This window comes from Loxodonta africana, chromosome 10, assembly GCF_030014295.1.
Source record: "Loxodonta africana isolate mLoxAfr1 chromosome 10, mLoxAfr1.hap2, whole genome shotgun sequence".
In the NCBI taxonomy this organism is placed as follows: Eukaryota; Metazoa; Chordata; class Mammalia; order Proboscidea; family Elephantidae; genus Loxodonta; species Loxodonta africana.
The window spans coordinates 68,725,931-68,870,109 of NC_087351.1; the positions used below are offsets into that span (position 1 = coordinate 68,725,931).

Below are 144,179 nucleotides of genomic sequence, written 5' to 3' on the forward strand. Positions count from 1 at the left end.
CAGAGAATTCACAACTGTACTTGTATTTGACTTACTTTCATTCATACTCACTTATTCAATAAATATTTACTGAGCGTCTACTATGTGTCCTGCAGGATGCCAGATGCTGGGTATCTAATGGTGAACATAAAACACATGATCGCCCATCCTTGTCGCACTTGTAGCAGCGCCAACAGCTTCCTCCAGGAGTCTCTGAATACGGAGGCTGAGGCACGTTACACTTCCTTCAGATGGATTAATACCATAGCATTTGCAACTATAATATTATGTTACCTTGGACACCAGGCAATTAGCAAGTAATTAAATCTCCCTTGGTTTGAATACACCTGCAACCAAACTGTCTGCTGAAGTTCTGGTCCACTCACTAATTAGCATGAGCTGAATGACAGGGCAACCAGAAAGAGAAGACATCCTCTTGGAGACTGCAGTAAATGATGAAAAAGTAGAATGTGCTTTCGCACTTTTTTCTTAGGGATCTGTTAATGCAGAGTGTATGGACAGGTCCATCATTTATCAATATTAATGTCTCTGGCAATGAATGCTCCTTGGGAGAATTGTCATATGCTGATATTTATATCAATCCTTTCGACTCACAAAAACTGGCAAGATAACTGTTGCTTAGGCATTATCTGAACACTTTAAAAAGTAACAATTCTCAGTGCTAACGGTAAATGCAAAAATACTTGATTAAGTACCTGTAAAAAACCCGTTGCCGCCGAGTAGATTCTGGCTCCTAGCGACCCTATAGGATAAAGCAGAACTGCTCCATACGGTTTCCAAGGAGTGCCTGGTGGATTCAAACTGCCAACCTTTTGGTTAGCAGCCGTAGCTCCTAACCACTACACCACCAGGGTTTCCTGATTAAGTACACGGGTACTAATTCTCATTCAAGAAGCCACAATTTTTATTTGTATGACCATCTACTATAAAGACATTACAGAGAGTAGAGGTTTCTCTCCAACCCATTGTTACCTGTTTCATTCAAGCCTGATAATCAGCCTAAATTAGCTGATAAGTCAGGATGAATTCGTTTTTTGGTCACAGAGTATTTTTTTTAAAAATGGAGAAAAATACTCCACAGATCTTTAGAAATGTTTCCCCTTTTTTAAATTCTTTGGCCTATTGATTTAAAAATTGTTTTAAAAACTCAAAGTGAGAAATATTATATAATCCTTGTGGTATCCTCCACTTATGAGCCTTCGAACTTCTCTTAATTAGGGACAAAAGTCCCTGCCTGGGCTGTGCAGTGGACTCTCTGTGCATGCTCTGCTGAGCCTGCCACTGCTGAGCTCAGTGGTTCTCAACCCTCCACCCAGGGCCCAGCCAGGCTCCAGCCTTCATCAAAAGCCAGGAACCAGGGCTGCTGTGGTTAACACTGAGATAGAAACAAACTCAGTCTGGGAGCCCACTCTGGGCTATTATTCAAGACATTTGCTGGTCCTTAAACAAAAGTTCACTGACAAACTTCAATGTTCCAAGCTCTAAAGGAACTTCGCTTAATGTTAAAGCAGAGAAAAATTCCCCAGCCACTCATGTAACTTTATTAGGCAAAGTGGAGCATGCCCGCTCTTAAAGAATAAAAAAGACATGACTTTCTTTTTCAGAAACTGCGCTACCCCAGAAAGGGATGCATTTGAAGTAGCAAATGTAGACATTTCAGGGAAATGTGTACTTTGTCTTCAAATGAACAGCTTTCAAAATGATCTTGGTTAAGCTCCCTTTTCTTTTTATCTTTTATTCCTCTACAATGCCAGCTGAGGTTACCCATCTCCCAACAGCTACCAAATGGACTAGTAATTGTAAGGCTCGGTGATTTAATTAGACTCATTCTAAACACTCACGTTTTTATCAATCAGTTAATGGGCTAAAGAGAGTCTCTTTGTTGGAGCCAGGTCATTTGGAAGCTAGAGGCTTCTTGAGGGCAAGAAGCTGAAGAACAGTGGCACTAGTATCTGTAATTAACCTCACGAGTCCTAGGTTGTTCAGTTACGAATGACCTCCCTTCGCATTCATATGCCTTTCATCAGATGGGGTTTTAATGTGAAATAATCACTGAGGAAAAATGAACCAAAAAAGAATGCTTCCCCCCAAAATTAGGCCTGGGTGCAAACAAAACAAAAAGTTCCCCACCTTCAGATGTGTCTGTTATTTATTCATCCAGGGCTGTTTATTGGTGGTGTCCTAAAAATAATAATTCTGGGGTTTTTAGATCAGCAATGCACCTGGTAATAGTTATCAAGAAATCTTTTCACACAGTGTTCCGCCTAATCACACAGGTCAGTTCTAAAGCAGGATGATCTGTTATCCTTCTGGAAAAAGTTTAAGCTTTGATTACTTTTTGTAAACTATGGCCTTCAACATTTTTGACCTGGAGAATTCCATTTACTATATCCCTGTGAAAGAAGGCTTCCATCTTGTGCTTATAGTTATAATAAATAAATACTAGATGCCTTAACTCAAGGACTATTTTGCTTCTTAACATACTAGTTAACTTCTATTTCACTAAGGAGTTCGTGGGCATTTCAACACTGGTACGTAGTGCTTTTTCCCCTTTGCTGACTACTGATAAAATGTGAAACAACCTTACACATAAAGACTAATATTAACCAAAAAAAAAAAAAAAAAATCCCAAAATTAATCTCTGAGGAAGGGATAAAACAACTTACATCTTAAAGTATACAAAAAGGCCACACTGAATGGACTTCCAGAAAAAAAATCTATATCCTCAAAGATCAGGCTCTGTCATTTCTCATTTCTAGCTAAATTTATAAATCTCAATCGTTCAGCATCATCAGTATTATATGAATTTAACTAGAAGAAGATACATTCACTTTGAAGCCAAACACTTGAAAATAGTAGCAGTTACAAAGATAATCTCTTTGCTTTCTGCTTGGTTAGAAGCCATTCACAGATGAGAAAATAAAGGACAGAATTTTTGAGAAACATGCAAAACAGAGAGGAAATTGACACTTATTTGGGGGATTTTAAAGGAGCATGGGCACCGTTTGAGAAAAACCTCATTCTTCTAGACATTGTCACTAACCTCAAGTCCTATTCTTATCTATTGCCCCCAATCATCAAAATTAAAGACACCAAAGCAGCTGGTAAAAAGTAGCCAGTCCTTGCTCCTACTGTGATTGTGTGCATGTACCGACCATTCTGACCAGGAGCAGTTTATGTTTATTGTTATGGTCAACAATTGCATTGTGAATGCTCAGTAAATACGCCGCTCGGCTGCGCTTCATAAATGTGCCCTTTGTTTCCTTCATCATTAAGCAGACAGTTCATTCTGTACAATGTCCAACTTCCAGACAGGTGGAATAAGGAGGTGGCATCTGTCTAAATATTGAATGCCACGCTTCCCCCATCTGCTGTAATAACAGTGCCGGGTCTGCTTGGCTTCGGTTATTCTCTTCTGCATACAACCAGTCAGCCATATGCCCTATATACTGCACGTGCCACCAGACCGACAGGGCCTGTTTTGCAGCCTCTGAGCTAGTAACCAAACAAGTGGGGAAAAGATGAGAGGTGGAGGTTGGAGGTCAGACACGTGCAGGCATCGGCAGGTGATGGTCAATACAGCCGCTGAGAACTACTCAAAGAACCAATAGAAAAAGCCTTCAAAAGTCAATGGCCAGCATAGAGCACACTGCCAATCAAATTTTACAGGGCATACCTTCCAGGCTAGGCAAATAAGAAGATTTAGAGCACATGGCAGTTCATCGTCTATAATCCTGTCTTAGCCCAGCATGGCTTAGTGACAGTTCAGTGACAGATGATGGGTACATGACAGCTGCAGAACCTTATACCAGTGAATACAGTAAAATTAAAATTAAATTAGTGACACACGTGTACACATTAGTTGTGCAACAGTTATACAATCTGTTCGGGGCCCTTCACAAATTCTGCCACCATGCCTTCAATGCCAGTTGCCCATAAGCACTTTCAAAAAGCTCCCAGGAATTGGTCCTGCCCAGGGAGGGCCCTTCCCTTGGACAAAGGTAGAATCCAAAAGGCCTCAAAAGCAAATGAAGGTGTTCAGGTTTTCACTCACAAAAAATGCCAAAGTTTAATGATGTTTCCAACTGACCTAATTAAAATTGATTGAGGATTTTGAGTATTTGAAGGAGAGGAACGAAGGCCAACAAGAAGTAAATGTATTAGGCCTGGAGTAAATTATTGACTGTATTGCTCCTTCAATCTGTAATGTGCCGACTTTCTTACTGACGAATTTCACATATTTCTGTAAAAACATGAATGCCTATACTTGAGAACTCTACTTTGAGTGTAACTTCTTTTAGAGTCTAGGTCCTTTGCTACAAATAACAAGTGTTCACTTGTCTGAAGAATTGTTCTGGTAAGTTATAATGAGAGACCTGGTGGTGCAGTGGTTAAGAGCTTAGCTGCTAACCAAATGGTTGGCAGTTCAAATCCACCACCTGCTCCTTGGAAACTCTATGGGGCAGTTGCTGTCCTACAGGGTCGCCATGAGTCAGAATTGACTCAACGGCAACGGGTTCTGGTTTTTAGGGTTTGCTTTTTTTTTATATCATGATAAAGGGTTTTCCCAAACTGTGTTGCACTATGAAAACTTATAAAGGTGTTACATATTTTTGGAAATTCAAGTTTTGATATTTTTATTCTCTTCCCTCATCCTAACCTATTTTCAAAAGGATATGTGGTAACTATGTTTCATATCCATACTTGCTTCAACTCAGATTTTAATAAAAACTACATTTGGTAAGAAAAAAAGCTAGATAAAGGAGGAAACCTGTTCTGGTTCTTGAGCTGTTTGCCGTATCTCTTTAATATACCAATTTATTTCAAGTATTTAGTCCTACACTCATGTCTTCTTAAACTCACAATTTACAGAATCCTGAAAAGTTTGTAAGAAAAAAAGTTAGTGTAGACAAAAATTATACTTACTGATTTTAAATATTTTTATAGTAGTCTAGAAAAAAGTTAACTTTCTTTCTAGAAAACTGACACAAATATAATTAAAAAAATGTTTTTCCACATACCCAGATCTACTTACACCTTTAAAAATACAGACAAGAGCTATAACTTCACCGTTCTGAATGTTTATAATTTATTCTATGAATAATGATTTTATAAATCAATTCTATGTTTTAACATAAAATAACTCACGAAGGTTTTTTTTTAAACTAGGTTTATTTTCTTAAAGGCTATTTTTAATTACTAGAACATTACATCCAAATAAATTTTTTACAAGCAATTACTGTTTATCCTCATCACACCTTTTTTAACACTACAACTGACTAATGCAACAAAGCATTACAAGGAATAAGCAATTTTACCAAAGTCACATGGAAAAAAAATTCATCAGTAGAGTTAGGATTCAAACAAAGAACTCTTCACTTTGTCTTTTAGACTTTTACTGTAGACTCAAAACTTTCTCACGTAATTTTAAATTATCAGACTATTTGGGTCTCCTCCTCTGGTTAAAATCACCTGTTTCCCACTACCACACATGAAGGAAACCTCTTAATCAGGATAAATATGTTTATAAATAAAGAAAAGGCCACAAAGTGTTTAAGGTGGTACAGAAACCTGAATTCTAGATTGTTCTGGGGCTATCTCTAGAGGCTTGAAAGAATTATAATTTTCTTAACAATGAAGTATGATGTCTCAATTCTAATGGTGCTTTGGGTATAGGATTTATAGAAAAATTTCGAATTCTTCTGAGGTACCTCCCAGTACCTCCCATTTTCCAATTGAAGAATCTTTGAACATTTCCTCTTTGAATTCTATATAACATGTAGCTTTTTGTGGGGCTGAGTATGAAATATCTCTGGCTTCAGAAGGCTACCTTAGTTGAGTAGAAGGTACACTGGGTAAACAAAGTGAAAAATTGATATATATGTGAATAACAAGAATAAATTCAAATTTTAAAAAATGAAAAACACCGAGAGCCAGATAAATGTACTATGACTAGATCAGAAAATCACCTGGGACAGGGTAGTAATTTAACTTTATTTCTGCTCTTTTACTCATCTTTCATCCACCCAGGTTCAAAGCCTTTAAAGTTTTTTCCACTGTGGATGATATTCTAGATGTAGCATCTAAGAATGTCTATACCTCTGAAGTTCTGCTGTAGAGTCTCTGAATCGTGAAGTAGAATCTCACTGAGTTTTCTCTTTAATGTGTTAAGCTCTACAGGCACACAAATTAACCTCAATTAAAGAGAGTTTCTGGAGCCATTCTTTTAAAAAGGAAAAAAAAAAAAACAACTTTCATACAGAATCATTTTGTTGTGCTGCTGCTGTTGTTTATCTGAAGTTTCTGCTGCATCTTACTTCTCCATCCCCAAACTGGAAGGTCTACCACACAACGGTCAGCCACGTGACATTTTTCTTTTCCCTCTCATGTCATGTGGCGCAACACAGACAAAGTCTGGGAAACATTAATTCTATCACATTCTACATTTAAAGTAAGGTTGCTGAGGCCCTTGTTTGGAAGAAAGTGAAAGACAAATGACAATTTTGTATCTGCATCACTAAGCCTTATTTCGCATATCCAGACAACAGGCTGAAAATCTGCCAGTTCCAGGGCCAGGTATTCAAATTAGATCCATCCAAAACCACGTGTGTAGTCTGTGTACCTGTGAGCACAAAACCATAGGGATCATAGTTCTAACCTGTGCAAGGTTTTGAGATCTCCAGACAGACAGGGCTAAGGATGTGCACACAAGCAGATGTGCTCTTCTTCCAACGGTTGGAGAAAGTGAAAAATAAGTGCTGATAGTAACTAATATATACGTCCTATTAAAAAACACACACACACATTTTCATAAGCAGGGTCACACAAAGAGAACATCAAGACATCAATGGCAGTCAGATTGTTATAAAAGTCATCAACGGGACAGAATCAGGGTTTTGGGGATAAAACATCCCACTGATAATGGGAAATAGTTGCAATCGCTGCAGGTGGTCTCAGGTTTATGAAAAAATGACACAAATCATAAAAATACAAAATAAATCATAAAAATGCCTCAATTAAGTCGATTATTGGGTTGAACGAGTAGCCATATTTGGCCTTGCTGAGACCAACAGGGACAAGGGTTTCCTTTGGAGAGAGCTCTGGGTCACGTCCCTCTGCAGCCACCCATCAGGATGACACTTCTTTACTGGATGGGGGTGGGGCGGGCAGAGAAGTAGGGGTAGAGGCTGATCTGCCTAAGTCACTAAGCAAGCCTTTTTTGTTTTTTAATCTTATTATTATTACTTCCAGCCTCAGTTCTTCATTAAAAATAAAAGAATTATACTCAGGAGCCAAATCTGAAATAATGAAAATTCTTAGAGGGGGAAAAAAAAGAAGAAAGATTTAGCAGTTCACCCTTACTGTTATGATTATTCTTTATTACTTAGCACTTACATGGTACTTTATTTTTTCCAAGCGCTTTACAAGCCTTAATTACTTCATCTTGAAATATCTTTAGAAAGGCACTTGAATATATTTGACGCTACTCTTCAAAAGCTATTTTGCCCCATTTTTGGCCCCCGCTTGTGGAAGTACAGTGTCTTCCTGCTGGGAAGCAAGGTGCAGAAAGAAGTGGCTGATAGAAACGGACTCCTGAAGAAAAATAAAGGGGGAGGAAGGAAAGGAGAAACCAGTCTGTGTTAAAATAACAATAATCAGCAATGACTACCACTCTTTCCTTCTCTTTGGTATTCTTTGCCAATCCAGCGTCTTTCAAATTTTTAAATAATCAGTAATTTATAAAATGCAATAAGTATATACTACGCATTCCCTACATACAACAGATTTTTCTGACTGAATTATGTTGCTTGTCATGCAAATGGGTATTCTTGAACCAATTAAAAAACAAAGGCACGTTGTAATGTAGTAATGAAATTTCTGGATGCCAACTCTTAGGCACAGGGTCCTTAAAGATGGAAAAGGGGAAAAAGGAAATGAAACCCCGAGAACAATATAGTCATTCTATCCGCAGTTAACTTGAGTCTACTTATGCGTGATCAAAGACTACAAATATAGCTTAAACAGCATGAAATAATCACTGGGTTTACCATATGAAATGATTTTTAAAAGCAAAACCAACAACAATCCTGGTGCCACTATGTTGGATGACTAAAGACTAATTTTGTGATGCACAGCCAAGCTGAGGTAGTGGTAGGGAAATTAGGGTTAAGAGGCTAACCACCCTCCCAGGTTCCCTTTGAAGAGTTCTATATTCTGGGGGAGAGGGTAATGAAAATATTTTTCTTCCCCTATTGCAATTAGGTTAGTGGGCCAAAGAAAAAAGCTGCTCACATCACCACACGCCAGTGCAACCGCAATCCCAAAAGAGGCAGAAGGGACAAGATTCAGTCCTATCAGCTGCACTGAAAGACCAGTCCAACGGCAGTGAACAAACTTCCTTCAGAACGGGGTCTTCTATCTCTAAATCAGTTGACATCAAGTCAATTCCAACTCATGGCAACCCCACATGTGGCAGCGCAGAACTATACTCCATAGGGTTTTCAGTGACTGGTTTTTCAGAAGTAGATGGCTAGTTCTTTCGAGTTATCGCTGGGTGGACTCGAACTGCCAACCATTTGGTTAGCAGCCAAGCATGTTAACTGTTTCCTTCTCTAGCCCTTTTATTTTGGCAAGGGACTGAGAGACTAAAAGAAGCAAGTTTCCCTTCCCCATTTGGAAGCTGCTTATACCTGACAAACACCCGCAGAAACCAAGAGGATAAGAAAATCAAAACAAATCATGGCCAAGGCTTGAAAATGAGGAACAGTATTTATCAAGATGAGAATGATGGCCTTTGCATCTAGATTTTATGACAGTCCTCGGTACAAAATGAAAATCTGAACTGGAAAGATCCATCTATTTGGTTGCTTTGCTGTTGTTTTATTTTTATTTCTGATACTAATGAGGCAAGGGAGTGACATGCAGGAAATTTAGAGACCAGAAACTTAATAAAATGCTCTAAATGTGACAGCATTTATGAAAAAAGATTAATTACTAGGAGTAAAGAGGCCTGATGCCAGGAATTTATAGGACCGATAAAATAAAAAACCCTGCTGGGCTGCTAGGCCCATATAATGCAACCCTAATCTTCAGGGCTATTGTTATTTTTACAGAAACAACAGAGTTCATCCATGACAACAAAAGCGTATATAATAAAGTTGCAGAAGGGGGAAAAATCACGATAGCCATAGAAAATAAACACCTTTAGAGAAGCTGTTTCTGAACACGTAATCCAGCCTTCCCCTTAAGGCACCAATGTCTACCTACAGAAGGAGGAAGGCGCCATTGTTGTGTTTATCTCAAAGGCTGGCTGAAGGAAAGGAGAGGACCAGTTAGTAATAAGAAGAAATGAGGACGCTAACTGCATGGCCTGTGGTTCTAATTGGTAGTGGACAGATAGTTTCTTCTTTATTTGGGAAATAATCCGGCTGCCTTCTTAAATAGAATTACTCTTGTAAACACACAGGAAGACCCTTGCCTACAGTCAATACTTTAGCTCCTTCTAAATGTTTTTTTAGCTGCCCTCACCCCCCTTTAGGGTTCTCCTTGTGTATCTTGCCCATCTCTTATAATTGATGCGTCTGACATTCAGAAACACTTCGTGAAACCACAAATTAGTCACGGCAGGAACGAGAAAAGAGGCTCAACTCAGCAACTGGATTACACCAACCAATCAGACCAGTGTCTGCTGTTGTTTGTACTCGCCACATTGATGATAAGGAGACAACTTTCATAACTAGTAATTTAGGGTTTGTACTACATTCACGTTTAAAATCATAAACATTTTCTGGGGACCAACTGCACTGGGGAAAACAGTGTGTCATCCATGTTTGTGTGTCCTGTAACATCTCCGAAAAGTGTGAATGAATGGGCATATGTAAAAACACCTGCTCTACGTGCAACCTGTATTTCCACATGAATTATCTTGACAGTCTACGTCTTTCAAGGGCTTCATTTATAACATACGGTGTCTGTTTCACACGCTAACAGTGACTTTTTAATTTGAAGTCAGCCACAATCAGTGGTCCTAAATCCTCACTGTCTCCGGGATTAATTATGGGCACTAGACAGCAATAGCAATCCTCTCTTCCTGATAAGCCTCACAGAAGAGTTGGCAAGAGAAGAAAATAGGCCTTTCAAGGTTAGAGAGTAACCAGAGCTGATATACACAGGCCTCACATGACACCGATTTGAAAATGGGATATTAATGACAGAGCTGCCTCCATTATTAGGACATCTTAGAAAAGCATCATACTGCAAGAAATGCCATTTCTAAATGCTCGCTTGTTTGTTTTTCTTTACGGAAAATGTTTCTTTTTTCCCCCTCAGTAGAACAATTTAAAGAACCACAACTGCCTCTACAGTGACTCAGCAATTGTTAAACAAACAACAACACCCATAATCAGAATAATGGACTAGCAGCAGCCTGTGGTTCTAGAGGTCAATAGGCTCACAGCTTCACAAACAGTTACCTACAAGACTGTATGTCTCCAGGACACTCTGCCTTGCTGTGGATAAAAAGAATCAAGGTTTCTGCTCACAGGTGAATACAGCAACCACAGTGTAGCTGACAATTTACCTACCTATGTTCCCTCACAACTTCTGTTCAAAAGGCTGGAAATTCCTAGTTGATCCGTTATGCAGATTTGGTCATTTAATAGATGCTCTAACGTATTGTTTTAGGATGTGTTCTCCTACCCACTCACCGCCAGCTTCTAAAGACTGGGGAAGGAATCAAATGGTTTCTTGAGGTCCCTTCCAGTCCTATTTTTTCAAAATCTAAGGTGTTTTATTGAAGCAGGCTGACTGTGTCACAGGAACCTTGTTCATTCGTTCACTTGAGAACTTCTCAAGCTCCTACAATAGCCGGGCACTGCACTGGGGCTGAGAGAACAAGGGTGTGTGAAAACAATGGGGTTCCTGCCTGCAGGGTGCCAGAAAACAAAGGGTACCAGGGTTTGGGGAGGGCCATCTGAGCTGAAATCTTAAGGGGTAGGAAATACCTGGAAGAAGGACAGGAGGGAACGTGGAGGTCAGGTCGCTGGGCAAAGTTCCTCAGATGAGGGAGAACAACTTCTTTTAAGGAACTGAAAGAAGACCAGTGACTGCAACACTGGGAGTAAGGGGGCCTAGTGCTAGATGAGGCCTCAGAGGTAGGCAGGAGTCTGGCTATAGGGTCTTCCATAATTCCAGGGCGCCAGAGTCCTTTTCTTACTGAGTCTTCTACTCCCATGGATTTTTTTCAATTGCATCATGAAGAAGTAATATTGTAGAATAACACTTTGGAAACTCTCAGAGATTTAGCTACCCAAAAGTACTCACAAATAATATAAACCAAAAAAAAAAAACCAGTTACCATTGAGTCAATTCCGACTCATGGAGACCCCACGTGTGTCAGAGTAGAACTGTGCTCCAAACGGTTTTCAGCGGTGATTTTTCAGAAGTAGACTCACGAGGCCTTTCTTTTGAGATGCGTCGGGGTGGGCTTGAATGGCCAACCTTTCAGTTAGCAGCCAGGTGCTTTAACCATTCACACCACCCAGAGACTCCACGAAAAATATAGAAAACTGAGTATAGAAGGTAGAAAGCTAAGGTTTACAATCTGAGCTATCAGACACCCAGACTCTTGTTTTGTAATCCATACCACACTTTAAAGGCTTAACCGTCGAAGAAATTGGCCTCCCTAAAAAGCTAGAAATAGAAATACCATATGATCTAGCAATCCCACTCCAAAGAATATATCATAGAGAAATAAGAACCACCACATGAATAGACATATGCACACCCATGTTCATTGCAGCATTATTCACAATAGCAAAAAGGTAGAAACAACCTAAGCACCCATCAACGGAAGAATGGATAAACAAACTATGGTATATACACACAATGGAATACTATGCAATAAAGAACAATGATGAATCCTGAAATATCTCACAACATGGATGAATCTGGATGGCATTATGGTGAGGGAAATAAGTCAACCACAAAAGGATAAATATTGTATGAGGTCACTATTATAAAAACCCAAGAAAAATTTTACACACAGAAAAAACAATCTTTATGGTTATGAGGGAGGGGAAGGGTAGAGAGCAAAAATCACTAATTAGACAGTGGACAAGTGTTAACTTTGGTGAAGGGAAAGACAATACACAATATAGGGAAAGTCATCACAAGTTGAGCAAGGCAAAGTCGTAGAAGCTTCTTAGGCACATCCAAACACCTTGAGGGAATGAGTTGCTGGGGTTGAGGACTGGGGACCGTGGTCTCAGGGGACATCTAGGTCAACTGGCATAATATAGTTCATAAAGAAAATGTTCTACATCCTACTCTGGTGAGCAGCATCTGAGGTCTTAAAAGCTTGTGAGTGGCCGTCTAAGATACATCTATTGGTCCGATCCCATTCAAAGCAAAGAAAAATGAAGAAAACCAAAGACACAAAGAAAATATTAGTCCAAAGGACTAATGGACAACATGAACCACAACCTCCACCAGCCTGAAACCAGGAGAGCTAGATGGTGTCCAACTACCACCAGTGACCACTCTGACAGGGATTACAATACAGGGTCCCAGGCAAAGTGGGAGAAAAATGTAGAACAAAATTCAAGTTTACAAAAAGAGATCACACTTACTGGTCTGACAGAGGCTGGAGGAAACCCCAAGGCTATGGCCTTTGGACACCCTGCTAACTCAGAACTGAAACCACTCCCGAAGTCCACCTTTCAGCCAAAGATTAGACAGGCCTATAAAACAAACAATAACACATGCGACGAACATGCTTCTTAGTTCAATCAAGCGTACGAGACCAAATGGGCAACACCTGCCCAAAAACAAAGATGAGAAGGCAGGAAGGACTGGAAAACTGGACAAATGGACACGGGGAACCTGGGGTGTAATGGGAAAGAAGGAGAGTGCTGACACATTGCAGGAATTGCAACCAATGTCACAAAACAATTTGTGTATAAATTTTTTAATGAGGAGCTAATTTGCACTGTAAATTTTCAACTAAAGCATAATAAAATTAAATATATATATTTTTTCTTACAAAAAGAAAAGAAATTGAGAGTTGTAGCCAAAATTACTCTCATGTGTATAGCAGGTTAGTCTCTCTGGGTTAGGGACTTCACCAACGTGCAGATAAAAAAACCGTTGTTATAACTAGCCTATAGTCAATAGAATTTTTGTCTTTTATGGAGATTTTGATTTTATAATTAGAGCTCGGAATTTATTTCTCAGTATCTTCGTGTTTAATCTACCCGATAGATTTTTTAAGAGTGAAATATCAGCACTGAGATGCTGTCCTACTAGAAACTGGATAACTACTGAAAAACAGACAAACAAACCAAAAAAAAAAAAAATTTCTGGCAAACATGTTGTGAGAATGAATTGGTCTGCCAATGTGGACAAATGAGTTGAACTCACTATAGATACATAATTATCTAAAGAATAGTTTCATGTGTCTTTGGAAAACTGATCCCATGAAAGGCAAACGCAGGAAGGCATCATAAACAGGAATGTGTGGACTTGACTCAAAAATCGCTACAGGAAACATCTTTGTTTTTCTTAGCCTAATTAAATGTGGATATTACCAAGGTACAAGAGGTGCTAACTGAAAGGTTGGCAGTTTGAACCCACCTAGCGTCTCTACTGAAGAAAAGGCCTGGCGACCTGCTTCTGTAAAGACTACAGCCAAGAAAACCTTTTGGAGCAGTTCTACTCTGTAGCACATGGGTGGCCATGAGTTGAAGGGCTGACTCAATGGCAGCTAACAACCACCACCACCTATGTACACTACTATATTTAGCTCTAAATTTTGCTGTTTCTCAATTCATAGCCTCCAGTGCACCAACTCATCACACTTCATTGGTTCTTCCAGGCCTTTCCCAAGCTTTTCAGTTGTTTCTGTAGTCTGCGTTCTTGTCTCCATGAAAGCAACCTTCCCATTATTAATTATATCTTAGTATTGCATGTATTTTCAGGATGGGAGAAGATCTTTAATGAGTTGCCTTCTTACACTATAGTCTTTATTCTTTTACTCAATCCCCTTCATTTTTTTTTTCTTCTTTTCTTAAGCCAAATACTTTTGTATAAGGCAGTGTATAAGGCTTTTGTATATGGCAGTGTTCTTTTTGTTTCTCTATCAAATATGGATCCATTCTCCCTTTCTGCCATCTCTTCAGCACAGGCATCACTGGTAAGAGCCATAGCAGATAGGTCCTTCTGGTTTTGTTTTAAGCTCATGGATGATTCTTGGCCCCTTTCCCCTCAAGAGCAGTGTTTAATTTTCTATTATAGGAACCCATGGAATAATTTCACCCTCAGGCCTTGGTTTCTTCATGCCCTTAAAGCCCTTTCCAGCTCCAAAATTATGAGATTTCACATACTCACAGGAGGAACCAAGGCTGCCTTATGGGAAGTTCAACTTTCTATTTTTCTTTCTTTTCTTTTTTTTCTGGTGAAAGTGCTAATGAAAAATGAAGTGACTAAGAAGTCAACGGCCAGGAGGGTTGGTGTAGAGGTTATGTAATTAACAAGTAAGTTTTATAAAAGTTTTTCTTTAGCAACTAGGGGAAAAAAAAAACCCCATTGCCGTTGAGTCGGTTCTGACCCACAGCGACCCTAGAGGACAGAGTACAAGTGTCCCATAGGGTTTCCAAGGAGTGGCTGGTGGATTTGAACTGCCAGCTTTTTGGTTAGCAATCATATCATTTAACCACATTATCCTCTAGTTGCTAAAGAGCTCTGGTGGCACAGTGGTTAAGTGAAAAGATCGGCAGTTCAGAATTGACTCCTCAGCAAAGGGTTTGGTTTTGGGTTTTTTTTTTTTTTTCTGGTTGCTTACTTGTTAATAATATAACCTCTGTACCAATCCTCCTGGCTATTGCTTTTTTGGTTACTTCACTTTTCATTAGCACGTTCATTAGGAAAAAAAAAAAAAAAAATTTGAACTTCCCATAAAGCAACACTGGTTCCTCCCATGAGTATTTGAAATCTCATAATTTTGGAGCTGGAAAGGGCTTTAAGGACATGAGGAAACCAAGGCCTGAAGACCTCAGGTGACTCCCAAGGGCACAGTGCTGGTGCAATGGCAGCCTGGAGATTAGAACTAGACCCGCTGACTCTCGATCCTTGTCTTTCTACCTCACTATAGAGCCTCCCTTCTGGAACAGGAGGCAGATGTTTGGATTTCTAGTTCCACCTTAGCTTCCTTCTAACATTATAGTTTAAGGAAATCACATAAACGTTCTGAAGATAATACCTGCCTTACATATTTTACAGAGTTACTATATGAGAAATTACTTTAAAATCCATAAAGAGCTTTTTTTTTTTAATTTGGGGGGGAGGGGGAGTCAGAGAAAATATACTTCAAATACTGTAATGAATGACATCTGGTTCTGACAAGATGGCAAACAAAATCAGGATAGTGGCTTCCTGCACTGAACCTCAAACCCTGTGAATGCTGCTGAGGTGAGAAGGAAACTGCTGAATCCAGAACATAAAAACCCCAGCTCTTCCCTGGATATATCAGTATAAGCAATGGAGGGATGCAAAAGTAGACCGGGTCAGATGTCAAAGGCATGCGAAAAACCTGCGCACTATCTGGTCCCTACGTTGCCCTGGGAGGATCGTTGCACATGCTATCACTACCTGAGGCAGAAAAATGCCAGTGCCAGCTGGAGGCAGTGGAATAATATAAGCACAGTCTTGGAGCCCAGTTGTAGTGAGGAGCTGATAACATAACTCAATCTATACATTTCATAAAATTCCAGTCAAAACTCCAGGAGACTTTATTGAAAAAAGTTGCCACTCTAACTTGAATATGGGAGAATAAAGATCCGTGAATGGCTATAATACTTTTCGAAAGGGAGAACAGAGGGAGGAGCAGGAATCACCCTATCAGATATGAAGACACACAATAAAAACTTAGTAATAATTTCTGCTTAAAAAAAAAAAGTTGTGTGTATACAGAAATAGACCAATGGTTCAGAACAGAGATCTCCAAAAGAAATAAAATTATATATATATACATAGATATATATATAAGTATTGTATAATCATATACAAATATATGACACATCTCTCGTGTACCAAAACATTGGTATATAAAAGATGTGTTATCACAAATCAGAGCAGAAAAGATGGGTCATTTGAGATATAACATAGTAATGGAAAAACGAAGAAGCTGGACAATACGAAGAAGAATACGGCATCAGGATTAGAGGAAGACTCATTAATAACCTGAGATATGCAGATGACACAGCCTTGCTTGCTGAAAGTGAAAAAGATTTGAAGCGCTTACTGATGATGAAGACCAAAGAGTTCAGTATGGATTACACCTCAACATAAAGAAAACAAAAATCCTCACTAATGGGCCAATAAGAAACATCAAGAAAAACGGAGAAAAGTTTGAAGTTGTCAAGGATTTCATTTTACTTGGATCCGCAATCAACACCCATTGAAGCAACAGTCAAGAAATCAAACGACATATTGCATTGGGCAAATCTGCTGCAAAAGACCTCTTTACAGTGTTAGAAAACCAAGATGTCACTTTGGAGACCAGGTGTACCTGATACGCCTCATATGCACAGGGAAGTATGTGCAGCCCAGTGCAGAGATGCTAGAATATAATCTGCCGCTATTTGCCGTATATCTGGGAGAAATTCTCACACATGTCCCAAAATGATCATGTACAAGGATGCCGATGGCAACGTTCTCATTACAGTGGAGAACTGGAGCAAGTTAGACAAAAAATAAGGTGGATGTATACAACATTACATAGTGATCAACCGCAGTGAACTACAAATACATACAGCAACATGGACAGATCTTAAAAATAGTGTGGAGGGAAAAATTAGAACTGGAATGAAATCCATATTACAACATTATTTGGTTGGGTTTGATTTATTTACATACACATATCTCAAAAACTCCCCACTGCGTATCATTCAAGGATACCTACATATCCAAGGAAAAGCATAACCTACATTAGTGTGGGTATCCATGGAAATGGGGGGGGCGGCAAATGAAAATAAGGTTAGGGGATGATGACGGTGTGCTATGGGCTGAAGAAAGAGCCCAATTAACTCAACTGTCTGCATCTGAGGTTAAAAATAAACTCCCTCTAATGGAAAACTTTAATGATTTTTTTTTTTAATATGCTAAGACTAACAGTAGGGAAAGGCACATTGTAAAATTAAATAGAGTGATCGTTTTGGACTTTTGTCTGAATATTAACATGCTCAAAGATACACTATCACCTGTTGTTGCTAGGTGTCATCAAGTCAATTTCAACTCATGTGACAGAGGTGCCCACAGAGTTTTCTTGGGTGTAATCTCTATAGAGGTAGATCACCAGGTCTTTCTCTTTGGAGCTCCTGAGTAGGTTTGAACTTTCAACCTTTTGGTTAGCAGTTGATCACCTGTTTGTAGTACCTGGGCTCCTTCCACCACTGTAAAAACCAAAAACCAAACCTGTTGCCATCAAGTCGATTCCAACTCCTAGTGACTCTACAGGACAGAGTAAAACTGCCCCATAGTGTTGCCAAGGAGTGGCTGGTAGATTCAAACCGCTGACCTTTTGGTCAGCCGCCCTAGCTCTTAACCACTGCACCACCAAGGCTCCTTCTACCACTAAACCAAAAAAATAAAAATGAAACCAAATCCATTGACGTCAAGTCAACCAGTAGCGCCTCGTAAATTCAGCATCATCCGGGGAGCAATTCCAAATGCTTCTCTTTATTGAGTCATTCTTGTGGAACTGGTTTAAGGAAACTTTGCGTCTGTAAAAACTGTGCTAGGTATTTTACTAACAGTCCAAATAAGAACTTAATGTCTGTTCTTCAGAACTAGTTTCAGAGAAAACCACTAGGACAGGGACATAGCAGTTAGGGGAAGTAGCTATGTACACTTCACAATATATTTAAACAGCACTCATTTTAGGAAATTCAGCATATTTGCATCAGGGACAATTTTAAGGGTCTAAAACATCAGAATCAAAAATAAGGGAATTTTTTTTTTTATCTCTTTATTCACTTTATTTCTAATTTTACTATTAGCATACACACAATGCTTAATGGAAGTATCATATGGAAAGTACTTTCTATTTCAGTGGCTCACTGCTATTATCAGAAAGTTGCTCAATATGAGAAGATACTATTTATAAACTTCATTTTAAAAGGACTGCATTTCCAAAAGAACGTTGTGATACATGCAGTGTGGCCCCTGTATCTATCTACAGAAAGGACTGGAAATAAATTACGGGCTGGTGAGTTCTGCTCCTTTTAACCATGAAATCATTCGTCTGGTGTTGGGCGGTGTGGTACGGGCGGGTTGTAGATCCCTGAACAGCATTTGGCTGTTCCCCTCCTTCCAGCTCTGCACGGATTGTCACTAGTGCATTACTAATTGAACATGATGGGCACTATGTTGATTAAAGAGAAAATTGCATTCTACTTATCAAATGCTGATTAGCATAAGTAGCACATGTGCTTGCTTTCTCTTGCCCTATTCAATAAACATTTCATTAGAAAAATGAATTCTGTCACTTGGGAGATGGGGCTCTAACTCATAAACTTCTTACATGGCATGTAATATTCAGAGGAACTTGATATACAGTGCAAAGTTTGTGTGCTGCACATTTATTAGAGAAAAAAAAAAATGCCCTAAGCCAATCTTGGTCAATATTTCCCTTTTAAAATGGAGGAAGTAAAACATACAAATACATGAGGTTCCGGCCCTAGGCTGTGAAGAGCAGCTGACATAGGCCCCCTGGGCACCAGACCAGGGCCCTGCCAGGCAGACTCCTCTCAAAAGCCAGGGCACAGGCTAGCTGCAAAGGGCTGGTGGGAACCCAGGCCCACGCTGTGGCCTGCCTGAGGTCCAGGCCTTGTCTCTGACTGCAGCTGCTGCAACTTTCAAAGCAGCTGGGAATGCCTCCCAACACTCTACCTCCCCATCCCCAAAAAATGGAAGAAAGGAAGTGTCAGGGAAATTAGGAAAGTAATTAATTGACTATTCCCCCTGTTGTAGTTGACACCTTTTGTTGTATCCGCCCAGCTCACAAGGGCTTCCTGACTTCTGGAAACTGTTTTCCTATCCTGTCTATCTACGTGGTAACGTGGCCATACGGCTTGTACTTCATGACCCACCAGATTTTCTGTTGATTGGACTTAGGGCAGGGGAGAACCTGAATTCAAGCTGGGCCAACTTAATTCCTTCTTCAGAATTTGGAACTGGGTCAGAGAGGCAGCAAGCTAAATTCCACTGGTAACTTAGAATCATAGCAGGTACACTGAGGAACTGTGAGGAAGCCATATTCCACCACATGAAACACAGAGCCAGAGAGAGAGAGCTGGGCAGAAAGCAAGCAAGCAAGAAAGGAATTAAGTAAACATACGAAGAACAAAAAAGAAACAGAAAGTTCTGGGAGCTTTGCACTTCAGCTTCATGGGCACCACCTGCACCCCCTCCTCGAGTCTGAAAGACATCCCTGAACCCTGGAATACTGTTCCACTTTTGCTTAAACCAGCTTGAGGTGGTTTCTTTTCCATGGGACTGAAGAGTCTTGACTAATTTTTCTTCCAAGCAGCTCAAAGTGACTGAAAGGCAGTCCCAGGAATCATCAATATCCATGAAAAACTCATGCCAAGATGCCCACAAAAGCAGGAAAGATGGAAAGCAGATAGGCAGTAACTGTCTTAGCAGAACAGAGAAAGTAAAAATATCAGCAGCTGCAGAAGGAAAAAGTCAAAAACAAAGCAAAACAAAAGCAAGTGGATTTGTGCCACAGAACCCAAGGAGGGATTCAGAGGCACCAGATATTGTTAAAAAGGGTTCATTAGTAGAGCTGAACACAGAAAAATACAATACTGCATATGACTGCTCATACAGGATCCAAGTGACCAGCCCTCGCTCACACCAGCAGAAGAGAGGAGGGTTACTCTCTGAAGAAATCGAATCGGAGCTGCTCCAAACTTAGGCTCACCAGGCGAGGAAGAAAGAAGGGGTGAAATGCCACACTAAAAAACAGAGGGGATGATGACAGTTCAAATGCTGAATGGGCAGACCTCTAGCCCTCTTTTCCTGCTGTTCCAGAATGTCATATTTTTAATATGTTAAATCCTGCCAGTACAGCATGGACACCAACCAACTGGATTGGACACCAGCCTTAACACTGGTGCAGGCCCAATAGGCTCACTGTTGTACCAGGCTCTAACCTGTTACTTGCTATATTGTGGGAAGTGAGGTACCTACAGAAAGGTCAGGGTGGCTGGAGTGAGGGGGAGCCTGGGAGCTCAGGGCAGTGGCTGTATGCCACTAGTAGTAACAGAGTAAGTGTTTCAATATTTTAACAACCTGTATGGCTGCACTACTGTGTACCAACTGAATATCAACCCTGTTCATACACTGTGGGGGACACTGGTGGTTTAGTGGTAGAATTCTCACCTTCCATGCAGGAGACCTGGGCTCAATTCCTGACCAAATGCATCTCATGTGCAGCCACCACCATCTGTCAGTGGAGACTTGCATGCTGCTATGATGCTGAACAGGTTTCAGCAGAGATTCCAGACTAAGACTAGGAAGAAAGGCCTGGTGACCTACTTCCAAAAATCAGCCAATGAAAACTCTTTGGATCACAATGGTCCAGATTACAACTGATCATGGGGATGGTGGAGGACCAGACAATGGTTAGTCAGTTCCATTGTGCGAAGGACCCCTGTGAGTCAGGGACAGACTCAACAGGAGGCAATGCACCTCACGGTAGGCAGGAAACTAGAGAATTCTCTGGAGAAACTGAACAGTCCCAGAGAAAAAAAAATACTGAAAACTTAAGGCCTGTCCCCCAATATAAAGACCAGGTGATGCCCAACCATTCCACAGTGAACCCCAATCACCAGCTGACCAAACTCTGTCAGATGGCTGTTAGTGCCTCATATTTATGTATAAATGGACATCCAGGGATCATTCTGGTTTTGAGAAGAGCCTCTCTCATTAAATAAAGAAACCAACCAAACAACAGAAATAAAGAACAAGAGGAAACAGAGACAAGGCAGGAAGCAGGAAGGAAAAAAAAAAAAAAAGATTTTCGAAAAAACTAAAATTAACGTCTTCAGAGATTGCAATCATACAACAAAAACAACCCCAAAAGCATACTCATTCATTTATTTGCTCAGCAACTATTTACTGAGCACCTACTATGTATCAGATACTGTTCCAGGGATCCTGTCCTATGTTCTACCTCCTAACTTGCTCTCTGGTTGGTTGGCTGCTCACCCACCCCCCTCACAGCCACAGTCCTACAGCAGCCTTTACCACCCCTGAACTGAACTTCAGAAACTGACTTCTAACTCTTCTCTCTGCCTTCAGTCTTGCTTTCCTATAATCCACCATTTACATTTAGAATGTAAACTCCCAACGGAATCTCCATTGCCTATAGAAAAGAGCACAAAAGCCTTAGGTAGGCATTGTTGTTGGGCGCCATCGAATCAATTTCTACTCACAGTGACCCTATGTGACAGAGTAGAACTGCCCTGTAGGATTTTCTAGGCTGTAATCTCTACGGACATGGGAGAAAGATGTGCCAGTCTGCTTCCATAAAGACTCCAGCCTTAAAAACCCTATGGGGCAGTTCTACTCTGTCCCGTAAGGTCGCTATGAGTAGGCGTTGACTTGACAGCAGTGGGTTTGGTTTAGGTTTTTAATCTTTAAGAAGGCAGATCGTATTAGAGAAACGCAAATTAAAACTACGATGAGATTCCATCTCACTCCAACAAGGCTGGCATTAATCCAAAAAACACAAAATAATAAATGTTGGAGAGGCTGCAGAGAGATTGGAACTCTTATACACTGCTGGTGGGAATGTAAAATGGTACAACCACTTTGGAAATCTATCTGGCATTTTCTTAAAAAGTTAGAAATAGAACTACCATACAACCCAGAAATCCCACTCCTTGGAATATACCCTAGAGAAATAAGAGCCTTCACACGAACACATATATGCACTCCCATGTTTATTGCAGCTCTGTTTACAACAGCAAAAAGCTGGAAGCAACCAAGGTGTCCATCAACGGATGAATGGGTAAATAAATTGTGGGATATTCACACAATGGAATACTACGCATCGATAAAGAACAGTGACGAATCTGTGAAACATTTCATAAAATGAAGGAACCTGGAAGGCATTATGCTGAGCGAAATTAGTCAGAGGCAAAAGGACAAATATTGTATAAGACCAATATTATAAGATCTTGAGAAATAGTATAAACTGAAAAGAACACATACCTTTGTGGTTACGAGGGGAGAAGTGGGGGAGAGGGTTTTTTACTGATTAGTAGATAAGAACTGCTTTAGGTGAAGGGAAGGACAATACTCAATACATGGAAGGTCAGCTCAACTGGACTGGACCAAAACCAAAGAAGTTTCCGGGATAAACTGAATGCTTCAAAGGTCAGCGGAGCAAGGGCGGGGGTTTGGGGACCATGGTTTAAGGGAACTTCTAAGTCAATTGGCAAAATAGTTCTATCACAAAAACATTCTGCATCCCACTTTGAAATGTGGCGTCTGGGGTCTTAAATGCTAACAAGCGGCCATCTAAGATGCATCAATTGGTCTCAACCCACCTGGAGCAAAGGAGAATGAAGAACACCAAGGTCACACGATAACTAAGAGCCCAAGAAAGGGCCACATGAACCAGAGACTTACATCATCCTGAGACCAGAAGAACTAGATGGTGCCCGGCCACAACCGATGACTGCCCTGACAGGGAGCACAACAGAGAACCCCTGAGGAAGCAGGAGATCAGTGGGATGCAGACCCCAAATTCTCATAAAAAGACCAGACTTAATGGTCTGACTGAGACTAGAGGAATCCCGGCGGTCATGCTCCCCAAACCTTCTGTTGGCCCAGGACAGGAACCATTCCCGAAGACAACTCATCAGACATAGAAGGGACTGGACAATGGGTTGGAGAGAGATGCTGACGAAGATTGAGCTACTCGCATCAGGTGGACACTTGAGACTGTGTTGGCATCTCCTGTCTGGAGGGGAGATAGGAGGGTACAGAGGGTTAGAAACTGGCAAAATTGTCACGAAAGGAGAGACTGGAAGGGCTGACTCATTAGGGGAGGAATAAGTGGGAGTATGGAGTAAGGTGTATATAAGCTTATACGTGACAGACTGACTTGATTTGTAAACGTTCACTTAAAGCTCAATAAAAATTATTTAAAAAAGAAGGCAGATCGCCAGGTCTTTCTTTTGCAGAGCTGCTGGGTGGGTTTGAACCATCAACCTTTCGGGTAGCAGCTGAGCACTTAACCACTGCACCACTAGGGCCCCTTTAGCTAGGCACGCACAGTACTTAGTTATCTGGCTTCTGTCACTGCCCCAGCCTCATTTACACCCCCACCCAGCCCTACCCCAGCAATACCAAAACACGTGAAGTTTCCTAACATCTTTTGACATTTCATAACACCATGTCTTTGCACACACAATTCTTTCTACCTGAAATAGCCTTCCCAACCTCATCCATCCTTCAAGCCTCACTTTGAGGTTCCCCTCCTTTCATCCCTCCCAAACACCAGGCAGAACTGAACACTCCTTCACACTGAGACTGTACCTATGTTACTGTGCTTTTTCCCTTGCATGGTGAATCATTGGCTTATGTGGCTGTTGTCCCCTCTAAACAGTGTACTCCTTGATACCCAGAGCCTTACTTCAATTTTCCTTTATAGCCTCAAGACCTAGTCCAGTGCTCAGCACTTAGTGGAGAAATGTTTTTTTGACTGACTCTATGGATGGATGAGTTTAGGAGCTCAGCTGAGTCTTATGGGATGAGAAGGATCTGAACTGGCAGAAAGAAATGAGGAAGGCATTCCAAATAGGGAGAATGTAATGAGTCAGAGACCAAAGTGCGAATGGGCAGAGCATGGTTTAAAAAAAAAAAAAGGACAGTGGAAATACTAACCTACCTAGAACACAGACACCATGGAGACTCTTAAATAAGGAGTTTGATTTAGATGTAGCAGAGAATAGAAAATTATTTTTGAAATGATGGTTTGTAGGTCTTTAAGTATTTAAAGAGGAGCCCTGATGGCACAATGGTTAAGCACTTAGCTGCTAACTGAAAAGGATGGAACCCACCAGTGGCTCCGCAAGAGAAAAGACCTGGTAATCTGTTCCCATAAAGATTACAGCCTAGGAAACCCTATGGGGCAGTTTATAGGGTTACTGAGTTGGAATCAACTTGACAGCACACAACAAGAAGTATTTAAAGCTGTAAGTTAGACCAACGAGCTGTCATGAAATTGAGTATGAATCCAAAAAAATGAAGTGCAGTGAGCCAAAAGTATTAAATCCCTGCTGTGTGCATAGTGGTGCCCTAGTGGCACGGTGGTTAAGAGCTCAGGCTGCTAACCAAAAGGTCAGCAGGTCAAATCCATCAGGCTTGGAAACCCTATGGGGTGGTTCTACTCTGTCCTACAAGGTCGCTATGAGTTAGAATCAGCTCAACAGCAACGGGTTTTGGCTTTTGGGTGTGCATAGTGCTTTACAGGTAATCTCTCAGGTAAGGTTCGTTTCAGGCTGATGAGGTAGAAGTCATTACTGTCATTTTAGATGTGAAGGAACTAAAACTTACAGAATTAACTTGCCTGAGAAGATCACAACAGTAAGTAACAGACTTAAATGGAGCTCTAGCTCACCATGAAGATCACATTCTTTCCATAATTTTGGCTGGTACAGAAATCTAAGTCATTTCCATACCTGACCAAGAATGTGTGAAATCAACACCATTAAAATTAATTTCTGGCTTCAAGATCTGGTTTATTTCATTTACAAGTAAGCAAAAAAAAAAAAAAACTACTTGATATAATGAATTCGCTTAACATCTTTGGCTTTACTTCCCTCATCTATAAACAAACGGACAAATAGTGATTACTCATTTTCCTTGGATCCACAATCAACATCCATGGAAGCAGCAGTCAAGAAATTAAAAGACTCATTGTATTGGGCAAATCTGCTGCAAAAGACTCAAGCCATAGTGTTTTTAATTGTCTCATATGCTGCAAAAGCTGAACGATGAATAAGGAGGACCAAAGAAGAACTGATGCCTTTGAGTTGTGGTGTTGGCAAAAAATATTGACTGTACCATGAACTGCCAAAAGAACGAACAAATCTGTCTTGGAAGAAGTACAGCTGAAGCCGTTGCCCACAAGGCTTCCACCACTCTGCCACAGTTTCCCCCCTTGCTGCCCACCAAGCCACAGTTTCTAACTGTGGCTGGGCTGAAGGCGTCCGCGAGCCCTAACCATGGTTTGAATTGGGCACTGAAATCCCTGGCTTGTGCAAACCAAAATCTCAGCCCATGCAGGACCTGAAGAGCCCTTGCCCTGAACTTGACCTGGGACCTGAACTTCGCCAGGGAGGAAGATGTTTTCCTGAACACTGCTGCACCAGAGGCCATTTGCAAAGCGAAAGTTCCCTTCCTTTGCAAATGACTCAGAACCTGGATCTCCAAATATGGACATGGGAGGGGCCAGGGTGTAAGATTTTGGGTGCCGATCCCACCCCCTGGGGACTGGAGGACTTAAAAGTTCCAAGCTCCCCTGGGGCTGGAAGTGAGTGGTCTTTCCACTACTAGGCCCCACTTGCTCCTTGTTTACACAAACAATAAATTTCCACTTTCTGCTTCCCTTGCAACTGGTGGCGGGATGTCCGTCTTATTTTGATCAGCTAATAGGACGGGACAAGAAGCCTCCTTCGGTTACACAACCAGAATGCTCCTTAGAAGCAAGGATGGTGAGACTACTCTCACATACTTTGGATATGTCATCAGGAAGGATCAATCCCCGGAAAAGGACATCATGCTTGGTAAAGCAGAGGGTCATCGAAACTAGATGGATTGACACAGTGGCTGCAACAATGAGCTCAAGCATAAAAACGATTGTGAGGATGGTGCAGGACCAGGCAATGTTTTGTTCTGTTGTACACAGGATCACTATGAGTCGAAACCAACCCGACAGCACCCAACAACAACGACAACGGAATTGTTGTGTGGACTAAGAGTCAGTACATATAAAGTACTTAGAAAGTTTCCAAGGAGCACCTGGTGGATTTGAACGGCCAACGTTTCGGTTAGCAGCTGAGCTCTTAACCGCTGATCCACCGGGGCTCCTGATAAACAGTAGCTGCTATTATTACATTTCTTTTACGAAACTCAGAATACCGTTCATGGAATAATTTTAACCAACCATTTAAAATGTTTCTCTCTGGACACAAAATTCCTTCATGTCTTGTATTAGATATAAGGGTTATTTTGCAATTTAACACTTTAAAATAAATTACAGACAATCTAGTAAATCTTTATATTCTCTTACTACAAATAGCAGTACTACAGCCGAGTATGTTAACATGACTCACTAGAAATCAGAGTAACCGCTTCCATTGGAGTGATTTTCTAAGATATCACGTAAATATATACTCAGACACATAAGGCTATACTGCCTTTGAACTTCTTATAAGCCCAAAAGGTACCACAACTTGTTTACTTGACAGCTCAGCCATTAATTTCAGAAAGGCTAAAATGAATAACCACCCAGGTTACAGTTGCCTTGCAGGAATCCCTCTGCTATAATCTCATAGTTTTTTCACCTAATTAATTTCCCCTTTCCTTGCACCAGAGTTTCATGAGTGTATCTTGTTTGGAGGAGATTAAGAGTCACACGCTTCATTAGCAAGGTGTAAATTATCAGTGAGGTCCTCTCCATCCACCTGCTTAATCGGGTTAATGAAGCACCTCTGCAGGGCCTTTTTAGGGCCGCCCTCATCGCGCTCTCTGCAGGTTTTACCTCCCTCGGCTGCTTGAAAAACAGAGAAGTGTTTAAAGGTGCTACTGGCCTGCTCTGTTTCCAACAGGAGAAATCTTGTCTCTAAAGTTCAGCTTAGCTTTGGTCTTTGGAAAGACAAAAATGTTGCTCGGGGGAAAATTAGCAACAGAGTGTTTTTGTTGTTGTTGTTGTTTTCCTTTTTGTCCCTGCCCTTAAAAAAAAAAAAAAAAAAAAAACTGCCTTATGTGGGATGTGGGTTATGAATCAACTCTTGAGATTAGAGTTGTGACCATCAAGTGTAGATTCCTACTTCTTTCTTTACTAGTTTCCATTCAGCCAACCGCAACTCATGGCGACCCCACGTGTGTCACAGTAGACCTGTGCCCCATCAGGGTTTCAATGCTGATTTTTCAGAAGCAGATCACCAGGCTTTTCTTCTCTGAGGTGCCTCTGGGTGGACTGGAACCTCAAGCCTTAGCTTAGCAGCCAAACACATTACCATTTTCACCACCCAGGGATTCCCACGTCCTTCCAGATCTCTCGAATCTCAGTGCAAATGTCAGGAAGGTAATTGTCATCGTTTCATCCAGCTCTCTCAGTGCTAGAGGGTCCTAAGGGTAGCTTTTCTTTTCATCGCTTTTGGTAAGTACTGACTTATATCTTCTGCCAAGAAATGTTCATAAATTTAAAAACTTATGATACTTCACAGTTAACTACATTTATGCTGGTTATTTCCATAATATCCCTATTCATAAAGGAATACTAAAGGTGGCTCTTTCAAGCCCCCAGGGCAATCTGCAAGTTGACTTGTCTTAGACCTATAAAGATAAAAACAAGAGAGCTACAAGTGTCTAATGTAAATATTTACAGTAAGCCTTTCACAGTGGCCTCTGTTCTACTCTCCACTGCAGTCTTTCCGGCTGGGTAAAACGAGCTAGCAGCTTCCCAGTCACCTCAGGTACACACATGGGCTGAGTAGGACAGACATGGTGGGAAGTAACCCTTGGGTCTCCTCTCTGCCATCCCTTCAGGCCAAATTTTCAATGAAGTAAAAATTAATTAGGGGTCAAATTTGGATGTCAGTTACTATCTTGGGAATTTTCTCAGAGAAGGAATTCCATTGTGCTTAAATCTTCTGGCCTTCTAAATTAAATGTCCTCTCAGACTTTGTCTTCATCAGTTCACTGAATGGCCCATCTCTCATGGCCAATAAGAAATGCTTCTGCTCCTGTTTTCTTTTCCTTTTTTTTTTTAAGTGCGGTAAATATATACATAACATTTGCCATTTCAACATTCTTCACATGTACAATTCAGCGACATTGTGTTCGAGTTATGCAACCATTACCATTTCCAAATTTTTCCATCACCTTTAAAAAAAGCTCATGGTCTCCTAAGTAATGGGTCCTCCTTTCCCCCTTGCCCCTGGTTTCTTAAATTCCCTGAAGTGCAAGACAACATGAATGGAGAGAAAAATAATCCTTTAACAGATCAAGTTCTCCTTTCCTCATATGTATACATTTTGATTCCAAGTTAATGGGGGAGGACTAAAGACATGAGCAGAAGTAGATCTGTAAGTACATTCCACGTGTTCTTGTTTGGGGTACTCAGTAGAAACCACTAAGTACAGAAATGCTCAAGGCTTTGTTTCTACTATAAAATTTATACTCTTTGGTTGATCTAACCTTCAGCATACTGAAATTTGAGCTTTTAGGACCATTTCTCATTTGGTTAACAACACCCCTCAGGTGAAATACTCACACACACACACACACAAACACACAGAGTCCTGTGCTTCACAGAAATGCTTTCTTCAGTCTCTCCTATGATGGAGCAATTTAAGGTGAATTATATAAATGAGCAGATTGTTCCATCTGTAATGTCAACGCTGATAGTGCAAATACCGTAAGGGATTTTAGACACGTAAGATTTTTCTTTTATTATTAATGAAAAATTAATCAAATGACAGCTGAATCTTCCCACTCAGACTTGTGCAACAGTGGTAATATTAATGTCGGGATCTGTTTATCTTCACTCTCGGTCGTGGTTACAATTATTATGTCGTTAAGATAAGAAACCTTTACATTTGCCATAGGCACCTCATTTACCTCCTTTATAATCACCCCCATTACAGTCACAACTATCTGCTTCTGATGTAATAATTCTCTTTGCAGCTGTGTAATCTCTACGACAACCTTCATTAAAAAAGTACCACACTGACCTGAATGCACATATTAGGCACCAAGAAGCATCCAGGACTGCTCGGTGGTCGGGGGAGACAGCAGATAGCTCTGCCTGCAAAGATGTGTCAGAAATAAATGCATTGCCTCTTCTCATAAGGAAGGCTTTTGCCTTTCCTCTGTAAACAAATGCAATGTCTCCTTGGTTCCAGCATAAACCCAAGGAGAGAATTTTGCTTTAATTCCATATTTGGATGATAACTGCACATAGGATATTTCCTCTAGTCTGATTTACAGCTCTTCTACATAATGTTTTTGAAGGCAAACTAGCAGGAAGGAACATTTCCATTCAAATTAAGCTTCCTGAAGCTGCAGGCACTAGCCATGTTTCAACCATTCCCTACAGAGGGAACCTTATGTTTCAGCTTCATGGCAATTTCAGCAACAGTTTGTGTTAACATACACTGACAACCATGGGCATTATAATCAGTGTACAAATAATATCAAAGCAAAGGTAAGAAACTGGACCTTTTGGGAGAGCCACCTGCAATGTCAAATGATTCCCAAGAATGTGAGCGTGATCACATGACATTCAACAGATCAGGATCTGTGTAAATTGATCCCATGCTGTTTTTTTCCATATGTGCCTTGGTATGTTTCTAGCTACTGAACTTTCAAAACCACTGTTTCAGTTTTGGGTTTGTTTTTGCTTTTATATTCTCATTAATTAAATGAAAAGCAAGTATAGCTCTGAGGTCTCTTGAAAGGATGTTCAGACTGACATTACATTCAATTATGAGCAAACTCGTTCATATTACTGATGGTTGAGTAGACACTAGAGAAGAAGAGCGAAAGAAAGCATATGATTTATGAGAATGAGGCTTTCCTACTGAAGGTAATTTGCAAAATGAAAACTTCCCAGATTTAACTCCCTTTTATAGCAGTAGAACCCAAGTCACCTCTATTCACTCATTTATTAGACGCCAGACAAACATTTACTGAACGCTCTATGCTGAACACTGTACTAGACAACATGCAAAGAGATAACAGACAATCCCAGCCCTCAAAGAGATCACGGTCTAATGAAGAAAGCAGACAAGCTATACCATAATGTGTGGAACCTGTTAGGGTAGCAGCAAGGAGGTCCATGAGCACAGAGAAGGAGGCTCACTCTGACCATGGCAGGAAGATTTGCTCAGTGAATAGAAACTGAGGATATTAGAGTAGGAAGAGATCTTAAATATCCCATAATTCAACCTTTCTTCTATAGACAAGTCCCTGGATAGTGCAAACGGTTAACACGCTCAGGTGCTAACCAAAAGTTTGGAGGTTGGAGTCCACCCAGAGGTACCTCAGAAGAATAGCTTGGCAATCTACCTCTCAAAAATCAGCCATTAAAAACTCTGTGGAGCACAGTTCTACTCTGACACACACGGAGTGGCCATGAGTAGAACTAATTCTAAGGCAACTGGTTTAGTTTTGGTTTTGGTTTCTATTGACTATAGAAATCCCTTCTATAAAATCTATGGCCAAAGTTTCATCCTATTTCTGGTTGGCTTGTTCATTGATGAAAAGCTCACTGCTCTGCAAGTCAGTTCCGCCCATTATTTGGCAGCTCTAATTGTTGTTAAATGATTTTTTAGAATAAACCAATATTTTTCTCCTTGTAATTTCCATCTATCACCATCCTACCACCTTTCACTCAAGAAAATGATTAATTCCTTCTTTCATATTTCTCTCACATATTTGAAGACAGTGATCATATCCTCCCTAATTTTGTTTCTTCAGATTTAAATATTTCCAGTTTCTTCTAGTGTTCTTCAAATGAGATCATTTCTAAGTCACCATATTTGTCAATGTCCTTCATAAGGTATGAACCTAGACCTGGTTTCAATCCTGCAGTTATGATCAGGACACTGTATTTCTACAAATTCCATCTATAATTACATGTAATATAATTTCTTGGGGCTGTAGATTGGACATAACCCCTAAGCTCTATGTCTACTTCCTTATCTAAAAAATGAGCTGTTGTAAAAATTAAATGAAGTTTTTTATCTAAGTAATTGGCTCAGTGTCTGGAACATAGTAAGCATTCAATAAATAACAATAATAGTTGATATTATTATTATTACAACAACTGTGGTCTCTTGTGACTTCCCCCTCAACTCTGTCAAGATATGTTTTTGTCTGAAAACATTCATCATTAAAAGCCTTCTGCAAAAGACTGATAATGAGAAGCTCGGCTCAATTCAATTCAACCAGTATTTATTAAGGGTTCTATACTGGGTATTGAGATTATAAACTGGATAAGGCCTGGCCCCCTGCCCTATGTAGCTCATGGTCTAGCTGGAAAGACAGTTACATAAACAGTTGTGATAACTTGTAATAAGTGCTAAACATCGGTACTTGCAAAGCGCTGTGTGAACTTGGCAGACAGAGAGGGATTCACTGGCCCAGTTGGGGGTGGGGGAATGAGCTGGAAGGCTCCACAGAGATGGTGATATCTCAGCTGTCTAGAAGGATGCATAATGGTTTAGCAGGCAGAAAGGGTATAACATGAATCAAAGCACAAGTGGAGAACTGTCAGGAAATGCCAAGAACAACAATTTGCTGGAATGTAGGGTGCAGGATGGGAAATGAACAGAGTCGAAGTTAAAAAGCGTTTAATTAACACCTGGGCCAAGCCAAGTGTTGTATAAACTTGCTACTTAAAGTGTGGTCCCAGGACAAGAAGCATCTGCATCTCCAGGAGACTGTTAAAAATGCAAATTCTTGGTTCCTACCCCCAGACCTAGTGTATCAAAGTATACATTAACGAAACCCCCAGGTGATTTGTATGTACACTGAAGTTTGAAAAGCACCACTGTAGCATCTTAAATACCAAACTAAGGTGTTAAGCCTTTATCCCATGGCCCTTACGTGTTAAAGATCTGGTTTCTAAAAAGTAAATCTAATAGCAGCATGAAAAGACAAATTGGAAGGTGGAGAACAGAAATCCAGGAACCAGATAAGAGACCAAGAGCTCTGCCAAGGAAGAGAGGGTACCAAGCAGATAGATGAAAGCTCTGGCCTTGCCTTTGGTTGTTAGATGCTAAACAATTTTTGTATTAAGCACCTGCCATGTTCCAAGTCTTGGGCTAGGTACTGAGGGGATAAAAAGAAGGTGAAATCCCCAGAAACTGTCATCCTATATAGTGAGAAAACAAAAACACAATAAAAATCAACAAAAATAAGGGTATGTACATATGTGTGTATTACACACACATATACATATAAGTGAATGTGCTGCTGGTAAAAGTTAACTACCTCCCCTCCCTGTTCTCCACTGTACTCTAAGTCATCTTCCCCACGTAAAACTGGTAATATGGAAGCAGCAACCAACTGCTTCTCTCCTGCTTTCATGAGTATGCTTGTCTAATCTGAAGAGCTGGGAATGGAAAGGTTATAGGGGCTAAGAGCACCATTATAAGCGATCAGCCATTAACTTGAGGGGAAGCAGTTTCTCCCTGATACTGCAATCATTAGTCCATACCTGAAATGTTTAAAATAGATAATATTCTGTACCTAGCAGGGCTGTTTTTGTAAAAAAAATAAATGAAAGAAAATAGCAAAAGATTCTGTCACACATTTGATTCTCCATTAATATTGGAGTTATTTACTTTGTTAAATGTTTGATGTTAATTTTAACGACCTAATGAATTATTGGCATTTAACAAATACTATCTAATAAGTATTAGTGATGGTTCCAAACATGTTAACTATTTTATTTCTTAGCAGAATACCCATCTGTTCTTGTAAAATTAAAGAGTATTACTGGCAAGAAAATTCCCATCTTGACCAATATTGCATCCTAACGTACACCTGTAGTTCTTTATTGTTAGTGTTGATAGCAGAGCGATGTCACGGCAGAATCCACAACTCCGTATGTTTTATAGCAGAAAACTATCGGAGGGAGCCCCACAGCAGTTTAGCCTATAGAAACAGTTATCTACTCTTCCTACCTGACCCAAGAAGAGGAGAACAGGGGAAATTAGAGCTTAGCTACTAAACTAACAAGTTCTAAATATACCACTACTACCACACACATGGAGCCCTGGTGGTGCAGTGTTTGAGAGCTATGGCTACTAACCAAAAGGTCGGCAATTCAAATCCACCAGCCGATCCTTGGAAACCCTATGGGGCAGTGCTATTCTGTCCCATAGGGTCACTATGAGTCAGAAGCAACTCGATGGCAATGGGTTTGGTTTTTGGTATCCCACATATGGAGCCCTGGTGGCACAGTGATTAAGAACTTGGCTACTAACCAAAAGTTTGGCAGTTTGAAACCACCAACTGCTCCTTGGAAACCCTGTGGGGCAGTTCTACTCTGTCCGATACGGTCGCTATGAGTTGAAATCGACTCAACAGCAACAGGTGTATCCCACACATGCATCATTACAACTATCACCACCACCACCCAACACATATTTCCCTTCTTCTGGAATTTCTGCACTGGAGTCAACTGTGAGCAAGCTTGGCCCCACAGCAGACCCAGGAGAAGGGAGAAGAACTGCACACTGAATTAAGGAATATGACAAAAATTTGGAGCCCTGTTGGCAAAAATATAATTCCACTTTATAATTAAGGAAAATATGAACATGTGCACAGAAAACCATTTTGTAACTTGATTTGAATATTCAGTTTTGGTGTTACAAAGCGAGTGTGTTGGGAACATTGGCTATTGACAAGGTTCAGGGATACCATTGCAAACTGTACCCTTCTGAGAAAGAAGAGGCTTGGAACAGTCTGGATATTACTTCTCAAAAAGAGCCATGAAAGTTAGATGTCTTATAGGCAAAGCTTTCTAATGCCAGTAGTACATCTGGTTGTTTTAAGACACATATTTTCACTTTTTTTTTTTTTAATTCCTAGTAGGAGTAGTAATAGTACAATATAGTAGGATTGTTACTAGATCATGGCGGGGGTGGGGGGAGTCTCTAGTACTATTTCTCTCAAAATCAACTTATTTCTAAGTTTGACTAACTAGCAGGTAAGAACTTTGACACTTAACTACCCTGTAACTCACTATTTACTACACCGCATTACCTTCTGGTTTTAAATTTTTAAAGCACCACCACATAAGACTAGTTTAAACATCTTCAATATTTTCCCAGGTCATCTCACATCCAATGAATCAAGGCCCTAACAGTAGCCACTGAGGTTTAAACAGCAACCTAACAACAGTACTTTCTCCAATTAACTTTTTCTAAATAGAATAAAGCCATTCACTGTTCTGCTCCTATCACTACCTCCCCTCCCTTGGTGACCAGGGGAAATGCCGACCATCCTCCGGTCTGACAATGACAGAGAAGAGAAAGGTGGTGAGCTGCGTATGGACTGCCAGCTTCATGCCACCTGTAAAAAGGGAAATATTAAAGCCACAGCAGCCTTTTTGAGAACCCACTGATGCCAGGCACCACAAGAAGGAAATCTGCATTGGCAGGTTTTGTTATTTTTTAACTTGACCCTGACAATACCTGCTGGGCTACCTACACTTTCTGCCAAAAAAATGTCAGATGAGGGAGGAAGTTTGCACACCTGGTGAATTCAACCTCACAATGCCATTTGGAGGGAGGAAAGGGGGCGAGAGAAAGGCAACTACAGAAAAGAACAGAGCCAAGCAACAGAACCTGGGGAGGAGGAGGAAGAGTAATGAAACAAACAATTTGGAGGAATTCTTTTACGACATTTTCCAAGATCACATTACACCACAGGGACGGTAATAATTAAGTATTATAGGAGCTCCAGAGTGTGAGAATACACCGCTCTGAGTTTGCATTTTTGTACCCGGAACTCAAAAGCAAACTCCACACCAGCCACAGTGTCTGTCTTAGGTTTTGATGGCCCGTTTGGCTGGGCTGCTACTCTGCAGAGTTTCCAACCTCAAGTAATTAAACATTAAGTGATCTCTTAATGGACTGTCTTTTCCAAAAAGGCCTGCCTTTATCTTGCGATCAGTATGTCTGCAGAAATACTAAGTGATTGCCTTCACCCATTCCAGTGACACATCAGCCATTCTTTTAACAGCCTGATTGAGGAGTCAGCTTGATTGGAGAAATTGGGCTTGGGGGTGGGGATGGGTTCAAAGACATTCAAGCCAAAGCCAAGCTTGTTAGTAGCAACTGTCACATAACAAGGACAGGACACATGACACCATATGGAGCTTCAGCAACCATAGACCCTGGGACCAACGTATGCTGTCAATGTGCAGCATCTCACGTGCTCGAACTTCCCTGTACACAGCCGGGACACACAGAGAGGACCTGGTAGACTTGGGTATGGAGCATCACAAATAGTGCTTCCACACAGTAGAACCCTGAAATTGTGTTTCCATTCACTAGAATGCTGACAAACATTAAGATTTCTGTGTTATTTCCATTTCCATCCATTTTTAAGCCCACCAATGCTTTCCTTTTTGACTCAGAAGTTTCTGGCTCCTATAATCATCACCTATCATTATGTTCTCGCATAAAAATGAATGTGAGCGCCATGGAAGCTGAAGCCTTGTGTGTTCCAGCCCTAGAATAGTGCCTGGCACAGAAGTACCTCAAATATTTGCTGAAGAAACAAATGTATCTTTATGATGGTCCTAGTTTCCCTAAATCCTAATGAAAGTCTAAATGGAAATTTAATTTTGAGAAAGCCTGACACCTGAGAATGCTTTCTTGTAGCTATTTTAACATCTCTGGGGTCAGAAAACAAATGAATGATTTTCTTATTCATATATTAGTAATGCCGCTAACGTCTGCTGTTTGGAGAAATTTACAGTAGGCATGAGAAGCTGGCAATGTGCTCGGTTATTCTTTCAATCTCCTGAGGAGACTGAATGAAGTGTCTTCAAGGCAGATACTGGCTCTTTTTAAATAACTATACATCCTTGTGGAACAAATGTAAATCCATATGAACCTACAGAAATCCCTTTGGCAATAACACCATTAGTGTCATAACTGTCGAGAGAATTGAAAAAATAAGACTGGTGTTTAATAAGCATACAGTTAGATAAATTAATAGATGGAAACTCGCACCTAACAGGTCATTTAGTAGGAAGTCTGCTAATGCTAATGCTGGACAGTTCCCCGAGGCTTAATGCCAAGAGAATCCTAGCTCTACATGTTCCAAACTGGAGTTTCTGCTACTTGCCTTGAGGGATTCTTCTGTAGCTTATGAGAGGTCATCATTGAGAGATTTCTCATTTTCATCTCTTTACTCCAAATTAGCCCCTTGGACGACCCTGAGCAATTCTTCTGCCTGCCTGGTGAGTTATACCTTTTCAGACACTTGCAGGTGGTTGTCAGGTCCTTGCCCCATTGCAGACATGACAAAGAAGGTCTTGCCTCCCTGCCTGTGCCCTCAGAGACACGTTTTGATTTTGCAACCTTAAACAAATTGCTTGCACAGACATATGTGCTGGAGAACTGCAGAAGCTTATGACTACAGTGTTGTTCTTTGCAAATGTGGTCCATTTTGCCCATTCAGGATTTCTTGAGATATCAGCCCCTGTAGCCACTTACTCATTTTTCCTGTAATTCCTTACAGAGCTGAATTGCCATCTTCAGGAAATTCATTTGAACAAATTCATTACCCCGTTCTCTTCTCCTTCTGCCATCATCCACGCTGGTTATTTGCATAGAGCCTTTTTTATTCCCAATTATTCTCTTCTTTTTTTAAACCAAGAGCCCAATTTACAAGGTCTTCATTACATTATTACTAAGCTGTTTTACCTCACTTTTCTTGTTAAATGCCAATGTTTGGGGGGAGGGGATGTGAAATGTGTTGGGAGTTCTGTTTGAGCCACATTTAAAAGAAAATTAAAACCATGTTTTGACAGGGTTTCTAGAGGGGTGGGGGTGCAACAAACATTGCCACAGATTGAATTAATTTACATGACATGCGAATGAAGATGCCAGTATCATTCTCCAAATACAGTGAGAGCAGGCCGGTGTTAAGAGTGCTTAGAGCTGGGGAACAGCTACTCACAGTGATGGAGAAATTTTAAACCTTCAACGTGGAGACTAGGAAGTATGATGGAAAGAGAGTAGGGTGGTTTGTTATGCCTTGACCTCTTATCAAATTTGTCTTTGCTCTTACTTCCTTCTTCCCAAATATATTTGCGGGTTTCCAAATCCTTATTGTGTCTTTGACTGTTGAACAAAAGATACGGACTCTTTGTGGCAAAGACTAACACACGCAAAATGAATTTTAAAATGCAGTCATGTGACATCTATAACTTGATACATATTATATCCTACATGATATTATGTAATCTCTCTTCTTGAATTCTTCCTACAACATCTGTGTTGTACCCTTTTAAAGAATCAGTATAGTCAATATTCATCAAGGCTTCTAACTCTGACTCAGTTTTGCTGATCAGACACTAACTACAATAAGAATGACTATAATGATGATAACAATAACCGGGAATGTGAACTGAGCACTTTCTATCTGTCAGATACTAAGCTAAGTGCTTTGATCCTCATGACAATCTGAGAAGTACATACTGTTCTCCCATTTTATAGATGAGGACACCGAGGCATAAAACCAAAAAACCAAACCCAGTGCAGTCAAGTTGATTCCGACTCATATCAACCCTAGGCATAGAGGAGTTTAATAGTTTTTACAAGGACAAATATCTATCTAATTATAGAGAAGCTAGAGCCCTTGTGGCAAAGTAGTTAAAGAGCTCGGCTGCTAACCAAAAGGTCAGCCGTTCGAATCTACCAACAGCTCCTTGGAAACCTTATGGAGCAGTTCTACTCCGTCCTACAGGGTCACTATAAGTCAGAATCGATTCAACGGCAACAGGTTTGGTTGGTTTTATAGAGAAGCTGGGATTTAAAACAACAATCCAACTTTGATGCCTGAATGCTTAACCATTATGCTAAACTACTCCCCTGGTGAAACTAGGGGTCAGTTTCTCAAATAACCAAAAATATGTGCTGATTCATATTTTCTAAGACATCTAAAAGTCACATCTCCTCATTAAATAATGTTGTTCCAAGGGTTCTCACAACGTTGGGAGAAAAAATATATATAATTTGTACATGAGGTTGGGGTAAAACTAACCAAAGCTCAGGAAAAACTCAAAGCTCAACATACGCAGAAAAGGTAGGCAGGGTGAGCACAGACCACACTCCCACAAGGGGAGCTACCGTCTTCCCTTGGCTCCAAATCCACTCAAATTATCAATGAAACACTCAATTGTATAAGTTTTAGACCTAAAATGAAAATTGCACTCTGAAAAGTAGTAAATTTGCCAATTGGGATATACCATTGAAAGGCTGAGTAAATCGTCTAGTCCAATGGCCCACTTATTGGTTTAATATTTCTGCAAATCATTTCAATATATGAATCAATCTGTCACCATCATGAAGATGTGGCAGCTCTAGGCCAAGCGAACACAGGCTTGGACTTTCCTCCTAGGCTCTGGGTTCTACCCAGACCACCTCTCACAGGGCAGACAGATACTAAGGGAAGACAGTCCTGAAATTACAGTCCCTTTCAAGTTTTTTTTTTTTTTTTCAAGTACTCCAAACATGATGCTCTACCTCTTGCTTGATCAGGCAAATGCTGTGACTCTCTATGCTTTGTGAACCTTATGTCAACAAGTCAATATAGCCAAGGCCAGTCCTAAGCAGTAACAAAACTTCAAAGTTTATTCCATGGCCTATTTTCCCACAATCATTTAGACAATTGCCTAGTGTTACAAAATGCACCACTTTTATCAATCAGTGCCTTTTTATCATAAACCATAGCTCTTTGCCAACTGTATACAACTGGTATCCCCATTAGCAATTATAAGCTTCTGTTTATTTAGTGTATCACTTTTAAGAGAAGATACTAAACAATGGAGTAGGGTTTGCAAATATGAGTTAATTAAAGACACAGGGCAGTAAACAAGGGATCTAGAGATGAAGTTACAGAACATTATACTGGGATGTCTCTATGACAGTTCATTGACAACCGATATTCTACATATATCAAGTTACAGACAAGCCTTTGATCCTGTCCAAAGGAGCTTATTGCTAAAAATCCCTACAATAATCAATATCCTGCTTCCAACACATAGACCTTAGAAAAAAATATATTATTAAAATAGCCGCAGTACTTTGGAAACTGCTGTTTGTTTTCGTTTTTATTTTTTTTTAAGCTGCCAATTCCCACCAGAGCCATCTAGCAAAATCAAGTAAAATCATTACAAGAGCTAGGATATTGGGGGAGCAGGGACAAAATAATTCCATCAAGCAGTAAAGGCACATTTCTATGACTTCAGGCTAGAGCTGAGTACCCTGGGACATGAGGGTAAAGCCGTTCCCTCTATATATTTGAAAAGTGCAAATAGGAACAATCCCACTGCAAGCCACTTCGCCTAGTTTCCCTCTGGGCACCAAAGTACAGAACAGCTGTTGTTCACAAGCACACTCCTTTCCTCTCTTCACCACTGTTCCCCGCTCTCTCTTCTGCACCTTCTAGCTCTGGAGTGATACTAAACGAATATATGGTGATCTGGACTGACCTTACAGATTGCAAAAATAAAGCCATTTTCAAAACAATAAAACCAATTCTAGATAGGACTCAACCTTTACTTTTTAAGATACATTTTCCCTCTACTGTTTGGTGAAAACATCCACTTCCAGAGGCTTTTTCTAGTCATGGTCACAGTGATGTTGTTCAAAGTTTATTGGACAGGAACATACATGGTTACCTTCTCAACCTTTCTAATTTTTATTGGATTCTAAGCTCCCACATCTTGGCCCTCAGGCATTTTCCTTGATAAAGCCCTCCTACCTCCCAGTCCAACGAAGATCAAAGACTTTGGATATGAAATTTTTAAAGTAACCACTGAAGAAGAGGCTTCAATTGTATTGGCCCAACTGGCAATCTGTGGAAGGCCACATGAATTGCTCAGAGATAACGCCCTTGCCTTTCACCTTGTGGTCACCAGTTTGAATCAAGCAGAGATTAACAGTGTCCAAGGGTTGTTATCATCTGGTGATGGCTTGGGAACTGATAGGAAATAAATTGCTAGTATCTTGCAGCTCCTTGCCTGAGGCTGCCTGGTTTGAGCTATTTTAGGGACCAGATCTAAATCTTAGCTGCAATGGTTACTCTAAATGGAAGCCTCTGCCACAGATCAAATGCTAAATAAGCTCCTAGATTATGCTTCCTCTTGTACTAATGGAAGATATCCTTTCAGACAAGGTGAGAAGTAAACTGAGTTGTAGGTGGGGGAAATAAGCAAGACCCGTCTATTCTGAACCACAGGCCTCTGAGTATTTGATTTAAATTCTACCCTGAGTCCCTTACAGGTGATTTTACTTTCCGACCTTGAATTCCCCACCTGAAGGGCACAGCCATACCCTCCTTCTGATTCAGTCAGAACGTTCCACCTCTCTCACCCTTTGCTTCAACCACCTTGACAATCGTCGAAGATTAAGGAAAATCAAAAACTTTTCAACAGGAAAATTTGGGAACCTAGCCATGGTTGGTAAATTTATTTTTTTTCAACTCAGATTAATTCTCTGAAACTTTTCACTAGAGCCAGAACATTGCTTTCTTTTTGTTGTTGTTTATTTTTGTTTGGTTAAAGAGGCCTCATGGTCAGAATCATTAAAATAATTGCTTAAATTTTCTTAAGGTAAAATCTTTTTATGTGTAAATACTATTTAAAAATCACTCGTTTAGTCCTTTTATTAATTTAATGCTAGTGAGGCAGCGTACTAAATAGCCTCATGGGCAATAATTCAAATTAGATCTAATTGGGCAGAATTTAGAAACAGAACGGACTTTTAAGATTATTGTGTTTAAAGGAAATCTAGGTTTCAAAAAGTTAAGGGTAGAACTTTGGTGAAGAGTAAGACTATACACAATACTGGAGAAGCCAGCACAACTTGTACAAGGCAAGGTCATGGAAGCTCCACAGACACATCCTAACTCCCTGAGGGACCGAATTAGTGGGATGGGGGCTGTGGGGACCATGGTCTCAAGGAACATCTAGCTCAATTGGCTTAACATAGTTTAGAAAGAAAATGTCCTACATTCTACTTTGGTAAGTAGTGTCTGGGGTCTTAAAAGCCTGTGAGCGGCCATCTAAGATACTCCATTGGTCTCATCCCTTTGGGAGCAAGGAATAATGAAGAAAACTGAAGACACAAGGGAAAGATCAGTCCAAAGGACTAATGGACCACAACTACCATGGCCTCCACCAGTCTGAGTCCGGTACAACTAGACAGTGCCCGGCTACCACCACTGACTGCTCCAAGAGAGATCACAATAGAGGGTCCCAGGCAGAGCTGGAGAAAAATGTGGAACAAAATTCTTGAACTCACAAAAAGAGACCAGACTTACTGGTCTGACAGAGACTGGAGAAACCCTGAAAGTATGGCCCCCCGGACACGTTTTTAGCTCAGTAATGAAGTCACTCCTGAGGTTCACCCTTCAGCCAAAGATTAGCCAAGTGCATAAAACAAAATGAGACTAAAGGGCACACTAGCCCAGGAGCAAGGACTAGAAAGCACAAGGAGACAGGAAAGCTGGTAATGGGCCAAGATCGAGAAGGGAGAGTGTTGAAATGTCATGGGGTTGTTAACCAATGTCATAAAACAACATATGTACTAACTGTTTAATGAGAAGCTAGTTTGTTCTGTAAACCTTCATCAAAAGCACAATTAAAATAAAAAGTTAAGGGTAGATGAAATTTTACAGGGGTGCCACCTTGTCCAGTTGTTACTAAGAATTACAAAGGTTTCCATTTTCAAATTCACCTTTCATTCACAGATCCTTTTGTGAATTCGATAAAATCTATGGGTTTTCTGCCCAGAAAAATTACACTGCACATACAACTTCCACGAACAATTTTCCATACAATTGAGGGGCGCCCTCTAAAACCTTTGGGGATACCCATCACTGAAAGGATACTTGAACCACAGCTTAAAAATCCAAGAAAGGGATAATCAGCCCCCCCCCCCCAAAAAAAAAAACCCAGTGCCATCGAGTCACCCAGGCATCTTTTATTAAAAATGTGTAGCACATACTCCATACTTTTATCAATGAAGAAAAAGAAAAAAGAACAGAAAACAATGTGTTCATTTAAACTGGGCAGGAATGGAGATTACCGGCTTAACTGACTCCAGTCATTTGTCCTTGAAAAGATGAATACACCAAGTTCTCCATTTCAAAATAAAAACCCAGCTCATTGCCATCCAGTCAATTCTGACTCACGGCGACCCTACAGGACAGAGCAGAACTGCCCCACAGAGCTTCCAAGGAGCGCCTGGTGGAATCCAAATGCTGACCTTTTGGTTAGCAGCTGTAGCTCTAAACCACTATTTTCCTTTTCAAAATAAAAAATAAAATAAAATAAGGGCCCTATAATATGGTCAGTTTTAAGACCAAATAAAGGCTATGCCTTTGGTAAAAGGGAATTAACAAAAGGACTGAGCTTAGTCTTCTAAAGCTTCAAGTGGTCAACTTAAACTAGAATTAAAAACAATCAATTTAATCAGGGAGAAGAGCTGTTGAAAGATGTATTTCAATTAGAGCCTTGCATCAATTTAAAATCAAAGATCATATGATTCCTCTTTCCAAAATCATCTAATTTATATATTTTTATATACACATTTTATATATATATATATATGTCAAACCTTATACCACCCATATAAAAAATTTTCCTAGCACTTCAAAGGCAATAATGATAGCTGGAAACCTCGAACCAAACATTATTCGAAGGTCATCAAACTTGCTTGGATCAGTGGCCAAGAACTCTCGGAAAAAGCTTTATGTGAGCATCCTTGACCCTTTCAAAATTCATTTTCGAAAGCTTTAACTGAAAATTCATTTTAGCCACTTCATTAACAAGCCTTCCAAACTCGCCCTGGAGCTGGGCCTTCGGCCACTCCATGCAAAGGCTGATGGGGCCTAGGGTTGAAGCCCTAAGCCACCACCAGCCGGTCACCCAGGCCCCGGGTGCCCCGGTGGGCGCCCATCAGCGAGAAACCCAGGTCAGAGCCAGCCATGCCCCGCGGCCCCGGCGCACTCCATTCCTGGGCGCAGAGGTCAAGCCACGCACGTCTCGAGCTCTCAGGCCAAGCCCGTGCCAGTTCCCGGGTCTTTTCACCCCACCGAGCACGGAGAGAGAGTTTGGCCCTTGGAGTTGGCCCAGCCAGTGGCCACCGCCGCGGGGTGCGGGCCAGGGGACGGGAGGAGCGCCCACGTCGGCCCTGACCGAGGGGGCATCGTGGCCTCCGGCACCGTTACCCCCACACTCACCGCCTACCGATCCTCAATACCACGAAAGCGCACCGAGGAGGAGGAGGAGCACTCGGGCCACGGATTCCCCGGGTCTCCCCGCACCCGAGCGCGGGCGCACGGCGCGCTAGCGCCCGGCCTTCCCGAGCCACCACGCCGGGGCTGTCCCAGCCCGCCGCTCCGCAGGGGCCCAGGAGGCCCGGCCACGTGCAGCCACGTGCGGCCGCGAAGGCAGTGGAGCCTCGGGGTCCCAAATCTGCGCCTGCGCCCGGGCGAGCTGTCCGATGCCCCTCGCGGCCACTTGCGGCCGGTTCTGCCACCTGTCCCCATGATGCTGGCCCGAGGACACGGCGCGAGGGAAGGAGGCCCCGGGCGAGGCCGGTTGTTCCTTGTAGCTCCGGAAGGCCCCGCTCTCGGGGTCTGCGGCTTACTTTTGTGCACTATTTGGATGAGCGGTGGGGTGGAGAAGGGGAACAAGGTGCTCTTGCCGCGTTTTTTCGGGGAAACCCCGGAACCGGCTCCCTCCCTGGCGCCGTGACCCAGCTGCTTCACTGGCCGCGCTGGGAGGTGGCCCGAGGCCGGGAGGCGCGGAAACCCCGCGGGAGAGCCCAGGATCTCCAGGCCACCCCGGCAACCGGGACAAGGGACTCGACCTGCCGGGGCCACAGCCCGTCGGGCATCGCGCCACTGAGACCGAGAGGGGAGAAGCAGTGGCTGGTGACCCTCACGCCTGAAGGTGACCTTAAGTCTATTGGCCGTCCCCCCCCCCTTTCCGGAATACTATGCAGCGGTTAAATCTGGTTAAATGGAGAGCACAGTTCTTGGGTTCTGCAGCCGGAAAGGACGCCTCTTCTTCAGAGCATCGCGGCTAAAAAGTGGTTTGGCTGTAAGCTGATAATCAGGTAGCTGCGGTCAGACACCCACTCCAGACCGCGCTACTCAGGGACCACGTTATCGCAAACGACGTCCATTAGCCCCAGTAATCCGCTATCAACGCATTTCAGAGCCATTTGAATGTTAAGGAGATTTTTATTAATGGCCCATGAGCTGAAAACGCACTATTGGTTCCAGAAACAGATTTTAACAACTCGAGGCTTCCATGAGTGGTTTTCTGGCTTCAGTGTAGCCCGAGGCCTCCGGAGATCCCAGCTGGGAGGTTGGGGGCAGGACGCAAGGGAGATTCTGCACCCCACCCTAGCAGGTATCTCTAAAGGGCGCTTTCGGGCCTTTACCTCTGGAACCTGAGGGACCGGCACCTGAAGAAGGAGGCCCGCGGAGCACAGTAGCTGCTGTTCCTCTGGCCCCCAAAGGCGGAATTTGCTGGTCCCTTCAAGGACGGACGGGGAGGGGGAGTGAGGAGCTGTCCTAAGGCTGTTAGTAATTGGCATCTAATTTTTAAAAGAAGCTCTCGCCTTAAAATGTCTCCTAGTGATGTCGAGAAGACTAAGAGAAATCCTTAATCCGAAAGGTCCCCTTCCCAACCCCCGCGCTGGGCAAACGGAGACAGGGACACCAGAGAGGTGGCAGAGGACTCCGTCTGATTCGTGGGCACTTTTTTCCCCTTATGGTGCTGATATAGAAGTCAGTTCAAACTTTGGCCACTAACCATTACATTTGCTGTGAGTTTCTTTTTTTGTTTTCTCAAAATACCATGTTTCCACTACGACTTGAAGGTAAAGGGTGGGGGAGATTAAGGAAGAAAAGGGAGCCAGAGACCTCACGCTGTTGGACTTTCCCTCGAGAAGAAAAACAAAATTCGAAGCTGACCCTCCCCCTGGCCATAGCCTGGCCGCCCGAGCACCTGCAGTTATATTTGACCGCATGGCTTGGACTTGGTTATATTTGACCGCATGGCTTGGACTTGGTTATATTTGACCGCATGGCTTGGACTTGGTGTGTGAGGACTTGGTAAAAATTGGTAGGGCTCCTTTATTCGAATTTGCTTATTGTTTGTTTGCAGTCAACAGCAGGCTGGATTTTTAAATATAAAACACTGCTTGCAAGAGAGGAAATGCGGCGGGTTCTCTTTAGAACTAGGGGCACCTCCCTTGACTGGGGGACTGCTGCATAGTAGTTTTCGAACCTGTGGCTCGCTCCTCCTCTGCTCCTACTACGTCTGCCTACAGACGGTTCCTCCGGCTTCCCGATTCGGTTCCGTTTCGTTCGAACTGCTTCTACCAGAACTGCCCTTTCCAAATAGTTCCTAGATTTCATTTTAATCAGGTCCAAAAAAAATTTTTTTCCCACTTATTTTAAACTCTGGTGTTGCTATTAACAAGCAGTTTGGAAGAGATGCTCCAAGCAACGTGTCTCAATACACAGGAGCACTACGGTTTTACGTGTAATGTTAATTCTGTCCGAGACAAATCCTGTAATCTGTGCAGTTTCAGAGTCTAATATAGGAAAACACCGGGGTGGGTTTTGTTTGGGATTTTGCCCTTCCCCTCCCTCCCCCACCCCCCGCCCCCATGCCAGGGGAAAGTCCTAGAGGCTCCCCGTCTTTTGTATCATTCTAAACCAAGGAAGGAAACTGGTCGATCTGAGGGATCTGGTTTTATCAGCGGACAGGGCGCGGACAGCTGAGGAGAGAAAAGCAGGAGTTCAGGGCTCGCTGGTCGCAGATCTGGACATGCGGATGCGTGGTGGAGGCTTGGGCCCTTTAGTGGCACGGAGGGGAGAGAAATAGCTGTCCTTCATAAAGGTTTCAAAGGGAGGCGGGCAGCAGGCCGAGGTCACGGCTGAGCTGGGCCCTGCATTTTCCCATTCTGGTTTTCTACGACGTCAGCTTCCATTTGCGTGGGATGCGCCTGTCTCCTCTGACTCCTTTGTGTATTTCTCTTTTGCATGATTAAAACACGTCTCTGTATGCAACAAACCGCCACCTAACTTGGGCACGCCTGGTTTTGGGTTACAGCTTTGTCCGGGTAATGACAGCGACCTTCTCCCCGGTGTGAGATTCGGGTTTGAACCTGCGGGGTGCGAGTCCGGGCCCGCCGCCGGCTCGCCCGCTTCTGGTTAAGCGGGGCGGGTCCAGGCCCGCGGCCATGCCCTGCAGCTAACCAGAATAGGCGGCCTGGCTCGTGGGAGCTCCCGGGGACGCCCAAGAGGCCGCTTCCCACTTGGAGCGCCGGTCTCCGGCCTCCAGGGCTGCCCTGTGCTGCTCCAGGTCCGAGAAGAAAAAGCAGGGCACGAAGTTAAAAAACGGAATAGCGGGTGTAGAAGAAAAGGGATGAGCCGAGAGGAGCTTCGAATCCAGTCACCCCTCCGAAAGGCTCCACTCCGTGCCGGGGCCTCCAGACGAGTGTCGAACAACCAAACACAGCTCTCCTCAGACCCACTAGCGCAAGCCCCCGCCTTTCTCCGTAGGATCCCCGGGGGCCCCGGGCAGGCCCAGCTGGGCCCCACGTCGGCGCCACGTCTGCCCGGGCCGCGGGAGGCCTCAGGCGCGGCGGGAGCCCCAGCGGTGGCGGCGGCGGCCTCGCCCTTTGCAGGCGGGAGCAGGTCCCCTCGGCAGCCGTCTGCGGCTCTTCCTCCCGGGAGACATGGAAGGCGAGCAGTCGCAGTCCGCCAGGCCCGCTTTCGCCGCCCTGGGCTCCTCTCCCCGGGCGCGGTGGGCCCAGCTCACCGTCCCCTCCTTCCGGCGCGGCCTTCGCTCCCTCCGGCGCCGGGCGCGCAGTCCCGCAGATGGGCCGTCGGCCGAGGCCTGGGGCTCGCGCTCAGATCCGGCCACCCCGGGACCAGCCCGACCCCCAAACTGGGCCAGGCTGGGAGGTGACTCAGCAACTGGCACCCAGACCTGCGGTTGCGCCGGAGGCCTGGCTTCAGGGGGTGGGCAGGGGATTCCTCGTTGGCTGCGGAGCCCCCGGAGGCCACGCTTCCCTCCTTGCCGGCGGCGCACCCTCGGCGGCACCCGACCTTCCGCGGCACGGTGCCCCCGCCCAGGCGCCCGGCCGCAGCCCCCGAGGCCTGAGAACTGGGCCGTCGGCGGTGCGCTGGGCTCGGGGAGCTCCTGGCTTCCCCCCGGAATGTGAGACACCGGGAGAGAGGGCCGGAGCCGGGCGGGGGGCGAGAGGTGAACCGGGACGAGGCGAACCTCGGTCCCGCCCCGGCCCGCGGGCTGTGCGTGCGGCCCCGAATTCCCGCCCAACCTGGACAGCTGGCTCGGCCCCTGTCCCAGCGGGCTACCCGGGGCAGAAGTGTGGGTGCTTTCGCGGGCAACTCCAACTCGGGAGCCAAGATTTTAAAAACAGCGCTTAAGAGATAGCGCCGTGGAGCCGGCGGAGGGAAGGGCCAGCTTTCCGTGGGCCGCCTGCTTCTCGCAGGCCCGCCCAGGGCCTCATGTCCTCTGCCAGCAGCGTGGCCTGAGGGTGGGGACACCCTCAGGAAAGGCGAGATTAGAGGGAGCCGTGTGGGAGAGGAGTGAGGAAACTGACCATTATCTAAAACCTGTAAGTTTCGAAAGCTGGAACTTAATTGACTTGATTGAATTTCGCTTCTTATCTAGAAAGGGAAGAAACACTCCCAAGGTGAAATACAAAGGGCCAAGCATCCCTGTGGGAAAGATAAAGGTTCGGGCAACAGATCTTTGTAAAGCAAAGTACCCTCACCCTCATCTCCGCCCTACAAAAGAAAGATTGTATGGCAGCCTCACTTTTTGATAATTGCTGATATACAGTTGAAGGAGCTCCCTGAAACCTTTGGAGCTCGGTGTCCTTTCTGGACCAACTATCATCATTACAGCTTGACTTCATTAGATCTGGTCTTGACTAGAAACGGTGATCAGAACTCTCTGGACGACTTTAAACCACTGCTTGCTCTCCGCCCTCCTTCCTCTCCCTCCGTTGCTTGTGGTCTGGGGGAATTCATTTCTACTTTTTAAAGGGATTTAACCGCGTGGTCTCGGTTAAACGAAGTTGTGCAAAAGTGATGGAAAAATTAGTTTCAGAGGGTGCTCAGCGCTTCGTCTTTCTAACCACTTTTTTTTTTTTTTTTAAGTTTCAGGAGAAAAATCTGATAACTGTATTTGATGATGTTTGTCATCATTATTGTTTTTAAAGAAAGGGCAATCTTTCCTAACCCTTTGTGGGGCATCCTGAAAGCTGAAGGCTGTGTGAAAAATTGATTACTTTGCAGGAAAGCTGGGTCTGCTTTACTCTTGCCTGAGAAGAGCTGGGAGATTAAGACTCCGAACCTGGGAAACAAAAAGCAAAGACGCTATGTGCCTAATTTCACTTGTAGGATGAGCATTATCAGTAGGTGCTGGGAAACCTTTCCTCCAAGTTTCACCTCAAGTGTTGGGTGTAAACTACTGCATTTCCTTTAGCAGTAAAAACAGGAACGATTTACTTATGCAAGATTCGGTAGGACTCAAGGGAGCATGCGCAGCCAGGGAGGGGAAAATGAAATAGCCAGAAAACAAAATGGTTGCAACTGCTAGCCTTCATTTAAAAAATTACAATCAAGAGTCACTTAATTTTCATCCAATTTAAGAGCATAAAAGATTTAAAATGAAATTAAGTATTGCTTTTGTCAGGGGAGCACCCGGGTCATCACCCCATTTGTCTTTTCTGAGGATTGGCTCACAAAATGCAGATACAGTTGAAAAGGGACCCATTTTTTCCCCTCAGCACGCTTTAAAAAAAAAAAAAAACTGACTAGGATGCCTTATGTTCAACTACTGGAATTATAGGTTTTAAAACTTTTCTGAAACTCTTTTGTTCAGAAATCACTTCTGCCTGAATGGCTTTCAGATTCTGATTACACCTCCTCTCATGTTTACCTCAGATTTTTTGGAAGTAAAAAAAAAAAAAAAAAATCCTCTTCATCAAATAAGAGAATAGAAACAAGGAATTCTTGTCATTCTCATTTTCTCTGAGGTATTCCAGTTTTCCCCCCCTCCTTCTTAAAAAAATTGATCTATGTAAAAGAATACTAATAAAGTGCCTAAGAAATTGTTAGAGTCTGAGGCAGCGAGGGGAAAGCAAGGAGAAGAGCTGGAGCCTAATGATTTCAGAGCAGACCTGATGCAAGTCACAAGAAGTTTGTATACCACTGTCGTTCACATCTAGCTCAGCCATACATTAGCAAAAATGGTAATCATAATAATTAAAAATAAATAAAGTTTGCTATTTCATCTCTGAAGAAAAACATTTTTGGGAAACAAAAGGCTGAATGTGGGCTTCTTAGCCATAAATAGTGGTATAAAATTAAACTGGACCCAATGTTGTGCTAGAACCATTTTAATATAATTATACATATCTGCCAAATCCAGGAAGAAAAAGTTTATGCATATATAACTTTTCCAGTTAACATCTGCAAGCATAAACGACAACGATCTCAGTTTATAAATTCATCAGGGTCAGAGCAATTGACCAATGTCTTTACTGCTAGGTTTACCAGCAGTAAATTTACAGATGAATTAGTGTCCTTTCTGTTTCTCTTCTCTCACTCTACTTGTCCAGAGATATTTTGTTGTAAAGTTTCAGTGCAGCTCACCTCCAGCCAAAGGTAATCTTTTTAGATAAGTACTCAGTTGCTCTGAATTTTGCTTATAATTATAACCTATTTAATCACAGAAGAACCCCTGCCGAGGTGGAGTTCAAGGTTGCATACAATAACAGGAGATCACAGTTTTGAAGTCTAGCACAGATTAGAAACCACAGATGTACCATTTATATAAGACACACACTGATTGTCTCTTAAACTACATATTGACTCCTTATGAACATTATTTTTTAAATAAAGTAGTGCATCTAGGACAATCAGTCGCACAATTCACACAGCCCTGAAAAGTTTTCCAGTGGCAACTACCAGTTGGTCGTGAAACGTGAATGAGCTTGAGACATTGTCCATTCCTAAGATTCAACCAAGGATTGGCTAAAACATTGGAACACCTCTGTTTACAAAGGGACCTTCCCCTCCCTTCCCTCACAACTTAGCTTTGTTTGATTTTATTTTTGGTGGTGTTTGGTTACACGGCTAGAACACTTTTGATCACTTTGAGAATCAGGAAAACCAATGATCTAAAACTATGACAGGATCTTAAGTAGATTGGTTTGTCCACTTCGGGTTGCTGGTTGGTAGACCCCTAAGGCCCTTCGTTTTTGCCTTCTCTGCCTCCCGGAACTTTGATCAGAAGATGAGTCTGAGCACCATCCCATCTAACTTTTTTAACCAATGCCTGGCTAAAACTGGAACGTCCAGCCCAGTATTTTTTTTTTAAAAATCACCCACAAAAAGAGGTTCTACAGGTCTTCACAAAACCTGGAATTTCCATGAGGATGTCTGATCTTTATAATCCAAGCAGTCAGCATTGAAGTTAAGCTTCCAGGAGGCAGTTTGGTCCTTGTAATCCAAGCAATCAGTGGTTGAGTTAAAACCCAGGCTTGAAGCTCCATATCCCTGGGTGGAGAGAGAAGCTGGAGATTGATTGAGATGGCTGGTGACTGCATTGGTACCCATGGGGCTGAGTGTGGCCCCTGGTCCAGGAAGCTGGTGATGCATAGGGGTCAAGTAAGATCCACAGTCCATGCCCCCAAAGTAGGAGGTTGAGCCAGCATATCCTTGACTATAACCTGAAGCCTGAGTATAGGTCATGGGATAGGACCTCTGCATGCAGGAAGAGGAGGTGGACAAGGGATCTGACAGTGGGGAGATGGAAGCTGGGCTCCAGATAGACACTGGAGCACTGCTGCTGGAAATGGCTGGGACTGAGGTGCTAGAGGGGGGAGTGAATTGGCCACTTGCTCCACTCTCTGAACTCACTTCCCGAGCTGGAGAAGTCTTCTTTTTGGCAGGTCTTACTTTGTTTTGACCTCCATTCTGTTGTTGCTGCTGTTGTTGGCGGCACTTAGCTCTTCGATTCTTAAACCATACCTTGAAGGGAAAAAAAATTTCTTTAATGTGGCTTCAATAACTTCTCATGGACAAGAGTGGCTCCCAGACTATAAATCTTTCCTACATGGGCAGATGAGCTAAGCAAACAATCTCTCCCACCACTGAACACCTACTATATGGCACTCATATATATATATTGGGTTTATATATATACGTGTGTGTGTGTGTGTGTGTGTGTGTGTGTGTGTGTTTTCCTGGAGTCGTAAGAAAGTTGAGGACGTTCTTTCTGAAAGCCCTTGATCTTGCTCTATGCCTAGCCCAGAATAATAAAATTTAATCACCCAAATGATGTGGCTAAAAATTCTCCACCTCACTTTCCTATCTCTTCTTTGTCATTGCTAATGCACATATACACACAGACCCAGCTAGATATTGGAATATACTGGAGTATCACAATGGAACAGAATGTATCTATGTCCTTTGGAGGGAAACACAAGGGAAGTGTGGAAAAACAATTATTTTGTTACATGCCAAAAAGAAGAGCTTAAACACAAATAGTTTGCAGATCATCTTCTAGGTAGCAACCACTAATCTGGAAGCTGGTTCCTTCACGCTACTTCTTGTCTCTCCTAGAAAGCTCTAAGGAGAAGAGGAGCGATTCTATAGAGGAAGGAGATCAGAAAGCCATTGTTTGCCAAAAGCTTCTTTGTGGTAAGTGGAGTGACCTGTATGTACTCTGCTTTGAGCTCAAGGACAGGCCTCTCTACTAAAGTCTGAGACTGGAGTCTGTGCCTTAAGGGTAGTGCCACTCAGCACATAGATTTTGTTTCCTGTACTGTTTGTTGGCTTGTCAACTTAAGCCTCTGTGTACAACTTAAAAATCCTCTTTATGAGCCCTGCTCATGTTCTGGAATGAACAGAATGGTGTTTAGTGTGTGAGGGGGCTGATGAGAGAAACCAATATTTTCAGGGCTGCAGGTTGTTAGTTGTCCTCTTGAATAAGCTCTTGGTACTGGTGTCACTGGTAAATGGTGCCATCAAGGCTGACCTCAACACCACCAACCACTCAGAGTCATTTTTTTTTTCTAGTGAAGACTTTGGTTCAAACCTCACAAGCTCTAAAACTTCTTCCATTTTAATTTGTGAAAGACTTTTCCCTGGTTTGCAATTCTCACTGATGTTTGGCACTCTCACAAACATATCTTAGACGTGTTTATGTGGTTTCGGTGCTAACTGTTCTTTCTAGAATTCTCAAAAGGGCTTGTTCTCCAGGCAGTGGTTAAGAGTGCAGTGGTTACCAGGGTTGAGAAGGGAGAGTGTTGACATGTCGCGGGGTTGTTAACCAATGTCATACAACAATGTGTGTACTGTTTGATGAAAAACTAATTTGTTCTGTAAACCTTCATCTAAAGTTCAATTAAAAAAGAAAGAAAAAAAAATGTGCAGTGGTTAATTGCTACAGTGTGCTAAGGCTGCTAACCAAATAGGTTGACAGTTCAAATCCGCCAGCTGCTCACTGGAAACTCTATGGGGCAGTTCTACTCTATACTATAGGGTCACTATGAGTCCAAATGACTTGAAGGCAATGGGTTTGGGGTTTTTTGGTTTTTCCTTCTCCAGCTCATGAAAACTCTAAGGGGTCAAGCTTAGGCTTTGAGAGACTGAAGAAAAGGGGGTGTCACTGGGGATATCATGTAGATATTTTATCTGCTACCTGGCCCAGAGTTACAGAATTCTACTTAATCCCTAAGAAGTCAAAAAAAAAAAAAAAAAAGCACTATTATTGTGCTAATTTCTTTGACAAGAAAGCTAGCTGCTTCTTGGCTGGCTCTGCCACCAAACTGAGGTATGACCTTAAGCAAGTCATTTACTGTTCTCTTTTTTTTTTTTTTTCATCTGTAAAAAGATGTGGACTGTCCAGGACCTGAACGTCTTTCACCCCTAAAAATCTATGAGAATGGAAGAGGATAGCTGCAGAGGGGAAGAGAAGAGTCCAAATATTACCTTGCCACCTTGAAATGTGCTCAAGTTCACCAGAGTCCCAGGAATTCTAGGACTTTGCTTCAATTTCTGCAGCTAAGTTGCCTCACTTACCTTGCAACCTGGGCCAGAGAGTGGGGATAAAAAAAAAAAGGGAGGCTAAAAAGGGCCTGAGCAGAGAGAAATTGAACACTCAGGAGGCATTAGGAGAATAGTTTACTAGCCTCCAAAAGAGTGTTTCCAACCAGAATGTCAAGCCTTCCTCTGTTCCTCTCCAAGAACCAGGTCTCTCCTGGGTCCTCAACATAAGCCTTGCTGGAGGGTGGGTACAGGTGGCACGGTCGGGAATGATGACTCTGTCTACAGCTTCCCTACCTGCACCCTGGACTCGGGCAAGTTGATTTTCAGCGCCACCTCCTCCCGCATGAAGATGTCTGGGTACCGGGTCTTGGCAAACAGCGCTTCCAGCACGTCTAGCTGCGCTCGGGTGAATGTTGTCCTTTCCCGGCGCTGTTTCCGGGGGGTGGCTGCGGGACAAGAAGCCCAGGGCCCTTTAGGGTGGGGGAGCAGTTTCTCAGTCATAGGGGTCTCCGCGGTGCTCCAGCTTTCTCCCCATTCCCCATCACTCCTCTGGTCTTCCCAGCTCATCACCCCAGAACCTGGCAATGCTCTCTCCAACCCTCCCCTGCCTCTGCTCCCATGGCGGACACGGGGTCCCATGACACACTCTGCCTCTTCCAGAGTAGCCCGCCACTCCGCCTGACATCGGAGATCCCTACAACCTCAGCGTAGCTTCCAGGCTAGCAAAACAAATGAGATAAAAGCAAGACCAGACCAAACCAGACCAAAAAGCAAAAAACCTTCCAAAATTAACCCCAAACCACAACGCATGGGGCGAGGAGGAAGCCCTTCCTGGAAGTCAAAGGATCCCCGAGGACTGGCAGCTTGGATTGACCGGCTGTATCTCGATCCTGCTCCCATGGTTTTTAGAACTCCAAGAGCCTTTTTTCCTCCATCTTTAAAATGGGAGCATAGTTCGGACGTCTACGAGATTTTTAAAACAGATTTGACGGGAAAGGAAAGCACCCACACCTGAAGGAAGTCACACCTGAGGGAAGCCACACCTCTGGGGATTAAAGGTGTAGGGTCTGGGGGTCAGAGGGGGAAGCCTGGGCGTGGAGGGGAGAACTGCGAAGCCGGAGGGTGAGGAGTTACGGACAGAAAACCTGTCTTCTCCAAGAGGAATTGGACATCGAGATATGGGTGGGGGCTTCTCTCCCAAAAGACAAGGACAGTAAGGACCCCACCCCAATGCGAGTCCCCCATTCACTGGAAATAAGAATAAAGTGAAGGGATTTTCTGCAACTACTGCAGATCCATTTACTCGCGTCCCCCAGCCCCTGCCCTCTCTCTTGGGTCGGTAAATCCAGGTGACTACAAGCTGCTGCTTTGCAAAGAAAATCCTGTGGGGACCTCGCCTGGATATGGGGTGGGAGCAGTGCGACCGCCATCCTCTGTACGGGGAGTTGGGGAGACATCATGTCTCCGCGGGCAGGCTCGGGGAAGGGCGCGAGGGTCACTTACCCGGGTAGCCCACGGAGGGGTGCAGCAAGTCCATGCCCGAAGTGGTCAGACTCAGCCCATTGACTGCGTAAGGCGGTTGCTTAAGATAAGACATCATGCTAAGGTTGTTTGGAGGCGCAAAATCGGCCCAAACAGGGGAGACCCAGCCGGAAGGTCTTGCTTGGTCCGGAGTGGACAGATTCAGGGTCCTTGGTGGGTGGGTTTGAGATGGTGGAACTAAGGGCAGAACAAACAAACAGAGGTGCTGGTTTACTGCTTCGGAGGTACCAGCTATTCCACGTTCCACCACTGACTTAAAATGAGCCCGGGTTAGGCAAGGCAGAGACTTTTAAAGGACTCACAGACACCCCCTCCCCAGCTGCTCTGGAACTAGAGGGAACGGAGACCTGATAAACCTGTCTTCCCCACCCCCACTCTAAATGAAAAAAAAAGTACCGAAGAAAGCAATTACAATCTGCCTTCCCCCAAGAACAAAACCCCACGCCTTCAAATGCACACACTGCATTCCTATCCCTACATTTGCATAGGACTCATTGGCTGGCACTAGCTAATTGTCTCAAACAAAACTTGATTGGGGCCATTTGCAGAGACAAAGAACTCTTTGGCTAAATAAATAATGCTGATAACAAAGCCCATTGGTGAGACACAAAGAAACAATTCAAGAAATCTACCTCTTCCCAGACTGTTGCTGCCTTTCCAGGGCAGATTTTCATTATCTTAGCTTTTTACCACTCTCAACGGCTTCGAACCTAAAATGTCAGTGCATTTAACATCTAAAATACCAACTTGCTAATCGACAAACTTGAGAAAGCTGTTCTACCACTATTATCCCACATTTGAAGTCATTTCCAGTAATCATTTTCACCTAATTAGTAGTCTGGGTAATTAGATTTTGAGGTAAGTAACAGATTTATTAGGGTTTTGGAGAACCTTGATTATATGTGTCTGAAAAACTAAAGCTAAACAAACAAGTATTTAACTTTAAATCAACACCCATCAAACATCTAAACATACTACAAAAAAAAGTCTTCAAAATTGGCACAGGCTTGCTACAAATTCTGGAGTCAGGTTAGAATACCAACAGTCAGATGCTGACAGGACCCTACATTTGCAGGCAGAAAGGGTGTGCATTTGTCGCGCAATCCACCTCCATGTTGACGTTGATGTGTGGAGCCTGCAGATCCTGTGGGAGGCAAATTTTCGGACATTTGGGTCCTCAGCAACTGCAGCAGTTTCCTGTTAATTTTAGCTGCCTTTTGCACATTTTAGTGTTGAACCACGAGATACATAAACACACAAAGCTGTGAAACCAATAGAACTTCTCTCTACCTTTCAAGTTCCCTACAATCAAATCCTAAAAGAAAAGGCATTCAGGGGAAAAAAGAAAAGTCATTTACTTTCTTCAGCAGAGGCTCCCCAGTGCATGGGATCCAAAATGGATGTTAGTATAGGCTGGTAGTTTGCCAGTCGGCCTGTTATTTTCTAAACTTATCACTTATCCTGCAAGCATCTCTACTTTGCAACTTTGACACTGTGAGAGATGGCTTCAAAATGGCGGATACAAGATTAACAGAATTTCCCACTTACTTTTAGAAAGGTCTTTCTGACTAAGTTTTAAGGATTCTGGATTTTCATTGCTTAAGAGATCAAGGCATAAAGTTCTACCAGTGGAACTTGGTTACTGCAACTTCTTCCTGATTTAAATTCATAGCACAAAAATCATGCCCCCCCCCCCAATACAATTTAATGTAATTTTATAAATACCTTTCTTGGTGTTTCTATTATCAGTAAAACTAATTTAGTTGCTTCCATGACCAACACTTTATGTTTTCTATTCTTCTGTTTTCTTTTCAAGAGAACGGTTGTTAGGAGAACATAAAAATAATACTGCTCTAAAATGGACAGTGCTTATTTAATTTAATATTCTGTAAGTTGGAGTCCTCTTTAAAAAATACAATCTTACTACCTTTGAAAGCCTTAAACTTCTACAGAGGAAACCAAATTCATATCAGATGTACACATGAGAAATAATGGAAGTGTTCTTACATGTAAGGCTATGACCCAATTAGAGAGGCCTGACACATCATACAATAAAGTCCAGCGTTCCAACATAAAAAGCAGTAACAGACAGAAAGCACCAGGACAGAGAGGCTTCTTGGATCTCCTTTGCCCTTATCCTGGCAAAATGGCTAACATTCTCGGAGCAGACCATTTTGACTTTTACTTCTGGTTCCCCATTAAAAAGAAGAAGAAAAAGAAATGAAGAAGTACCCTCCACGGCTAGCCTAGGTATGCTCTTTCCAAAGAAGGGGCCATGGGTCCCTCCACCTAACTTTCAAAGCTCTGCGAGGACCCCTTTCTCCTCTCCTCTCTAAGTAGAGTCCAGGAGGGGAAAGGAAATACCTTTTTCAAAAAATATAAGACTCAATGTGACTGCTCACGAGATGACCTCTGGAGAACTCGTACGTAGAAGGAGCGGGCGGCCGCCGCGCTGCGAGTCTCCGTAGGCGGTCAGTGCCTGCACCTCCGGGCGCCAGTGGCTCGGTCCGGCGTCCCTGCCCCGCAGCCCTGGTGCCGCGATCCCGCTCCACTGGCCGCCCCGGCCCGCGCAGCCTTATATCTAACGGTCAATTCGTGCAATCTGTCGCCCTCCCCCGCCCCCATCTCCCCCTCTCGGTTTTTGTTTTTTTTTTTTCTTCCAAGGAGCCCATCTACCAGTTGCTCTGTCCTCGCTCAATAATAATTACCTCGTCCGAGAATTAATTATAATAAATGTTTTCTTGATAAACTAACGAGATAATCCGAGGGGCACACGCTCCTTAATTACAGGCCGCCGTGCTCAGCTCTGCTTCTCGTCCGGGCTGATTAATTTTCTGCATGATGGAAAGGAAACAAAACTACGTGGACTGGCGACTAGCCTGCGGCTCGGGAGACGACCAAGAGGAGGAAAGAAAGAAAAAGCTACGTGGGCACCGCAGCCAACAGCCAGCTCGGGCCTCTCTCTGGCAAACTCGAGTGAAAGTTTTTGGCCTTAGGGAATCCAACAACGCTGCCACTCGCTAGGGAGGAAGGGAGGGAGGAAGAAACGTGCCAGAAAGATTGGCCTTGACTATTAATTCTCATTAGGAGAAAGCCGGGGTGTTAGCTCTGAGAGGTCTGGATTGCTACCCTACTTTGGGGGGGAGGAGTTTCTCCCCCGACTCCTCTCTTGTGCTAATAACTTTTGGAGACTAGGGGAAGTTCTGAGATAAGTAGAGAAATTCTGATCCCCAAAGCTCTAGGATGGAAGGGAGAATGTCAAGGAGGGACTCCCTGGTCCCTCCCAAGTAAGCCACCTCTCCAGGGCCCGCGCAGCTCGGCCTCCTCTCCCCGCACCCCACTGTCTGGAAAGGAGGAAAAAGTCAGCTCCGCAGACGTGGGTTTAAAAGAATGTGCCCCGCAATCGGACGTATGATTTTCAAGAGTCACATGAACCTATCAACACGAAGACGTGTTCGGAGCTGGCGGCGCGGTAAGTCGCCGAGGCCGGGTGTTGGCAGAGACCTCCTCCTGGTTCTCAGAGAGCCGCCCGAGAGCGGAGGCTAGGCCTCGGCAAGCCCCTCGACCCCGGCCAGCCCCGGCCCACGACGTCCCATTGTCCCCGGGCCCCGCAGCTGCCCGCGTGGGAGAAGAGCTGAAGCATCGCCGTCTCAGACAGAAGGATTCCTGCCCCTGGCCCCGCCGCAGGCTCGGGCAGAGCAGGGGCCCCTCACCGCCACTGGCGCCCGCTCCAGGTGCGCTCCGAGGGCTGTGCCGGGCGGGCCCGAAACCGTACTCGACCAAGTCACGGTGCAAAACGACTGTTCTCTGCTAGCTCGGCCTGGTGACTAGAGTACAGGACCACGACCAATGGGGGAGGAGGGCTTTTGGAAGGAGTGATTCAAAAGAAAAAGGAGATCTAGTGGCCTTCGGAAGAGGCCGAGAACCGAGAGCGAACCGTGGCGAGCGGCCCTAGGCTCCCGGAGAGGCCCGGAAAAGACGGAGTGGGAGCGCCGGGCAGACGCGAGGCCCGCGCGCCCGCCTCGGGTTATCCGCCTGGTTTCCTTTGCGGCTCATTTCTGGCAGGCAGGGGCCCGGGCGGCGGCCGCCTGACCCACGACCCGCGACCCAGAGCTCTGGCCCGGCGCTCTGGCCCGCGGAGGACCCTACCTTAATTTTATTATTTTTTAATCCATGTATCTATCTACATCTACATCTTTTTGTCTCGGACTCAGGTAAAAAAGTCCTTGGGAGCAATCCCAAAGACCCCAACCAAATCTCGGGGCCAAAACGCGAAGCTCCTAGGGGGAAGCCCAGAACCGGAGTTGACATAACTCTCACACCCCCCAAAACACCCCGAATTAGACTCTCAGGGTTTCGACAATGTTTTGCAGAAGCGGCGACCCCAGAAAAGCGCTCCCTCGCTCCCACGCCAGCCCCCACCTCCTGAGTATAATTTTTTTTTGCAGTGATCGTTATTACACCTCAAATTTTATAACAAAAAAAAACACATCAGCCTTCAAAAGAGCTCCACATTCGCAGAGGTGCATCGGTCGGTCTATTCGAGGCACTGGGGGGATAGTAGACGGACAGAGGACACAGAGAGAGGGATGTAGACAGACAAGAGACTTACCTTACAGCCGCATAGGAGGTTAGAAAAAAAAAATCAAATTATCCTTCAAAATTCCCAATAGCCAGCTATCCTAAAAGAAATCAAAAGTGTGGAGTTAGACACCTTATAGTCTTCACCCTTCCATAAAAATCAAATACAACAATTTTTTTTTTAAAGATCGGAAAATGAGGAAAGCGGCTAGGGTTTGAAACTCGCGTGGGCCCCTCTGCGATACATACAAAGTAGACGTGACGAGGGCTGCTCTAGCGATTTTTATTTTTAATAACAGTGGAGGCTGAGTTGGAGCTGAGGTCGGTTCCGCTCTCAGGGAGATTTGCTGAGAAAGCGCCTCTCTGGCAACTTTTTGACGCAAACTCTCCAACCAATGGCAGGGAGAGAATGATTGACACATCTAAGCCAGAGGGAAAATAATAAAAACACACAACAGGGGGAGGAAAACAGGCCGCTGCTGCACTGGGGGACGAGTAGGCAACAAAACCAGGCCTCCGACATTACCAGAATGTTCTTGAAAGACACTGGGCTCCGCTTAAAATATACATTACTGGCCGGAGCATGTGAACTAATTGTGTAATTAAAATGATGGACAGGGAGGCCTCGCCTTACCTTCTTTTCCTCTACTCCTTTCCTTTCTTGGTTTTAGGGAAGGGAAGAAAGGAGACCCATAGAATGTAAGATGGAAAGACAAAAAATATTTAAGGAAAGGCTGGAGAAGGGTGGAGGCAGGGGAATAACTAGATTATCGCGCTCAAGGATGGCAAGGAGTGTCTGCAAAGGCAGAAAGCAAGTCGAAGACTGAAGCTTATAAATGCGGCTATGCTTTATCAAACAGGGTCAGATCACCCTGAGGGCCAGAAAGGGTAAAGAAGGCGGGCGTGGGCGCGCGCATAGGCAGGAGACAGATACAGAAGTCCAAGAACAAACTATTTTCAAAAACTCCTGCCTCTGTTGCTCCTTGCTCCCTCATAAACATCCCCTGGTCCGGGACAAGAGACCGGGGCTTCCGGGCTCCATTCAAGGTTAGGAGTTGAGAAGTCCAGGGCAGACTGCAAAAAAACACGAACCTCTACATCTGACCCCGGGGCTGATTTGGGGAGACCTCTGGGCTGCGAATGTGGGGTTGGCAGGATACTGGGGAGGGAGGGAACACGCGAGGCCTCCGCAGAGAACGATCAGCGTTTCCGAATTAGAACAAATGCCACCAAACACAACGCGCAGGGCCTGGAGCTAACTGGACCGGCGCCGCCCTACCTGGGGCGGGGAGCCCGGAGGCTGGGAAGTGTCCGGACCGGGGGACTGGAGCATGAGATGGCGAGCCCTAGCCCAACTTTTCCTCCTGGCACAGGGGGCAACGACTGGACAGCTTTCAGGCAGATCTCAGTCCCTAGAAAAGTAGGAACAGATTGGTGGAAGTATGGAGGGTGGAGGGCACAAGTGGAACAACTTAGCTCATGCGAATGGGGACGAAAAAGGGGGCTAAGCCGAAAACAGCTTTTCCCTCACAACTCCTAAGGCAGAAAAAGAAAATCTCCTAAATACCTTCCCCTCGCCACCACCACCACCAAGGCAAGTGGGCCCAAAGAAATAGCTCGCTGCCTTTAATTTGGGGACCTATGTTAATGAAGTTGGTAATTAATTCGTCGCTTTGTTGTCGGTTCTTATACTGTATGTGTAATCAAATGTGGCTGTCCTTGGGATTTACAGCAATTAACGAATTACGCGAGTGCGCGATCAGCAGCGAGCGCGCGGCAGCGGTGCTAGGCTCGCTCTGGGGCTCCGGCCCGGACTGGGCGCTCAGCCGCCACCGCCTGGCTCACAGGTGTGTCTCTAGAGCTTTGGGCCCCTGCGGCCTTCCAATCCCCGGAGCGGCCCGGGGTCCTAGGAGCTCCTCCCGGGCCCAGTGCAGCCGCTGCAGTCCTAGGAGACCCGCTGGCTGTCGCGTTCCCAAAAGTCGCGGCTCTCTGGGGGCCCGGGCTGGGCGGCGGGGGGTGGGGGGTGGGGGGGTGGGTACAGATCTTTTTTTCTCACCCCGCCCCCAATGAACTGAAACACCTGGCGACCTCCCCCGAGGCCTTTATTGGGGGGGGGAACAAATGCCCCAGGAGGTCTGCCCGCTCGGCGCTGGCTGTCGGAGGCGCTCGTGGGGAGCGCTTGGCCAGAGCCTTGATGCTTTTGATGAAGGATGGGCAAACTCACCCTGATCCCCGTCCCAGAGCCTTCTCGCTACCCCGTTCTCAATATTCCTCCCTGTTTAATCACAATGATGTTTACAGCACCAAAAAGAGAAAAAGAAAAATGGACATTGTAGGTATAGGGGAGGGAAAGGGCCCGGGAGTAGCCTAGGGGACAGCGGGGGTGGGGTGGGATGGAGAAAGAGCCAAACACGCGCTGGCCATCGCCACGAATGTAAGTGACAGGCTTTAGACTGGAAGACATTTCTGCTGTGGGGTCTAGCGTCGTGGGAAAACCCTCTAGCCCGTGGTCGAGGTTGGCAATGTTTTCTCAGATGATGGGGGCAGCATTTCGTTGAAAAGTCCAGGGTTCTGTCTGATGGGGGCCGATTTCTGCGCCGTGGGGCGTAGAAGGGCTTCTCCCCATCCAGGGGCCCGGAGCAGACAGGTCCTGTTTCTCCTCTGCCCTCTAGTCTAATAACTTCTCGGAAATGCGGGGCCAATAAACCGCGAGTTGGAAATGGACAGTGTTAAATAAACAAGGGTCTCTTTAAAATTCTCATCCACTTCAGATGTCTAAAGTAAGATTGTGATGATTTTGTCACGGTTTGGTAAATTTACCCCTTTAAGAGGCTTTCATAAATCCCAGAACACACCTTCAGCCAGATTTGAATATAGATTTAGGTTTTAAAACCCAGAAGCTGGAAACACCACTTTATCAAAGAGAATTTCCCTTTAGCTTAGCAATGTGCTGAAGCTCTTAAAAGATTGGATCTGAGAGAGAGAGAGAGAGAGACAGAGAGGAGAAAGAGAACTAGAGACAGAGAGAGGCAGACGGGGGGCGGGGGGGGGGGTGTGAAAAAAAAGACTTTCTTTTTCTTTCTAGAGGAATTCTGCCCAGACTCTGCAGCAGTTGGTAGCAGACAAGCTTCCTCCTGGGTGTCTCCTGGAAAAGTTGCAAAATTACTCTTCACCTGTAAGAACATGCTCTTTATCCTCCAGTCTCTTCTTGTCAATTTGGAAATTGCAGACAGCCCTGGCTCAGGTACAGTCCCCATGAACCTACTCTAGGTCAGGACAAAAGCAACTGGCATGGGGGTGGGGGTTACTGGGCAGTGGTAACGAAAAGCTTAGGCACTTGGTGGGAGGAAAAAGACTCTTTGGGTGAAAAGCCTAACTCCTGATTTTCAGTAAGTTCATGAACTTCCAATATGCTTACTCTCTATATATCCTATTTTCTCAGTTTGGTGTTTAACTTCTTTTTTCCTTTTATGTCCTGTGTCTTTTTGTCCTTTTTCTATGAATCTGATTTATGGTAGCATGCTTTGTGTTTTTAAATAATTTTCATTAATGTGTGGATGGTTTTTAATTGCCATGTGTACAATTATCTTGCTATGCATAGGAGATATAAGTATTCAGAAGCTAACTTAAGAAAACTAATACATGGGAACCACACTATTTGTCAGCGTTGGCCTGCAGGTTCCCGAAGCTGGGTGATACTCGTATTTTGAAATCTATGTCCTTGTCTGGAGCTAGCTGAGCTTACTTACTTTCTCTACCTCCCACATCAGGCCAGTTTAAAATATTCCAAACTTTCCTCCAAGTTTATTAACTATGGTGGAGAGGGAAGTAGGGGAGGGGGAGGGGAGAGGACAGAGATCTCGGGATTCTTCCAGGCTAATTAAAAAAGAAGAAAAAGAACAAAACCCATATTCCATGAGAACACAGCCTCTCAGGGGGAAAGGCGCTGGTTAGACTCCCAAACACTTACTTCAGAAATATGAAGATTAATTTCCCATCTTGTCAGTGATTCCGCGGACAGCGGGGGCCCACGTCTTGCCTTAGAACTGCCACGATGTTTAGAAAGGAGTCATTTTTCATTCGGTTTTTAGATATGTCTTTACTACAAATTTTGACAAGATGAACTTTATTATTTAACAAGGGTTTCTGATTGGCAATGCAGGCAGAATGTAGGGATAATATAAGGCAAAAGAGCATTTATGAGCTTGGGTCCCCCGTTCCCTGCACTGCAGTCATCTCAGAAAAGAGGGTAAGGGAGAAAGAAACAACTTCAAAGATAGGATTGTGCTGTCTCCATAAAAGAGTAGGAGGCAGATCCCAAATGTGGAAAAGAGGACCATGTTGTTCCGGAATGAAACGGATTAAGATTGTGTGACAAGTGCGAGATGTGGGGCTGTGAGACATTTATGAGCTGAGTGTGAGCTGGGAGCTCTGCCTCTGTTTCTGAGAGCATAGGGACCAAGGGCATGTGTGGCAAGGTTAGGGTGGGGGAAAGGAAAGGCATGTGTGAGCACCAGAGATGGAGAAAAATTTGTGTGTGTGTGTGTGTGTGTGTGTGTGTATGTTGGGAGGGTGTGGATGGGAATGTGGACGAATTGATGAAGGGTGTTAGCTGTCAGTTTACATAATTTTCATCTCCTGGTCCTGAGGTTTCCTTGAAATCAATTCTACTGCAGGCAGCAGCCTTGAGCTTACAGAGCTAATATAAAACAACCATTACAGTCCAATATCTTGCCTGTTTGCAAACTTCATTTAAAACTGGGAAAGAAAGACCCAGGAATGGTTTTGTAAGAAAGAAAAAAAGAAGAAAAGAAAACCACAGTAAAGCTTTAAACTAGTTTGGATAAATCTCTAATCTTTTATTTGTAACCTTTTACCAGCTTTATTTCCCGTATATGAAAAGCCCCTTTTATTTGGGCACGACAGACTTTTCCTTTGGATTTTTAATTAGAGCCCATCAATTGTAGCCATATTTAAGAATCAATATAAAGTAATCCTTCGAGATGGGATAAGGCTTTAATCGAAAATCTAATTTCCCACTCTTTGCAGACCATTTGAAGGGGCTGGTTGATTAAAAAAAAGAGTCCAATTTTTAAAAGACATAGCACCTAAAACCTGGAAAAGATCATGTCTGCAAGAAACCAACTGACTTACTTTACAAAGAAATAAGTCTGGCTGTGGTGGGGAACTATTTTCTTCTACTGAGAAGAATTTGCCTTATTTCTCTCTCAAATATTATTCACGAATGTCACTTCTATCAGAGTATTCACAATAAATGGGGGAGAGGAGAGGAGAGGAGAGGGATTGTTTGTTTGAAACAGTATTTCACACGGAAAAGAAAGTAACTTATTTTTTTTTTTATTCCCAAAGAATTCCTTTCACTACTTGCTTCAAAATTCCTAAGATTAGAGAAGAAGGCTACCTACTTTTTGTTTTTTGTTCATGAATGCAAACTTTCCACTTTCATATCTAGGAATAAATATTCCCGACAATTAAAACTTCAAAGTTAGAATTTTGCGATTTAAAAAAGTTTGCCAGCAGTTGAAAAGTTGCTCACCAAAAAGGCATAGAATTTTTAAACAGCTCTACCTGAGTCACTGGCTTTCAATTTGCCTTTAAAAAAAAAGTGATACAGAAAAAAGAAAGGAAGGAAACCAACAAACAGAAACTACTTGTAGGCGCACAGCCTGGACATTTGGCTCTGCTGAATCATCAGGCTGAAGTATTTGTTCAAAGGTTGCACAGAGATGTGCACAGAGCATTTTCTTCCAACAAGCATTCGCTTCAGCGGACGGTCCGCAAACCAGGGCTAAATGAGAGCCCCTCCCCCCGAAATAAAAAAGTTTATAAGCGTATTTGCAGACAGAGTCACAGTGCTTTTTTATTGTTATATCTGTTAAGTGCGTTGGAAAAAACGAACTCATCGTGTTCGTTTTTTAACCTCAATGAACCGGGTTTGAACATATTTCAAACCCATGCTTTTCTTTTATCTGCAGAAACTTCAATTTATTTAAAAGCCTGACATTGAATGCACTACAGACCGCATGAATCTGAGACAAACTCTCTTCTATTTCTTCGGAATCGTGTCTAATGAAAACCTGAGATTTTCCATTATTAAAAAAAAAACTGAAAATACGATGCATCTTCATTAGGAAAATTGACTGCTGTGCTCACGATAGTTGTTAATTGAAAAGACAACCTATTTTACTGGTGTGGTTGAGAAGAAGATTACATACTTTATCCAAACACAAAGACAATTAATAACGAGAAGCAGGCTGCTGCCATTAACTCTAATTCGGTTGCATCAATGTCGGTGAAAAGTGCTCATACCTGAGATACACGGTGCAAACTCCCCTAGCTCCCTCCTTCTCCAATACACCCACTCCTTAATTTGGGTTTCTTAATGTGCAAGCGCCAGGGCCGGCTGTGATCTGGCGGGCTATTCTCGGACGAGTGCGGAGCTGGGCCGGGCGTTTCTGCCCGCGGGGTCGCGCGGTCCGGGACAGCACCGCCCCGCCGGAGGCGCAGTGGCTGCGGGTCCCTCCGCGCAGACCTCATGCGCTCGGGTCTGCGCGCGCGGGACAGGGCGACGGCGGCCGCGGGCCCCGCGCTCTCGAGGATTTGGAGGCCCAGGGCCACCAGGTACATTTCGAGGAGTTTAACAAACCAGATTGGGCTGCCTCGGTTTTGCTTTATTCGTTTACGGAAAAGTTGTGGGGGCGGGGGGGGTCTTTTAAAATCGAGGATGTGTATGCTGAGAAGCGTCTGGGCGCACATGGTCACCCGGTGAATTAACTCAAGTTTTCCAAAGCGCCCCCTCTCAAGCTCTCTGGCCGGGGGAGCAAGGCGCGCGTGTGTGCTCGTGCGCGCGTGTGCATGTGTGTGTGGCCGCGCGCGCGTGCGCGCGTGGCTTGGGGAGGGGAAGCTCGGACCATCCTAGACCCCAGCACGCTGGAATCCAGGCTGGGAGGTGGGGCGGAGGCGGCGGGCGTCTCTGGGCTTTTCCGCTCGCGGGCGAGGCGCGGCCAGCTAAAACCTGTCGCGGGGCGCCTCGAACCCCCGGCCGCGAGCAAGAGGAGCCAGCGCGGAAGGGGAGAACCCGCGCTCTGCCTTAGGCAGGGGATGAGCGGCGGCGCCTGGTGCCCGGCCTGGTCCTGGGTCAAGCCCAGCCCGGCGCTCTCGGGCTGAAGGACTCGAGGACGCGGTCTGACCTCGCTGCGCCCAGGCCCAAGGGTAGGGTACAGGTTGAGCAAGGGGCCAGCTCTCAGTTTGGGCCTTTACGGAGGTGCTTCGGCGACCCCATGGGCCAGGGGCTTTCTGTTTGGCATCTTACAACTTTCAGAACCGGCTTTACCCCATCCTTAGCCTCGGAGAGCCTGGATCCTGTTTTAGTCATTTATGGAAAAGTCGTGGGAAAAAAAAATTTTTTTTTAATTGAGGGGTGTTTGGCGGGGACCGTGTAGGCACTCATGGTCATCCGGCCAATCGCCCAAGTTGCAGTCTCCGGGCCAAGGCTCGGGCAGCTGCGGTAAGAGGCGCCCAGATGGTGTCACTCCCCGCTCTGAGCCAGGGCGCGGCTACAGTCTAATGGGCACACTTGCCCTGGACGTCACCTCCCTTCACCAAAGGGCTGACCCGGGCGCGGTCCTTCGGGGAGTCCCTGCGGCCTCTCGTATTGGCCACCCAGTGTAGCGCCAGGAAGAGAGTTAACTGTTGGGGTCTGTGCGAGTGGGAGGTGCCTGAGAGGGAAGAGAGAGGATCCTGTAGTCAGATTTCTGAGGCTGCCCCGCGGACACTCTCAAGGGCTCGGTTCTCCAAGGCCCACTGGATACATCTCCCCTTTCTGAGGGATGTGCCTCACAGGCTACACGCTTCCCTCTGTGTCCCCAGCTAGCTCCGGTGGCCCCCAGTCAGCCGTACTCCACTTTCCGCTCGGCTTCCACCTACGCATCTGCGGATTCCCTACAGACTTGCCACTTTTGTGACTCTGCTTTCTGGTAAAGGAGACTCTCAAAGCCTTAGAAGACAGGCAGGCCTGGAGTGTCCCCTGAAGCCCCGGGTTCCTTCTCTCCCTCACCTAAGACAGGTAGTTCTCTAGGGCGTTGTCACTTCCCTTTGGCGGCAGTCTTCTGTCAGTTACTTGGCATGCTATAGGACATTCTCCCCGCCCTCCAAACCTGAATCTACTACCACCTTTCCCCATGATGTATTTAGAGCTTTTTATGTTCTTTCCAAATGCTTTTCTTCACATAGCTGAAGTTGAAATACTCCAGTTAATATTTATGAACCAAGCCTTGGTTTCTGCCGTTGATGAGGCCATCTGTATCAGTTGGGTCTCTAGGAGGGGGCTAGGTCACCCCTCTTTTTGGGATAGCTTGAACCGTAGGTGATTTACTTGTCCAACAGTGTAAGGGCAACAACTGACTCCCTCGTATTTGTGGGTCTGTTTCTGGGCATTTAACCTATGGATGCTGGAGGCATCTTTATTAGTATGTGTGTGACTTTGGATAGCTACTCAGTAATGACATTCCTAATCATTTATTGAATACCATTTAAGCTAGTTCAGCAACAAAGACTAGCTCTCAGAATAAATGGCAGTTTTCTGGCAGCTTATTCAACCAATGAACAAGTAAAAAGTGAAAGATATAATCGCTTCCAATGCTTAGCTCCTGAATATGACAGAGTCGCAGCTTAAGGGACACACAGACTACACAAGATGTAGATGGTACTTTCTGGGTTACTTTTGGAGAAGCAGTTTCTCTTTGGTTCTGCTCTCTTATGCTTGATGCATAAAATGTTTCAGAGAAATACAGAAGAAAACAGACATGGCCTATAGGTATTGAGTATCAAGAGAATCATGGGCCTGATTTTACCCTGACCTTTTCCTGCTGTTTCAGTAAAAAAAACAGAAGTGGCAAAGGCCCAGGGGCAGGCTTTTTCTAACAAAGAGATTTTCTGTAAACACCAGACATTCACTAAGGAACAGGTCACCTCAAGCCTGTGTCTATGATAAACACCTGGATGGAAACGGAACAATTTCATTATCATTAAGAAATACTTTAAAAAGTCCTGATAATTGGCATTGGATAGATACAACCTCAGTCAACTCTAGAATCCTAATGAATAAAAAAAATACGTTGCAGTAAAAGCAAAAAAATATTTTACATTAGACCATGCAGTCTTAAACCTAATTGTACATTTGGATCAGTTTGTTCAAACGTGGCAGGGTGGATATATCTGCTTATTTTCCATGTACAGAATTTTCCAGTGAAGTCTGTAATTTATCTAAAGATGTGTAATTATAAATCTGAGAAGTCTCCAGAATATAAGGATTAAAAAAAAAGGTTGATTGCAACATGAACTCATGTTCTTTCATTCATTTATTCAGTTGACAAGCATATTTGGGGGCCTATTTTTATTATGGATTAGATTCTTGTTAGGAATTAATTTTGTCCACAAACTCATGTTCAGGAAGAGGAACTAAGGTTTTTTTTTTTTTCTTATTTAAAGCAAACAGATGGTTACAATAAAAATTTGACTTAAAATTTTACATTTATCTCTTCTGGAAAATTCACCATCCCAAATCCAAGGGCAGAAGTCATCTTGATTTCTTCCATTTTCAAAGCATAGAAGATTATTGGGGCAAAAATTAAGCCTGGAGAGATCTGTCAGTTGCTCAAAGTTGTAAGTACTTGTGTTGATCATCCACGGCAGAGCTTCTAGGGAAAGCTGTAGGCGTTGTTGGCATAAATTGACAAAAGTAGATGACTCTTAATGCTCAAATTTGATTTGTTTCTAAAAACTAAAATCAGGAGTCAACTGAGTATATAATTTGTTATGTATTCAGATAGATTATGTGCTCCCCAGTAGAAGATAATTTTTATGGTAGGAATAAAACCAAATTTTAGTTTTTACTCTATATTCTTTTAGCCAATATCTAAAAGATACAGAGACTGTATGTGTGTATATCATCATTACACTCTTACTTATTTCTAAAAGAATTTTTTAAAAGTCAAATAATTATAAATACTTTTAAAAAACTCCTTTTCTGGGCTAGAAATACTTGTTGTTTATTCATTTGTTTGTTTCTGGACATTCTATCTTTAACTCCTTGCCAGGTCTGAAAGTTGATTTTTTTTTCTCCCTTCAAATTTATAATTCCCCGAGTAACAATTTACACTTAAAAATAGTCTTTCCTTTACAGATTTTCTCCTCCTCACCTTTTTTTTTTTTTTATTTACTTACCATCTGTAAATCAGACATTACCATGAACCTTTCCATAGGTCATTGATGGAGCTATTGAATGTGGTGATCAACTGACAGATGAGAGCTGAGTCTCCATAGAGGTGGCCAATGCATAAAGCCTCCCTTTTTCTGATAACTCTTGCAGGAAGAATTAAATGCTACTCTTATGAAGCAATCTTACTGATCTTGGTCTGTTCAGACCCACTAGAGTCTTTGAGTCATGTCCTTGCCAATAGCCATTTTATCTTTTGAGTATGATTTGCGGATCATGACACCTACATGTAGTGTGTAGAGAGGCCATATTGATTAATACTCTTGATACAAATTAGTCAGAAGGTTTATTTTGTTTTGCTTTGTTTTTCGTATCCTAAAAATATACCAAAACTCATTCTTCACTTTCCAAATATGGTCTTTTTCATTTCCTTCTCAGCTAAGAAGATAAGAGAGCCCCTTTGTTCTGGAGCTATCAATTCTGTTGTTCAAAGAATTTGTTCCAGGGACTGCACTTACGATTTTAAAGTGCCATACATTTTCTAAAACTAAGCCCCTGTAGTCCTTGTACCACCTTACCAGCTTAGACTGTGTGATTTTGAGTATGAAAAAAAAAGTTTCCATGAGATTAGGTAGCTATTCATATTATGAATATGAATATATTAGATTCAACTGGCAAAGAGATCTGTTGCAAGTAAAGAAGGTGAAAAATACAGGCTTAAAATATTCAGGACTGAGAATAGAACGTTTAATTTCTGATTCTCCCTGCAGGTGGGGTATGAAATAGAACGCGAGTGTAACTGGTGCCAGAATGCTTGCCTATTTTTACACTAGCGTAGGGGATATGGGCAATGGAAAGGGATACATATTGAAGTACAACAGGGTTATATAAAAATCCATTAAGCTTAAGGAGGGCAGTATTTGCAGTATGGAAGACTGTGGATCTCTTCACTCCAAAAAGGTATATGAGAAAGATGGTGAAATGAAAAGGAGACGAGAATCCAGACACTCCATTAGCAGCCTTACCCTGTAACAGGCCCAGAGGCAACTCCGAAGCCACCAAGGCAACTGCCTGTTCAGTTTGCCAAAGAGCCAGATGCTGTTGCTTGGAAGAATCTCTTCCACAGCTTGATGTCTGGGTCCTGTGATTGCCATCCAACGAACAGTGGTGTGGCATGCTGGGTGAGTGCAATCCCGGCAGCCCACTACATTGTTTTATTTTTTTTAAAGAGTTATTTTAAATAAGTTTTAAAAGTCACGTGCTATTTTTTTTATTTTAAAAAGGGAAATGGGAGAACAATTGTACATATCAAGGCTGAATATTTGAAAAAAAAGTCTTCTGAAAACTTTGTTTTGCTTATGGGTCATATTTAATTATCCCATGAGACTTGATATGTTTAGAAGAGACAAAAGACCATCCACCATTCACAGGGATGAAATAAAAACACTATAATCTAGAAAAATGGTGATGCAGATGGTATTTATTATTTATCATATTAAATATGATCATTTGTAATATTTATTTACATGACATAAAAATAAGATATTCAATGCCAGTATTAATTTAGCAACAAAATTTTGGTTGAGTGCCACTGAATGTGAGTTTAAAGAAAAATGATTAAGGACATTTAAGGGGAAAAAAATCATGCCCGACAGAGTGTCTGATGAGTCACTACTCTCTCTTCTGAAATATCAGCAATACAGTCACATGAAGCAACATCCATCCTTTTCAAAATATGTGTTAATATCTGCTGTGTTGAGCTGAGTGAATAAGAGCTGCTCTATGTCTTTGAGTCATTCAAATCACTTCAACAAATGCAAGCAATTTGATCCCAGGGTACTACCAAAATCTTTGCTCTTTTTGTGTCATCTTCTATTTTTTGAAATTGTGGGAATTTTTTACCCTTAATATTCCTAGGCTTTGTCTAATAGCCTGATAGTAGGTGTCTGAGTGCCATAGTCACTTTGTAATTTCTGTAACCATCGTGATCGGTGTGAATCATGGCATGGCTAATGTGGCCATGGTAGTAGGTAACTGTTAAAAAGATAACCAAAATATTTGCTTATTAAAAACTTAGTATAGAGCAGTGGTTCTCAACCAGGGACTATTTTGCCCCAGTGGGGAACGTTTGGCAATGTCTGGAGACGTTTTTGTTTGTCACAACTGGCATCTAGTTGGTATAGAACAGGAATGTGGCTAAATAGCCTACAATGTACAGGACAGCTCTCCCCACCCCAACAATTAATTATGGAGCCCAAATGTCAAAGTGCCAAAGATGAGAGACTCTGCTGTCGAGATATGGATTACATATGTGTAATAATATTGACTTTAAAAAGTTTTTAGATTACCAAAATATGAATAGCTATATAGTGTCACTATTATAGATGAAAAGTCAAAAAACTAAGCCATCCAAATATTTTCAAACAGCTTCATGTTTGGGATCATACATAAAGACATAATATTGTTGTTATTTCTATCCTCACTTCAATTATTGTTTCAACACATAGCTAACCACATCTGGATGAAATCAACAGTAGATTTGAGTTATGCTCATGATTCACATATAGGGTATTAGTTTGGCAGGAAAAATGTATTAAAGAGTGTTTAAACCTTTTTCTGCTTCTGAAAGTTGTTTCCAAAATATTTGGAAAATATATAACATTACCAAGAGGAGAACGAAGAGAATCTATAATCCTACCACCTAAAGTTTTTAGTTTCTTTAAACTTAAATTTGTATCTCTAGGCATTGATTTCTCAATACAGGAAAAAATAACTCTTCAGCAAAATATTTCATCATGGTTAAGTTGTCTTGATATTAACCCCCCTCTCCTAGCACATGAAAGGTGAAATTTTAAGTCATTTTTGTGATTGTTCTGCCATACCAGTTTGCCTCTCTTTTTGTGTATGTGTACGAATTTGTTGGAGTGTTTTTGTTTTTACAGTCATGTGCTCCCCAGTTATACTAAATGGAAAGACTCTCCTCCTCACAGAGTAACTTGGTTGGACCATATAGCCATCCTGCCTTATCTATCTTTATCTAGTAGGAGGTAGTATTCTCCAACGTTATGTATGGTTTGTCTATTAAGAATTTTTTGCTAACTCATATATTTATGCTGCAACCTTAGTGTTGTTGTTCAACATGTGATACTTTGCTTCAGTTAAATCTATGGGTGAAGATACTGCCACTGGGCAGGACTTAGGTGGTTGTTACAGTTACTGAAGGAACATACTGTTATGAGCAGGGAGACACAGGCACAGAAGAAACCCAGGCAGAAGGAGGGGAGGATAGCTAGCATGGGAGAGGGCTCCAGTATGAAAAAATTACAGAAGCAAAGAGGATGAATGGAAGTTAAGAAAATAAAACACAGCCTTTAAATAACAAACTGAGCAACCCCGAGTTTGTTTTAGCATTTCGGCAGTTACTCAGGACAGGACTTTTGCTTTGTTTAAGTGCATAGGCGGATTGTATTGTATTGTGAGATCATATTTCTCAAAATCCAGATTGCCAATCAAAATTTAAACACACTCAATTAGTAAGCATGCATTCCAATACTGAAAACACATGCCATTAAAAATTAAAATAAAATAAAAATTTAGTAACGAAAGGGTTAAGCCATTAATCTTTGACTTTCTCATCAGACCTACATTACTCTGGTCAGAGACAGAGAAGAGAGATTGGAAGTGGTCCATGATCTTCAGGGTTAATCTCTTTCAGGGTTTTAAAATGGGGGCTGCATCTTGAGCTACCACAGTTCTGTCTTATGCAGTTCATAGTGGTAATTGTGTGGAGCTTCTCCCAATACAAAGCAAAAGCTTCAGTGAACGATTTCTAGAGCAGAATGTATTGTCTTCTTAACAAAGTAGGGCTCATTCCTGGGTGCATAATAGGTGACATACCCAAATAGTGTCAGGCCTGCCTGGGGTGCTGCTTCCCTTTTCTACATACCCTGAGCAACAGGATTTAGAAAAGCCCACCCTCTTCTAATTGCCAGTGTGTCTGTCCAGTTCGGACACATGAAAGAGAATATAATGCAGTGCTTTCTAAAGGCTGCAAAAGGGTAACTTGAGGAAAAATGGAAAATACTGCAGAGTGAATAATACTCAGTTAATAAAAAAATAATATAAAGGTACAACTGAAGTATGGATCCCTACCTCAATCAAGAATGGATGAACCCTTTTGTCAGGAAGACTACAGAATTATTTGTCCTGCTTCTGTTTTGAGTCTTCTATCTTCCTTTATCAGCTGATCGTGTACCTTCGCTGGGCTCTTCTAAGTCTTATCCTGGTCATATCAAAAGTTGGACCATGCAGCCTGGTCACTTCTTTGAATTGGGACTGACTTAGGAGTCACACAGAAATCTCAGTCTCTGGGAGTTACTTAAAGTTTGGAATTTAATGTCCAATGTCTTCACCAGTTTTATTTCTACAGCTCTAGTTAGTTCTGTTCCTATTTGTACATGCAAATGTCAGAATGGGTTGCTCATTTAATTCTGTAGGTGTCTGTAAACATCTATAACTGTCAATTATAAGATTCATTTTATTTTGTTCTGCTGCAGTGGAGGAAGGAGTCTATACATCCACACCTATGCCACTAGGAAGTCAATGATAACTAGTTTGAGCACCAGCGGGAGGAGTTTTCCTTCTTTTTCCATCATCATTTATACATCCTTTGTTTAAGGCTGCATCTTGCCTTGTTTTTACATGTGTTTTTACCATTCACTAAAAAGCTAAAGAACTTCGTACTTACTTTTATATTGAGTTTTTGTAATTTACATGATGCCCTTTCCATTATGTTGAAAAAAGAAAGGGGGGGGAGGGAGAAATGAAGGGATAAGAGGAGGAGGGAGGAAGGAAGGAGAGAAGGAAGGGAAAAAAAGGAATGCAGCGTGCATGGCCCAGGAAGCACTCTATCCTCAGGACTGCAACTGAATATTAATAAGAGTACAGGACCTATTTTGGTGGCGAGCTTTTAAAATACAAAGGATGTGTGACACCCACATTATTATGATAGACATTTCTTATGGGCATTTCTACGAGCATGTTGTTGGTAGTTGCCATACAGTCTGCTCCCACTCATGGGGACCTCACATATAACAGAATGAAATGTTGCTCAGTCCTGTACCATCTTCATGATCATTGATATGTTTGAGTCCGTGGTTGTGACTATTGCGTCATTCAAGGTTTTCCTTCATTGCATAGTACATAGCGTAGTATAACGTAGTTGAAGGGTAGGCTTGTTAAACTTAAAGAATAATGACTAACGTAATGATGCAATTAATGTTTTGAAAAACAAAGATGCTGTCTAGAAGAGGATTTTCAATAGTAGCTCTCCATGCCTTCAAAGATTGGAGAAGATTGAAAGAACTTAATGTAGGAGCTATTTCCGCTGAACACCCAGACTCACATCCTTAACGTAACCATCCCAGTGATAACACGCAGGAATATTCTTGTTGGCAGCCATTGTGGAATCTCTATGTTTGGATATCTCTGAGAAGGGATTTGAAAGCTCTGGTTAAGTTGTTTTATTTACACCTGCTTGAAAGTAATCAAATGATTCCTTAGTTTTTCCCAGTTCTTATTTTATGATGCAGACAAAATTTTTAAGTTATTTACTCCCAACTAGGAAATCCTAGAAAAGTCTTCTCATGTTTTGAGGCTTTAAGAAGTTTATGTTGTGAAAAGGTTTACTAGCCTTGAAATTCTCCCTTGAGAAAGTTTATAGACCCAAATTGCTTAGCTCTTTATATTTTTTGATAAGTACTTTGAAATGTTTTTCTTATTCTTTGTATCTTAGCATTATTTATTATTTATTTACAATCTTTTATTACATGCCATGGTATGTACTTTGTCTTTCAGAGTCCAGCATAAGCATTTAAAAAAATCTAAACTATTTGTGTCATTCTGAACCCTTTTATAAAAAATTAATTTTATTGTTTAAATTTTTCTGCAGTAAAACTGACTTTTGGTGTACAGTTCCATGAATGTTTTTCATACCTGTATAGATTCACGTAACCACCACCACAATCAAGATACCCTGAACTCCTTTAACATATGGTACCTTCCATTTTTTAATAACTGTGTCACTGAAATCCATTCTGTAATGCAATTGCTCAATGAGCTTATATTCAGCAAAACATTGGAATATATTTACTGGAAAAAAGTAAAGTAATACGTATTTATTGCCAATAAAGTGCTTTACGTAAGATAGTCTTAAAAGATCCAAGTTGTTTATAGATGCTCATTGTGTCCAAATTAATTTTATACAATTTCTTGTTATCACAACAGCTGTCATTGTTAACAGACAGTAACATGCACGTATGTATCAGTATGAATACGACTCTCTGAAGACTTCATAGCATCTCACAACATTTTTAACTTTTTAAAAATTTAATTTAAACTACGACCCAGAGTTATGATCAGAGTATGACTCAGAGTATTTTCACTCATTTAACTGGTACAGAATCTACAATGATTATGTTTTATCTTATTCTTTCTTTAAAAGTTTCTTAGTACAGATTGCAGAAAATATGACTTCTACCACAAATCATCAAAAAACAAAATAAACTCTTCACCACATCAGATTTATATATCTAGCCTAAAAATGCTATACTCGAGATGAAACAAATAGATTTGAAGATTCTACCCACAGCTATATTTTTGTGGCTGAATTGGGTGCAATAGAAAGTTTTGGTCACTTTGAATTTTTTAAACTTATTAGAAGGAATCAATAGTATTCACAGGGTCTTTTTGATACGCCACGACGAGTCAGATCTTTTAGCAACATCAGATTTGCCTACATGCTACATGTCTGTACATATATAGCATAATGATAATTTGCTACGACCCCAGTTTGTGCATACATGGAGAAATAATAACATAGGTAAGATAGCACTAATTTTTGTTTGTGTTCTCTGTACCAAAAAAACCAAACCCTTTGCTGCTGAGTTGATTCTGACTCATAGCAACCCTATAGGACAGAGTAGAACTGCCTCGTAGGGTTTACAAGGCAGTAATCTTTATAGAAATAGACCACCACATCTTTCTCCCGGCTGGTGGATTTGAACCACTGACTTTTTGGTTAGCAGCCAAGTGCTTTAACCACTTGCATGTTCTCTATAGATAAACAAAAATATGTTTGTAATTTTTGATAGCTAAGTTGAAAAAGTCAAGGACTTGTGCTCCAGTAATCACAATCAACACATGGGATCATATTCTTTTAAACACGTGTTCCTTTCTTTCCAGCTCTTCTTCAGAAAGAGATTTTAATATGAGAGGATAAATGTAATAGGTTAAAAATACCTGGAAATTTAGTACCTAGTGTCAGAGAAGATACTGCAAGTCAAATGTAATGAGGTTGAATTGTATGTATTCTTCCAATTTTAGTCATTTCCTTTCCGTGCTATTATTTCGTTCTTACTGATAACCTCTCTTCAGTTAAAAAATATTGCCATTAGCATGCATTCACTTTTTGCAGGTTTTAAACAATTTTTTAATCCAACAAGCTATTTTACCTTGCACAATAGATGTGGTCTTAGCCAATAATCTCCTTTGTTAACAACATCCAATGGCTTTTTAACAATTATATGATATCCATTGTGTTCCATTTTCTTTCTATGGCAGTAATGCCCTCTAAAGCACTCCAACTAGTAAGGCACACAAGGTATCGCTTTCATAAAACTATGCTATCTGTCTCTAATTCAATTATTCAATTCAAAGACTTCCCTCAATGCCTGCAAAATTGTCCTGATACTTCCCCTTTCCTGGTGTTAACCCAGCTCTTTGTGGTTGCTTGGATTGTGAAATGTTTCTTTATCTACTTGGCTTGTCTTGAAAACTACTTTTCTTGTCATGAAGAAATGGTTTTAGATTTTTTTAACCCTAAAGGATGACCGTAGGAGTTATGAGTAATTATCATCTGTGTAAGTGTAGAGAAGATATGAGCATGTTGGCAGGGGGTGGGGGGGAGGGGTAGATGTTAGCATTTCTACACATGAAGAAAGCCACTATGCTAGAATTCCAACTGGGTACCACCCATGCTCACCACCCTGACTCTTCCATTTCTAGAGGTAAATCTTATTTGGGTCATTTGATTATTTACTTCTTATCTTTAGAAGGTGAGTAGGCTAGTACTATCTGAACTCCAGATGTGCTCGAAATGCAATAAAGGTCAGAAACTAGGAAGGGTTAAACCCCTCTACACTTTACTGTCATTGTTGTGTTTATATATTCAAAACCAGCCTGGCTTTACCCAGCAATTTTATTCTTGGAAAAAGTAGAAATAACACTGGATACATCATCAGAAGAGAACCAATATGTAGTTTCTATTTTTCACTAACTCATCATGAATCATTTCCTTTCTTATAAAACAAAAATTCTGAGTTAATTTGTGATAGTTTTTTTTTTTCATTTGCTCGTGAGGAACCTGTACACAGACCAAGAGGCAGTCATTCGAACAGAACAAGGGGATACTACACTGCGTCAGGATTGTATCCTGTCGCTATACTTACTCATTCTGCATCCTGAGCAAATAATCTAAGAAGCTGGACTATGTGAAGCAGGATTGGTGGAAGACTCATTAACAACCAGTGATGTGCAGATGACACAACCTTGCTTGCTGAAAGGGAAGAGAACTTGAAGCACTTACTGATGAAGGTCAAAGTCTACAACCTTCAGTATGGATTACACCTAAACACAAAGAAAACAAAAATCATCACAACTGGACCAATAAGCAACATCATAATGAATGGAGAAAAGATTGACGTTTTCCAGGATTACATTTTACTTGGATCCAGGGTCAACACCCACGGAAGCAGCAGTCAAGAAATCAAACAGTGCATTTGTTGAACAAATCTGCTGCAAAAGACCTCTTTAAAGCGTTAAAAAGCATAGATGACACTTTGAGGACTAAGGTGTGCCTGACCCAAGCCATAATCTTTTCTATGGCCTCATATGCATGCAAAAGCTGGACTATGAATAAAGAAGACTGAAGAAGAATTGATGCCTTTGAAGTATAATGTTCGTGAAGAATACTGAATATTCATACTACTGCCGGAGGAATGAACAAGTCTGTCTTGAAAGAACTACAGCCAGAGTGCTCCTTGGAAGTAAGGACAGCAAGACTTCATCTCACGTACTTTGGACAGGTTATCAGGAGGGACCAGGCGCTGGAGACAGACTCATGCTTGGTAAAGTAGAAGGTCAGCAAAAAAGAGGAAGATCCTTGATGAGATGGACTGACACAGTGACTGCAACAATGGGCTCAAACATAGCAATGATTGTGAAGATGGTACAGGACCAGTGTTTTTCTGTTGTGTATAGGGTTTCTATGGCTTGGAATGACTCGACAGCACCTAACAACAACAGCAAGACAAAATTTTAAAAAATCTGTCTCTCTGAATTTCTGGACATGGAAACCACAAATGCCAAAATCCTTCTCATAGGTTTAATTCTTCAGTGACTGAAATGATGAATCATTTGGCTAAAATGAGTTTACCTTTTTTTATCCCTCAAGGTTGGTTATAACTCTCAATCTGGCTTCACCATTGTTTGGGTTTTGAACTTTACGACCCTGGCTTTCCCACCACAAATCACCCTGCTGTTGCTCCTCATTGACCCAGCAAACTCTCAGATAGTAGGTCCTTAAAAAATACGTTGGTCAGAAATTCAGTAATTGCAACATTATTCTTGGTGAAGAATAGTAGTTGTGCTAAAAGAAAGTTAATCAAATACTGGTGCTCCTCAACCAAGCATGGTTCAAGGAGTATGTGTTTTGTGGTCATGGCCCACCCCCTGACTCTCAAAGGGAATGCAGAAGAGTGTTTATTAAGGAAGATCACTGAGGAAGGAAAACCAAGCTGCCTCTATCTGAGTTAACTTGTGACAGGTGCCCATTTCTGCCTTTTGGAAAGATCACTGCTCAGGGTTATCTGTGTACAACTATCTTTTCATCTCCACTTCACAGAGCTAACGTTTTTCTTTTCTCATCCATGTTTTATAGGTATATGTCAGGTGACAGCTTGGACATTCAGTAGAACAGGGAGTAGAGAAGCAGGTGAAAAAGCTAGGACTTTCTAAAGAAGTTGACAGCTTGTCTGTCATATTTATTTAATTTTTTCACCAGCCAGGTATGAGATTTTTTGAGGTATGCAAAAATATGTTCAGAAGAAAAGACTGTTAGTGGTGAGGGGGCTGAGTCTGGTATGACTCAGTCATCAATGAAGACAATCCTAAAAAAAAGAAAAAAGAAGTAAAGAAGAGAAAAGAAAAGAATGGACACTTCAGTTTAACTAACCTGGTATGTATGAGTTCAACTAATTTTTTTTTCCCAGAAGAATAAGTGGGCTTAAATATATGAACTTTTTAAAATACAGATCAATTAAATGATTATTATTATAAATACAGATTCAGTGGAAGCCTGAAACATTATTAGAACAAAAGAAATGGTGAGCACTATACTTGATTATGTATAAGTACTAGCTGAAGGTGTCTTCTTGTTAGTTGAGGAACCAAAGTGCATAGAGATATTTTTTTTTTAATTCTGTGAATTATAAAATGTTAATTCAGATATGGTAATTCATGCTTTAGTTTCCTTCCTTCCTTTCTCCCTCCTTCCCTCTCTCTTTTCCTTCCTTCTTTCCTTCCTTCCATCCTTCCTTCCTTTAGCAGGTGCTTGTTAAGTACCCGCAGAGAGCTAGATGCTGTGGTGGCTATATAGAGGCTTAATCCATGAGAATACATAGAGGTAAACTCCATAGTTGCTGCCTCCTCAGCCAGGGTCCTGACAGGAAATAGATGGCACACTCAAGCAGAGTAATTGAGCAGACTTTAAGGAAGGGACTATTTACAAATATGTTGGCAGGGGTAAGGGAACCCACATGGATGGTGAAGTATCATAGGGTTAGCAACATTGGCAAGCCATTACAACCCCTAAACCTGAAGGGGCAAAGGAAAGGAGCAGTTACTGGAACCGAGTGCCAACTGTAGCCTTAGCTGTGGCTGTAGCTATATAGGGTATAGCTAGCTATAGGAGTGCTGGGACGCATTGCATCCCAGCAGAGAGGACTGGGCAACAACTACCACACACTGTCTCCTGTCGCCCTCTGATTTCCTGCTAGTCATCTTCATTGGTTTATCTCGAGCAAAAGCCAGAGAACAAAGGAGCCCATTGGTGTAATCCATAATGGTCAAAGTCCTAGTATACAGAACAGGGTACAGAAGGGTAAAGGGTAGTTCTAGAGGGCAAATAGCATATCCAGCACACTGGCCTGTAGACATACATTCAGAGAAAGTTAGCCACAAAAAAAGGTAATAATACAAAAGATGTCACAAGATAAAAAATAAGTGATATAGACAGTAGGTCCTAATATAACTCAGAGAAAACTTCCAGGAGGAGAGCTACTTCTTTGTTTGGGTCTTTAAGAATAGGGAAGGATTAGGTTAGCAAAGAGGAATGTGGAGGAGAGTCTAGTTAAAGGAAGCAGTGGGAACAAAGACCTGGAAACAGAAATAAATACGTTATGACTGAGAGACTGTATTCAACTGGGTGAAGCACAGAATTGGTAGATACAGTAATGAAAATGCCAGGGACTGTCTGTGAGAATGGTGATCCACTGCCAGTTATAAAAATTTTGATTCAGTGTTTTTATTGAGTACTTGCTATATCCCTTGTACTTTGCAAAGCTGTTAGGGAGAAAAGAACACAAAAGGTAGGATATTTGGCCCCAAGAACCTTATACTTTCATTTGGAATTCACATGAAATAGTTAATCACAAAATAGCCAAAATTCTGAACTGAATGGTACTTGGGGTTCAATGAAAAGAGTGGTCCTAGGATGTGGAATTCCGGAAATGTGTTCACTCATTTATTTATTCATTTGACAAATATTTTTGGGGTATCTACTAATAGAAATAGTCTTTTGGGGGTGATCCAATCCCAGAAGCCAGCAAGTGAGAGCCTCACCTAACTTAGACAAGAACTAAACAAAGTATGCTCTTCCAAAATATACCCTAGTGAATCCACAGCAGGCGTTCACCAAATATTTGTTGACCAAGCAAATAAGTAATTAAAATGAAGAAGTGTTATGAATTTCTACAGTGTTTTGAAACAGTGTGTAAGATGGTCATTTGTACTGATTTCTGAAATCTAATTGTAGTGCAATGCTGACCTGGTAGGAAGGCAGGGATTTTGTCTGCCTTGTTCACTGACATAGTCCCAGCTCCTAGCACAAGCATGGCACAGAGCTAGAATATAATCCCTATCTGCTAAATAAATGCTGGGGTAAATTGATAAATGAATGCATACTAGAATAAAGCATTTTTACAGTTAAGTTGCTTGGGATGATGGCTCTTTTCCTACCCTTCGGGGGGTATAGTTACTGCCAGAGTACATTAATTGGCCCTTCAGGCTTCTAAATGACTACTTGTAAATGCTTCTTAACTTTTCCTCATTTTAATTCTTTTTTAGTCCCAGATGTACAGCTGTTTAAATAGCTCTAAATGTATTGGTGAAAAAAAATGTCCTGCATCATCTTTGAAAAGTGACCCATGAGAGCAATATACTGCAGATATGGCTTCTGCCTTGGGCTCAGGTCATGCACCTGCAGCCAGCCTCAGTGCTCCTTGCTGTGGTGTGGGCGGCTCCTGGGCTCCTTTACCTTTGTTCTTTCTTCGAGCATTCTAACTTCTTTTCCCACAGCCATTAAAATCATATTAAGTCATTCTGAAGTGCTTCCCGTACCACTAAATGAGAAGTACAGCCGAGAGAAAAATCATCTACCTGTGTGGAAGAAGTCATTATTTTAATTTGTAATTTGAGTGACATTTTAGAGAAGAAAGTATAGACGCTTGCCCCCTCCTCCCCTGCTCCATATACTCAACAAACTGTGTGTGTGTGTGTGTGTGTGTGTGCGCACTTTCCTTAACAGGTAGTTTTAACCCCACTGGCTTGTTAATTGTAATACCTGAGGGTAAGTTCCTATTTACTGGCTTTTGAACATCGTATTTTTTATTTGCTATTGGACACAAACGGAGGTCTACGTTTAAAACAATTTTATGCCTGATGGAAATTGAAAGCCAGATAAGATTAATATTGTCAGATGATGATGGGTAAGTGGTCATTTTCACTTTAAAGAGGACAAGGCTCCTTGTACAGTGAATTACATTTGCACAACCAGGTTTCTTGTATGGGCAGCTTTCAATTGAACAATTCCTGCCTCTGAGGATGAGACAGGGGATCTGAGGCCTTCAGGTGGCTCTAAGATCTGGGAATACCCACCACAATCCAATTGTGGGTAAGGTGCTCTGTGCAACAAATCCTTGTGTTTATATTTAGAAAGAAATAGAAAATGATTGTTAGCACAGATGGCACCCTGCTGACCTGAAGACGGGGTTTGTGACGAAAGGGGTTTTCAGAATCTTGTGGCTGAGATGGGATGGATTCTTTTCACTTGAACAAAAGATTATTTATGATGAAAACCTTAACCCACACGTGCTAAGACAGACTGAAATATGAAAGAGGTGAAAGAAGTTTGAAACATATGAATGAAAAAATGTTTTAAACATTTTGCTAGGAATGGGATTAAGCACATGCTACTTTCAGTTCTGAATATTTTTTCCAATTTGTGAAATTTTCATTTGGAAGATCTTCCCACTTGCTAAATATACCTGCATATCAATATGCAGATGTTTCTGCCAGCCTTCAGTTTCTAATTGTATATGTAACATTCTAAGCAAGTTGTTGCCATAGATTATGAAATTAAGCTGGAACGTTTAGTTTCTGCCCACAAGATGATTATTTTGGGTGCTATAGAAAAATAAAATGTTTTTTGAATGTAGTTGATACTAGCATTCCAATTTATGGGAAAAGCATTTTTTCCCCAGTGGTTTGTACAGAAATTAAATTTTTTTTTTCGAAATATAAGAGGTGAAATCTCGGTTAAGAAGTATAGTTTGGAATTATTTAAACATTTGTAAAAATGTCTTTTGAACCTTGAGAAATGATCAACTTATAAACAACAAATTAACTAGATATTTTGTTACTTCCTATCACCTGTCAGAAACCCTAGTGGCATAGTGGTTAAGAGCTATGGCTGCTAACCAAAAGGTTGGCAGTTCAAATCCACCAGGTGTTCCTTGGAAACTCTGTGGGGCAGTTCTACTTTGCCCTGTAGGGTTGCTATGAGTTGAAATTGACCTGATGGCAATGGATTTGTTTTTTTTGGATCACCTGTCAATAAAGAAGGAAACCCTGGTGGCGTAGTGGCGTAGTGCTTAAGTGCTACGGCTGCTAACCAAAAGTTCAGCAGTTGGAATCTGCCAGGCGCTCCTTGGAAACTCTACGGGGCAGTTCTACTCTGTCCTATAGGGTCACTATGAGTCGGAATCGACTCGACGGCAGTGGGGTTTGGTGGGTCAATAAAGAAACAAAGGTAATCTAATTTTTAGACTGTTATTGGGTAAATTCTAGTTTTTTAGCAAATAAGCAAAACAATGATAATTGATAATATGATGATTTAAATCTTTTACATTTAATTGTTAATATAATTATATCAGACCTTTGGTGGCATAGTGGTTAAGAGCTGTGACTGCTAACCAAAAGGTCAGCGGTTTGAACCACCGGCTGCTCCTTGGAAACTCTATGAGGCAGTTCGATCAAAAATTAACGTAATTATTTAAAAAAAAATTATCTCTGTGTATGATTAGGGTATTATTAATTTCCTAGGGTTGCCATAACAAAGTACCACAGGCTGAGTAACTCAAAACAACAGAAACTTATTCTCTTTCAGTTCTGGGGGCTTTAAGTCCAAAATCAAGGTGTTGGCAGTGACAGCCTCTTTCCGAAGGTTCCTGAATCTATTCCATGCCTTTCTCTTAGCTTTTGGTGTTGCTAGCAATCCTTGGTGTTCCTTGGCTTGTAGACACGTTGGTTCAGTCTCTGCCACCATTGTCACAGGGTGTTCTCCCTATGTGTTTATGTGTCTCTTTTCTTCTTATATGGCAGTCATATTAAGTTAGGGCCCATTCTAATCTAGTATGGCCTTATCTTAACGTGATTACATCTGCATAGACCCTGTTTCCAAGTAAGGTCACATTCACAGATACTGAGGGTTAGGACTTGACCATATCTTTTGGGGGTATACTAATCCATCCATAATAGGGTAGCCAAGACCACGATAATAATGTTGTTGCTGTTAGGTGCTGTCGAGTCAATTCCAACTCATAGTGATTCTATGAACAACAGAACGAAACACTGCCCAGTCCTGCACCATCCTCACAATTGTTCCTGTGCTTGAGCCGTTGTTGCAGCTGATGTTTCAATCCATCTCCTCGAAAGTAACCCACTTTTTTGCTGACCCTTTACTTTAACCAAGCATGATAAATAGACCCAAACAAGTACTGGCTCAACACAATAGAAGTTTATTTCTTACTAATGTCACAATCCTGGAAGGGTGGACAGATTGGTCGGTAGCTTTCCTCTATGCTCTCATTCAGGGTATTGACTGATAGAGGCTCTGCCATCCTCAAGCTGAGCCTTCTATAGTAAGCATTGTTATCTCCATGACAGCCAGCAGGAAGGAAGAAAGACTGCAGAGGAAGGACAGCGGGAGGTTATTTTGGGCCAGTTCCACTGGCTGGAACTCAGTCACATGGCCACCAAACTGCAAATATAGTCTAGCTCTATGCCTAAGCAAAAGGAGATACAAGTTTTGGAGAATAGCCAATAGCCTCTGCCATAGTGTCTTCGTCACCCAGTGTTGCCATAACAGAAATACCACAACTGGATGGCTTTAACAAAGAGAAATTTATTTCCTCATAGTAAAGTAGGCTTAAAGTCCAATTCAAGGCATCAACTCCAGGGGAAGACTTTCTCTCTCTGTCAGCTCTGGAGGAAGGTCCTTGTCCTCAATCTTCCCATGTTGGAGGAGCTTCTCAGGCACAGGGACCCCATGTCCAAAGGACACGCTCTGCTCCTGATGTTGCTTTCTTGGTGGTATGAGGTTGCCAACTCTCTGCTTGCTTCCCCTTCCTTTTATCTCTTGAGAGAAAAAAGGTGGTGCAAGATACACCCCAGGGAAACTCCCTTTACCTTGGATCAGGGAGGTGACCTGAGTGAGGGCGATGTTACAGTCCCACCCTAATCCTCTCATCATATAATTACAAGCACAAAATGGAGGACAACCATACAATACTGGGATTCATGGCCTAACCAAGTTGATACACACGTTTTTTGGGGGGGGTGACATAATTCAATCCATGACATAATCTAGCACCCTCTCAGCGTGGTAGTCCCTCTACTAACATTTGTTGAATTGTGTATGTGTATTAAAAAAAAAAAAAAAAAAACCTAGTCAATTTTGACTCACTGCGACCCTATAGAACAGAGTAGAACTGCCCCATAGAGTTCCCAAGGAGTGCCTGGTGGATTCGAACTGCTGACGTTTTGGTTAGCAGCTGTAGAGCTTAACTAGTACTAGTATACAACCAGGGTTTCCAGAGTATGCGTATATTACCTTCAAAATGTGCATACATTTCTACAACATTACAAAGGAAAGTCATGCCATTTTCTAGCAGTTAAGAGCTCGGTTGCTAAGCAAAAGGTTGGCAGTTAGAATCTACCAGCTGCTCCCTGGAAACCCTATGGGGTAGTTCTACTCTGTCCTATAGGATCACTATGAGTTGGATTTGACTCGATGGCAACGAGTTTGGTTTGGGTACTGTGACTTGACAATTTATTATTTATTTGTGTAGCTACTTATATCCCAATCTGTTACAAAAAAGAATTAAAGATACAACAGTGTGGCAAGATAAAGTAACTTGTCATTAACTAATAAACATTTTTCTATGGTTCTACATAGTCTTCACAGTTACATAAAGCTTCATAAGTCCCTTACACTTTCCTCCTCCGTCTTAATTGCTCCTTCTATGTAGTTTTTTTTTAGGTAGTATTCTGGTGCAGTTCTACTCTGTCCTATAGGGTCGCTTTGAGTCAGAAATGACTCAATGGCAACGGGGGTTATGTAGTATTCTAGGAGCCCCAGTGGTGCAATGGTTAAATGCTCAGATGTTAACCAAAAGGTTGGCAGTTCGAGTCCACCTGCTACCTCCACAGGAGAAAGTCATGACGATCTGCTTCTATAAAGATTGCAGCCAAGAAAACCCTATGGGGCAGTCCTAGTCTGTTACATGTGGTTGATAGGAGTTGGAACTGACTCGATGGCACCCAATAACAACAACATACAGTATTTTGGAGCAGGCATTGCACAAGACAAAGACATGAGTAGCTATTATCCAAGGCAGGAAATGTTACAGGTAAATGTTTAGGTATGCTATCATAAGGTTTTGGAGGGAGCCAGTATCCGTGGTTACCAACAATAGAAGCTACCTCTGGCTAATTTTAAAAAGGAATTCACTGGAAGGGTATTGAGCTCTTCATAAAATTGGAAAGGTCCAAGAATCTCACACTGCCCAGGCTGGGGCAGAGCAGCTGCAGGGATGCATGAGCCTCAACAGTGGATAGCTTCCTCGGGGCATAAAGGATCTCAAACCATTTTTTATGCATGCATCATTCTGCTCAAGAATCAAATTCCAGAGAGAGAGAGAGTGAGCGCAGGCATGTGCAAGCAAGCACGCACTTCTGATTGGCCTAGTTTATATCAACTATCAATCCCCTCACCAGGCAGAGAGGAGCATTTTTAGTTATAGTCCTATCAAGGTTACATGCAATCAGGTCAGAGAGTTCACCATTCTTCTACAGGAATGGTGAATGAATGATGCCAGGCCAGAAAAGAAAGCCATAGATTACTGGGCTTGGGTTAGGAAAGTAAGAAAAATCTTCAAGAAAGAGTTAGCTTTGGCTTTAAAAAAAATAAGTAGCCTTCTAATATGTAGGAATGAAGAGGAATCTTAGGGTTGGAGGAAAGAGATCACAATAGGAATAGACCCCTGAAAATATCATGCTGTGAAAAAGCCCAAGCTAGTGAGTGGAGCCCTGGTAGTGCAGTGATTAAGAACTCAGCTGCTAACCAAAAAATCGGCAGTTTGAATCCACCCCCAACTCCTTGGAAACCCTATGGGGCAGTTCTACTCTGCCCTATAGGGTCGTTATGAGTCCGACCTGACAGCAACAGATTTTTTTTTTGTAAGAGAAGAAGACCTGTGTTATGGAGGTATACAGGGAAGAGAGAATGGTTCAGTTTGGATAGAGTCTAGGATAGGAACATACCACAAACAATCACGAATGCCAGACTAGGGAGTCTGGATTTTCTTCTATAACCACTAGATGAGCTGAAATTTTTGAAATGGGAGAAGTAGCTATGAAATTATGATTTTCTTTTTTAAAGGAATTTCCCTCTGGTGACAGGGGTAGATGAGAGAGGAAGAGATTGGATGCAGGAAAACCAATTAGTACATTTTTGCAAAAGTTTGGTTTAGCAGTGCTAAGGGACTGAGCTACTGTAATGGTGTGGCTGTGGAGTGTACTGTGTAATGAATATAGTTGAGGAGGGAGACAGAAGACACATTGTAAAGGCACCATTCAGCAACAGGCTTGCTCTCAACCAACGAAGTGAGGTTAAATGTGAGACAAAGTTCAGTCACCCAGATCTATGAAATATTGTTCACAGAAACACTAACAATGTAGTTTAGCCACTGTTACCTTTTCAAGTTTGTTATCAGTTAATCAAATATTCTTTATGATTAAAATCAAACAATTTGGGAAAGTCCCTAAGTACATGAATATGATCCTGTAGATTGAACTTCAAAGTGAAGAGTATCAATTCAAATAGTATATATCCACCTCTCATTCACAACAACAAGAAAGACATTGTAGGGCAGGATAGGCATACTTTCTCTGTAAAAAGCTATGTATTAAACATTTTAGGCTGTGGGCCATACTGCCTCTGTTGTAACTACTCAGCTCTGTGTGAAAGCAGCCAAAGACAATATTTAATGAATGAACATGGCTGCGTTCCAATAAAACCTTATTTATAAATACTAAAATTTGAATTATATATACTTTTTGTGCATCATGAAATACTACTTTTGTTTTGTTTTTGTTTTTACAACCAGTTAAAAATGTAAAAACCATGCTTAGTTCACAGGCCATGGAAACACAGGTAGTGAGCTGGATTTGGCTTGTGCTAAAGGGTTATTGGAAGCTCTGGTGGCGTAGTGGCTAAGTGCTACAGCTGCTAACCAAAAGGCTGGCAGTTCAACTCCACCAGGTGCCCCTTGGAAACTCTATGGGGCGGTTCTACTCTGTCCCATAAGGTTGCTATGAGTTGGAATCGACTTGATAGTGAATTTTTTGTTTTTTTGAAAGGGTCATTGTAAACTACCACAGCTTTAGAAATTAGGAGCAACATTTCTTTCTTTTTTTTTTTTTTATTAACTTTTATTGAGCTTCAAGTGAACGTTTACAAATCAAGTCAGACTGTCACATATAAGTTTATATACACCTTACTCCCTACTCCCACTTGCTCTCCCCCTAATGAGTCAGCCCTTCCAGTCTCTCCTTTCGTGACAATTTTGCCAGCTTCCAACTCACTCTATCCTCCCATCCCCCCTCCAGACAGGAGATGCCAACACAGTCTCAAGTGTCCACCTGATATAATTAGCTCACTCTTCATCAGCATCTCTCTCCTACCCAGTGTCCAGTCCCTTTCATGTCTGCTGAGTTGTCTTCGGGAATGGTTCCTGTCCTGTGCCAACAGAAGGTTTGGGGACCATGACCACCGGGATTCCTCTAGTCTCAGTCAGACCATTAAATAGTCTGGTCTTTTTATGAGAATTTGGGGTCTGCATCCCTCTGATCTCCTGCTCCCTCAGGGGTTCTCTGTTGTGAGGAGCAACATTTCTTTTGTGAGTCAACAACAGTGTGCATGCATTCTGAAAATAGTAGTTGGACTAGGAGAGGAAAAGCATGAGAATAAATTAATATCTCAGTAATTTGTATTGCTGTTCTTGTTTTTTTTTTTTCCAAATAGATTGAGTTTTCCTTTCAGCTTTCCTTCCTACTGTTAATATTTGTTAAAATACAGGCTAGGCTAAAGTAGAAGGAGCCCTGGTGGCACAGCTGTTAAGCACTTGGCTAACTGAAAGGTTGGCTGTTCAATCCCACCGAGGGGCTCTGTGGGAGAAAGACCTGACTATTGGCTTCTGGAAAGATTACAGCCTATGAGGCAGGTCTACTCTTTCACACGGGATTTCTGAGTTGAAACTGACTCAATGGCACCTAACAACAGGCTAAAGTAACAGAACCCATTGCCGTTGAGTTGATTCCAACTCATAATGACCACATAGGACGGAGTAGAACTGTCCCATAGGGTTTTTCCAAGGAGTGGCTGATGGATTCAAACTGCTGACCTTTTGGCTAGCAGCTGAGCACTTAACTACTGTGCCACCAGGGCTCCAAAGTAACAGAGGCATTCCAAAGGGAATGGTTTGAACAAGATAGATGTTTATTTCTCTCTCAGCTAATAGTTTAAGCATAAGCAGTTTAAGGCTGGCAAGAAGGCTTGATGGTGTCAGAGGCTCAGGATGCTTCTAATTTTTGCTCTATCATCCTCGACTCACAGCTTGTACCTCAGGTACTAAGATGATTGATCCAGGACCCGCTATCACATTTGCTTCCCACTCAATGGAAAGGGAGAAAGGAAGAGAAGAAAGCACATCCATTTCCCTTAAGTACATGACCTGGAAGTTGTTCATACCCCATTGGCCAGAACTTAGTGACATACGTACAGGTAGCTGCAAGAGGGGTTGGGAAATATAATGTTTATCTGGAAAGCTGTGTCCCCAACTAAAATTTGGGGTTCTATTCTTAAAGGGAGACGGGGAGAAGACATATTGTGGGAATACTGGAAGACAGCAGGCAGTCTCTGCCATTGTTGCATATTGTTAAAAATTTCTATATTCTAAAGAAATAATTTTATTGCTTCAACTGGGGAAAAGGGATCATTCTAAATATATTAAACAATTAACTTAAACCTTAAAAAGAGAAATCAATTATTCTTTTGGAGGCTTCTTTCCAAGGTCTTTACCTTAGTAGCTTCCATAAAGTTAGAAATGCATCCAAGAAACATTTTTGAGTAATATTGTGCCAGTACTTTCCAGGCAGATGAATGTCCCTATTGCTACACCACCAACAACTTTAGTTTAATGTATCATCTCTGTTGAAGACAGTACCTTAGAATATACAGTAACCAGTCGAACCGATTACTGTTAAGTCAGTCGGACTCACGGCAACCCCATGTATGTCAGAGTAGAGCTGTGCTCCGCAGATATCCAGTGGCTAATTTTTTCAAAAGTAGACTGCCAAGCCTTTCATCTGAGGTGCTCTGGGTGGACTTGAACCACCTACCTTTCAGTTAGCAGCTGAGAGTGTAAACTATTTGTACCTCCCAGGGACAGTATATGCAGTAAAAGCTCCTAAAAGCATGAGGACTGAGAATTGACATATGTTGATGGATAGAAAAAAAAAAATAGTTGGGGGGAATTCCAGTCCCTCAAAATCTCCACCAGCCCTCCAAATTCACTCCCAATAAGCATGGACTTGAAATAATAGCCTGTTAACTGTGAAAACATAGGTACAAAGGAGGTCCTCTGGCTCCTTTTCCTACCAGATTGCCACCCTTAACCCTGTCCTTTCCAGAAATTCTGAACCATTACTGGTGTAGGGACTTGAACTGATATTTAGGTGCAAACTCCCAACCCTCCCAATGGGAAGACAACACCCGATCCTAAAATGAGATCCTACCTGGTTTTTTTGTTGTTGCATATGTCAGTGTCTTTCCAAGTTGTATTTTTTTTTTTTAAAGAAAGAGAAGAAAGCCAGCGAACACTAAGCACTCCACCTGGGATGACTTCAGAATGCTTGTGATTAAGATATTCTGCTTATTGTTAGTCAAAGATCTAGGACTGGCTTGCTCCACATAAATAGAAGCTCTGTTTCTCAGCTGCCTGTGTGCATCCTCTTACATGTCCTTAGGGTGCTAGAACAGCAGGACGTCTCTAAATGGTTCTTAGGCTCTAAGAACATGAAAAGAAACAGCAAAGGGCTCCTGAAAGCATTTACATTTACGAGTAATATGTATCGACAGTACATTTTTCCTTTTCTTGCTATGAAGTGAAAGCCTTTGTGCACCGCTTTCCATTGTTAACACCAAGGGTAATTGAGGCGGCAGCAGCATGGCCAGCAGCAGGAGTTGGCTGAAATTAATTAAGTGAGGTGGTTTGGACTGCGCCATCCCCACTCCTTAGCCACTCCCTTGTACTTTAACTGGTTGGGATTCAAGGGCCATGGAGGGGGCAGGGAAGAGTGGTACAGACATGCAAGGTAGAAAGAGCGAGAAGTATTTGTCTGGGGTGCTGTCACTTGTCAGGTGGTTGGAGAGGAAGCCACAGATTTAAAAAAAAAAAAAAAAAGTCCCTTTTAGTTTCTATAGCATGAATCAGAGCAATTAGGTACCAATAACAGCTAACACTTCTTGAGACCCTAATCTATGCCAGACACTGTTCTAAGTGCTTTTTGTATAATTATCTCATTTGATTCATACCACAGCTGTCTGGTGGGGTGCTCTGATTTCCATTTTACAGTCAATGAAACTGAGGCTGGGAGAGGTCAAAGATTCTAGCAGCAGGCCTGAGATTCTATTCTTGGCGGTTTGATCAACAACTAAGCCACACTGCTTTAGAGATAGCTATCATTTTCCTCTAAATTTATATCTTCAGTTTTTGCCGCAGGTGACAGTGTTGACTTGTATTTCCTAACGGAAGAGAGAATGAAGTTAGGTCATAAATGAGAGAATGCTTGAAGAAGAACGATATTCAAAAACTGCAGTCAGAGAGTTAGTGCCTTTTTCCTGACTGCTTGCTAGCACATTTCTTACCGTAGAGAAGCATAGTAGAATAGTCCTGGATTCTACATAAAGCAATTAATTAATTTTTTTAAAAAGTGATAACGACCTTGCTTTCATCTTAAGAGTTGAGGGTGGCAAAAGACCGATAGCACCCTCAGAGGCATGCACTCAGCAAGATTCCCTAAATAATAATTCTTTCCTCTCCAGTCCCGACCTCGTAACCTCTGGGCCATTCTATTCCCTGGAATCTCCTGTACAGGGCCCTGAAGAGGATGCTGATGCCTGCAACATCCTTTTAGGATTTGAAGGCCTGTAGACAAATGGCTCCTGGGGACAGGGAACGTATCAAAACGCAATCCTTACTCAGAACAGAATGGAGTTAGGTCTGAAGCCAGCAATCAGGGAGTGAAAGGTGAGTGCGTTAACCTACCATGTTATCTGGGTAGGAGTTTTATATCTTAAATAGAACAGACATCCCTGCAAAACAATAATGGGCTGAGATTAATGAGTTACAGGTGACCCTCCAGACACGGGAAGGTTGACTTTGGATAAGCACCCACAAAGGTCAAGTGCTTATCTGAATTAACCACAAGTCTTGGATCTGGGGTAGAAATAAAAGACTAGAAACCCCCTAGGGAGAGGCTTTCTTCAACCTGAGTTTTGTGCTCTTTCTTACCTTCTGCTAAATTGTGCATTAGATTGGACCAGCCCTCTTCTGTGGCATTTCCACACAAATCTCTGGCCTCAACTAGAGCTCAACATTGTAGAAACAGTACGAAAACCCAGAGCAATGCTTTTTATTCTTCTAGGGTTTCAGGGTGTACGTCGTAGACCAATTTATTTTTGCTAACACAGAACTGAGTCTTTTTGAGAGAAGCTTTTGAAAGGCTGGATATAAACTTTACAACTGTAGACACTTTTGCCTGGCACTAATTTGAGGATTTGGATTTGTCTCATTGTCCAGTGCAAATATGTGGTGTAATGATAAATGTCTGTATTTATTACTATCAATCTTGGATCAGTTTTAATATTTCCAGTTAAAACAGACTAATTCTTCCCCAGAGCAGTGTTGTATTCTTCAGTTATTGCAAAGCACAGTTGACCACCTACCTTACATTGAGTGGAGTGGTAGAGCTACCTAGCAGTATATAGGAGCCCTGGTGGTGCAATGGTTAAGCCCTGGGCTGCTAACTGAAATGTTGGCGATTCAAACCTACCTAGCGGCTCCACGAGAGAAAGACCTGGTGATCTGCTCTTGTAAAGATTACAGACTAGAAAACCCTATGGGGCGGTTCTGCTCTGGCACGTGGGGTCACTAATCCCTTGCCGTCGAGGTCGAGTATGAGTTGAAAATCAACTCCACGGCACCTAATAACAACAGTGGTATGCATATTCCCCGTAAAGAGTATCTTAGGACTCTGCCAGGGGGTATAGTAGGGCTGACTCAGTTCAGGCTTTAGAAGTCCAGTGGGAAGCTAAGCCGAATACAAAGTATCAGCCCCTCTTCAATGGCAGATAGAATCCTGGCCCAGGTGTGTTGTCAACAATAGAGAGATACAATGAGACAGCCCTGCTGCATCCCACCCCCACCAGACCTTGGGAGTGAGGGAAAGAAGATGCCCACAGAGAGTGAAACTTTGAAAACAATGTGAACTAAAAGGAAGCATAGATATGCAAAGTTATCTCACAGCCCTAGAAGGGCCCTAAGAAGCCTAAGCAAATACATTAACATATCCAAAGGAAGAATGTGTTGTCAGAGGTGGTTGGTCAGCCCTGGGAGGTCCATAAAAGAAAATCCCTGAGGCCAAAGTTAGCAGTGCGGGTCCAAGCTTCGCCTCTGGAAGACTAGAGCCAGCCAGATGACTTCAAGTCTTTCCAGCCTGGGTTAAGCATCAACTAAACATTTACTCAAACAGACTGGTATCTAGTGCCCACCACGTGCCAAGTGTGTGTCAGGCTCTGGGGAGAAAACGCCGAGCATGGAGGTGACATCTAGAGGGGAAGACTGACTTGCACCTGGACTCACTGGAAGGAGAGAACATCACTATGATGAAAGAAACTGTTCTAGACTGAGGACACACAGGTCTCAGGGGAAGACTTGCCTGCAGAACTAACCTTAGATCTGAGATCCACAGGAAGTATAGGAGTTAAACAGTGGACCGGGGGTGGGAGGGGGTGGGTTGGAATAAGAAGAGAATTTCAAACAGGAACAGCATTTCCAGCTCAGGGCACTAAGCTGGAAAGATCTTGGCTGGCAGCATATTTAAGGAATAGAAGGAAGGCTGATGTGGCTGGACCAGAGTGGTTTTAGATAATAACAGATAATGATACTGAGTACTTAGTAGGTGCCAGACACTGTTAAAAGCAGTTTACTCTCTGAAATTTTATCACCAGCTGATGAGATAAACACTATCTTTCTTCTCATTTTACTGAAGAGGAAACCATGGCACAACATAAATAGATCAATCACCTGAGCTTGCCAAGGTAGACATTTCTATTAATCAAGACACTAGCTTTTCACCATGAAATGACATTTCAAAATACTTGTCATTTCAAAATTCTTTCTTACAAGGTGACATTTCTTACAGGGTGAGAAAAAACTTTGCTCATATGAATTTGAATATTCTAGTTATTTCTCACTGTAAATTAATAAAAAGTTACCCTGATTTGATATAGCAGACTCATGAGCAAGGTTAGGCAGTCAGAACAAAGAAGATTGACTAACTTTCTAAAACAGTGAAGTTTCTGCCTTGTGATACTAAGGCCCAGGCTCTGCCTTGTTGTTGTTAGCTGCCATCGAGGAGGCGCCTGGCCCCCAACTCATGATGACCCCCTGCTCAATGAATCAAACACTGCCTGGTCCTGTGGTAGCCTCTGATCAGTTGTTGATTGGATGGTTGTGATTCACGGAGCTCTCGCTGACTGATTTTCCGAAGTAGATTACCAGGCCTTTCTATTAGATCTTAGTCTAGAAGCTCCTAAAAAAAAAGCTCCTAGACCACAGTAAATGACTTCAAATTCACCACAGTAAATTCATCAAAACAAGTACTTTGCCCATCCATGGGAACCTGCTTTTTCCCTAAGGATGACAGCAGACAACCATAACGACCTCACCTTAGGACTGCATAAGAACCACAAGTCGCTATGATCTTTTCCTTTTTTCTTACAAGGTGATGTTCAGAAACCTGGTCTGGTAGACAGTATTAGGAAAGTCTGTCAGTAGACATGGAAACCCTGGTAGCATAGTGGTTAAGTGTTACGGCTGCTAACCAAAAGGTTGGCAGTTTGAATCTGCCAGGCACTCCTTGGAAACTCTATGGGGCAGTTCTACTCTGTCCTATAGGGTCGCTATGAGTCGCAATCAACTCGACGGCAGTGGGTTTTTGGTCAGTAGACATCAGGTTCGGTACCCTCGAATGGGAACCAAAAAGAACAATATAGGGTCTTAAGCCTCAAGGGATTGCAGTATTAGACAGGGAAATAAGACAGAAACCCACTTAATATAACTGGGGGCCAGAAGAAATCTAGATCTTGGTTTCACGGTAGGGACCCAGGGCAAGAGCCACCCAGGCTGGAGATGTAAATTTGGACAACAGTGTAGAGATGATATTTAAAGCCATGAAACTGAGATCACCTAGGGATTGAGTGTAGTTAGAGAAGAGAAGAGGTCTGAGCCCTAAGTCCTGGGGCACTCCTGCTCTTAGAGACAGGGAGGTTGAAAGGCACCAGCAGAACAGACTCCACACAGTGCAGTGTTTCAATGCGGAGAGAGTGATCAGCTATGTCAAAAGTTTATAGTAAGATGAGGCCTGAGAATTCACTGTTGGATATAGCAAGGCCCTGGATGACCTTGACAAAAGCAGTTTGGTAGAATGTTTGTAGGGGGGAGCTAGGAGGTAGGAGTCTGGGGGAAGCCTGGTTGGGTTGGGTTTGAGAAAGAATACGAAAAGAGAAATGACCAGTGAGTATTACACAACTCTTTGAGGAGTTTTGTTGTTAAAGGGAGCAGAGAAATGGAGTGGTAGCCGAAAGAGGTTATGGAGTTAAAAGTTTTTTATTTTTATTTTCAGTGAAAGAAATATGTCTGTATTTTGAAGGCAATGGTTCATAAGAGGGAAGAGAATTGCTAGAGAAATGTTCTTGTGATGTTGAGAGGGGATGACATCTAGTGAACAAGTGCAGGGACTGGCCTTTACTAGGAGCCCTGATCACCCATGCAGACTCACAGGAGGAAGGCTGAGGTATATGGGCACTGATGCTGTAGATGGGGAGATGTGGTGGTGGAACATGTAGCTCTTTCTGGGTGCTTCTCTTTTCTTAGTCAGATAGGAAGCAAGTGAATTATGGTGGGTGAGACAAGAGGAGAAGGGGTGGAAGAGTTGTTGAGGAAAGTAGGAGAGAGAATGGACTAGGACAATGAATGCCATAGCTGGCAGCATTAAGGGCCCCTTGCAGGTTATAATTATCATGAATTTAGAGTGAGACCAGCCAACACAGTTGTGTGTGTGTGTCCAGCATGTTTAGTTGCAGGGATGCAGATATGGAATAGGCAGAAAGTTAGATTTAATTATGCATGAAAATTTGCCAAGTGAGTGCCATGCCGTGAGAGAGGAGAAAGGGAGTTGAGGGTGCTTGCAAAAGAAGAATAATAATGATGCATCATGGAATTTAAGCAGGGTAAGGAGGAAAGTGAGGACATGAGAGGGATGAGGACAGGGACAAGGTGGAGAATCAGCAGATTGTAAGTCTCAGTGGAGTAAAAAGTACTCCAAGTAGTATTTCTGGCCTTTTCACTCATAGAGCTCTCAAAATCTTGATGCTCAAATTTCTTTACATTTTGGTGGAGATAATAATAACGTCTTTACTGTTTTCATAAGAATGGGACTGCTGTGTCTGAGTTGTCATTGCTGGGGAGCTGCCAGCCTCAGTGGTTACTAGCAAGGAAGAAGGAAAGGAAAAGGCTGTGGAAGGAGCTCCTCATCAAGGAGGAGAAATGATGGTAAGGGCATAGAAGGTCTCAGAGTCTCCAGTCTCTTGAGTTCTTTTGTTGATTTTATTTTTGTTGTTGCCTTAGGAGACCCTATATGTTACAGAGTACAACTGCTCCGTAGGGTTTTCCTTCTTTCCTTTTTATTGTACTTTAGATAAAGATTTTCAGAGCAAACAAGCTTCTCATTAAACAATTAATACACATATTGTTTTGTGATATTGGTTGCCAACCCCACAACATGTCAACACTCTCCCCTTCTCCACCTTGGGGTCCCCATTACCAGCTTTCCTGTCCCCTCCTGCTTTCTCATCCTTGCCCCTGGGCTGATGTGCTTATCCAGTCTTGTTTTGCTTTATGTGCCTGTCTAATCTTTGGCTGAAGGGTGAACCTCAGAAGTGACTTCATTACTGAGCTATAAGGGAGTCCAGGGGCCATACTCTCAGAGTTTCTCCAGTCTCTGTCAGACCAGTAAGTCCGGTCTTTTTTTTTTTTTTTTTGTGGGTTAGAATTTTGTACCACATTTTTCTCCAACCATGTCTGGGACCCTCTATTGTGATCCCTTTCAGAGCAGTTGGTGGTGGTAGCCAGCCACCATCTAGTTGTGTTGGACTCAGTCTGTACTGGAGGCTGTAATACTTGTGGTCGGTTAGTCCTTTGGACTAATCTTTCCCTGTGTCTTTGGTTTTCTTCATTCTCCCTTGCTCCAGACAGGGTGAGACCAGTGGAGTATCTTTAGACGGCCACTCACAAGCTTTTCAGACCCCAGGAGCTACTCACCAAAGTACAATGTGAACATAAGGTTTTGAAAATTCAGTGGAATTTCATGAGAGGAAAAGGCAGGAGGAAAAGTCTTTTAAGACAATGTTTTACCTTCAGAATTCAGTTTATTGGTGATATCAAGAAATGTCCTTGTGGGAAATATATAGTAGAAACTTGATAATCATGTCATTAGGAAATATGGCTATGCAAATGCTGACAGATTTCTTTGCTTAATGACAAGAAGATAGGTAGTTGCCTGGAGCTTATCCTCCGGGAATTCTCATGCTTGTGGATTAAGTCAGCTTCCTGCCCCCTACCCTCTGGTCAACAGCCAAGAGTTACCAGGTACTTTAGAATTTTAAATCAGAAATGAGCCTTTTATGATCATCCAGGCAAGTTTTTTCATTTTACAGATAATAGAACTGAGGCCTAGCAAAGTGATCTGTGATCCTCTATTCTTTGAGGATACAGGCTCCACCTTCCAGCCTTTGGCTGTGGTCAAGCATCCCCTTCTTCTATGCTTCTATTGGAGGCTTGTTTCCTGCCATGGCTGCCCATTCTGTATTTTTGTTATTGTTGTTAGATGCCGTCCAGGCAGCTCAGACTCATCGTGACCTTATATATAACAGAACAAAGCGTTGCCTGGTCCTGTGCCATCTTCATGATTGTTGGTATGTTTCAGTCCATTGTCCCAACAACTGTGTCACTCCATCTCATTGAGGTTGACCGTCTAATCTTTATTAACCTTCTTTACCAAACATAATGTCCTTTTCTAGTGTGCGGTCTTTCCTGATGACGTGCCCAAAGTACGTGAGCCGAAGTCTTGCCATGCCCTCTTCTAAGAAGCGTTCTGGTTATATTTCTTCTAGGACTGATTGTTTGATCTTCTGGCAATTGACAGCATATGCAGTGATTGACAAGACCATGGCTTGGGGCAGGGACGCATTTGTCATCAAAGTGACCTCTTTGCTTTTTCTGTTCTGTATTAAAAGTACTGAAAGTGTGGTTTGCCCTAGGATTGAGATACTCCCTCTATGGCCCAGGAAGCAGTCCCAAGCACAAGCTTGCTACTTCCTGCACTATTATGCAAGGAATAATACCAGGTTTTCTTTTTTCACATTGTATATAAGCCTTATTCACGAGAATGATCCAGGAAAGGGAAGGGGCACAACGAGGTTTTTGTGAAATAATTAAATGTAGACTATGTTGCAAAGACCTTGGGATTTTGGAGTCTGACAATAATTACAATAACAGCTAGGATGTACTGAGTACATACTTTCTGCTGAGCATTGTCTTCTCAGCTCCCAGGGCCAATGATTCCTAGCACATTTAGTTGCTGGGATGATCTTGAGCAAGTTACCTAATTTCTTTGAACCTTAATTTTTCTCAACAAAAATAAGAACACTGGTATGTTTTTTTACATGACTCTTATTGTAAAATATTAAAGGCGATAGCATGTGAAAGTATCTGGCTTATAACAGCTGCTCAATAAATGTTAATTTCTCTTTCTTCCCTTCCCTCCAAGGCTCCTGAGTTTCAAAAAAAAAAAAATTTTTTTTTCCAGGTTTTCAGCTGTTCAGAAGATTTCAACAGCAAAGGCTAGAATGGTTATGATTAAAACCATTTGATTTTGTAATGCAACCTGATATCAACAGCCAAGATCTTTGTCCTGAAGGGAATTTCAATATTCAGCAAAGTGGGGCTGATTTAATAGCCATTAATTCTGAGGGTCTGTTCAAGTTCAAAGTCCTTCTGTTTTAAATGTAAATTGCTCTTTTTCATGTATTTTGTATTGGAATTTAGGAACAAATGCTGTCACTTTTCTTTTTCTTTGCATGGGATTGCAGGCGCCTTTATTATCACAGAGCCTATTATTGTGATACCTCACACAGGAAATGCACACTCTGACATTAGGCACCAAATTGCTGAAATATCCTGTGTTTTCTATTCATTAAAGCCCTAAAGCACTATGTGCAAATTCCCTTACTTTAATTACACACCTCAGGGATGTGCATGCCAAAAAAGGAGTCAGTCAGACAAAAAGTCAGTTCTTTGCCAAAAAACCCCAGCCCCCTAAACTGGTAAACATTTATTTTCAGCTGGGAAATCTGCTATTAATTCATATAGTGACTTTCCCAGCTGAAATAATGAGCCAAGCCAAGTGAACCAAATGTTCGCAGTGAGCAAACATGAACAGTGGGAAATCGGCCCATCTCTTATTTACACGTTTGTTCCTTCAGCAGTTACAGAACGTTGGTACATTTCCCTCTTACCTGGGAGCATACCAGTGTTTGCGCTTCAAGTCTCTTCATTTTCGAACAGAGCTTATAGGCTCTACTCTAGGTAGGTGCTTTAAGAATACAAAGAAGAGAAAAAGCACCAAACCAAATTATTTGCTAAGGTTTAAGAGCAAAGACTCCTGCCAGCCTCACTGACTCTCCCATTTTATTGAAGGCCTTTAAAAAAAAATCAAAATTAGAGAAAACATGAGATTTGGGGGAAAATGCCATTTTGAAAAAAAAATTTTGGGAAATGTATCAACAAAAATTCTCAACTTATCAATGAAAAATGTTCTTTGTTTCATAAAGCAAACTAGGAATTAAAGTACATTACAAAAGACTTAACAAAAAAATTTTTTCAGAGAGCATTTTATCGCTTACATTTAATTATAAAGCTTGCAATCTGGACAATAAAAGAAGTGGCTATCCATATGCACCATAGGCAGATGACAAGGTAGAGTGTTATGCTTCCTTTTTGAAGTTTCAATACTCAGAAAATGCATTTTTCAAATCTCAAAGAGATCTCAGTTTCCAGAATAGAAAGTTACCCTGTATGTGTAAAAGAATAGATACTTTTAGAATAAAAAGTAGTTTGTACGGAATAGCCTGTGTAAAGTCTCCTTGAAAAGCTAAGAAGGAAGGAGAAACAGTTAAATTAACACATGAAATAGCAAAGAAGAGTTGAAAGTCAATACATTGATTAATTCCTATGACGATGCAGAATATCTACTCAGCAATCAATCAACCATTAAACATTTTTCTTGATATAAATGAAGTTAAAAAAAAAAGTCCCCAAACTCGTATAAAGCTATAATCAATAATTGGAGTTTTAATGCTTCTTTTAATATCACTTGGACATAGAGTTTCAATCTATTCTTAAAGAATAAAATGCTATACATTTTAATGAAGGTATGGTTTTGATTATAACAAACACGAGAAAAAGTAGTTTTTAATTCACAGCACTTTAAAATCAAGGTTAACCAAACCTTTTTTCTTAAATAAAAATTTTAGCAAATACATGATTTTTTTTGCAATGAATAAATGAATAAAATGTATGAGGTTTTTTTTTTTTTTTTTGTTCTATAAGAAGCAGCAATGCCCTATTAATTTTGACAGACAACTTGGCATTAGCCATTTAAAAATCCAACACGGGATAAAGTTATGCATTACTAGTCTTCCTACATTTTTGTCAAGAGACGAACATTTTGCCAGATTTTTAATAATATGCCAAGATCTTTGTCAGTCAGTTTATTTAGCCCTGCGTGGTTATGCCAGTTTTTCTCAACCACCCTACTGGGTGTAACACTGCCCGTCACAGCTCACGTAACTCCTCCCCTGCAATTAGACAAAGTCAACACAGCATTCACTCCCTACAGCCCTGAGGTACCTGCAGTATCAACAGTGCAGATTCCGAGGCTTGGACAAGCTTGGCTTTGTCAGTGCCGCCCCACCCCAATCAGGACTTGTTTCTGCCCAGGCAATTGAGCACCAACATCATGGATGGACCAGATAACTCTTTTAAAAAGTGCGTTTAAGCTATTCTTCTGCCCATGCCCCCTTCTCCAGCCCAACCCAATCGATTCTTTCTCCACCCCCTTTTCACAACTTCCTCTACCGCACCCTCTCCTCCTCCTTCCCCCACCCCAAAAAAGCACTCTCAGAAAGAAATAGGAGTCTGCAAGAAGGCGGCTTGCGGTCCCTAACTAGTTACCATGCCGACTGGAGACTGTGCTGAGGAATGCGCTGCCGCCACACTGAACTCAATGAAAAGACGAAGAAAATGTGCAGGCAATACTAGTTTGGCTGCGATGCTAGTGAATCGGAGACAGGGCTGTTGGTATGGAGGGATCTCACTGCATGCAATTTGCAAACATGCCAACTCAATAGCATGTGATAGGCATTGGGTGGAATTTAGAGGTCTTGGGGTCTTAAAGTGTTGGAAAGGAATAAGAGAGCTAAAGGGGGAGGGGAGTCTGCCCCATTAAGCAACACTTGCCCCTTAGAAATATGCGATACTTTAATTTCAGCAAGAATCTGTGCAGAATGCTAACCCAGAGTAAACCTTTTATAAACCTTCTTTGTGGAGTGCAATCATTACACCTTCTTGAAATTTATCTGCACCTTACTTTTGACTGTTCATTAAAAAACAAACAAACAAATCTGACTTTCTGTCCTGAAATTCAGCAGCAGAAATCATATGCCACCAGGATTGTGTTGTCAGGAGCTCTGTTGGAGTCATAAATCACAAACAATTCCTGAATTATTGAACAGAAGGAAGGACTGTTTTGATTTTGTGTGGGGAGTGGTAGAGAAGAGAATTCCAAGAGTTGAAGAGTCTTTCCATCCAGTTGGAGATAGATTTGGGTCTTCACTGGGGTGAGTCTGAGAAGTTTCCCTTGGTCTGGAGAACTAGGCTACCAGAGATAATTTGTAGTTTAGAGGTGCCCTTTGGGTATTGAAAGTAGATACAAGATCACCATGGGGGCGAGGTTCACTCCAACAAAATTCTTGTACTAAATTCCTCTTCTGCTCCACATTCATGTGACCCAGAGACTGTCTTCTATTTCCTGGAATGAATGGGAAGAAGTTTCTAGAGTAAGGATGACTCAGGATTAGTACTTACACCTCACACTCGGAGTGGTAAAATCTCTTTCTTGTTATTTCAGTCTTCCACATCGATTGATTCCAAACTGCCCTGCACATCGCTGGCAAAATAGTTTTCCATGCTTGCCAATTTGACCCTGCCTTTTCATTGCCCACAGCCTCCCTATGGCTCCTCATTGCCATGGCAACCACACGTCCTGGATTTTTTCAGGACATTTTTTATTTCAAATATTCTATCATGTGGTCAAACCATGTGTCAGATCATATGCCAAAAGATATGTCCTGATTTGGAGTTAGAAAATATGGTTACTATGCCCATTGCTCCCCAGATATGACTGATGTCTCTGCTTCCTTCCCTTTTCCAGTTTGCTAAAGCAGACATAGTATTTATCTTTTAATATAATAATACCTTTTGCTTGGATAGCACATGATATTGGACAGAGTGCTTTCACGTAATTGTCTCCATGAATGCTTTCCTACCTGTGAAACAGGATAAGATAGGAGACATTGTTTCTATTTCACAGATGAGAAAAGGAGGGCCCAGAGTAGCTAATTGACTTTCTGTCATTCCCATATTGGCAAAATGACTAGAATTCTGGTCTCCTGACTCTAATGTCTTTTTTCTCCAACACACTGCTTCCAAATATAAATGTGGTGGTTTACACCTTAGGTCTGTTTACTGCCTTTCTTTCCTTGAAAGACTGTCATCTAGGGGACCATGTGACTGAGGGAGACCAACTCTTTCCTGATCATGAGGTTGTACCAGAGTGAGAGGAAAGGCTATGGTGAAAGAGCTGGGGGCTGAGATACTGATGACCAATGTTATATATAACCTTAAGAGAGAGAGGGAAAAGGAGGAGGGAGAGAAGGAGAAGGGAAGGAAGAAGAGTGAAGAGACGGAAAGGGAAGGGAAGGAGAAGAGAAGAAGAATCCCAGGGAATCTGTCCAAGAGTTACACCAGTGATATTTCTCCAAGTACAGACTTATTTAGCACATATCCAGCAATGTTTGTAAACATTTGCTTCTTAATACTATTACTAAAAATTTCAAAAATAGTGTCTTAAATTCTTCCTAGCTAGTATGTAGTATGTTGCAAAACACTATATATAAGAATAAATAGAAACAAGGAAGAAAATGCATGTTACCAGCCTAATCATTCATGTATTTACTAGTTAATTGGACAAATATTAATCAGGCACCAACTATGTGCCAGGCACTATACTAGACACTAGAGATACAGTGCTGATATCTGGGAGTTTATAGTCAGGTGATAATTACTGATCGTGATAAGTGCTACAAAGAAGATAAACAGAATGGTGTGATATGGAGAGCTTCAGGAGGCTGGGGAGATCCTGTGAAAAGCTACTTCAGATGGAGTGGCCAGAGAAAGCCTTCTGTGGAGGTGATGTTTAACTGACACTTGAATGATGATAAGGAGCCAGAGTCATGAAAGAGCACTTCAAAAGAGGGAACAGGAAATATAAAGCCCTGTACTTGTGTTCCGTGTGTTTATAGCATAGTGACCAAACCATTGGAGGCTGGGGCGGGGGGGGGGGGGGTGGTAGGAGGTGAGGCTACAGAGGTTTATTGGCCTTGAAGGCTATGGTGAGGGGTTGGAACTTTATTCTAAGGGCAATAGAAAGCCATTGAAGTTGATGAAGAGAGGGGCTTACAGATAAGATTTCTCTAGGAAAAAGCTGCAACAATACTTTTGAACCCAACTCTTATCCTAAAGGCGCAAGTCTACAGAAGCCAATGCCATAGGTAGAATATCAGAGCTCCCAAAGCTATTTGTGCATCATTATAAAGTTTTTTAGGAGTCCCTGGGTGGTACAAATGGCTAAGGGCTTGGCTACTAACCAAAAGATTGGTGGTTAGAATCCAAAATGTCACAGCCATGAAAACCCTGTGGAGCACAGTTCTACTCTGCAATACATAGGTCATCATGAGTCAGACTCTATGGCAACTTTTTTTTTTTTTTTAAATAAAGTTCTTTACCCTCTAAAAATGCTCAGGACAAAATTTTTATGCTAGATTTCAAAACGTGGGTGAACAATTCACTCATTTAAAAAAACCAAAAAAAACCAAACCTGTTGCGGACGAGTCAATTCTGACTCATAGTGACCCTATAGGACAGAGGAGAACTGCCCCACAGGGTTTCCAAGCAGGCGCTGGTGTATTCGAACTGCTGATCTTTTTGGTTAGCAGCCAAGCTAACCACTGTACCACCAGGATACTTCTTACATGCCAAGTCCTAGGCACCTTAACTCAAGGTCAATAACCAAAACTCACTGCCATCAAGTTGATTCCGACTCATAGCAACCCTATAGGACAGAGGAGAACTGCCCCATAGAGTTTCCAAGGAGCGCCTGGCGGATTCGAACTGCCGACCCTTTGGTTAGCAGCCGTAGCACTTAACCGCGACACCACCAGGGTTTCCAGATCAATAACATTAACCAGAAATTGGAACATAACCAAAGTTAATTTGAGAGGAGAGGCCGTGAAAATAGAAATAAACAGATTGTTTCTGGCTAGACAGGGATGGAGAGGATTTATTATTCAGCAGAGAAAGGGTTTAAATTCTAATTGTTGTATCTTCAGCCTTAACGTTTTGCCAGAAAATGAACAGGAGGCGACAGTGGTATGTGCCCGATGCTTTTCTGCATAGCAGTTTAGCATAGAATCAACTCCTAGGGCCTGGATTTTAGTGACTTTGACAGGGCAAAGCAGGGCTGATATGCAGCTCTTTCTGTTGACTAGGCCTGCACAGCAACTGTTTCAAAATTGTTTCAAGGTAAAGTGGAAACTTTTAGTCAATTACTAGATGTTGCCCAATGGTCAGACACTGTCCACAATAGCTGACTTCCAGATTTCAGTTTTCAGCTGATGTGTTGGCTGTGATCATTTGCTAAGGATAGTCACTGATGTACATGTGGCCCTCAATGCAAGCTCCTCTAGTATAAAGCCGGGAGTCTTTTTTTTTTTTTTTTAAATAAACTGTTAGGACTCTCCATCTGTATTCTTTATTTGGGGGGAGTAACTTACCAAATCAATTTTATACAAGGAGTAGTTGTTGGTTGATTTATACTTAATTTGCTGCACCGAGAAAAAGATTCAAAGCCGATTCAGTCTTAAAATCGTAGACTTTTTTTAATTGTGCTTTAGGTGAAAAATTACAGAGCAACTTGGCTTCTCATTAATTAATACACAAATTGGTTTGTTACATTGGTTGCCAACCCTACAATCGTAGTCTCTTTTGATCTTAAAGGCATATTTTTAAGAGCAATTATACTAACCGAGATACCATAACTAGTCAAGAACCTCTTTCCTAAACAGAAAGTCAGAGAACTGTTTTATATGAGTAAATGAGGCTTATCTTTGTGCTACTTCCAGATTCATCACTTTAGATCTATTTTAATAGGCTTACAATAAGACAGAGGTTCTGTGTTACAAAGTAAGCACTAAACAAACAAACAAATGAACAAAAAACATCAAACCCCAGTTGCTGTGGAGTTGATCTGAACCCGTGGCAACCCCACGTATGTCAGGGTAGAACTGTGCTCCATAGGGTTTTCAATGGTTGATGTTTTGGAAATAGATCACCAGGATTTTCATCCGAGGGGCCTTTGGGTGAACTTGAACCTCCCACCTTTTGGTCAGCACCTGAGCATGTTAACCATTTGCACCACCCAGGAACCTCATGTTGTTGTCGTTAGCTGTCATTGAGTTGACCCCTGACTCATGGCAACCCCATGAACAAAGGGATTAGATTGTTGTGATCCATCGGGTTTTCACTGGCTGATTTTTCCAGGTAGCCAAAGACCGCTGTAATGTCAGGGGGGCCTCAGGACTTATTGTGTAGTAACTACAGGCTCAAATACCTAACTACTCATTTACTAAAACACATACAGTAAAAATTCATTAAAAAAAAAAAACCAAAACATTGGTTTTCCTGTTTTGCTCTTTGAATTTGAGTCTTTTAGGTCACGTATCGTAAGGCAAAAGCTTACAAGCCAATACATACATGAGTATGTATGTATTCACACTCTCTTTTATGGTTTTTTAATTTGTTTTATTGAAAAATAAAACTCTATTGTGCCATTATACTAAGAAAAAGTATGAAATAAAAAGATGGCATAACTATATTCCTCAGCTGTTGGTCTATATCCTTAAATGGCCAGTTCTTTTTCTTTTTTTATTATTCGATTTTATTTATTTTGTTGTTGTTGAGCATATACACTGCAAAACACACACCAATTCAACAGTTCCACTTGTACCATTTAGTGATATTGATTATATTCTTTGAGTTGTTCAACCATTCTCACCTCCCTTTTCTGAGTTGTTCCTCCAGTTCTTAAAATGAAAAATCAATTATAAAATATTTTAAATAGGTGACTGAAGTTTTCCATCTTTATTCATTCATAAATACCCCTGAGTGCCTACTGTATGCCAAACACAGAGCTAGGATCTAGAGTACAACAAGGAGAGCAATTCAAGTTATTTTAGGTGTTGGTTTGAAGGTGCACTGGTGGAGCAGGAAGCAATCCAGAAAGGCACGGAAGGCTTCATGGACACCAGTTCTGGGCTTGTTCCTGCCAGCAATATTAAGCAACAAATAACTAACCATGAACATTCACGTAAGCAGTTATGATGCTCTGTTATTAAAGGAATTTCCCCGAAGTTGCCTTATTAAGTGTCCCACAATAGATGACGTGCTCCACATGTTCCACCCCTGAATCTGTAACTAGCGTTGTGCTCCTTTTTTCTTTTCCATGGACTGATTTCAACCAGGAGAATTTTGTAGTTCCTTCTCTCCTGTTTTGGTATGTTTGTGTAGTCTTCGCCCTGAGCTTGAATGCTTTGTGTGTAGAAAGGGGTGGTGGTGAGAGTGGAAATGGGAGGTGGGGAAGGTTGCAAATTCTTTTGGAAAATAACATCTATTCCTGGTTGCATTTCCTTCCATTACTCTACATTGTCATGGATCTGTTCTATTTCTGCCATTTAGCGAAAGCATCTCAGAAGATGCTGGCTGCCACTGCAGGGAGAATGGAGAGTTTTGGTGACTCACAAAATAACCATATGGCATTCAAACTTGTTTTTATTTTACCCAAAGGCAGCTCACAGTAATTGCATCATAAAGTTTGTATACCGAGATAAACACCTCTACAACTGTGAAGTGGATTTAAATTGGTGGTTGCTTTCTTTGTTTCCTATCCAAATAAATGTGATAGAGTTTCTTTTAAAGAAATTCTCACCTCTCCCATTTTGGGTGATTACTGTGCCAAATGTTTTGGAGACTTGAAAGGAATGGTGCCTGGCTAGTGTTGCCAGCTAAAATATAGGCTGCCCAGTTAAATCTGAATTTCAGATACAAAATGAACAGTTTTTTAGTATAAATATGTCCTATACAATGTTTTGGACATGCTTGTACTTAAAAATTTTTTTTTTTTTTTTTTTTTTTTTGCTGTTGGCCTGAAATTCAGATTTAACTGGGCATCTTGTATTTTTATCTGCTAAATCTGTCAACCCTGAGCCTGGGTATGAACAGGAGTCTTAGTATTATGGGAAGAATAGATAGATCAGGTTATCACTTTAAGGCATTATTACCCACACAGTTTTGTGGTATCAGTAGCAACAGCACCATCAACATAATTTATCAAGCACCCACATACTCATCAGAATTGTGCTGGTTGCCATGCCAAGTTAGTTAAGTGGACATGGTCCTTTCAGTCTAGGAAGACAAGAACAGGGCAATATCAACAGTGAGAAGCCAGATAAAAAGACAAGGAGACGATAAAAAACTTGACAGACATCAAAGGAGTATATACAATAAATAAAGTACTTCTGTTATGTGGACAACTCATTGTTAGAAACTGACACAAGACCACAAACATTTCACAGAGGTCACTGGGCAACTGTTGACATCTTTTGTTTGGAAGCAAAACAATGACTCACCAGTAAAAGAATCTCTACTTCATTTAGCTCCCAGAAGCAATCACCTCAACTCCTCATCCCTCCAAGACATTTCATGGAGTTAAAAAAAATTATATATGTATGTATAAAAAGGGACACACACACATATATTACTGTAAAAAAAAAAAAAAAAGAACAAGCAAACGAAAACCAAACCTACTGCTGTTGAGTCAATTCTCATTCACAGCAACCCTACAGAACAGAGTAGAACTGCCACGTTAGGTTTATAAGGCTGTAATCTTTACTTCAGCTTCAGCAGACTGCCACATCTTTCTCCCAAAGTGGCTGGTGGGTTCGAACTGCCAACCTTTTGGTTAGCAGCTGAGTACTTAACCACTGAGCCACTAGGGCTCCTTACATATTACTATGCCAAAAAAAAAAAAAAAAACAAAAACCCAAACCCAGTGCCGTCCAGTCGATTCCAACTCATAGAGACCCTATAGGACAGAGTAGAACTGCCCCATAGAGTTTCCAAGGAGCGCCTGGCAGATTCGAACCACCGACCCTTTTGGTTAGCAGCCGTACCACTTAACCACTACGCCACCAGGGTTTCCACATATTACTATACAAACATATGAAGAAAGGAAAATGTAACCGTTTTGTACATTGCTACAATGAGAAAATTCTCACAGAATATGCATACCTGATCTGATCATTTTGCCGTCAGTAACGTATGGAACCCATAACTGTGGGTCAGTGGTGCAGATGCTGCATTGATAACTAAGATGGCTGAAATGACCCAGTCCACTTTGCTACGCACCTAGTCTTGTGATGGAAATCCTGGTGGCATAGTGGTTAAGAGCTATGGTTGCTAACCAAAAGGTCGGCAGTTTGAATCTACCAGACGCTCTTTGGAAACCCTATGGGGCAGTTCTACTCAGTCCTGTAGGGTCGCTATGAGTTGGAATGACTTGAAGGCAGCGGTTTTGGGTTTTTTGTTTTGTTTTGTTTTTTAGTCTTATGATGAGTGCTTACTTGGCAACCAGCTTACCCAACTTTAGAAATTGATTTTAAATGATTGTTAAACAAATGTGTCTACGTAGCATTGGAAGCCCTGGTGGTGCAATGGTTAAGAGCTCAGCTGCGAACCAAAAGATCGGCAGTTCGAATCTACCAGCCACTCCTTGGAAACCTTATGGGGCAGTTCTGCTCTGTCCTATGAGTTGGAATTGACTCGATGGCAAAGGGTTTGGTTTTTTTGTTTTTTGTGTAGCATTGGGATAGCTTGAGAAGTTGTAAAGGAAATGTTTTTCCATATTCTTTTCTCACTACAAAAGTAACATATAACCACTGTAGAGATTTAGAAAAAAACAAGATGATAGAAAAATAAAACAACAACCATAATCTCATTTCTCTGAATTCTTCTTAAAAATATTAATAATGATACATTTCGAACACCTTTAAAAGACCTGGTAGATTTGAACTACTGACCTTTTGGTTGGCAGCTATAGCTCTTAATCACTACACCACCAGGGTTTCCATTTTGAAAGACCAGAAAACAATATATCAAATTTCTATCTTCCCACCAGCACCATTAGAAATATTTTATCTTATTTAGATTTCCCTTTTTAAGAGAATTTTCTGTTTTTTAAAAGGAATAAAATATGACACTGCAAAAGACCCATCTCCATAGCTGCTTCTCTTTCTCTCTCTTCCCTGAGGAAACCGCTGTCCCCAAATTATGTGTCATTCCTATGAATGCTGTTATGTTTTCACAGTATGAATGCGTAAAACTATTGTTTGTTTAAAATTAAAAAAATAAGAATTCTGAACATACCCGTTGGAATTTGCTTTTTTTTTTCATTTACCATCATGTTTTTGAGATTTATTCATGTTAATACATGTAGATTGAATGCATTCATTTTAACTGCTGTACAGTGTTCCATTTAATGAATGTATCCATTCCTGGACTAAAGGGCAGTTAGGCTGTTTGAACATTTCCTCTAATACAAACAGTGTAGCAATGAGTGTCTCTATGTGCACACCTTCAAGACTTTTTTTTTTTTAGACCGAATGCCTAAATGTATAATTACTAATGGTAATATATGCAAACTTTTAGCTTTCTAGGTTTTGAAATTGCTTCTCAGAGTAATGGTACCAATTTATACTTCTTGCATACTTGATTTAACAAAGTCTGAAGTTAATTAATGCCCATACCCTCATCTTGAAAAATGTGAGGATCTTAAAAAAAATGTGAGGATCTTAGAATACTTTAATTCTGCTCTCACTCCAGTCATATTATTATTGTTGCCGTGTGTGTGTGTGTGTGTGTGTGCACATGTGTTTAACAGTTAATGGTTGTTTAGATTTACCTTCATATTTACCAACTTATTTGCTCTCCTTTGCTTCTGGCATCTTACTTCTTTTTGTGTTGATTTTTCTGTTTCTTCTCCCAAAAACTCTCAAAGATTTTTCAGGAAGAATCTATGAGTGATAAACTATTGTAGCCTTTCTCTGAAAATGTAAACTCTCATAGTCTTTGTCTGAAAATATTTTAATTTTACTTTTATTCACAAATGATAGTTCAGCTGTGTATAGAATTCTAGTTGATAGTTATTTTCCCTTGGTCCAGTAAAGACATTATTCCATTTCTCCTGGTCCTTATTGTAGCTACTGTGTAGTCTGCTCTAAGTCTGTCTTTTCTTTGTTTGTAGGTAATCTGTCTTCTCTGTGGAGTCTTTTAGGATCTCTCTCTCTCTCTCTTTTTTCTTTTGGTGTTCTCCATTTTCATCACAGTGTGTCCAGGTATAGATTTATTTTTACTTATTCTACTTAGGACTCACTGTGGTTTTAAATTTGACTACTCACATCTTTTAATATTTTCAAAAATCCTCACCCATTGACTATTTAAATATTGCATCTCCCTCATTCTTTCTCATCTATCCTTCTGGAATTCCTATTAAGTAGGGGAAAATATGGGAGGTTAATAAATGTTGAGAAGGGCTAATATTCATCTATTCTGAGAATTCCCTCAGGTTTATTTCCTAAATCACTGATTCTCACTTCATCTGAATCTAATTGATTATTTAACAAATTGATTGAATTTTTAAAAAATAAGTGCCTTTTTCTTTTCTGGTTTTGTTTTTCTTTCCAACTCTGCTTATATGTTTTTCATAGTCCTCTATTTTTGTAGTTTTGATTCCTTCTTCATATTATTTAAAGTACACATATTCTATATTGGAAACCCTGATGTATATCATAGTGGTTAAGAGCTACAGCTGCTAACCAAAAGATTGGCAGTTCAGCTCCACCAGGCACTCCTTGGAAACCCTATGGGGCAGTTCTGCTCTATCCTATAGGGTTGCAATGAGTTGGACTCAACTTGGCAGCAATGGGTTTGGTTTTTTTGACTTTTTCTATATCACTATCAGTTCTATTATCTTAGTTTCTTAGAGGTAAAGTATTGTTTATATATATATATATATATTTGTGTGTGTGTGTGTCTGCTTGACTTGCTTATACAGGATTGATTATGATGAGCTTTTACTACAAGGTCATCTCTGATGAGACTTTGTTGGAAGCTTGTGGGGCCTGGATTGAGGCTTGTTCCTCTAGAGAAGTTGCTTTTGCCCAGCGTGTAAGTAGCATCTCTGGATGTTGAGGGCCATTTTGAAGGCAGGCTACCACTGTTCTAGAATCACTTTTTATGGTAGTTTCTACATTTGTGGATTCCCTGATCCTGTGGTAGGAATTCCAGGGGAGGTTATTTTCTCACCTAGAACTGAAGAAGATTCAGATAAATTTCCTTATCTCTCAGTGTCATTGGGTAGATTTCCCCTCCCCCACCAAAGCCTTCCTTTCACGGAAGGTCAGAGACCTGGTTTTATGCCAGTGTCTTAGTTTCAACTGGTTACTTCCTGCTAGCCCAGAGTTTTATCTTCTGTTCCAGTTTGGATGTTAAAACTCAAGTCTTTATGTTACAAAGGCCTACACTTTTTCTTTTTTTCTTAGATGCTTAGCTTTGTATTAAAAAATATTTGTGTATTTTATCTAGCTTTTCTAGTTGTTAGTAGGGGAGTGAGTTCAGGTTATCTAGTTTTCCATCGTACTAGAACATGTGTTTGTCCCTGTTACTCTTTCAAGAATCAGAAGTCAAGTTACCTGCTTGTGCCTGACCTGCTTTGTGCACCTGCCATTCTCAAGCAGGAAACATAGGGACTCCCAAGCAAATTTTGAAAATGGTGAGATTCATCTTTAGCACTTTCTCATTAAGAACCTTTACTCTTACCTCCCCTGCCTTTTGCAGCATCTCTTTTGTCCTTCTTCATTGCCCCTGCCCTCCCAGGAGGCTCTAAGCTCCTCTGGGACTTATCTACTATTGCTATGCTTTTTCCCTCTGCTTTTTGTGGAAATGTGCCTCACCAGTATCTCTGCACTGTCCAAAGTGTCCAGGTGACAATTAGCTAATCTGATAAGCTCATTCATGCTAATGTGCTAATGAAAGAGGACTACAGAAGATGGCTGTCCTTCCCCTACCTCCTAATCAGGGGCCCTTCTTCTCCTGCCAGGTAACATATGTGCATAGCAGCAGTGATCTGCACCATGACCCGGCTTTAGTTGTCTAACCTGGAGGATTGACATTAATGGAACGAGATTTTTAAGTCAAATAGGGGAGGGACAACTGAATAGAGGCGGTCAAGAGGGGTTTAGAGATAGGCAAAAGCAGCCTTAAGGTGACAACATATGAGTTTCTATTAATGTGGTGGTAGCATTAACCCTTTTCAGACCTAAACTGCTGAGTGTAAAGAGGATTTCTCAGAATCTCTTTTTATTATAGCAAAATTATTCTTATCAAAAACCCCTCTACAAAATAAGGACTGGAACTCATCAGAACAAAAAAGCATACTGGGTTTATGGCTATACATCCTTATATTTTAAATTTGCTGAGTCCATGGGATATGGGATAAGTCTATACCCTTGAAGGAATGGACAAGAAAGTGATGTGTCCTTAAATCGGAGGCTACAACTTGCAGAATTGACTTTAGACAGACTAGAAAAGTACTGCTAAGTGGTTTTTTTTTTCTTTTTCCCTCCTCCTGGGCATCATTCTATTAGTTCTAAATCTCTGAGGAGTTAGGATGTCAACTCCCAGGAGGTGGTGTGGAGCTGATACAGGCTCACGGGGAGCTGCAGTGGAATTACATCTTTGAGCCCCATAGAGCAAGTCATGTCTTGTGAGAAAAGAGGTACTTTGTATTTCCCCTTTGTTTCCTTGTATTTTCACAAAGTAAATGTTTTATTACTCTGCCTTTTTAAAGATAGGGTTAACTTTGGTAGTGGTGGCATTTTACAGCTAATGAAATGCTTCGAGGACACTTTATCAGATAGAATACTGTGGTGGATGTCTTCATTTTGTCCTTCCCTATCCACTCTCCATGCTCCACGCCTTGCTCTCTGTCCTGGAGGCTGACTTGCATGGACCACATCAACAGGCTCTCTTCCCTTTGGCTTCTTTTGGGTTTGGCCAATAGGGAACATTGATAGGAGACTGGAGGAAGAGAGGAAAGTGAGTGGGACATTTATACTCCCAGGTCCCCTCCTGCAGGTTTGCTGCAGGTTGGCTCCTCATCCACTAGAAGTCTTATTCCTCTAGAAGACTCTCTCCATACAACCTTCTGTTTCTTTGACTTCTAATAATCTGCTCCTTCCAGCCTAGCCCTGGGGTACTGCTTTCCCCCATGCAGCTTCATTGTGCTCTGCCCAAACTTTAGTAAAGAGTCCTTTTATTACACTTTTCCCAATTGTCCTAATTTGAGTGTGCCATTAGTATCCTGCTGGGAAGCTGACTCATGAAAAATTCAAATTCCTTTTATTTGTATATATATATTTATTTATATGCACTTTTTTTTTTCTTAAAGGAAAAGCTATGTGTAAAAGTGATTGATGCCATAGTTGCATCCACGGGGGCAATATTGGTTCCTCTTTAAAAGTTTATGAAATTTTGAGATATTTGTGGACAACTTCCCCTGGAAGGCTGCTGTGATAGAATCAATGTCCTGGCTCTTCAGTGGTAAGGAATCATCGATTCCTTGGTAGTAATAATCTAGTTTCTTCCTGAGAGAAGTTTGTGGAGTAAAACCAAACATTGACCAATACACTTTCAAATGATATCAACTGTGTAATTTTTGTAATATTGAAGAACGCACTTTAATCTCAAAAATCCTTGAAAGGACCTTTAAAAATATTGTGGAAGATCTCTTTCTTCCAAATTGCATTCACAGTCATTCACAAATATTGGCGTAAATACTGAAGAATCCAGAAGTGTCTTGGCCTGAATCTTGTAAATATACCTTAACTTCTAAGCTACTTGGTGCATGAATAATAAAGATCACTTTGTCACGTGGCATAAACTGTTAAAGCATTTTAAGGGCTGTGCTCTAATGGACTTTGAAAGATACAGTGCTTTACAGACTATGTGAGCACAGTGAGGCTGTAACTCCCCAATGACCTGAAGAGTGTTTGTTTAGTCTAGAGCTTGAATTTCTTGTTTTCTGTGTTTTATTAATGCTGTGGATAGAAGTATGGATTCAGAGGAAGTTTTGGTTATCTACTGTTGCAAATCAAACCAGCCCAAAATTTAGTGACTTAAAACAAAATTTATTTGCTCTCATGGTCCAGTTGATTGGCTGGGCTTACCTGAATGGCTTTGCTTGGGGTCTCTTATATATTTTCAGTCCATTGGTGGCTGGAGCTGGAGTCATCCACAGGCTTCCTCACTCATGTATCTGGCATCTGGCACCTGCAGGCTTCCTCATCCATATATCTGGGATGACTGGAACAGCCGAAGGCTGGTCATACATCTCTCTTTTCATGCAGCCTCTCCACTCACTAGCTTCGGCTTTTTTACAGCATAGTAGTCTCAGAGGTGTCAGACTGCTTACTACTGGCTTCCCCTGGATTGAGCACTCCAAGAAATTCCAGGTAGAAGTTGTAAGGCTTTGTATGACCTAGCCTCATAAGTCCCAGAACATCACTCTAGTCACATCCTATTAGTCAAGCAAGTCACTAAGGTCAGGCCAGATTCCAGGGGAACAGAATTAGACTCTACCTTTCAATGGGAAGAGTAGCAAAAAATTTTGGCCAATCTTTAATCTACGACAGGGGATATGGGTCAAAATCTCAGTTCTGCTGCTTCCAAACTCTGGGAACTTAGGCATCACTTGATCTTTCTGAGAATCAGGTTCCTTGTCTGTAAGATGCTGAAAATTTGGTGAATGATCTCTCTCTCCTTTTTTCAGATAATACTTTATTGTATTTTTGGTGAAAGTTTACACAGCAAATTAGGTTCACATTTGACCATTTCTATACAAATTGTTCAGTGACAATAGTTACATATTTCACAATGTGTCAGCATTCTTTTTAATTGCTTTCTGGTTGTTTCCAGTGCTCTAGTCTCCCTGCCCCTTATCTTCTCATCTTTGCTTTAGAGTAATTGTTGACCTTTTGTTCTCATATAGGTGGTTTTTTTTAATAGGGTGAATGATTTTGAAGACTCTTTCATTTTAAAATTATAAGGCCTCTCTACCTTCAAAGTATAGACAACATTATAATAGAAGCTCCTTTTTAAGTTTATCTGGAATGGGTATTACATAGTTTCAGTGTCTAGGATCTTTTTTTCTGGGTCTTTATAAATATAAAAATTGAGTCAGCCAGAAGAAAGCAATACAAGATTTCATTAAGAATTCACTATGTATTCTCCACACTTCTTAATGCTATTCAAGAAGTTTAGAAAACAGCAGTGTTGCACAGGAGATATATTTCTTTCTTTCTTTTTCTTTTAATTGTACTTTAGATGAAGATTCACAGAACAAACTAGCTTCTCATTAAATAATTAGTACACATACTATTTTGTGACGTTGGTTACCAACCCCACGACATGTCAACACTCTCCCCTTCTCAAACTTGAGTTCCCTATTATCAGCTTTCCTGTCCTCTCCTGCCTTCTAGTCCTTGACCCTGGGTTGGTGTACTCCTTTAGTCTTGTTTTGTTTTATGGGCCTCTATAATCTCTCTGGCTGAAGGGTGAACCTCAGGAGTGTCTTCATTACTGAGCTAAAAAGGTGTCTGGGGGCCATACTCTCAGGGTTTCTCCAGTCTCTCTCAGGCCAGTAAGTCTGGTCTTTTTTTGTGAGTTAGAATTTTGTTCTACATTTTTCTCCAGCTCTGTCTAGGACCCTCTCTTGTGATTCCTTTCAGAGCATTTGGTGGTGGTCATCCTCTAGTTGTGCTGGACTCAGTCTGGTGGAGGTTGTGTTAGTTGTGGTCTGTTAGTCCTTTGGACTAATCTTTCCCTTGTGTCTTTACTTTTCTCCATTCTCCCTTGCTCCTAATGGGGTGAGACCAGTGGAGCTGAGAAGATGTATTCCTGAAAGGTATAGGACAGTGCCCTTACTGAGCTATAGATTCCAGTTGTGATCTCCAGTTCTCTAGACAATGGTGGATAGGGTTGGTGGCATTTCAGAAATCTGACACACATCAAGGGCTCTATCCAGTTTTAGGTGAAGCAGGACTAGTGGCAGATATAATGAAGGTGGATGACTGAGCCTACTAGCTGGTCAAAGCACACTTTTCATAGGATTCTCCATTTTGTTTGTTTTCAGACAGTACAAAAGCCTCTCAGCATATGAATCCCAGCAAGGAGAGTGGCTCTTCAGTTTTCTTTGACACAAAAATACTGATCTTAAATACGAGCTTGCCTCAGGTTCCTAGGTAAAGCCCTTTGTGAACTGTCTACCAATTATACCTGAAAGTTAAATTTCATTGCCTGCACTGCTGATTTCTTTAAATAGAATCTCAGATATGTCAATATTTAAAAAGCAAAAAATACATGAAACAAAAAAACAAGAAGTTCACAAACCTGCTGAAGATTTTTAGTGTGAATGAAACCATCTTCTGCCCCATTTCTTCCAAAATAAATCACTGGGATAAGCAGATACTGAAATATAAAAATACCAGAAGTTCTCTGTAGAGTCCTACCCAACAGCCACTCTCTCTTTCTTCCTTCATTTCTTCTTCTTATAGAATCTCTATCTTGTTCTGAAACCTACCCTGTTCCTAATTTAGGAAACATCCTGACTAGTGTGAACCAATCATGGTGATCATCTTGACAGTCGTTAGCTTAGGGATGGGCACGTGACCCAAATTTGACCAAGAAGACGTGAAGGCAAGTCCGCTTGGGGCCTCTGCAAAAAGGTATCTTTCACCTCAAAATAGTGCACAAGGAGAGACATTCCTCTTTGTCCAATGAATGTTGTGTCTGAATATATAATTCCCACACTATAGTTGCAGCAACTATCTTGTAGCCATGAAAGTTCTAGCTTAAAGTCCCAGCAGACGCTAAAGATGGCAGAGCAGAAAGATGAAAGGAATATGGGTCCTTGATGATGTTGTTGAGTCCGTAATTTAACCAGCTGCAGCTCCACCTACCTCTGAATTTATTATGTGCAATAGCAATCGTCCTCATTGCTTATCAGTTGCCTTCTAGTTGACCCTTACTCTGGCAAGCCCATGTATGCCAGAATAGAACTCTGCTCCATGGGGTTTTCAATGGCTGATTTTTCAGAAGTAGATCACCAGGCTTTTCTTATCAGGGGTCTCTGGGTGGACTTGAACCTACAACTTTTTGGTTAGTAGCTGAGCGGGTTAGCCATTTGTACCACCCAGGGACTGCCCTCATTGTTTAGGCCAGTTTAATCAGAAACCTCTGTTACTTGAAGCCTAAAATATCCTAATGTATAATCCCCTTTCACACATGGTGAGGAAATAATGGCATACCTAATAGTTTCACTTCACCTATGCCTGGGGCTGGCCCTGGTATCTCCTGAGACCTGCAAAATTTAAATATGTAGTGACATTACTCAATGGGATTGCATCCAGGAGTTGAATCATGGCTCTGTCCTGGCATAGCCCTAAACCCTGAGAGGAGAATAATATCAATAATAATGATGGTGGCTGACACTTACTGAACGTCTATTGTATGTGCATACACTGTGCTTTACATGTATAAGTAACTTCATCCTCAAAGGACCCTATGAGGTGGGTGCTATTATTATTCTCACACAGGAAGAAAATGAGACACAGAGAGGTTAAGTAATATGCCCAAGGCTGCATATCTAGTAAGTGGTAGAACTGGGTTATAGATTCAGGCTGCCTATTTGAGAGCCTACAGTCTCAATTTCTGTGTCTTTAGCCTTCCAACTCTCAAAGAACTGCTGCTATCTGTCCGGTTAGGACACCACTCCTTTCCATAGCTACCAGCAGCCCCAGGGGATACAGAAAGTTCTTTCTTCTTTCAAACGAGCTTTGTGGATAACAATAACCAAAAACAAAACAAAACAAAAAAGCCTCAAGCCCATTGCAGTGGAGTTGATTCTGACTCACAGAGGCCCTCTAGGACTGAGTAATACTGCCTCATAGGGTTTCCAAGGCTATAAATGTTTACAGAAGCAGACTGCTACCTCTTTTTCCTGTAGAGCAGCTGGTGGGTTTGAACCTCCAACCTTTCAGTTGGCAGATGAGTGCTTTAACCACTGCACTACCAGGGGTCCTTCTGAATAACAATACTTGGCTTCAAATATCCACTCTTTGGGGTCATTAATTTATTCAACAAACATTTATTCAACATCAACTTTGTTTTGAGTATTTGAAGATGAAGAAAACCTAGTTTCTGCCCTCAAGCAACTTAATCTAGTGGGGAGACAGAACCCAGGCAACCTTGCTGTGCTTTAAAGCACTACACTAGAGGGTGTACCAGCTCTTGCAGGGGCACAGGGAGCAACTGACTCCATCTGGATATTTGAACAGGGTATAGTGGCAAAGGAGACATCTGGAAGACTTTATGGGTGAGATTATGTTTTTATTTAAGCTTGCGGGGTAAACATGTAGGGTAAATCAATCAAGAAAAAAAATGGAAGGAAGGAAGGAAACAAGAGAAAAAATATAAAAAAAAAAAGGAAGGAAGGAAATGGGAAAGGAAGGAAGGAAATGGTAAAGAAAGAAAGGAAGGAAGAGAATTCCAGGCAGAAGAAATAGGATATGCAAAGGCAGGAGGCTTCAAGGAACCATGGAGTGTTTGTGAAACCGCAAGGAATTTTTTGTTGCTCCCGCATAGTGTGTGGAGGATGGAGTAACAGGAGATGTGGCTGGAAGTCTTGTATATAAAGAGTCTACAAGTTATTGTAGGCCTTAGGAGACGTGTTGAAAATTTTAAAGGAGAAGATTGATATGAGTTTCTTTTAAATGGCTTAAATGAGAATTAAAGAATTGAAGCCTTGGGACTTTAGCATGTCTAATATAGAAAGATGTGTGGGGGGAGGTCAGCGTGGGAAGACAGCCTATGAGAACTCCGTGGGAGCAGGTAGACCTATTGGAAGCTATTGCCATGATCTAGAGGCCAAATCTACCCTGGGAGCCAAGAATGGCTTTTACATTTTTTAAACAGACAACAATAAAGACTATGCCTGTATGTGGCCAACGAAGCCTAAAATATTTACTGCCTGGCTCTTCACAGAAAAAGTTTGCTGACTCCTGTTCTAGGTTAAATCTGGTACCTGTTCAAGGGGAAGGTGTAAGAGGGGATGGAGAGAAATAAAGCCATTCCTAAAATACTTAGGAGGTAGACCTGTCTTGGCCAGTAGGAAGTGAGGAATGAGAGAAAAGGTGGAGTCAAGGATGAATCAAAAAATCTGGTTTGGACAACTGATCAGATGGAAGTACCATTGTCCAACGTAGGAAATACAGGGGGAAGATCAGGGCGCGGGCAGGAGAGCAGAGATTCTTTGATTTGGGACCTGTTGCTTTGAAGCATCCACGAGATATTCAGGTGGAGATGACCAGCAGACACATTATCCTGAACAATGTTCCTGACTAGTTCTATTTGATCTGTAACAGAAATTCCTTAAGAACAAAGATAATGCTACTGCTTAGTATAGATCCTACCACATAATAGGCTATCAGTAAAGCATGTTGAGCTGGCTGAACTGAATTAGACAGTTGAATTTAGAAGACTCAGTGCAAGATCTGGGTAAGAGAATGCTAATACTTTCAGGTGGTAACTGAAGTATTGGCGTTAATGACATATTTAGTATATGTTATCAGCAAGATATTAAGTTACATCTCTATATGCACTTACTTGGCTGCCCAATTAAAAGTAAGCATTTCCTGTGGCAGCACGTATCACCTTTGGTTCTATTTGCAGAGTCAGGAGAGCATAGCAGTTAAGAGCCAGGGCTCGGAGACAGTCAGCTTGGATTTGAAACCCAGCTTTTTTACTTTCTAGTTGTAACCTTGGCCAAGCCACTTCTTTTTGCCTTAGTTCTTCATCTGTAAAATGGAGACAATAATATTACTTTCTTAGTGGGTGGTTGTTGTGTTTAGAAAGGGCTACAATCTATTTTCAACATAGTACCCAGTGTTATCCTTTTATAAAACAGCCAAATCATTCACCCTGCAATGGCTCAGATTAAAAGCCCAAAACCCTTACCATGGTCTGCCATGCCTTCTGTGGTCTGAGCTTCCTTTACTCCTTGACCTCATCTCCTATTCTGCTCACTTTGCTCCAGCCACACAGGCCTCCTTGCTGTCTCCTCAAATTGAACAAGCATACTTCTGCCTTAAGGCCTTTGCATGTGCTTTCCTTCTGCCTGGAACACTCTTCCCCAGGATTTTGGCGTGTCTTGTGCCCTTGTATCTTTTGAGTATCATTCAAATACCATCACCCTTTATTGAATAGCACATGCTTTCGCTCTTGGACCTCCCATTCCCATTCCCTGATGCATATTTCTCCATAATTACTCTCACCTTTTAATATACTCTAGAACTTATTTGCCTTATTATCTGCCTCCTCCCATTAGAATGTAAGCTCCATGGGGGAAGGGATGCTGCTATATTTGTTGAGTGAATGCATGATGCCTACCACATAAAACCAAACCGAACCCGTTATTGCTGATCCAATTCTGACTCATAGTGGCCCTATAGGACAGAGTATATCTGCCCCACAGGGTTTCCCAGGAGCGCCTGGTGGATTCAAACTGCTGACCTTTTGGTTAGCAGCTGTAGCTTTTAACCACTACGTCACCAGGGTTTCAACCTACCACATAAACCCCAAACCAAACCCAGTGCCATCAAGTTGATTCCGACTTATAGTGACCCTATAGGAAAGAGCAGAACTGCCACATCGGGTTTCCAAGGAGCACCTGGTGGATTTGAACTGCTGACCTTTTGGTTAGCAGCCATAGCTCTTAACCACTATGCCACCAGGGTTTCCAAGTGCATAATTCAAGTTAGTTAAGTTTGCTTCCCAAACAGCTGGTGCTATGTTCTACATGCACTTGACATATAGCTGCCTCTGGTCCTACACCTCCCCAGTGGTGCCAGCTTCAGCAAGGCTGAGGGTACAGGTGTAAGAGCAGGCAGCACTGTCTGCTCCCTTCACTCCCTGCATCCATAAACCCTGAGTGAGAGAGTTTTCATCTGTCTTGGACAGTCATCTTGTTAAATGTATACATTTGGGGAAATAGGCAAAGCAGGCAAATGCTTTATGAGAAAGCTAGTCTTTTAGGACTGGTTTGACAGCCGAAAGAAGAAAATTTGTCTATACACAGTAATGCTGTAAATAAGTATTAGAACAGGGTGGAAACTCCTCTTACACTGGGCTCCTATGGAGATGGACGAAGTGATTTTGGAGAAAAAACAGCTGCCCTCAGCAGTAGGCTCAGAAACGTCCATTTTAATTAAAACATTTATTTTCAAGTACATTTCATGGTTCACATGTAGTGATATGTGTCTACTTCATACAAACATTCAAACTGCTGGGCTGAGAAAATCAGAGAAAGGCATTTTGGTAAAGGACATCAACAGTATGATCAAAACAAAGAAATGCAAAGAGAAGGAAATCTCCACCGTATTTCCCTTCTCCCTCGGTCCACACACGTGTCAGACCTTGCCTCGTGGCCGTGCCCACGACTGCATAAAAGACTGTGGCCCCACTCGTAGGAATCTGGGCATTAGTGGGTCATTGTGGGCATTGGTGGGCTGTGTCCTCACCCTCGTGTGGGGTCTATTTTATGTATGGATTCTTGTTTACTCAACAGAAGAGACTCAGTGTTTCTAGATCTTAGCCAGAAAAAACCTACCAAACCAGTCAACCACTAATTCAAAATTCTCCCAAACGCCATCTTTCCCTGAGTACTATTTTGGGTTTGAGTTATTAAAGCTGCAGAAAGGTGTCCAATATTTTCCAGTTACCTTCTGAGCTCACCTCTCCTCTTGCTCTCTGCCCTGCAGAGCTTCTGCACCTGTCAGACTTCTGTTGACTTCCCAGGGACACCGGTCAGGACTTCAACATGGCCAAGAAAATATTGAAATAAAAACCTGGCCAATTTCAATAAGCAGCAATTTCAGCTAAGAGTTTTGGAAAAATTTGCTCAAATTATTTTTTCAAGACTTTCATGAATATATTTTTATTTACCAGAATTTAGCATTAGAATATTAACACAATCTGTATGTGGGCTATCCAAAACAACAACAACAACAACATTGTCACTAGGTTAAAATCAAAGACAACTAACAGTACTTGTTAGTGTGACAGTGTCCTTTATTTTGTAATCTAGTGAATATACTTCTGATTAAGGTGTCTCCTAATATTTGATAAAATTACAACATATAAATATAGTTGCATCGATTGTTGCTCTCAATATGCTTTTAACCTCTTCAAAGGAGCCATTAACATCACAGTCAGAAACACGAAGTCAAGTCCGGAGAATGTATGCAGGTATTGCAATTGGTCCTGTACACCAGTGCTGAGCATTTTAAAAATTATTGAATGTGCCAGTTTGTAAGTAGTGAGAGTTTGACTTTGTATTTAATGATGTTGTTAGCAGACTTCCATTAAAAAAAAAAATTCTGAGCTCATTTAAAAATGCTGTTGAGTTTTTCTCTTTGATTTAAAGGTGTACTAAGTTATAATAATACTTTATTAAACCCAAACCTTTTGTTCCTCCCTCTCTTACAAATATATAAATATATACGTGTGTGTGTGTGTACACACACACACATATATATGTTCTTTTGATTAAGGGCTCTGATAAAAGAAAGGAGACCTTGGTATTTTCTTTGAAGTTGCTAGTGAAAACACTGTTCATTAGGCTAGCTGGCCACTGCATGCATACCTCCTGCCAGAGTGGACCAAGTGGCACGTCAGGGCTGCAGAAAAGTACGTGGATAAAGCTTAGGAAAACCAATGCTCGGATGTTCGAAACCAACCAAAGAAAACAAAACGTTTACTAAGTGTTGAGACCATGTAAAATCGGGCACAGTTTTAAGCGCTTTTATATATCAGCTCATCTAATCCTCCCAATAACACTTTAAGATAGGGACTATGACTGTTCCCATTTTACAGATGAGGAAACTCACAGAAAGGTTAAGTAAATTGCTCCACATCATATAAGGAGTCTGGATGTATAGTCTGTGCTTTTAACCACTCATATTTAATAAATGGATACCTGGGTGGAGCAAATAGTTTACTCTTAGCTACTGTCTGAAAGTTTGGCAGTTTGAATCCACCCAGTGGTGCTACAGAAGAAAGCCCTGGCAAACCACTTCTGTAAGATTATAGCCATTGAAAACTCTATGAAGTGCTGTTCTATGATGAAGGACATGGGGCCACCATGAGTCGGAATGGACTCAAAGGCAAGAGGTTTTTGTTTAATAAATAATAGGATATGCTATTCTAGGACATTCTTTTCCATGGGATGGTGTTTGGTTGTTCATAACATAGTGGTTAAAAGGGTGGTCTTTGGAACCAACTACTAGGTTTAAACAATAGCTCCTCCCCTTCCAGCTGGGTGACCTTGAGCAAGGTACTTAACCTCTCTGTGCTTCAGTTTTCTGCCTGGTAAAATAGGTATGATGTAAGGATTAAATCAGTTGGTACCTCTAAGATATCTAGAACTGTACCTGGGACACAGCAAGCATTCATAAAGTTTAGTTATTATTGTTATTAGTTACATTACTGTCCTCTTGGGAACTGAGTAGAATCAAGAGCAGATTGGATTTATAGAGGCCGCTAAAGCATAACATATTTTCACAGCGTTTTTAAAATCGATAATAAAAAAAAAAATTGGGAGGCAGAAAGTCACATAATGTGGCTTCCCCCTTTTTTAAAGAGGAAACTAGATTTGCTTTCAGCCTCTGATTTGCTAAAAATCTGGCGTTCATTGTGATATAACCTACCACTTACTGTTATTTAGCCTTCAGATCTTCATTTCTTTTTCTATTTTAATGTCATTTCTCTTCCTAACATCTTCTGAAATCCAGTCAACATGAGGTTCAACAAGACAGGTGTCACAGGAGAAACAATAAAGACTCAGGTGACTAGGATGCCCAGATAAAGCAATGATTTTATCAAGGAAAAACTGCAGAAGTCATGAGTATTGTACATAGCATTTGCCCTGGTAAAGTGTCTGACACAAGCCTGTGAAATGTGAATGTGCTGTGCCCTGTATTTATATTGTTCAGCTAAAGAAGAGACATGATCTTCAGAACCAAGGATGTGAAGAAATGAACAACTTTTTGTCCCAATTAGGCACCAGGGTGGGAGCCATTTATTACCAACTGGCAGCTATAGTCATTCTACTATATTATTACACAACAGTAGAAGTCTTTACACCTTGTAGAAGGGGCATTGTATACTGTGAATAATTTAACCATGATGAAGCCAAGGAGAAAGAGGCACCATTAATGAAAGGAATTCAACCAGCAAGTTGCTGGCTTGTATTAAAAGAAGAAATATAATAAATTTTTGGGAAGAAGTTGAAAACTGTAGGTGTATTTGCTTGCAATTACTTGTAGTTGTTAATGGAAGATAATTTTTGCTCTCCAAAGCATTTGATTGATTTAAAGGAGCTCTTGACATTCAATAATCTTTAAATTAACCTTCAACCATGTTGGAAATTCAACCACCTTACAACAGCTGTAAGATGGAAGCAAATGCATTATATATTACTGTTTTGGATATTAGTTCTGAAAAAGTCAACTGTCATTCTCAACATCAAACAGCACTCCTTATCAAGGGCTTGGCTGAGAGGATAAAGCACTGGCTATTTATCTTATGACCTTGGTTCAAATCCAGATTGAGTTGCCAATGAAAGAAGTTTTGTGATCTCAGCCCCACATAGGTAGACAGTCACCCATATCGCCAAGAACAGATTGGCAAAACTGGAATTTTCCTTGCTTAGGAGAGACCAGGGGCCGACAGAAGTCCAGAGACATGGACATGAAAAAGCATCCAACTCATATGCCATCCGAGAGATGGCTGTCTTCTCTACTGGACAGGGTGGCTCAGAATAGCAGTCCAGGGATGTGCTCCAACCTGGCTTGCAGATAAAGAAATCTGTTCTCGGAGCTTGCAACTCGTCCAAGTCTATTTTTCAAGCCAACTCCTTCTCTCCAAACTCTCCCCTTCCCCACCTCTCTCCTTCCAGAGACAAAAAACAGAAAGTCAGACTGGAGGATCTTTTGGATGCCATTTGTATAACTAGTGCAATGGTTTTAATCTTCTGAAAAGATAATTTGAATTGAGCCTAGATGTTTCAGACTATGCTTTTAAAAATTAAGGTTAAAAATTGTCAGATATTACATTCTCAATACAGTTATTTAGATCACAGCATTAACTATTATACAATTATACCTGTAGTGTCCAAATTATGTCTTCCAAAAATGTGTGTTGTAAATCCTAACCTCCATGATTGTGGTTATAGTCCTATTTGGGAATGGAATGTCTTTGTTATGAGGCAGGATCAGTGTAGGGTATATCTTGAGTCAATCTCTTTCTAGACATAAAAAGAGATTAAACAAGTGAACAGAGAGAGAGATGGGGTAAGACAGATGCCAAGACACATGGAGATTTTCAAGGTACCAGGAAGCAGAAGCTGAAGAGACAGGGCCCTTCCTCCAGAGCCAACAGAGAGAGAAAGACTTTCCCTAGAGTTGGCTCTTTGAATTTGGTCTTCTAGCCTCCTAAACTGTGAGACCATAAATTTCTGTTTGTTAAAGTCATTCAGTTGTGACATTTCTGTTATAGCAGCACTAGATAACTAAGATAGACTTTGGTACCAAGAGTGGGGTGCTGCTCTAACAGGTAGCTAAAATATGGAAGCAGTTTTGGAATTGTGTAATGGGTAAAGGCTGGAGGAGTTTTACAGCTCCTAATAGTAAAATTCTGGAGCCCTGGTGGTGCAGTGGTTAAGAGCCCAGCTGCTAACCAAAAATTTGACAGTTTGTATCCACCAGCCACTCTTTGGAAACCCTATGGGGCAGTTCTACTCTGTCCTATAAGGCTGTTATGAGTTGGAATCGACTTGACAGCAACAGGTTAATGGTAAAAGCCTAGACTGCTTTAAAGAGATTGCTGGTAATTATAGACATCAAAGCAATTCTGGTGAAGGCTCAGAAGGAAGTGAGGAGAACAAGAGAGGAAGTCTCTATTGTGTTAAAGAATACATATGGTGCCAGCAACAGAAAGTTTCTAGAAATGTGGATGTTAAATATGGTTCTGGTGAAACTTTAAAAGAAAATGATGAACGTATGATTGGACAATGGAGGCAGGGTGATGCTTTTTATGCAGTGTCAAAGAACTCGTCTGAGTTATGTTCAAATGTTTGGTGGAGGGTAGAACTTGTAAGTGATCCACTTGGATATTTGGCTGATGAGATTTCTAAGCAAGATCTAAAAGATCTTAAAAATGCAAAAGGGAAGAGACGGACTTAAAAATGAACTGTGCAAAATGAAAACAGAACTTAAGGATTTGGAAAATTCTGTTGTATAAACTAAGGACACGTGTCCTAGAATGTTCACCAAGGACGTGGCTACACAGTTTTTATGTTAAAGAGATTATGCCTGTGACTGATGAATCTAACTGACTACCACAGCAGAAAACCCATCAGTTTAGACTAAGGGGACAGAGAAAGAACGGAAGGGAAAAGAATGCTGTCTGCCTCTTGGAATTCTATAGGCAGTAAATAGGCCAAAGAAATTACATCTGTTGTCCTTCAAGAACAGGAAGGAAAAGGACCATACCTGGAGCAGCCAGGAGATTATCAGAACTGCTGGAAGGAGCATGGGAAGCAGGGCCTTCTTGGTTTCAGATGGTGGGGACAAATTCTCCTGGATCTCAAAAGGATGGGGCCACAGCCTCTTAGATTTCAAAGAGCCAGATCTGCACCAACTAGGTCCTGGAGTGTGGAGGTGTGCCAGGGAGATGGGGCTGCTGCCCAAAGCTGAGGGGGTGGGGCTGCCATGCCCAAGGGGAAGAAGAATGGGGCCTGCCAGGGCCAAGGGGTTGGGGCTGCCTAAAGCCGAGTGTGCAGAGTTGCTATCCCAGGGGATCTGGTAGGTGGATCTGAAGCCCAGGGCTGAGGAGTCTTCACCCAGAATCCAGAGGGTGTGGCCAACACCCAGAGTCTGGAGGGCAGGGCCATTGCCCAGATGATCTAAAGAAGAAATGATTATTTTCAAGCTTTGAGAGCTAACGTAAATTGTTCTGCTGAGTTTTAGACTTGCTTGGTACTTGTTATCTGTTTTTTCCCTCCAACTTGTAATTGGAATGTCTACCTTGTGTCTGTTCCACCGTTGTACTTTGGAAAAAGATAACTTGTAGCCTAGGTTTCAGGGGTTCACAGATGAAGAGGAATTTTTCTCCAGGATGGAATACCCCTAAAGTCTCACCCATATTTGATTTAGATGATTCAGAAGATAAGATTTTGGATTTGGGGTTAAGACTTTTGGAATGATGTGATAGGGTAAATGTGTTTTGCATGTGGCGACGACATGAATTTTGGGGGGCCAAAGGATAGACTGTTACAAATTGAATTATGTCCCTCCAAAATGTGGTATAAATCCTAACCTCTATGCCTGTGTTTATAATCCCATTGAGGAATGGGTTGTCTTTGTTATGTTAATGAGGCAGGATTAGTGTAGGGTGTATCTTGAGTCAATCTCTTTTGAGATATAAAAAAAGATTAAACAAGTGAGCAGAGAGAGAGAGATGGGTAAGATAGACGCCAAGAAACATGGAGATCTCCAAGGAACGAGGAAGCAGACGCTGAAGAAACAAGGACTTTCCTCCAGAGCCAACAGAGAGAGAAAGACTTCTCTAGAGCCAGTGCTCTGAATTTGGACTTCTATCTTCCTAAACTGTGAGAAATTAAATTTCTCCTTCTTAAAGCCACCCACTTGTGGTATTTCTCTTATAGCAGCACTAGATAACTAAGTGTCATACTGTCATACTCTCAGGAAAGAGAACTCCTCCATCCACTGTGGGGAAAAAAGTACACTTGTAAAAAACTTTACTGGGCCTGTATGAGTGGTTTTGGAATTAAAAAAAAAAAATCAAATGAAGAAAAGCTAACACAGTTCATATTCCACATTTCAACTTATTTGATTATAAAACCCACTGCCGTCGAGCTGATTCCAACCCATAGCAACCCCATAGGGTATCCTAGGCTATAAATCTCTTCAGAAGCAGACTGCCACATTTTTCTCCCATGGAGCCACTGGTGGTTTTGAACTGCTGACCTTTTGGTTAGCAGTCCAGCACTTTAACCGCTGTGCTGCCAAGGCTCCTTATTTGATTATAGATATGAGTATATGTCCCCAAAGCCTAATCTTATTTTAGAAAATTTTCTCTTTTCTTCTGTACATTTGATCACTTCATCTTTCATTAGTTGACTCATCTAGTCATTCCTAGATTTCTTTCAAGAAATATTTTAATAATTGTAGAGTATAATAGTTAATACGTATTATATTCGCATTTGTTATAGCAAGAAGGGAACATTCCAACATTTGTTTATACACATATATCCTTTATTTCTAAACATACATAAATAAAAGGAATCTGTCTATAGCAAATGACCAAACTTCTATGACACTACTATCAGAAGCATTTAAGAGACTCTTCTATATGTAATATTAAATAGCATCAGTTATTTTAGAAGCAAAGGCAAATTTTTTGGGGGAGGGGCATTGCTATGAGTTTGCACTGTTACTAAAGGAAAACATCCATCACCCACCGAGAATTGAAGATGCCCAGCACCACCCTTGTGAGGTGATGTAGACTATCCTTTCTCTGTATGGTACAGGCACTGGCGCCTCAGTCCGGCACGACTTGCTCGGACAGCTCATATGGCGCCCCTGAAGGAAACACAGGTTGGGTGGTGGTGGTGGTGGTGGTGGTGGACGTTGTCAGGACACAGAAAGCTGCATGGTGCTCCAGACGTTTCAATGATCTGCTGGGAAGCAGATCCCCCCCCCCCCCCATTTTCCAGGTGGCCGTGAGTCCTTGGTGCCTGGCATCCACGTAACTTCCACTAGGCTAAATGGGCTTCTCTCTCTGCACAGAGGGGAGAGCAGATGAAAGGATACAAATGTTACAGCCTTCTATTGTCAGCAAACAAAAAAGGGCACACATTTGCCAGTTTATAAATTACTGTTTTTATTAAAATGGAGTTAAAAAATCAGGTTCCACTTATCATTGTTAAAACCTTAATTTTTTTTTAGCTGTATGATTTCATTATATGAATTACAGAACAGTAATAGAGTAATATTACTCTTAAGCCAGCTCACTTAAATTTAAGACATTCAAGACCCAATAATGCGCCAGGTTCTTTAGTTCAAGTTATGCAAATAATATACATTTTTTTTTTATTCGGCTTCCCACCAGGTTATACATGTATTATAAACACAACAAAGACCTCTTTCCTGTACAATATATTACTCAGAAGCTGGTGAAAATAGAAGCCAAAATATTGTGAATTACATTCTTATAACGGTTTGGCTTTATACTCCTGGCTGACATATTTTAAATGCTAAAGAGAAGCTGGGACTGGAAAGAGAAATGTTGACTTGCTGTTAGCTACTGTTGTCATTCATACTGATGGTCTTCAGTGCCTAAATCAGATTATTATCTCTGTTTTCTGTAGAGTGGAACTAGCAGATCCAGCTTTGCCGCATTTGGAAAATCAGCAGGGGGAATGGTCATCTCAAAAAGACAAAAAAGAAGGAACTGAAACTTAACATAAATTACCATGGCTGTCCCTGAACTCAGAACCAGGGGGAAAACCTTTTTATTCTTTTACACAAAGCCTATGATCTAAATCAAATATGGAATATTTTACAAGCATTGCTTCTTAAATATTTGTTAAAGTTGCACAAAGTTATGCATTCATTTTTTAAAACACAGATCCTGACCCATTAATTCCATTAAGGCTTTAAAAGAAAAAAAAACTTTTTTTAAAAAAGCTAATTTTACAGTAATTTTACTTAGGCTTTTAAAAGAAAAGAAAGAGCTAAAGTTCAGAAAATTAGAAATACCGAATCCTGTCTTATTACAAAAATAATATTTACAGGTTTAGCCCAAACATTTAATTCTAGATGATGAGATGGCTATATGTCCTTCCTAAGGTTTCCATTTATTCCAAATGTTGGTAACTAACTCAAATGGATAAAATTAAACTAAAAATAATGTGGATTTTTCGAAAAAGTGAACAGGAACATGCTTTTGTGTGCCTCTGAAATATACAGATGAGTCCATTGTAATCTCATACTTAAAACTAAAATCATTTACTTTTACTTGTCTATGTGTTACCTGTTTAGGCTGAGCAAATTGAAAACAAAAACAAGAAAAGTGGAAAATAAGAAATTCAGTCCTTTAGCTTCATGACGTAACATGAGCTCTGTGGGAACAAGAGAGCATTCCTTTATCCTTGTATGCAATCTGAGCTCAGTGGCTTTGAAAGCTCTGAAGTCCTCTGCAAAACTCTTTCCTCCCTTTTTCCCCCCTAAAAAGAACCCCACCCCAACTAATTTATATAATCTTATCAGCATTTCTAACAGAAATTCTCACCTCAAGTTCCTTCCTGCGATAGAGTGAATACAACTCACCTCTGGAGTACCTGGCACATCTCAGCCTCTGTGTTTAATTCAACAAGTGTCAGCTGAGCTTCTCCTGCAAGCATAGAGTTCCTTATACCTGGTAGAAAGAGCCACGTTTGCTGGCAGGCAAGCGATTTTTAAGATGGCCTGTCATCTGCTTACATGCTGTCAGGCTTCCCCAGGGTCTGTGGATGGCTTCTTTCTTAAACACAATGTAGGCACAGGATCACATTTACTATCACAAACCATCAACAGTCACGATGCAAAAGATTAAAAATTGCCCTCCATCAGATTGTCATTAAAAAAAAAAAGACTGTGAGGTAAAAGAATTATTTCTTAATTGCATTTCACACCTGGTTAAGATAGTGTATACAGTTACAAGGAGATGAAAGGAATGATTGATCCTTGAAAAGAGAATAGGTAGAGTAGACACGGGAAGGCTTGAGAGCAAGGCACACTGGGGTGGAGTGAAAAGCAGAATTCACTTTTGGTAGAATTAATTTCTCGCCAGCATTTGAAAAAGAGGGAGGTGGTTCTGGAAGCAGGCTTCATTCTCCAATGCTGACTACAAATCCCCCACCAAAACGGTCCCACTGTAAACAGCAGCTATTTTAGATGCAATTAGACTTCCACACACAACAGCTGGGAAGAGTTTCCAAAGTTTTCTCTTTTTATTTGAGTGGAACAGGAAAGAAATAAAATATCCTGACAACTTCTGGCGTGGTCTTGTGACTTTAAAAAAAAATCAGCCTGTGAAGTATCACTGCTCTGTTTTAGTCTAATGCTACTTCTATCTTTTATCCTTTTTAATTAGAAGGCAAATTCTCAGACCGCCAGGCCTAATCCCTACACAGTGGAACAAAGCCCAGCAAAGCCTTTGAACACTGTTCAGCCGGGCAGCACAAACCCTAGTAACTGTTGGCAGTAGGGGCAGGACTCTGACCCTCATCTTAGCCATTCTCCTGCAGCTCCTGATGCTCCCTGCCCTTCAGAACCCTATCTGTTGTTCTTCTGTTTAGACTGAAAAGACAAAAGGGGAGACAATGTGGGAAACCTAGAGGATTGGCTAGGTAGGATGTGGGGAGCTAGTGATGGATAGGGGCGAGTAAATGGAGTTTCACTGGAATGGACACAGTGGGGAGAATTGGATCACCAGATTAGGTCTTTAGGTTCAAGAAATTTCTTCATCCCTCACTAAATCTTTTCATGGACAATACCACTTTTTAAACAATTGTTGCATTTCCCATTACTCCAGGAGTGTTCAAACAAATGCCTCAAACCCTCCATGAAAAGTTTGCTCATATTTTAAATCGAAATATGAAAATCAATCAAACAAAGACCCCCAAATCAGTGGCAGGCACTTACATCTCCAAAGTCTTTACACTTGTAATAATATTTGAGTCAAGAGCATAATTTGAGTTCACTCAAGCAAAGCACGCAACTAGACAGAAACATGAATTTTCAAAGCTAATGGGAGCAATCACGAATCAGAAAGCCAAATTCCAAGCATGCAAATATGAAAAAGGATTGTTTGCAGTTCCTGCTTGGGATAACTGTGAATTACCGAACAGTGGAACAACAGACGCTACTACCGTGCGGCAAACTCTTCCAAATTGTTCTTCGACTGAGCTTCCAAATTGTTCTTCGACTGAGCTACGTATGTGTGGGAATTACGGTCTGATGCCAGGAAGTTTGAGAGACGTACTGGGATTTCTGAAAAAGATGTGCATATTCTGGTCTTTGAAATATGGTTTCGACATTTCAAGGAAAAAGGGAATAAAAAAACAAAAACCTTTTATTGCAAACAGCGTTTTTAGCAGTCTCTCAGACCCTTAAACACAGCAGGTTTCAGAAAGCCACTTTCATGTTTCACCCTTCTAGTGTTTACAGAGACACCAATATATGTAGTGCAATACTTAACCCAATCGTAATGGTGGTCTTTGAAATAAAATATAAAAAGTGTTACTGATCTGGCTTCGGACGATGAAGAGGTTAATTTAAATCATAGGAAAGGATTCATTTGGGGGTTTAGATGAGTGGTGTCCCCTAAATGTGTGCATTTCATCATGTAACCTTAAATTCAAAGGTAGAGCTGGACCATTTTTAAGGATGCTCCCATTTTTTAAACTTTTCTGCGGGCAGATGTGCTGAGTTTTACATTTTAGTAAAATATGATTTTGGAATTTTCAAAGTGCGAGTTTTACATGGATGACTAGTATGTTTATTTTAAGAACACATGTTTATCTCTTTAAAGAGACGGCAATATATGTAACTATAGCCCATTTACATATAATATCTACCACTCAAATGACAAAACCCAATAGCCTCCTCAACATTCTCTGTATTTGATCTGTATAAGTGAATCCTTTCTCCAGGCCAAAGAGTGGTAAAATGGATGAAAAGCACAAAGACAATTAAATACAGCTACAGATAGTATTTTATAAAGATTGATGCAGCACTATTGAAAGTCTTCTTTCAGCCTTTTTTTGTGTTCATTTTTACCTTTGATATCTTCAGAAAAATACACGAAATGTAGCTGCTTACCCTTATGCTCTTTAAACACACTTTACGTTCATTATTTTTTCTTTGCTTTGATTGAAAACTGTCTGAAAAATTAGGATACACTATTTCAGGGGCTCCCAACAGTGATCACAATTTGCAAATAAAAATAAATACTTAAAAAATTTAAAAATACTCTCTAAAGATGGAAGTCTTTTAGAGAAACTGTCTAAATGTTTGCACGCATTTCACTGTCTAATGCTCCAATGGAAATGATCAATAAACATTTGCATAAAAAAGCAAATTCATTACGTGTCTGTGTTTTAATAATAATTGGAAATCTTTACCTAGTGGAAAATTAATTCTTGTTATCCTCCGTGCACATGTGGTCTTTTGGAGGTAGGTTATGAAGGCCCTCAGACAACATGTTGTAATGATAGCTAATACTATGTTTCCAAAAGAAGATTCTAAAGACTCAAAAATAGTCCTGGAAATACACATAAGCCACAGATAAATGCAAACATCTTCCATAAATCAAACCTGGCATCGCTTCTACTATCAGGAAATGGCTTCTGTGTTTGTTTTTGTCCTTACATCACTGTCATTTACTGTCATTTACCTACTCACCTTAATCAGGTGTATGAGTTAATTTTATTAAACTGAAAGGGAAAAGAACCTAGATCAGAGGAATCCAAGGCTCTTGAAAATAGCTTTTTCTTTTCAGAAAATAAGGTTTAAAGGAACACTGACAATGGGGTATATTTTGTTATTAAGCATAGTTGAATACACTCATTAATGCTTATTAGAATGTGCAAATGAAAATAACTACCATATTTTTTATTTCTTGTAATTCATGCAATTTAGGTGTGTGTAATAGGTTGGAGTGGACAGGGTTGCTAAGGTTACTTTTTTTTTTTAAACTCAGGCTAGTTTTTGCTGTTATGTATTTCTTCCACTGAATTTAGCTTTCTTTACTAAGAATAAACCTCAGGGAGTTTCTGAAACTTACAGTGTAAATGACTGCAAATACAGAGCTCGATCAAAACGAATACTAAAAAAAAAAAAAAAAAAAAAGCCAATCCTTGATTCTGTATTCTGATCCATCAGCGACCGTACAACTGTATCATTAACGATGTTCTCTAACTGGGGAAGTCTCTACACGAGAATGTAAAGGATCAAAGAAAACATTCTTTTTTGTCTGGTACACTTAGTAGTCCTGCCTCCCAACAGTGGGATAAAAGGAACTTGCTAAACTGTTGCCATTTTGCAACATCTGCTATAATTCCCCTAAATCCAGATTTGTCTGACAGAGAGAGGCCTGTTCTTACATCATTGCCATGTGACAGTGTAACACCAGTCACGTCAGGCTTGAGGACTGCAGCTTCAGGCTATGATAATATGAAGAAAACCTTTTTGCCTAGGGCAAAACACTTGTAACAAAGTATTATTCATCTGGCCAATTTAAATCTTCTCTCAAAAAGGTACCCAGAAACATATGCAGTATGCCTTTGACAAAGGCTGGAGCAGCTCATAGGCAAATGACCTGAACCAAGAGTACAAAACCTAATGTCCTGATTAATTACCGCTAAGCAGCTCTGATACAGAAAAGAGAATGCTGGTACTAATCCTTAACCCTGTCCTACATTCTCAAAATAGCCAAAACATTGCTGACAGTTACAAAAACAAACCTGTCCATGCTTTTTAAAAAAAGTCAAGCATGGTCACTTGGTGCCCTCTGCCTTAGAAAACAAGGATGCCGTTTATACCCATGGACAGATTAAGGAGTTACCAGTCCGGTGGGCTTTTTGGAATTAGGGCACAGGCTTGTCGAAAGGGGGGGAAAAATTCTGAGGGGTAAAATAACCCCACAAGACCCAATCAGGAATATTTTGGATGGGCGTCCTTATTTTTAAGATTTAGTTCGCAAGAGATTGGGCTTTACTGAAAATTATTTCGTAGAAGTTGGGTGACCTCAACACAGTAAATGCTTTGCTGATCAATCCAGGGCAGATTTTTGCTAAGAGTTTTATTAGAAAGGGACGTTTGGTCTCTTTTTACCTATTAAAAACAACGGGGCACTCATATTCCACTAGACATATCAGGTATTTTAGAATTTTAAACTATTTCAGTTAGAAAGCTGTTTTGACTTTATCAATCACTCAACTTAGATCTACCTTTATTAATAAAGCAGACATCTGGGGTCCCTTTTACTTTTGCTGAGCAAGAAATAAATGGCTAAAAGAGGAAAATCCCACATACAGAAGAAGGAAGTTGCTTCTCTCTGCAAAAAAAAAAAATTTTTTTTTTAAACTCCTTTAAGACTCAAAAGGTAAAAGGTCCTTGAGTGGTAAAAATGGTTTGCTCTCTCGGCTGGTAACCAAAAGGTTGGCGCTTCAAACCCACCCAGGAGCATGGTGGAAGAACCAGGGCTTGGCAACCTGCTTCTGTAAAGATTACAGCTGGGGAAAACCCTAAGGAGCAGTTAGCTCTGCTCTGTAACACGTGGGGCCTCCTAAGTCACAAATCAACAACAGAAACAAAACCAACAATGAACAACAGAGTGGAGGTTTGCTCCTTAAAAGAAATCAAAAGGTCACTAAACTGCAGTTCATCTAATATTAACCACTGCACTACTATATTACAGGTGAATCAAACTAAAATACTCTTCTAGACTTTACGCAAAACCCAGCACTTTGATAACACTAATTCAAAGCAAATCTTGATTTCTACCTATTCCAAAGACTGTCCTTAATGTGACGTCATTCCACAGGCATACCCCATTATCACAGGCCTAGGAAATAGTAAGGAACAGGGAAGCCAATCAAGGCCAGGGTTCTGAAGGGCCAGCCTAGGGTACTGAGGGTTGTTTTACCTCCTGAGCTACCCCTAATGCTAAGGACAGAAGACAGATTTTTACCCTCAATGCACTCATTATCAAGCCTAATTCCATTTTAGATTTCAAGGATATTCCTATGTGCAAGCACGTTATTTATAGGCACATTTCCATGTTCCATAGCAAATGACCCGACCCCACCTCACTCTACTCCACCCCCTGTTTAAGAGACTGCATTTTCCACCTGTCGGGATCACACACTGATTTGGGCAGCCTGAGAAAATGCATAAACTGGTTCTGTATCCCAGCCAGAGTTTTAATGGTCTGTTGCTGTTAAAAACAACAACAAAAAACAAAAACCCACTGCCTTTGAGTTGATTCCTACTCATAACTACCCTATAAAAATAGGACAGAGTAAAACTGCCTCATAGGGTTTCCAAGTCTGTAATCTTTACTGAAGCAGACTGCCACATCTTTCTCCCTCAGACTGGCTGGTAGGTTCAAACTGCCAACCTTTTGGTAACTCCTACCCTTTCTCCCTGCCTCTGCCTTCCTCTACTGGCCCCCAAGGGATGCATTTTGGTTTCCCATTATTCCTTGGCCCCCTTCTTTCTGAATTAGGGTGACTCACCTTCTCATTAATGAGGGTGTAACTCTAGAATCCTGGTAGCACAAATGGCTATCCACTTGGCTGCTAACCGAAAGGTTGGCAGTTGGAACCCACCCAGCGGCTCCTCGGGACAAAGACCTGGTGATCTGCTGTCATAAACATTACAGCCAAGAAAACCCTACGGGGCAGTTCTGCTCTGTAACACATGGGGTCACTGTGAGTTGAAATCAGCTGCGCGGCAACTAGCAACAACAACTTTGAAGTTGATTCACCTTGGTTAATAACACCCCCACTATTCTGAGCAACAGCTGCTCCTGGACATGACAACCTTTTATAGAGAGTGTTACTCTCTGAAGCCTGAAGCTCTGACTCTATTCAGAGGCAGACTGAAAAACAGAATTTCTCAGGTTGGACCTCCAACTTCGTCATCTTTCAGAGGTAAAAGAACTGTTTCCTTATCTGCCATGACTTTTTTTTTTTTAGATGGGGAAATTTCTCTTCTCTGCCCACTTGGGGATTTTTTGCAGGTTAAAACAGAAAAGTTAAGAAGTTTGAAAATCACTGCCCTTCCTGGAATTTGAACTGAAATGTTATTAAGGATCGAAAATAGCAGACTAAAGTGTTTTCCATTTTTCTTTTATTTATCCATCTCTCCTTAAGGCATAGGAGACACAATGAAAAGCACATAAATTTTGGATTAGAAAGACTCAGGTTCAGACTTGGCTCTGTCACTTGCCAGCTGTATGACCCTGAGTGAACAATGTGAACTCTCCAAACCTCAGTTGCCTCAGCTATAAAATGGGGGCGCACAAAGCCCATTTCAATGGGATGTTGGAAGGATTAAATGAGATATAATGTAAAGTAGCCTCTTTCGCCAACCACAGCAATCCTATTAGGCGTTATAATCTCCATTTCATAGAGCAGGAGCCAGCGGTTCAGGAAGGTTAAAGCACCTGCCAAACGTCACACTCATTTCGTAGGAGTTCAATAAAAGGGAACTTTTGGAATTATTGGAAACCCTGGTGGCCTAGCAGTTAAATGCTACGGATGCTAACCAAAAAGCCAGCAGTTCAGATCCACCAGGCACTCCTTAGAAACTCTATGGGGCAGTTCTACTCTGTCCTATAAGGTCGCTATGAGTCAGCCTTGACTCGATGACAATGGGTTTTTATTATTATTATAATTATCAACCTGAGGATCATGGATTCTCACCTACCTCAAAAAAACCCATTTCAAAATGGAACAGCCTTTGCTCTGGGAGTTGAGATGGCTTCCTTTTTGACCATCTCTTCACAGGCCTTGCCAGGAAAGTGCAAGGGGAAAGGAACTCCCCATTACCAACCCCTACTTTGCACTAGGCATGTTGAACTGTTACCTGCTGAATAAACCCAACAACTCGTTTAGCTATCTCATTTTCACAGAGCAGGATCCAGAGCCTGAGAAATATTTAACCACTTGCCAAAGGCCACAGGCATTATTTATGGAGGAACTGGGTTTGTAAAGCCACATCTCCCTGCCCTTGGGGACTGTTGTCTTTCCACTTGGGCTTATTGCCCGGCTCACAGCCCATCCGCTCAGGGGCATGGGGGCAGGTTGTTGGGTTTTAGAGAAAAAATGGCTCATCCTCTGGAAGGAGCATCCTATATAGCAGGTACCAGGAAAGTACCTCGAGAAGCTCCTGTACCAGCTCTGCAAAACCATGAAGTTGTCTAGAATGAAGCCTGCATAGAAACCAATCTTAGAAGTAAAAAGAGAATTCAGAGTTCAACAACTGGATCACCAAAGAGAAAAGGCCAATCCGGTTAAAAAGCTTTTCAGGGTGATTTGGCAAAGCACAGGAGAGGAGCAGAGTCAGGTAAAATTCCACATTATTTTCAAGAGAAATAGGGGCCTAATACTATGCATTTTTAATTGTGTATGTATTAGAAAATTGAGTTTGTAATAATGAAAATGTTTCTGACCTGCTGTTTTTCTTTCCCTACTTTCCCCTCCAACTCAAACTCCTACTATCCTGCACTCACTAAGGGATGATGAGTAGAAGACAGAAAATTAACACCAAGAATCTGCAAGGGTACTCTATAGCCCTGCCTTCTCAAAGATCCTCAGGTGAATTAAGAAATGTGCATGCGGGGATCTTGTTAAAATGGAGATTCTTTAAGTAGGTCTTGGGGTGGAGATTGACATTCTGCTTTTTTCAGCAAGGGGCAAGAGTTTAGATGCAGACCTTCTCTTTGCCTGGTGATGGACTCACACTTCTTGAAAATATTAGTGCGGCCCTTTGAACTCAAAGTATCCAGACGGAGGCCAAGCTACAAACTCAAACGTATTGCTCATTCCTAGGCCCCTGGGGATTCCCTGTGGGAGACTCTGAGGTTAGGACAGAGTCAGCCTGCCAGGTAGAACAGGTACTCAAGTTAGAGCAGGTAGGATATATAGACTCCCACTTTTAATCCAAATGGACAGGAAGAGAAAGGTTTATCAGTGGCCTAACAAGCTTGAGGGATCACCTCTGAATAGAGAGTAGACCCTGAGTGTCTTAAAACCAAACTTCCTATTTCAGGTGAACTTTGAAGGTGAACAATTGGTTGTTAAGGTGAACAATTGGTTGTTAATAGGGCTTTAATGGGTAGCTGTCAGGGAGAAAGGTACTGTGAGTCTTCAGGAAAGGCGAAACTAGATTTACCAAGCACAGCCATGGGAAGTTCAAAGACTCTCCCTCCTTCCCCTCTGTGTGATTTGAGTGACCCTGGCAAAGTGAAAGGGAATCAAGTGGGTGGGTGACAAAAGTGGCTGAGGCCTAAGGCTGTGGATACTGCTGAAGGGAGCAAGAGGAAGCTAGAATATGAAGGGCAAACTGGGCTTCTTTGATGCTGCTTCCACTCACCAGGGCTGAAAACTTTGGCTGGCTGGAGGCAAGAGAGGAACTGGAACTCACTGTTTTTGAAAGACTTTTTTTTTTTTTTTCTAAATCACAGTGTCTGGGCCATATGTTTTCACGTACTTGTCATGCACAGCGCTATATACACAGCAGATTCAGGTTGGGCTGAGAATATGATTGGGAACTCCCAGGACTTTGGCTACCATTACCCATTTCCTGGGAAGATTGAACTCTGTTAGATTTAAATCCACTTGCGTTCTGCCTGGTCATCTCTGGGTCCCATGCAAACGGTTAAGCATTTGATTACTAGCTAAAAGGTTGGTGGTACAAACCCACCTAGAGGCACCTTGGAAGATGGGCCTGGTGATCTGCTTGCTTATGGAGCAACTCTACCCTGTACACATCATGGTGGAGGTCGAATCAGCTTGAAGGCAACTAATACATAAAAATATAGCCCTCTGCCCCCAGTGCTCCCCACTCCCAGGCTGGAAAGGCAATTAACAGGGTCATGAGACTTTTTTTTGAGACTTAGGGACCCTGGTTGGGCAATTTGATGGGAGCGTTCCAAGGCAGGTTTTCTCTTGTCCCCTAGCCTAAAAGTTTTTAAAAGTGCCTTTGGCAGGATGGGAGCATTAAGCTATGAAAAAGTACTGTGCTCAAGTGTTTTGTTAAATAACAGCTAATTGTTTTTAATTCTCAAAAAGAAAAGGGAAAATCATTTCCTACTGGCTTTTTTTTTTTTTATTATTAAAATGCATGCTTTCTCATGAGACTGGCAAAACTGCTTCCTATTTGCAGGAAGCTGGACAGTGGGGGTGGTAGGAAAGTAGGGTCATTGTGAAGCACCATGATTCACCCCATTTTCGCCAGCTACAATTTCATGTTGCTAACGCCTCCTTGAGTCCGTTAACACTTTTTTTTTTCTTCCTCCTGAAAACTTTCTTAGTGGATGTGAAGGGAAAAAAGAGAGGGTGGGGAATAAAAGCTACTGTCAAATTGATTAAGTGAAGGCTCATTAGAGAAAGCAACAAGAGGTGAAATCTGCATATGCATTGCAGAAATGTGTCTGATCTTGCTAAGTTGTAAAAAGACAAAAAGGACTGAAAACCTCCCTAGCTGGAAGTACTTGGTTGGGGCGGGGGGGGGGGGGGGGAGGGGAAGAGGGGGGAGAGTTCTCCAAGAGTAACTGTCCTTTATAAACACATGCTAGAGCCCTCTTGTAGAGCCCTCCCACCCTGCAACACTTTGGTACATATTTGCAACTTTGTTTTCCAGAAACTTGTATTTCAATCGTCAAAATTATTTCGGGACAGTTCCTAGAATATACTAGCTACTTCCTTAATTTCTTTAATATGAGTTTTATTTCCTTCTTTTTCTCCTACTCCTCACTTACAAGACCCTTCTCTCCACTCCATCCACTACTCTTCCATCGCACGCAGAAACCTAAAGCGGCTGGTCTTGTGTCATCCGTAACTCAAATGCCACTGGTGCGTAGACTTTGGTTCTGTGCACTGTAGAACAGATTTCTTTCTTCCTCAGCTTTAAAAGATAAACAAGCCCCATGTCAACTATTTTTGTTTTCGTTTTTGTTGTTGGAGGCAGGTGGGGTGACCTTCATGAGAGGTCTCCTAGCTTACTGAGCTGCACAAAAAATCTAGAATGCCGTGATAGATTCCAAATTCCAGGTAACAAGATTGGTTTTGGAGCAGATGAAAAGCTTTTTCTCCCCCTGTAGAACAGTCTACTTGGTAGTATAATTCTAATGGACCGTTAAGCTGGAAACTTGGGTAACCCTTTTAAGAGAACAGTAGTATTTCCAATTGCCTTCCATCTGTGAGAGTGGTCTAATACTTCAGCCACAGGACAACCCCGAGGACTTTTTTTTTTTTTCTGTCATTAGCATGCTTTACAAATTTTTAAGGATGAACACGTTTTTATCTACATTTAAGCTGAACACTAACACTAAAAGCTTAAAGATAAACATTTCATAAACAATGTCAAATCCGAAAGTTCTGTTAATGTTCCCTGTCATGTGTTCCTGTGATTAGCCTTCAACTTTTCTAGTAGTACCTTTAACCTACCTCCTCCTCTCATGAAACCCAGAACTTTTTTTTCCTCTCATGAAACCCAGAACAGTGGTTAAGAGCTCAGCTGCTAATCAAAAGGTCAGCAGTTCAAAACCACCAGCCACTCCTTGGAAACCCTATGGGGCTTTTCTACTTTGTCCTATAGGGTTGCTATGAGTCAGAATGGATGTGATGGCAACGGGTTTGTTGTTTTTTTTTTCCTTTTTTCTCTCTCTCGTGAAACCTAACCAGCAAATTCCTTACTGAAGGAGATGATGGTGTTGACTTTAGCCTGTGGAATGAAGATACTTCAGGACTTAGTCTGAAAAGGTGAGGTAGACAATGACATCAAATGTGCCTCAAATGACACAAACCCTTAATTTTAAAAAGTTAAAAATAAGAAAAACACAAGCTTGACAGTTCTCAGGTTTAGAGAAAAGAAAGCATGTGTGCTTGAGGTGCGGACCAAATTGTCCCGAAGATTTGAAAGGAAATGAACAATAATAAGGTGCCAAAGGATGTTCTTTGAAATATCTGCAAATTGCTACAAAGCAGTTCTCCCCATATGTGGGGTTGTTGGGGCTGTTTTGTGCCATTATGTGCTCCGGAGATCCTTGTAATTACAAATTTAAGACTTAAATCCTTGGTTCTTCTTTATATTTCTAAACTACCCCCACAGGTATATTTACTTCCTTCTTTTGTCAAGCTTAAACATTTCCAATTACCCCAGACTCTAAAGGGAAATGTGGATGGTTACATTCCTGTACTTGTAATGACGTTTATTAATCTAGTTCTGGTGAGAAATGTTGAACCTCTTGCCTTCCAAAATCATACATTTTAATTTCAAACACACTTCCAAAGAACACTGACATTGTTTAATTAAAACGAGGGTACACATTAATAAGAAAGGATATCATTTTGTTATTTATATATAATTTCATTATTTTGTTTAAAAAAAAAATGAACTGAGACTGGTAACTTCCATAATCGCCCTCCATGGTGAAGAAATAAGTGTAGGAGAAAAGAAAAGCACAGTAAGACACATACGTTAGTAAAACACCCCTTAATGCTACCCAAGCGGTAGAAAATGCTACTTTGCATTTGGCCCTCAACGTGACTAACTGCAAGCCATTGAGTAAAAAGTGCACCTTTTAAACTAATTCCTTGGTCAGAAGATACAGCCACATCTCGAAGCCCCCTTCATTAATATGCTGTAATGGTCAAATAAGAGATTAATAGCAAAGTCACCTGCTAAAGCAACCAGGAACCTGTTGATTAACAATAAGCCTCCGAAAATAAGATAGCAGATTGCAAAGCAAAATCAAGTCCCAGGGCAACAAGTGCTTCTGTAATTTATTCCTTCTTTATA

At 41.7% G+C, this 144,179-nt stretch overlaps 1 protein-coding gene across 2 annotated transcripts; it reads right to left on the reverse strand.

Moving 5' to 3' along the window:
* Nucleotides 1-50,535: 50,535 nt before the first annotated feature.
* OTX2 (orthodenticle homeobox 2) lies at nt 50,536-54,950 on the reverse strand. Of its 2 annotated transcripts, none has more exons than XM_023546627.2 (3): nt 54,682-54,950; nt 53,473-53,624; nt 50,536-51,156 (listed from the first exon to the last, which is right to left on the reverse strand). In XM_023546627.2, exons 1-3 carry the CDS (start codon nt 54,776-54,778, stop codon nt 50,536-50,538), a joined length of 870 nt encoding a protein of 289 aa, XP_023402395.1. In that variant the 5' UTR covers nt 54,779-54,950. The 2 variants fall into 2 exon arrangements, with proteins under 2 accessions (XP_023402395.1, XP_023402394.1); XM_023546626.2 differs by having other exon boundaries at nt 53,473-53,648.
* Between the last annotated feature and the right edge of the window lie 89,229 nt (nt 54,951-144,179).

Bases quoted from the DNA above. Each gene is read 5' to 3' on its own strand.
- OTX2 (XM_023546626.2), bottom strand. From the start codon at position 54,778: ATGATGTCTTATCTTAAGCAACCGCCTTACGCAGTCAATGGGCTGAGT. The intron at 53,649-54,681 runs GTAAGTGACCCT...CCCACCCTAAAG, and splicing joins CCCCTCCGTGGGCTACCCGG to GGCCCTGGGCTTCTTGTCCC. The intron at 51,157-53,472 runs GTAGGGAAGCTG...TTTCCCTTCAAG, and splicing joins TGCCCGAGTCCAGGGTGCAG to GTATGGTTTAAGAATCGAAG.